Source organism: Oncorhynchus mykiss, chromosome 15 (genome assembly GCF_013265735.2).
Source record: "Oncorhynchus mykiss isolate Arlee chromosome 15, USDA_OmykA_1.1, whole genome shotgun sequence".
NCBI lineage: Eukaryota > Metazoa > Chordata > Actinopteri > Salmoniformes > Salmonidae > Oncorhynchus > Oncorhynchus mykiss.
In genome coordinates, this window is record NC_048579.1 from 58,759,740 (window position 1) to 58,887,910 (window position 128,171).

At 42.6% G+C, this 128,171-nt stretch overlaps 2 protein-coding genes across 15 annotated transcripts; both read left to right on the plus strand.

Moving 5' to 3' along the window:
* Positions 1-2,702: 2,702 nt before the first annotated feature.
* On the plus strand, positions 2,703-80,292 carry LOC110490454 (protein phosphatase 1 regulatory subunit 12A). 13 transcript variants are annotated; one of them, XR_005036145.1, is made up of 27 exons: positions 2,703-3,040; positions 28,681-28,811; positions 39,365-39,483; positions 44,926-45,085; positions 45,769-45,913; positions 46,055-46,129; positions 46,373-46,464; positions 47,058-47,218; positions 47,815-47,924; positions 50,493-50,756; positions 54,922-55,049; positions 55,492-55,611; positions 56,172-56,324; positions 56,697-56,864; positions 57,108-57,266; positions 58,093-58,183; positions 58,785-58,967; positions 59,162-59,363; positions 63,577-63,707; positions 64,141-64,206; positions 70,173-70,189; positions 70,481-70,601; positions 70,729-70,833; positions 70,957-71,004; positions 74,080-74,130; positions 75,129-75,340; positions 78,561-78,676. XR_005036145.1 is itself a non-coding variant. In XM_036944832.1 (26 exons), exons 1-26 carry the CDS (start codon positions 2,804-2,806, stop codon positions 78,645-78,647), a joined length of 3,351 nt encoding a protein of 1,116 aa, XP_036800727.1. In that variant the 5' UTR covers positions 2,705-2,803; the 3' UTR covers positions 78,648-80,292. The 13 variants fall into 13 exon arrangements, 4 of the variants coding, with proteins under 4 accessions (XP_036800728.1, XP_036800727.1, XP_036800730.1 ...); XR_005036143.1 differs by having other exon boundaries at positions 2,704-3,040; positions 47,815-47,951; XR_005036144.1 differs by having other exon boundaries at positions 2,704-3,040; positions 47,815-47,951; positions 57,108-57,251.
* Positions 80,293-103,391: 23,099 nt separating this feature from the next.
* Positions 103,392-116,073, plus strand: LOC110490455 (putative ferric-chelate reductase 1). Of its 2 annotated transcripts, XM_036944836.1 has the most exons (14): positions 103,392-103,700; positions 103,904-104,037; positions 110,085-110,182; positions 110,874-111,003; positions 111,952-112,146; positions 112,451-112,552; positions 112,732-112,876; positions 113,209-113,316; positions 113,469-114,091; positions 114,279-114,370; positions 114,487-114,545; positions 114,692-114,829; positions 115,040-115,065; positions 115,198-116,073. In XM_036944836.1, exons 1-9 carry the CDS (start codon positions 103,508-103,510, stop codon positions 113,621-113,623), a joined length of 1,260 nt encoding a protein of 419 aa, XP_036800731.1. In that variant the 5' UTR covers positions 103,392-103,507; the 3' UTR covers positions 113,624-114,091; positions 114,279-114,370; positions 114,487-114,545; positions 114,692-114,829; positions 115,040-115,065; positions 115,198-116,073. The 2 variants fall into 2 exon arrangements, with proteins under 2 accessions (XP_036800731.1, XP_036800732.1); XM_036944837.1 differs by lacking the exon at positions 113,209-113,316.
* Positions 116,074-128,171: the final 12,098 nt, after the last annotated feature.

A 128,171-nucleotide genomic window follows, 5' to 3' on the forward strand; every position in this document is an offset into this window, starting at 1 on the left:
CATGATGACTGCCTAGGAACTGGCCTCTAGAAACAACTCCACAACCAGCATACAAGGAAGCAAAACCACACCCCTGTGACGTACACATGGGCATCTGCCAATGAAGGTGTTTTCCCCCGACAAAACACACACACAAACACTACTGAGAGACAAAGCAGTCCATACCATGGCTTACACCCTTGGGTTTCCAATCCAATTTGAGGCCAAGGAGGAAGTCAATAGTTTCCTTTAGATAAGTTGTTGTTGCACACTAGTCACTAAATGTTTTCCTATCGACCCACGGTGCTTAAAAGCATCCATGGTAAAAGGCTTCTACTTGTCTCTCTCATATCTAATGTAATTATCTCCATGGACTGGCCAGCTAATGTTTCATTGACAATAGTCTCTCTCTCTCCATAATGGCTCCTCTGAAGGAGTGGCACAGCTGACACAGATGGGCACAAACTAACTAAACATATTAATATCCTGATACTACAGTGAAACTACCACAGAGAAATTTAAGTAGAAAATAGAGACATATTTGTTCAACCAGTGGTTGTTTTGTAAACAAGCTATTGAAAATTCAAAGTCTGATTAAGTGACCATGGTCACATTTCATTTAAAGGCCCAGTTGAACATTCTTTGGGATGTAATTTCATCTGGCATTTTAATCACTGGTGAGATGATTTTGAGTTTTTTTAGGGCTTCACAAATAACTCTAAATGTAAAAACAATGTAATAGCACCTCATCCTTGATGAATAAAAGGCTCCGGAAATAATTTAGATGAGACATGCATTTAACTGGCCTGTGTTGCACAGTATGTGGCCTGCCTGTCGGCTGATATTGGCTCTGCAACGTCAATGTAGCTTTTTTTTCTGAGACGTTGGCGTGCAATGCTCAATGTGCTACCTTAAAAAATCTGCAAGTTCTACTTTTGGGGATTGTGCCCTTTTACACCATTTTACCACTGTTGGTAAAACATTGCCTATTTCTATTGCCAATGTTATTTAATTGTTATTGTCTTCCTCTGGTAATTTCATATGAATAGGGATGATGTTCTTTGAACGTTATTAATAAACAGCTGAAAAAAAGAATGAAGGAGCTATGTTTACCAATCTAAGAAATTACCATCACACTACACACTGCCCTATCCCATCTGTACAAAAGGAATACCTATGTAAGAATGCTGTTCTTTGACTAGAGCTCAACATTCAACACCATAGTACCCTCCAATCTCATTATCAAGCTGAAGGCCCTGGGTCTCAACCCCACCCTGTACAATTGGGTCCTGGACTTTCTGATGGGCTGCCTCCAGGTGGTGAAGGTAGGAAACAACTTCTCCACTTCGCTGACCCTCAACACTGGGGCCCCACAAGGGTGCGTGCTCGGCCCCCTCCTGTACTCCCTGTTCACCCATGACTGCGTGGCCATGCACGCCTCCAACTCAATCATTAAGTTTGCAGATGACACAACATTAGTGGGCTTGATTACGAACAACGACGAGACAGCCTACAGGGAGGAGGTGAGGGCAATCGGAGTGTGGTGTCAGGAAAACAACCTCTCACTCAACGTCAACAAAACAAAGGAGATGATCGTGGACTTCAGGAAACAGAAAATAAATAAACCCCCTCATCCACATCGAAGGGACAGCAGTGGAGAAGGTGGAAAGTTTTAAGTTCCTTGGTGTACACATCACAGACAAACTGAAATGGCCCACCCACACAGACAGTGTGGTGAAGAAGGTGCAAAAGCATCTCTTCAACCTCAGGAGGCTGAAGAAATGTGTCTTGTCACCCAAAACCCTGAAAAACTTTTAGAGATGCACAATCGAGAGCATCCTATCAGGCTGTATCACAGCCTGGTACGGCAACTGCACCGCCTTGTGCAGGTGCGGTCTGCACAATACATCACCAGGGGCAAACTACCTGCCCTCCATGACACCTACAGCACCCGATGTCACAGGAAGGCCAAAAAGATCATCCGAGTCACTGCCTGTTCACACCGTTACCATCCAGAAGGTGAGGTCAATACAGGTGCATCAAAGCTGGGACCAAGAGACTGAAAAACAGCTTCTATCTCAAGGCCACCAGGCTGCTAAACAGCCATCACTAACTCAGAGAGGCTGCTGCCTACATTGAGACCCAACCACTGGCCACTTTAATACATGGATCACTAGTCACTTTATACAATGCCACCCTAAATAATGCCACTTTAATAATGTTTACATATCTTACATTACTCATAACACATGTATATACTGTATTTTATACATCTATTGCACCTTGCCTGTGCTGTTCGGCCATCGCTCATCCATATACTTAAATGTACATATTCTCATTCACCTCTTTAGATTTGTGTGTATTAGGTAGTTGTTGGGGATTGTTAGATTACTTGTTAGATATTACTGCACTGTTGACAAATACAATTTTATTTTATTTGAAATAAAATACCTATTTTCTCAAATGTTTTGACTTAGTTTGACCAGTCACCATAAAAACCCTTAAAAAAAACTGGAAGCCATCCTGATAGAACTCACAATGAATAAAATCGACATTATGCTGGTCTCATTGCTCTTATTTATGATAATAAATGATAACACTCTAACCCTGTCAAGGAATGTAAAACCTCCTTTTCCCTTCATCTGCTGATGATGACGTTATACTGCAGATCCTGAGGTGACGTTGATTTGTCTCGCGAGTTTATGGAAAACAAATCCAGACGCTCTCTCAGGCCCCCCTTCCCACGCCCAGTGCGCTGTGGGATAGTGGCACTATAAAGTATATCCTCTCTCGGAGAAAGATAAGAAGCCCGAGACAGGAGGGGATGAAGATGGCGGACGCCAAGCAAAAAAGGAACGAACAGTTGAAACGGTGGTTAGGGTCGGAGACAGACATCGAGCCTCCTATTCTGAAAAAGAAGAAGGCAAAGGTGAAGTTCGACGATGGCGCCGTGTTTTTGGCTGCCTGCTCAAGCGGCGATACCGAGGAGGTGCTTCGAATGATTGACCGGGGTGCTGACATCAACTACGCCAATGTAGACGGTCTGACTGCCCTCCACCAGGTTTGTATTTTTCAGCTATAAGCCTAGACACTTCCCATACAAGAGCACGACAACCATATGTCTTGCCAAAGATCGTAGCTAACGTTACCTCCTGCCACAGTAATGGAGAATGGAGTAATTCCTGCTAAAGCACAGTCTGTTTACCTAGCACGCCCGTCTTTTTTTTTTTAGACGAGACAGGGCCATTTCATTTGTTGGGCTGTGTTGATTGAATTGGATCAGAAGCGAAGGGGTGGTTAAACTCATAAAATATCTGATTGGTAGCTATCCTGTTTGAGCTAGCTAGGTATGTTTAAATGCATTCGTAGCTTAGCTAATGTTATATGGATTGTTAGCTATTTGGTTTTCGTTTATCAGCAACTGATTCAAACATCCAATAGTCAGGAAGAATGACGTTGGCTTGCTTGCTAACATTTAACCAGCCACTTGGGTGGTGCAGTTAGCATAGCTAATTAACGTCAGCCAGTTACAGGCACAGCCCAGATCTGCAAACCATTATTGGAACTGATCTGCCGCCCTGCTCTGGCTAACCTGTGTAAACTATGGAAGATATCTTAACTCCGTATTGTTGTTTAACAAATACCCTTTTATTAGTCGTTGGCGAGGTTAAAACTGCAGCCAATTGTGTTATTTGAGTCAATAGGAAGTACAGAAAAGTAACACTTTTTTGTTAGTTGATAGCCAGCTAGCCAACTTGTAGCAAGCTAGCACAACTAACGTTAGCTAACCTGTGGAAAGAATGTTTAGCTAGCCAGTGCAGTGGCACTGTTCGTTACCAAGCATAAGCTTGACTGCAGTCGGTTGGCAGTAAAACTCCATTCAAATTAAATTCAGATGTCAGCTTGGATCACTTCGAAACGGTAACATGCAACAATATTTTACAATATGTTTAGCTACTGTAGCTATGCCGCAGTCTCTAGACTAAAGGGCAGGACGACTAATTTAACGAGCTACAGTCATGACACATTTATATTTTCAAGAAACATTATGTAACTAACCAGTCTAACTCAATTATCATACAACAGCCCACTAACGTGTTACTAGCCTCAGTAGCCAAGTCTTTTGACATTATGTTGCTACTCCTATTATTTAAAAATACTATTGTAGCAATTTGATAACGTTACAATTTGTACCCACATTTTGTAATTTCCAGTGTGATATATATATATATATATATTACACTACACTACAGATTACACATGTATCACAATGCATTTGGCCTAGTTTCTGTTGCTGCTGTAAGGTGGGCACATCCTAGTTATTGTGATATATGGAGGCTATAGCTATGCATAGATCTGTGTAATTGTATTGTAAGCTCTCTGCATGGATTGGCAATCATCAACTTGTGCTGTTTCAAAGTAGTTAGGAAAGTCTACTTTTAAAATAGCCTAGCTAACTATCATTCTTAGCTTAACACTAAGTAAATGCTCAGAATTAGAATCATATGCTCATTTTATAAAGATTGTTACACTTTGGAATTGGCTATTGGCTCTGAATTAGGCTAGCTAGCATATATCCTGCAGATGTTTGGATTGCAATGTTGCATTACTGACATGGGTTTTGCTGCACAGTAAACTGTTCTGCAGTCAGATAACAGCTGACACATTCTCTCTGAGAGATGTGAGGTTTACATGTCAATACCTGTCACTTTCAGCTGTGTGAAAGAAGCCAATCCTAGGTTTTTGGGCTGTTAATATTATTAGTCAACACTTTAGCCTATGTTATGGCAGGTGGAGCACCAGCCTGTTACCTTGAATACTGACAACCAAAACAGAGTGCCTGTGGAAGCCAGAACTCCTCTAAGTCAGGGAAAAGTGTTTTTAAAACAGATACTGCACGTTAACATTTTACGCCATGCCATTGTTTTGTCATTGTAACATGTTAATTGTCCAACGGTTCTCACACTGGCGTAAATGCAAAATTGAGAAAATGTAGGCCTGCCTGGCTCCCCAAATGCGTTTTAGTAAAGTCAGAATGAATCATGGTTTATTGAAGTCTTGCATACTCAGTGTCTTGAACCTTACATCTACAATGATCTCATCACCCAGATGTCCTGTTTGCTAAGTGATGCATCACCTGCTCTTTCTCATAAGTAGTGTGATGTGTGCACCTTTTTATAAACTGTTATTGCCGGGCAAGGCTATATCCCCCAAGGCTGATCTCGGGGTGTGGAAGTGGTGCCATATCTCTAGAATAGATGCTGCTGTATTACAAGTTAATTTGGGGTGGGGGAATTCACACAAATTACTTTGTCTTGTTAGACATTTAGACTAGTAGTACATGTCTCTTACTTAGGGCTGGGCGATATGGCAAAAATATTATCACTGTATTTTAATAAAAATGGACGTTATTTGACAGTATAAAAACACTTTTTTAATAATGCAAGTTCTAAATTTGCTTTGAGTAGTGAGTGACCCTAGGGTGGCAACACAAACATTCTAAGTGATTTCAATGGGTATTTCTCAATTCTGATTGTTTTATACTGTTCAATTCAACCCCAAAAATATCATTTTCATACATTTCTACGTTTAAGATCATTTCCACACTGCCACGATATGGGCAAGCAATCTGGACCTTATTTTTAACCAAATGTTGCAATTTGACTTGCAATTTAACCCAAGTGTTTTGTTCTAACTGTTGGAATCATGGAAATAGAATGTCTATTCTAATTATATAGTTAGAATATAATAGTGGTCACTTTTAATAGTGTTTGACATGACAATTAATTAAAATGCCAGGGAGGAGTTATTGTGACAGGGTGGGAACTAAAGTGTTGATAGGTGTTTCCTAAGGGACCCTATAATCTTTGGCTACATTTAATGTTTTCTCTTAGCTCTTTCATGCAGCTAAAATATTATTGCTTTGTGTATTCCTCTTTAATTTCGAAAATACTGTTGCACAAACATGCTGATTTAGGTCTACCCCATCAATGGTATTATCAGGCTGTATGGCTAATTACACTTGCTCTTACTCAGTACATTTATTAGCTAGTGATTAGCATTAGCGGCTAACAAGATTTAGGAACAACTTGCCAAGAAAAGACAAACTAGCTGTTTGCAGATGTAAGAAACGCAAGCTAATAGTGTATTTATAGAATGGTAGTAGATTTATATTAAGAAGCAAAGTGACAACTGCATCGTTGTCATCAACAGTGCTGCATTGACCATGCAGACTGAACACAAGTGTCTCGTGGTGGAGGAACAACAAATGTGCTCCTTGAGTGACAGGAGCCGGGGCTAGGTCTGTGTGGAATGCGGCATAAAGGGATGACTCGAGTTGCGAAGTAAACTATAAAAATGGACGTTACACACTGCGTATCACATTTAACAAAACAAACATTCAAATACTGTTATAGAAGGTAAAGTAAAAACCCAAACTGGTCCGTGCATCAATACTGGTATATCGCAAAAAACAGTATACCGCCCAGCCCTACTCTTAACCTCTTACAGCTAGCTACCCCCTACTTTTTTCAATTTCCGCCTGAAGACATACCCAAATCTAACTGCCTGTAGCTCAGGCCCAGGACCAAGGATATGCATATTCATGGTTTCATTTGAAAGAAAACACTGAAGTTTGTGTAAATGTGAATTGAATGTAAGAGAATATAACACAATAGATCTGGTTTAGATAATACAATGAAAAAAACACAAGTTTTTTCATTTTTATTGTTGTATCATATTTAAAATGAACAAGACAAAACAAACATTCAGATAGGATGATGGGGACAATTTCAGTGAAAAACATAAGAGGGCAACGGTACTTGTGCAAAGTTTCAGAAATATAACTTCCAACATGAGTGTGCTACATGACATTTATCATGAAGTCACCCAGGTGTCCCACACAAGTAGCCCAAATGTGGCCAAATTGGTGAAGTTATCCATTTTGAATGGCATAACTATATACAAAATACCAAAATCGTATTCTAACACCCCCACCCCAAATGGAGAAAAAACATGAAAAAATATATATACATTTACAAAATAACACTTTCAATATTTGGAAGACCCTCAGTCCTCTACACAATATTGTGCTGCTGATGCCAGGTGCCATAGCAGTATCTTTCTGCTGTAAAGCAGAGGGTCACCAAGCATGTGGTGCAGGTGATGGGGGACTTTTGCAAAGAACACAGCAACGCCTCCATGCTGTGCCCTTTTGGCCCTGAGGCACATCCATGCCTGCAGAAATACATTTGGGCAGATGAACACCACTTGTGGCAGGAGCTGGATGAACCAGCTTCAGTGGGGGATGGACACCTTGGCACTGGGGGCTCCCATTTGAAGTCGGTGTCACTGAGAAATAAAATGTTCAATTAGAATAGTTTCACATATGAGCCCTGTTATCTATATATATATATATATATATATTGATTTAGAGTACAGGGAACATAACATTGAATATATTATTATAGACCTGCTAGATCTACTGTCTTTATTATATTACAACAGACCAGCTGTATCTACTGTCTCCATTTCACTTTGGCCATTGTCGTGGGCCTGCCCTCCTCTCAACAGCCTCAAATAGGCTATTTCATGTGGGGGTGGGGCGGCAGACACACACACATCTCGGCCATGCTCCCTCTAATCCACAATACGTGTATATATACACACAAACAGGCTATGGGTCATAATCATACATACAAACACCCCCACCCACAATGTATAGCCAACGTGTAACAACAATCTGTCTCACTTTCCCGCTCAATTTCTTCTAAAATTGTCTACATCTGTATATCTAGACTTAGATTTAGCTTTCCCTGATTTAATCGCCATACTGGTTGATATATAAACAGCTGAAGATGCGCTTTACCAAAACAATGCTGTGCGTAACATGCGTGACTCCTTCCGATATGAATCTTCAATGGCGAATGACCCTCTTTACGCCGGAGTTTACTACATGGGTTGGTCTTCCAACACAAACATTACATATTGCCGTTTACCTCAGCTCATTGGCTATCTACCAGCTAGATTTCAAGACGATCAGTGGTCATTGGGTTAAAATACAGTCAATCAACGAAACAGTGGTCATATCATTGGTGCACAACGATTTCATTACTTGTTGTCTTCAAATCGGTTTCTGTCAGTCAATACGTCCCGCAAAATGACCAATCAGGTTTGGTTGTGTTACAAACAAACAAACCAGTTGATTGCAATGAAACCAAACATGACTGGAAAAGTCATGTTTAGTGTGTGTATTTACATCGAATGTGTCGTCAAATGGAATGCGACGGGATTCACTAAACAAGCGGTTCACAAAAATTTTCGTGTTAAGCTATAAAAATGTATTTTATCAAACAAAAGACCATTTAATTGTGTAACAATGAGCATTGGGATTGCAAACAGGAAGATCGTCAAACCTAAACTATTTATTTTATTGCAATTTGTAATGTTACGCCTGTGCTGGTTGAAATAGTTTTTTTTTTATGGGACTTTGTTCTCAGATAATCGCATTGTATTCTTTCGCGGTAAATCCTTTTTTAAATATGACAACGCAGTTGGATTAGCAAGATTCTAGGCTTTCGACCCATGTGAGACACTTGTATTTTCATGAATGTTTAATATGACTTTATGTAGCGCTCACCGTATGTTGTCTAATTTAATCTCAGAGAGGTTAATCAGCCTGCCTTTAGGGTGACTGAGTTGGGCTTCCTTTCAAATGCTCACTGGGTGAAAACATTGCCTTTTTTTGGACCAGAGTCCGCTCCAGGGACAAGCAGAGTTAGGAAAGCATTTGCGACGCGGTGTTGGAGATCTAACCATGTCTGGAGAGACTTGGAGCAGCTTTGTTTGTGTTCCAGCATGTGATCCTTGGCTTCAGGGTCTTGGAAAAGAGTTGACGGCAAATTAGAGATTGGCGTTTAGCGTGCTAATCCTAGGATTTCAGGAAGATCAGGCTGATGTTGGTTTGCTCAAACCAACAGATATTTGGTTTAGGGATGTGCACTGTTATTTGAATATCTGAACAGACGTTGGTATTAGAATACTTTTGAGTATTCATTTTAGGGCCCCAAAAATGTATAGGCCTATATTAACACTGAAATAATTTTCTAAATGTGAAATATCCATGTGACATTGTTACATGCAAGAATATACCATGACATTTCAAATTATACATTTAATAAAAACAAACCTTTCATTGTAGTTTTTATGACGTTCTCCCCATAAAGACTGGTAGCATTCAGGTGTTTGTTGTCCAATCAAAGTGGCTCAATGGATGGGGAGTTCACTATTGCAATGCAAGATGGAATACAATTATGTGAGTGAAATGTGGCCTCAATTAGCCTAGCTAGCTATAGTTGGCTAGCTTAGCTTCTCTAGGCTACTCCAGTCAAGATGGGCGCTGTTATATGGGATGATAAATAACATTGTGGCTTTTACAAGCTAGGTAGTCTTTGCTGTAGATGAGTAGCATCGCTCTCTGCCTCAGTCTGCTCATTCCCATCTCACCGGCACCTCCACAACTCCCTCGTGCAGCAGTGTTCAAGTTTTTAAAAAATGTAACAAAATGCATGTAATCCAGATATCCGACAAATCTAATTTGATTGGACACGTGCCAAATACAACTTTCCCAACCTCGCAGAGTTAAAAAAAAAAAACACGTTGAAACATATTTGCTGTTAAAAATATCTTGATACCATTTGAATAATGACATTTTTGCTAACCCCCATCTAATGTGGCTCAGTCTGGGTTGCCTCTTTGTTTTGGTTGCCACGTTAATTGTCCCTGATTGCTTTGCTAATCATTATCCACATTAGGAATCTCTGCCTTCAAGGAGTAGGGCCAATTGGCTTAGAGAATCAGTTGTCAGAATGAATGGTTAATGACTCTCCCAAAGTGGGATGGACCCCCCTCCTATTAGCAGGAGGCCAGTAGTGGTAATGCACCCTAGTCCCGGTCTTGAATGGAACTAAACCAAACAGTAAGTCAATTCTACCCAATACGCCACTACCCACCCCCCATTCATTGTAAACAAGCCTCATATTTTCATTGGTCCCTAACAAGTCTTCCACAGAAATATCTTTATTAGGTGTATAGGGTTAGTCACCTGCCAGTGGTTTGACTAGCCTTTTTATTAATAGTCAATCATTGTGCCACGATTCACCACTACTGTAATAATTGGCTTAGTCGTGAGACTACTGTGGCTTTAACATAACTCTAATGCTACTACCACGCAGGTACCCGAGTGACCACTGACCAGCCAGGCAGTGTAGGCTAATTGACATGGTAGAGTGGCAAGTCTCCTTTCAGTTTCAGCTGTAGAGCTGTTATTTCATCTGCAACAATTGTTTATGGGGGTTGTCGGGTGCTGATGACATCAGCGGCCATTGACATGCCCTGAACCATGTCCCTTCCTTGTGACAAGGCAGTGACCTCTAGCTTTGATTGTAACAATGCTTTACAAGGAGGGTCACTCACTCCTCCTTGGGTGCAGTGACTGCACTGCACTCCCGCCACTTCTGAGTGCCAGGTTATAAATACCACCTGCATCAGTTCTTCTCAGTATAGATTGTTTGTGGAGATGATTCTAAGTTTGGGTATGAGTCACCGCCACACATACTCTGGACCGCTTAGCTTTGTACTGGAGGCCTGGCATGCATTTGGAGTTTGTGGACAGTCTGGCTTGAAAGGGTTTGTCAGTGTGGAACAGAGATCACCTACTAGTCACTGAACAATGGCCTCTGATGTTCACCTTTTGTTGTGAATGACCACCACTGTTTTTAACTATGGACCTGGAGGACTAGGCCTATTTGGTTGATTTGAAACTTTGTTAATCAGAATTGGGTGTGTTAAGGCTTCCGCATGCTACCAGTTCGGAATAGTTGTGATAATATATGCACAAACATTTTGTGACGCTTTGGACTTTTTTCGGCTGGTTGGGCACTTTTTACATAAAAAAACAATTTTCTCCCCTCTGGAGGCAAGTTGAAGCTGGCGACTACGCCCCTTCGTCTGATTGGCCAACCGTAGGGATTCTTCAATAAAAGATTACTTGTTTTTCTTAACCACACTAGCGTCCCACCTGGCCAACATCCAGTGAAATTGCAGAGCGCCAAATTCAAAAACAGAAATGTTCATTATAAAACTTCATAAAACATAAGTGTTATACATAGGTTTAAAGATTTTATTTTTTATTTTACCTTTATTTAACTAGGCAAGTAAGTTAAGAACAAATTCTTATTTTCAATGATGGCCTCGGAACAGTACGACAGATTTGTACCTTGTCAGCTCGAGAAGATTTCAAGAAGGCTTTACTGCGAAAGCATACCATGCGATTATCTGAGAACAGTGCCCAGCAGACAAATCATTACAAACAGTAACCAGCCAAGTAGAGTTACTCAAGTTAGAAATATAGAAAATGAATCACTTACCTTTGATCTTCATATGGTTGCACTCAGACATTAATTATTCAATAAATGTTATTTTTGTTTGATAGTCTCTTTATATCCAAATACTTCTTTGTTCGCTTTCTTCAGTAATCCACAGGCTCAAACTGTCACAACAGGCGGATGAAAAATCCAAATAGTATCTGTAAAGTTTGTAGAAACATGTCAAATGATGTTTATAATCATACCTAAGCTTGTTTTTAGTCTAAATAATCGGTTATATTTCAACCGGACAATAACGTTGTCGATATAAAAGGTAAACAAGAAAGGCGCACACTCGGTTGTGCGCATGGAAAAAGCTATGAGACACTGTAGTGTCCACTCATTCAGAGGTCTTACTCCCTCATTTTTCAGAATACAAGCCTGAAACAATTTCTAAAGATTGTTGACATCTAGTGGAAGGCATAGGAAGTGCAATTTGAGTCCAAAGTCAATGGGTACTGTAAAGGCATTCAATAGAACTATAAAATAAAACTACTTCCTGGATGGATTTTCTCAGTTTTTTTGCCTGCCAAATCATTTCTATTATACTCAACATTATTTTAACAGTTTTGGGAACTTTAGTGTTCTATCCAAATCTACCAATTATATGCATTTCCTAGCTTCTGGGCCTGAGTAGCAGGCAGTTTTCTTTGGGCACGCTTTTCAAACAAAATTCCGAATGCTGCCCCCTATCCTAGTGAAGTTAATGCACATCCCCCCCCCCCCCCCCCATGAAGTACTGAATCAAACCTCTTAGATGTAAAACTGTGTGACTAAGAACTTGGCAAAAATGAATGTCAAATTTGAGTTGTCATACAATTCTTAGATTAATTCTGAATATTTGGCTACGGCGTCTTTTTCTAGGTTTTCATGCGAAAGTCTTTAAGGGAGTATGTGAGCACACTCGTTCGGCTACCTGAGTTTGACGAGGCACCAGCCGAACTGAAGCATGCTGACGTCTTTACTGCTGGGGCACAAGCCCTCACACCCTGCAGCCCTCTAGGACCACTGAGTAAATTTGTAAACCAGAATTGTAACGCTTTCCACACAGTTGCTCCCCAGAGGTGAGGGGTGGAGAGGAGGTACAGGGAGTTGTGAATGAGGGGGCAGGACTGGAGAAAGATGTTTGTAGATATGCACTGGATGGGTAGCATTCCGGTTCTGTCGTCCTGGCCCGTGCATTCCTCGCATGACAGTTGGTGGAAACCATGGCAAAGGGAGAGCAGAGCAGGCATTCCTCAGCTGTCACCTAACCCCCCCCCCCCCCCCCCCACCCACACACACACACACACAGTCCTACCCTCCTGTTTCTGCCCTGCCTGCCAGCCGCTCCCAAGGCAATGCCAGGACCCAGCTGACTGCTGCATACTTTGCAGGCATGGCCTACACAGGGAAACAACAGGCGTATTCACCCATATCTGGCCTTTCTCTTGAGTCATCCACATTGTATATCATTGGTAATGCACTTAGTGTATATAGTCTAGCTGGTACAGTTATTGTCAAAGGATTACATTTTTACTGGATCATCAAAATAGCTTTTTGTAAGTTGTGGTTTTGACGTCACGGTGAAGGTTTTACGACATCATTGGGTTAGGCTCGATAAAATGCCAACAGTTCACTTTTTTTACCATATCAGTTTACATTCCACGCCCTCACTATCGGTGTGTGAACTCTAACAATGTAACCATGGCAACGTCTCATGCCAAGTTGCTAGCGGCTTGGCGGCCGATTCCCGTACATACGGAGTTACATAACCACTGACTGAGCAGAGTAGCCAGCAGCAGTTTAGAATCACATGGACTGCATGAATCTTGAAATGGAACCTATGCAGACAGCAGTGCATGAGGCCCTCACTGTAGTTCCATCCAAAGCAGCACCAGTTACATTAACACATTACATAATTGCTCCAGCCCCAACCCTGAGATTCTCAGCTGTGGCAGAGGCTCCCAGTCAGCCAATGAGAGCCGGGGGGGGGCTGTCTCATGGCAGGAAGCATAGATTCGACTTTCAGTAGAGGTGTTGAGATGTTTTTGTTGCTTGAATTGAATCTCTTGATTAAATTTGGAAAATGTACTTGTTGACCTGATATATTCTGAAGGTCTGGCCTTGTAAAGTGTTGTCTTCACACAGATCCTATTGCTGAAATATTATGTTCTGGAACATTTCTTTCACCAGTCATGCGGCACTCTTTTATTCTTAAGGCTGTAAACTCACTTACCCTGGTGGGAAGTGGAGAGTGTTTTGGTTAACCACGGATCACCTGATCTGAATGAGAATTGTGTGTCAGGACCTGAAAGTGCCACCCAATTAGTGCTAAATTTAAGTTGATTTGGGGTGAAACGAGCTGTGTGACTTTTGATGACGGGGAGCACCGTGTTCCTCATTACTAGGGACATTTGTCATTGTTCACCTTGGAAGATAATCAAAGGAATGCCGAACAAGACTGAATACTTTCAGTCAGTTTTCTTCACCCCCATACCAAGGCCCAGAAGATAGACATCATTCTCTACCTTTTCCTGTAGCTGTCACTCAATGTCACTCCGAGCCGGTTTTCTCATTGAAGGTGTCTATTCCTAGCCCTAAACCAAAGTTTGAGGTGGCCTGTTTGGCAGTGGACTGGGTATGCAGGCGCTGTGCGAACACAGCACATGGCACTGTTTGGTTTGTGGCGGATGGGACTCTTACAGTGGAATGCCCCACTTCCTTTGTTGAAACCATTCTGAGGAATGGTCAGAAACCCCTGCCTCTGGTGTTGGGCCCTGTCAACAGAGGCTGTTTAGCCCTACCAAAGGTCAGTGCCATTACAAATGGCAGCTCTGAATGAAATGTAATTGTAGCCATTGGTTTATGGTGAAGGGGGTACTGTACAGCAGCTGGATGACCTTATTTGTTATGCGATCGTGGTGAGAATTCGTCACCGTTTAAGACATTAAACATTTGGTCGTTTTTGGAGACCTTTGTAAAAATCCACACTACTTTGGTGGTTGAGGTGAGTTTAGCCGTTACTATTTAAAGCTCTTGATGTACCTCTGGTAGAAAAGGAACTATAGAAATCCTCTATTATAAGAAAAATATTTCAACCACCCCTTTTTTTTGGTTGTAGATGAAATTTAGGCTTTCTAATTGACATTCCCAAAGGCAGTGATTCATGCATTTATAATGCACAGAGCAGATTGAGAATACATTAATGTCACTCAGTTATTTATAGAATGGAATGAAGAAAATCTGAATCGTATTACTTTATGCGTTCAGTCGTCTGTCTTGTAGAAAGGTTAATGGCAAATACAGTGATGTATTCATAACCGTAGCAGTCGATTGCTTGTCAGTTTTTATGGACACTAGTGCATTAATAACATAATTCAAGTGTTACGGGTCACCCAACCCAATGTTGATTCAACGTTGCCTCTGAATCATCAGCATAACCGTCACGGGCCTCTGGCTTGTGACAACTGTATTATTAGAAAAGCTCACAGAACTTGCACATTCTACCTGTTTATAATTGGTAGGTCTTGCTCTGTCAGACGGGCCCTGTCTAAGTTTTCATTGAAGTGTTTCCACAAAACCTATAATCAAGTGCAGGAAGTCCTTGTGTCGTTGCTCTCGGCTGCTTCTCAACATGTCAGGTAGTCTGCTGATCATGACACGTCTGCATGGCTTCCTTGCGCAATGTCACACAAATTAGAAAGCAGACACCTTCCATGCCTGTTCAACTTCAGATTTTCTTGGAAAAATGACTCGATGTTACCTCCAAATAAAACACATTTAAAATATAGGCATAAATACTAACATTTTCTTGAGACATATTGATACCCAATTTCTTGATGCTTTAATTTGAAAGGGCTCGATTGGTAGGAACTGTGAAGTATTTAAGACCAGCGTCACCGCAGGTTGAAACTGGTTCACCTGGGGTTGTAGGTAGAATTCCTCAGCAGGGGTGTAAACTCGACCCTCTTTTGCCACATGTGCTCAGACAGACGTGACAGCCAGGCAGGATGTGGAGACGGACTTGACCTGTCACACATTAGTTACCGATAGGCTAGGTGCTCTGCGGATGTCGGCCATGATCAAGACGAGACAATGAAGCTGGAGACTCGGCTATACATTTAAAGGCAAAGTCACGGTTGATTTGAAACCAGAAGCTACCATTCATCCACACCTGTGTACCACCCTCTCCCACAAGTACATTTTGTGAACTCTCTTGCTCTCTTTCCTACCCCTCTGCCCCACATCTCCGTCCACACTTGGGCCTTAGCATAGTATTGAGCTGCTGCAAAATGTTAGTGGGATGACTTCAGCAGCGTGTCTGTTTTTATTCACCCTGTGGCAGTCTTCTCTGCTCTAGATTGGTTTTTAAACTATCCCAGGGTTCTTTGCTTTCCAGCAGTCATATGCCTCACTGAGTGTGGGTTTATAACATGCCTTTGAACTGAAAACACCTGGACGCTGAAGACTGTGAATTCCTATGTCTTATGCAGCGGGAGGACAATTAAGCCCAGAGTCTGTTTTGTTGTCCTGGGAGGGAGAAGTTACATTCTTTCTATAATAAACATTAGAAATATGATGGACTTTTTGTTGTTGTAAGCAATGTAAAATGCAGGTGAAATTGTTTAAAATCAGTTTCTTTGATGGTCTGCATATTGAAAATGCCAATTGAAAATGTAGATATCTGAACTCAAACGCGATCCCTGAGGTAAAGCCCTGATTACAGCCTAGGTGAAGGACCATGAGATGTAGGTCTAGAGTAGGAGTGAAGGACCTACAACTTACTAGATGTGACAGGCTTCACACCCCTATGTGGTTTCAAAGTGGGCTACTTGCCTTGCCTATAGTCAACCAACCCAGTACGCAACAAACTCTTTTTAGCTACCTTTACAGGCTAACCAGTCTGCCTCTTCCCCTCAGCCTGCGATGGATCTAGTTTTGTACTGAGCCACCACCAGCCTTGTAACTATGTGCCAGTGAAACTGCTGTGTGCAGTTGTGCTGACAGAGGCTTTTAATTATAGTCTGTGGTGTGTGTGTACTGTGCGTGTGTATTTGACTGCAGAGTAAAAGCAGTGGCAGTGACTAGAGCTGCGTGTCCGTGTGTTTGGTTTGTGAGTTTTGATGGCTGCAGGCATTGGACATCATTCAAAACCACTGATTTTATTTAGTATCTCTAGGTACAGTAATTTAGTGGTGTCATTAACACTGCTGAACAGACCAGAGTAGGAAACTATTCAGAGCTGGAATTAGAGGTCGACCGACTATGATTTTTCAACGCCGATGCCGATTATTGGAGGACCAAAAAAATCAGATACCAATTAATCGGCCAATTTTTTTAAAACGTTTTATTTATTTGTAATAATGACAATTACAACAATACTGAATGAACACTTATTTTAACTTAATATATAATACATCAGTAAAAATCAATTTAGCCTCAAATAAATAATGAAACATGTTCAATTTGGTTTAAATAATGCAAAAACAAAGTGTTGGAGGAGAAAGTCAAAGTGCAATATGTGCTATGTAAGAAAGCTAACATTTAAGTTCCTTGCTCAGAACATGAGAACATATGAAAGCTGGTGGTTCCTTTTAACATGAGACAATATACCAAGGTAAGAGGTTTTACGTTGTAGTTAATAAAGTATTTATAGGACTATTTCTCTCTCTACAATTTGTGTTTCATGTACCTTTGACTATTGGATGTTCTTATAGGCACTTTAGTATTCCCAGTGTAACAGTATAGCTTCCGTCCCTCTCCTCGCCCCTACCTGGGCTCGAACCAGGAACACAACGACAACAGCCACCCTCGAAGCAGCGTTACCCTTGCAGATCAAGGGGAACAACTTTTCCAAGTCTCAGCGAGTGACGTTTGAAACTCTATTAGTGCTCACCCCGCTAACTAGCTAGCCATTTCACATCGGTTACACCAGCCTAATCTCGGGTGTTGAGAGGCTTGAAGCATTGCGGAGAGCTGCTGGCAAAACGCACGAAAGTGCTGTTTGAATGAATGCTTACGTGCCTGCTGCTGCACCGCTCAGTCAGACTGCTCTATCAAATCATAGACTTAATTATAATATAATAACACACAAATACGAGCCTTTGGTCATTAATATGGTTGAATCCGGAAACTATCATTTCGAAAACAAAATGTTTATTATCGCATATACCCTGACTCTGCATGCAATGAACGCAAGAGAAGGGACACAATTTCACTTGATTAATATTGCCTGCTAACCTGGATTTATTTTAGCTAAATATGCAGGTTTAAAAATATATACTTCTGTGTATTGATTTTCAGAAAGACATTAATGTTTATGGTTAGGTACACGTTGGAGCAACGGCAGTCCTTTTTCCGCAAATACGCACTGCATCGATTATATGCAACTCAGGACACACTAGATAAACTAGTAATATCATCAACCATGTGTGATAACTAGTGATTATGATTGATTTTTATAAGATAAGTTTAATGCTAGCTAGCAACTTACCTTGACTTCTTACTGCATTCGTGTAACAGGTAGGCTCCTCGTGGAGTGCAATATAATCTGGTGGTTAGAGCGTTGGACTAGTTAACTGTAAGATTGAATCCCTGACCTGACAAGGTAAAAATCTGTCGTTCTGCCCCTGAACAAGGCAGTTAACCCACTGTTCCTAGGCTGTCATTGAAAATAATAATGTGTTCTTAACTGACTTGCCTAGTTAAATAAAGGTGTGTGTGTTTAAAAAAAAAAAAAAGATTTCACAAAAATACAGATTTCCGATTGTCATAAACTTGAAATCGACCCTAATTAATCGTCCATTCCGATTAATTGGTCGACCTCTAACAGGAATATACTGGAAGGTAAATGTACTTTTTTAAATCAGTGGACATTTTGGTTCAATGTCACCGTTTGCATATTTTTCACTGTTCATTTCCTAATATTGTAGACTTGATTGACATTTTGTGGAGCGTGAATATTGTCTGGTTAAGTCTCTAATTGAGCACTTATCCCAGATGTTGATAGCCTGCCAAATGTAATAATTAAATGAACCAAAAATAAGCAGACTGCCCTACTGTATATGTGCCTGTCTGGACAAAGGAGGCTACAGTCGGAAGCACAACAACGTCAATCTAGAAGTATAACTTTTTCAATCCAAATAAGTGAACTCTTTCTTTCACAAGCAATGAGCCGTTTAGCATACATTTACAAAATAGATAGAACTCTTGGTGTACCAGTAATTTTAGTCTAATTTAGTCTCCTCAGACCACACTGGAGATTCATGTGAGCGTTCCAATGTAGTTGACATTTTCTGAGGCTCAGGGAGATTAGGTGTGCCTTTGGAAATCCCAACGCCCTAGTCTCCACCAGAGCTTTTGTCTCTGCTCAGGACTCCTCATGTGGATTTTCATTGGCTAATTAAAGGTGTTCTCTGCTGTCGTCTGTTTTGAGGGCAGGAGTACGGACAGGAATGTTTCTCTTAAAATGGGGGGGGGGGGGGGGGGGAATAGGATGTAGTGGGGGATGGGGGTGTTGGAGAGACTTTTCAGGCAGAGGAACAGGAAGTATTTGTTTATTTTCCTCATTTCCTCGTCGAGGCTCCACAAGTGAGCACGGCTTCATCTACTAATGCCTGCTTTTATCACTATAACCCCCCCCTCCTTACCCAGCATTTGACACCATAACCACCACCACAGAACATACACCCAGCTCCTCTCCTACTTGAAAGCCCAGTCTGCAATATATGCCCCTCTTATATTGGAGAGCCAAGACAACCCTCCTAATTGTGTAAACTGTTTCCTCATTGACTACGGTGTGGCTTAGATCTTTAAGGAAATCACTTTGATGCCTCTGTCTTGACTCGTTCTTTCCCAAAAGCAGCCTTTTGGCGATACCAGGAACGAAAGAGATCCTGTCTCGTGAGCTAGGCCTAAGAAGATTGGCAATATAATGTGCATGATGGTCCTATGTGAGACATTGAGTTCAGCTTCACGTGTGGAGGTGATGGTGGCGCAGGGCACAACGGCTGGAGCCTTTATTCCAAAGGCTATGGAGGTGATCCATATTTTTCAACCATAATGGCTATGGATCGTTTGAATGCCTGGCGGGCAGACACAAGCATACACACTGTCCCTTTAACCTCTGGAGTTCAGGCAGTGCTTGCCTGGAGAATGACATAAACAGGCTTCATCAGCATTTTCTGCTCATGGCTGTAGGTTAACCCACAATGCACGGTATTAAAAGAGATTGTGCTAGACTCACACTCGTGTTACTGTGGCCGTCTGACCTCGTTGCCCCCAACAAATTTGCCCCGCCCCCCTCTCCTTGGACCACTGACAGTAACAGCTCATGGAAACGAACTTGGCTCTTAAGCAGGGCTATTGTTTTGGCTGCAGAGCGAAAGCCGAAATGTATAGTTACAATCTCCCTGGACCCCCCCCCCCCCCTCTGCTTCAATCCTGGCCTTTTTCCATGGGAATCCCAGAGCCATATATGGTCATCCTCAGCAGCAGTGGAGGCAGAGTTCTCTGTGCAGCCGGGTTACTGCTCCCAACAGGGCTCATCTAGTGGAGGAACCCAGCTGGCTGGCCCGCAGCGCCAACCCTTCTTCTGGCCTCCTGCAGTAGCTTTGTGCTTTTAAATCACACACACACTTTCGCTCAGTTGCTCCCTCTTTTTTAATTTTCTCTCTTGCGAGCATACACACACACACGGTAAGAAATAATTCCTTTTGTGGAAGTGACTGCGTGCCTTTGAGCCAGTGATATGGCCCAGTAGGTGTGGCCAGAGCGTCACTCGAAGCTCTGAGCCCCGGCATATTACTTATCTGGGAAGTTCTCCACTGCTATGCTAGACTGTGGCTTGGCTGCAGATATGCTAGGTGGCTGCGGAAAGGAAGCAAGGTTGTGAGGGAGAGAAAGGGGCCCGTGTTGGTCTTCAGGAGAAGCTGCTTTGTCTCCATACGTTTTGCTTTCGAAGGGAGTAAAGGGTCTTTTCCAAAAAGAAAACAAGGGCTCCACAGAGTCCATCTCCTGTTATTACATTTAGTTGCTGACTCAAAAAGCCAGCGGGCATATTTGGGCTATACACGGGATATTTTAAAGCCAGGCCCATGATGGATGTTTAGCTATTTCTGACAGCTACTCAAATATTGCACTGCCTTAATCTCTCGCTCTCCTCTGAAATTAGATGACCAGTTTTGTTTTCTCAAAAGGTCTGTGAGGCTTATCTGAAACATGAGTAGACGGTTGACAAAATGATAGAATGGTGATAGTTGCTACAGAAAAAAATACAACCGTTATATTTTTTTTATGGTGTTGATATTGTGACTGATAATGCTGTCATTTGATGTCATGTTTTCAAAGAGCTCAAAGTGCTTGGTGGCTGTGCTGGGGCTTTGTTCCCACCTGGAGAGGGACTCAGGCCTCGCTCTGTCGTTATGGGTTTAAACAGCTGCTCAGTCACCACACTGTTCTCCATTCATGGCACTCAGTGTTTTGTTTATTTTCATTCCTGTGCAAAAACAAAAGTTTCTAAAACCAGCACTGGATGTGCCAACACCCATACCTAGGGCTCTATATGTTTCCTGATCAGGAACCCACAATATAACCTACAGTTAGGGCCCTGATATGATCCTGGTAACGTTACATTTGCTTTAGTCATTTAGCAGATTCTCTTATCCATAGCGACTTACAGTAGTGAACCCACAACCCTAGCGTTGCAAGTGCAATGCTCTACCAACTGAGCCACACTGGTACAAGTCATGTTGTCGGGAAATACCCAGGGTCCTAGCCATGGCTACTAGTGGTTGGAATGACCAGTTGTAGACCTGTCTGCTTGGTGGGTTGATACCAGGGTTTCCGTTAGCTGGGAATAGCCGGCCTTTGTCTGATTTATTTAAAATAACTTAAAGCCGATAAATAACATTTGTTGGCCAATTGTCTGTGAGGAGTCCCATTGCAAAATAATTATTTTTAGTCTATTCATTGATGGAAATACCAGTCTGTAAAAATATTTAATATGTCATGCTTATCAGTCTCTAGGTTAATTTGCATTATTTCGTGGAATTGTTACATGCATCCAGAGGCCGGAGATTCCGACTTGGGTATTCTTACAAAATGATTTTTCCTAGTCCCTGCTATTTTATCTCCCCCCCCCCGGCACTGAAGTCGGATTTCATAGTTCCCAGTTTTGAACGTGGCGTCAAACGGCAACAGAAGACGGGCTTCATCAGAACGTCACACACTGCTTTGCAGTGAGCTGGAGGCCGTATGCATTTTGAAAACGTATACCAAATTGTTTTAAACCTGAATGTTATTTAATACATATTATGATTATACGTCTTACCTTGCCTCAAAGTAACCTATTACTTCTCTTTCTAAATTTCTAACGGATATTTTCATCTGTCACGTGAAACCGCTTGCATGTGCAGTGCCCTTGTGACAAGTGTTTCCTGCTAATTCCGTTATGGAACAAACATTCACGTGTAGCCTACTGAATTGTGTACATTGCTGCTCCTATAATGTAAAGAAATAAGTTGATCAACATTTTGAATCTAAACGTTCTGATCTGTTGCATCAGACTTGTTGCTTTGACTCTTTTTCTTTATGTTGTCTAGGCCTACTGGTTGTGTGAATCTGGGATCTATCGTCTTACAACTGTTCCAGAGTCTGTTTGCCATCGGAGGGCCCTGCCAGAGGAAGTGGTGGGAGGGGTCCTCAAGTGTCTTCTCCTTGATGTGGAGTGCTGCTAAAGTTAGCTTGGAGCGCTCTGCACAATGACCCCCAACTGTATCAGTAGGAAGTACAGTGCCTTTTAAAGTATGGAAAAAGCCCTCTGTCCTTTTTCTGAACTGTACTATGGGTGGGAGATGGGGTTTGGAAGCTGTCACAGGTTCATTAGGTTGTATGAATGTTTTTCTATTGTGTGACTTCATTCTAATAGATAGGAGAACCTGTATACATGGGCTAGGATACTCTTTTTGGCGAAATACTCTTGGTTGGAGCATAATGGTTTAACATATTTTAATCAGGTGGAAGTCTTTAATGTTCCCTTTGATTGGACAGTAAAATAATACCTAAAATGCGTTGTGGTCATATTGCATTATTTGTCAGAAGACTTTGCAGTGTCGGCCTCAAGACTGGTTATATGGATGACACACGCCATTAGCAAGACGTTGTCTTTTTTGAGGGGTGGTGGGGTTCCTCCACAGAAATGGCTACAAGGATAGCCACCCTGAAGTTTCCGTTCTTTTAATGTAGGCTGTCACCATTCTGTTTGTTGTACCCGTTTAAGCTAACCTATTATGGTTCATGGTGACCTATGCTTTCAACCTGTCCAATAATATACTCAGCGATTCTGGAGATGAGTACTGGTACCTTTGCTGAGAGGTCTAGCAGCAGAGAACAGTGTCTCTGTCCTTTGACCATAACCAGTCATGAGAACAGTGGTGGGGGGAACGAAAACTCGGAACGTCCAAAAAGAGAAGGAACCCTTCTCTCCCCCTGTTCTCAAGATTAGCTGTTGATCTTGTACTTGCGAGGTCTGGTCCGTGCGCTGCCTCCGGGGGCTCTCTGAGCAACCCCAGTGTGCTTTAAATGAACTATTTTCCCTTTTTATTTATGTTTCTTACAAAGGCCCGACAAGACTGCACTCTCGTCTTCTGGTTTTGGGCTCTCTTGGGGCGGGGGCCGGGGCACGTCATTGGTTCCTTTTTGGTCGTGCTCTGAGAACGGCTTTGCCCATCTCTACCCGCTAGCCAGGGCTCTTGAAATCTTCTATTATTTTAGCATTAGGCTGGTGCATATGGACACTATTCTTTCTGCTCTTAATGTTTCCATATGTATCCCTGCTGCTCAGGGTGGGTTCATTAAGTTAATCTATAGATAGTGCCCTGTAATCTGCCCCATATGGGTGCCCTAAATTGAAGAGAATGTGTGAGGCGCATAGGGCACTGCTTCACTTGCCTTGCGGTTGGAGAAAGTCTCTACTGCCGGGGGACAGTCGCTCCTTGTAGCCTGAGCTTGTGAACACAGTCAGCATGGAGGCTACCTCCAAGCGTCTCTTCCAGCAGACGAGGTTTTGATTCTGTCATGTGTGTCTTATAAATGTTCTACTGGTTAGTTCCCTCTTTACTTCCAACTGTCTTCTCCATTTAAACAACGTTTGACAAGGCCAGGACAGATGCAGAGCATTCGCTCACTGATGCCCGTGGATATGATTTCCTGCAGTCATCACATGGACAGCTAGCTAGCAGGGCCATGATGTGGAGGCATTTGGCTGTGCTAACATTGTGGTTTACAGCGTGAACCCAGTGTGTTTTTGTATGGGTCAGGTTTCACTGGGGTGTTTAGGCTCTGCTCTCAGACTACAAGAGACAACCTCTACCTCCTACCCTCGGTGCTCTTTTGTGAAGTGTGCACTCACAGTCACTTCCTGGCACATGCCGGCCCGGCTGACGCTCCACTGATGGGAATGGGTAATCGAATGTACACACACCCAATAAACACGCACAGGTTTGATTTAGGAGTACTTTTCAGTGTTTGAAAAGAGCATCGGTTACAACAGTCCTGTGTGTTAGTGTTGAAAGTACCCTCCAGTGAAAATAAGATGTTGAGTGTTCTGTCTCTTAGCAGCACTGAGATTGAGTACATACTAGTTACACCTGTGGTAAATTCCCACAGTTTCTCAAATCACAAGCAGGCCTGGTAAGAATTGATCCACTATTATAAATTATTCCAGTAGCCACCTTTGGGGAAAAAGTAAATGTAGAGATTCCTAAGAATGTTACAGAGCTGTGTGTTTCATAGAAATGTAAAAAACAATATTGCAACTGGTAAGGATGATTACATCTCGATTTACTTCAACTTAATTAAACAGTCCGCTAGGATCTCTTGCTAATTGGTCAGTAACACAAAAAGAGCATCATTACCTGGCTTTGGGTGGTGGGTGTCACGAGATGACAACTACTTTGCCATTCTCCCTGGTCGGACCATTTTTTATGGATAAACAGACTGTTTTTCAGATGGAGAGGCACGTACATTTTAAAGCTGCGAAATGTAACCTTTGGACACACTGACCAAATTCACATAGAAATGTGTGAAAAGTTATATCTGTCGCTCTCATTTGAAAGCAAGTCTAAGAAGCAGTAGATCTGTTCTTTGTGCTATTTCTTTGCTTCAAATGGCTGGAAATACAATATTTCTCTACACTAGCTTGCTTTGTCACAAACTGAAATTAGGGGAACTATTACAATTTGAGCAACCAGGAAATGGCAGAGCTATTTCTCCATAGTGCATCTTTAACTCTCTAAACCAATGAAGTGAGGGATCCTGTCATAATGTACATCATTGATTCATTTACTAAAGCGCTGTCAGTGTTTACTTCCCAGAACCCCTCTCTTCCTCCGTTAGACCGTTAGAGAAGGGCATTCCCAGAAAGGCTACCTTACCTGCTGGCTAAGGCACCTGCTATGGAGGTGCTTTACATATCACTCGCGCATATATTGGCCTGTGGCCCTGACTTTGGACTTCATCTGGTTTCAGGGCTAGTGGTGATCCAGTTAGACTCATAATGTAAACCATTGTAAAACAATTTGACACAACCTGGTGCGTTCACGAGTTTTAGTGACAAATGTCAAAATATATAAGGTCGCCAAAGCAAATCTGAGAAATGTATTTATAGTGTTTGCTTAGTAGGAAATGAATGTCCAACTAGTCAGTGACAACTTTTTTTGAGTTTGACAGCAACTATGTGAGCTAAAGACACTGTCGTGGGATTTCCTATGTAGAAGAACCCCTTACCTTCCAATGACTTGTGTAGCTTGTGAGCGTCATGAAGCAGAACATGTTACATGTGCGTGCTTGTTTGATATAGTTTGTAGCGCAAACCGTTCAGACTCTAGACTTAAGACCTGGCCCTGGGGCTTTTCGGGATCGGCTATTGTCTCCTAAACACCGTTAATCACACAGACGAATGGTTGGTGTCTTTAGATTCAGAATAAATAGATGAATCCGATGGTACAGCCCACGAATATTTTAAAAGGGGTTTGAAGTCCAAAACGCACTGGCATTTGTGGGACTCATTGGTTTTAAGAACCTGCTGGAAGGGAAATGGAGAAATAGCCCCTCTGCTATACTCAGCTGGTGTTTTCATGTTATGTCTGTTAGCACAACCCTCTTCAGTATTACTATCGACGACATCGCTCTGTGTGGTTGAGGAACACTGGACTTGAACTGCGAGTCATGATGATGCTACATTTATTTTGCGAGTTCGAGACACCGCATTGCCCTCTCCTTCCTGCCCCGTCTGTGTTATGCAGACTGCTGACAAGGCCTGCTCTCTAGCTAGAACACTGGTCAAACAGGTTTGCATGGTAACGTGTATGTTTCCTATGGAGTGCGAGTCAGTACATGTCTGTAGTGTTTCCCCTATATTCAATAAATTAAGTGTTACCCTTGACACTGCTGACAAAAGTTTCCCCTAGGATTGTCTGTGTGCAGAACAGGCCTGTCTGTCAGGCGTCATTCGTGGTGTGAGGCGGGCTTTACTCACAATGTCTCCTGTTATTACCTACATTTAATAGTCAGATTAGCTCCCTCTCTCCCCATAGTGTGTTTAGCATTCAAATAGAGATGGCTTTGTCTGCCTTGTTTGGCTTTAACCACCGAAACACTACTGAAATCCCCCGTCAGTAAAAAGATGGTACAACCCATTCCCGGTATTGCTCCCGTTGCATTTCTCAGCAGCTCCTCTATTGGTCAAGGAATGCCCCCCCCCCCCCCCTAACTTTAAACAGTGGCAGTGTCCCTCCTGCGTCAGTGGGTGTCTCTCGCAGGCCACTGAGCGATGCCTGGCTGCCCCACTCTGTCTCTGAGCGGTAACCGAGTGGGGCAGCCAGGTATGCCACTTTCCCCACAGCTCTGCCAAAGGACTGTTAGCAAAGGATGAGACTCGCCATCTTCTCCTTTAATTTGTCCTCCTCGTCCTGTCCCCCTGGCTGCCATGCTACTCGTCCCTGGGATGTTGGCAGTAACTCTGGCACCTGTCAGCTACAAACAATTACAGCCATTAAGGGATTACCATTGTTGGGCTCCTGTAGCCGGTGGGCTGGGCCTCTGTAGGGGATGACGCAGAGGGGAGCATCAGGAACTGAGTGACTTCTCCTTAAGGGGCATGGTAGCAGATTTGTATACAAATGACTGACCTAAATCGCTACTACCTTAGTTACCTATAGTATCAGTCACCTGCAGATATGAGACTTCAGACGGTGCAGAACAACGGTCTAGCTGTTTGAATACCGTCTACAGTTAGCTACATTATTTTGGTTTCAGCATTTAGCAGACAGTCTCTTATCAAGAATGACCACAATGAATCTAAGGGATGGTGACTGAACTCTTGACAGACAGACGGGCCTAGCGTCATCTTGTCACTCAGCTGGAGTGTGGTTGTGAGCAGCTGTGTGGCTTGCGCTCAGTGGAGTGCCGTCTGTCTGCCCTGCAGCAAAGTCAGAGGAGCCCAGCCAGCCAGTGAGTTAAAGGTGGATACGCACCTGGATACATTCTTCCAAGCAGCTGCTTGAACAGCTTTACATCCTACGGCCTCCACACGCACCCATGTCCCCATGAGGGAGCATTTTCCTTGTTTTACTATCCTTGCGGGGACTTTGAGGATATCGGGTATCCATGAGGATAGTAAATTACACACACACACACACAGTCCCAGAAAAGAGCAGCGAGGCCCACGCAGACTCTTCTCCAGCCCTGGCCATGTACGATGCTGTAAACGGCCCAAATTTGGACAAGGATTCCAGCCAGATAGAGCCGTGACCCAAACGTGAGTCCGGTGTGCGTTTTCCCCCCTCGTCGCTTTTGAGGCATCATAGCAGCTCACAGAGTGGGAATCTTTACAGGCTTTAGAACGGGGGAGCCCTCAAGGTCAGAAAGTTATCTAGAGATCAAGGTTATGGAACGCAAAGAAGGGAATTCAATTCCATGTCCTGGGTCCGTAAAGGAATCCCAGAATGACATTTAACAGTAGTGCATTCAGTCGAATGAGGGTAGGGGGGGCCTTTCGGGCATTCCTGATTTTGTGAAATCCACTTACTGTAATAACTAAGATCTGAAACTTGCCGTCAAAAGTGAAAGGTTGTTTCACTAATTTTGTCCAGCTTTATTCCCGTCGTTCCTGTGTACAATGTTTTGCCCAGCCTGGCCTTGTTTCTTTGTTGACAGTCACCTTGTTGTCTGGCTGGCTTTGAAGCGGGTGACATTTTAACCCCTAGGTCGTCACTGAGGTCTCTAAATCTGTCCCAGCAGCCCCTCGTCCTCTGAACAGAGTCAACTCCCTACGGCGCTCTCACTCTCCTTTCTCTCTCTCTTCTACAGATAGTTGGCCTTTGTCATCCCTTTGACCTCTCAGCCTCGGCAGGGAACGCCCCCAGCTAGTATGCACACACACAGTTGCTGGCTCACTACCACATGTCATTTTATTGTATTGTTACGGTTTGTTTTTGGATGCAACCTAAAATTAGCAGATTAGTCTTTACAGCCATTTTGTAGTTTCGTTGCTTAGGCCTAATATTTTTCCCTTCTCAGGTTTGTGCTCCTTGCCTGTATCAAGTCCTGGCATGCATATTTGAGGGAAAAGAAGACTCCTTAGAATTTCTGACTTACCGGTTTCTTGTTCCTAGAATGCAACGGATTAGCTTATTCCTGGGACTAAATACTACTGAGTCGAGGGTATAATGGCGAGTGTGTTTTGGGTAGCTCAATGGACTTTTCTGTCGAACCACATTTTGACTGGAGTGAAACATCGGTCATGTTGTCTAGAGCGGCACAAATCCATAGGTACAGCCTTTGAATGGGACAGCCTAAAAGAGGGAGTGAAAAGTCAAAGAATTTGCATATGAGTTGTCGGAGAACGCCCAATTTCCCCTCATCCCAACAGCAGTAGTACGCCCTGAGGTATTCCAAACACCTCGGCTATGTCCTGACATTTTGGCCATTGGTAACCCTGCCAACATACCCCAACAATTTCTGAAGAAGTGAGGCGCCTCTTTTCAAACGGTGAGGTAGGTAGCCCCTACTGACACCACCCACTCCCTGTCGGCGGGGTCAACCGGGGGTGTGTGCACACCACACACAGGTTCTGCTTGCTGGTTCTTGACACTGAGGAAGGCATCACACACAACGTGACCTGCATGTCTCTGAAGGCTTGTGAATTTTCTCCTTTCGGGGGTCGTCACTGAAGTTTCTTAGAAAAGTCCAACATGTAACACTAACGTACTTTCTATTTCTCTCTCCCTCCCTTCAGGCGTGCATAGATGACAACGTGGACATGGTAACCTTCCTGGTGGAGCATGGGGCTGCCATCAACCAGCCCGACAATGAGGGCTGGATCCCCCTCCACGCCGCAGCCTCTTGTGGATACATGGACATAGCAGAGTAAGTACAGCTGCTGGGATGGAGGTGTCATGGCTGACGTGGCGAGGGTCCGGCTGGAGGCTCTTATGGACCTCTAGGGAATGGCTAGTCTCTAGGGCCCCCCCACACACGCACACGCATTAGTGCATTGGAATAACCCCATTATGTACCAGCCCTTTCACAATGTTGCCTGACGACTCACCCTGAATTAAATTCTGCTGCTCTGATCGCTACATACATGAACGTATACATTAATCGTGGAGAACAAATGTAATTTTGGCTGGTGCGACATGGCTGGCTAGCCAGGCAATTCACCTTGAGCAAAACCCATTTTTATCAATGGAGGCTGACTCACAGGCACATCAATGGTCAGGTTTTTTTTTTTCCCTCTTCTCAATTGAACAAGTGTTTATTTTGCATTGCCAAGTGTTACAAGGCTATTCCCTGAGGTTTATGGCTGGTTGAACACGTAATTGTGCGAATGCCTTTTCATTTGGAGAACATGCATTACCCTGCCCAGACACATTTTGTTGTAAATCACTAGTCCGGTTAGGTCATCAGTTAATGTTTTTCTATTCAATCATCTTAGACTTTGAAATGCATTGCTAATCAATTCAATCCTAATAGCTGCTACTTATGGACTAGACAGCCTAAACTTGTCAGGGGTCACTGTTTTAAATGGTTCGTGTTTCTCCAAGGTGCATGATTACATGTTGATTGGGGCAACCGCCTGTCAGATGGCCCCAACAACCTCGCACAAGTTCCTTGTGATGTAATCAATCTAGAGAAATCGGGGTTAACCTCCGGCATCAGACATTACTCCAGTTGTTTTCCGAACCTTTCTTTCATTGTCCTTTTGAGGTAAGAAGGCTGTTTAAAGGGATCAGAAACCGGGCCGGCAAGTAGGGAGATATTATCAGTAGATATTTTAAACCGGCTGAGGATCTCACTTGCACTCATTGTGCAGTGACCTGTTTTACTTATCTGTATTATATTACAGGAGCCTGGCATGAGCGTTGTTATCCCACAATCGCACCCTGTGCAGTCTTGCTGCCCAAGTTGGAGTAGAATTATCATACTACGTTACCAATGTTATTGATTGACAAATTCCTTTTTATGGTGTTTCATGAGCTGCAATTGGTTGTTGTAATTCCAAGAGCCGCCTTATACATATTTCCAGAAAGTTCTATCCTTCAGACTTCCCTCTCACCCCTACGGCAAATTATTTAGTAAAAATAAGTAAAAAAGCTGTTGAATGTTCAGTTAAATCATTTTCATACAGTGGGTAGTCTACCTTATTGCTCCATTTTTCTCCATCTCAGGACTGGGCTGTTGAAGACAAGGGCTCTCTTTACTTTCACACAATGCAGTGAGGAATGAAGGAGAAATGTGAAGGGCCTTGTCTGATATGGATGACTAATGGAGTGCTCTGGTCTTGGGCGACTCTGGGACCTGATGTGGGTGGTAGGAGCACATAGCAGTGCCATTTCAGCCCACAACACTGTCCCCGTCATTCCCATAATGAGGCCTACAGAGCCGGAAAGGCAATGGCAGCCTTTTACGCCAAGCCCTTTAGTGTCGAACCAACAACCATCCGATGGCAGTAGTTCTGAGCAATTAACCAACACTTCTGTTATTTAAAAAATAAAAAAAACTCATTGAATTGGATTCCATTTAGTTTTTCTGTGAGCTCAATACGCAGTGTTGAAAACTGTGATTATAGTAGGGAGTTGCAGTTTCCAACAGGCCAATAGTATACATAGTTTAGCGCAGGAAACATGGCAATGACTATAATCCGTTGCGAGACTACTTGTCCAGTCTTTAGTACAGACCGTCTGTGTGGGGTAGACCGAGAGAAGAGACGAGAACACTGATCGAGAGGGTTGCTTCGTGGTATATCTATCTGAAAATACATGATCTATGTGATAGTTGGTATTCAGGAGTCAAAAGTAGGCTTTATTTACTTTGACAATAACATTTTTAGGAATTTTACAGACCGCATAGGCAGCAGCTCTATAGAGATGAGGACTTGGAATGAAATTGGTCATCAAATGTAATATAGAGAAGACATTTTTTTATTAAAATAATGTAAATAAATTATTTTATACGTAATAAGCAGTTGGGCTGGGCAGTATACCGCTATTAATGCACAGACCGATATGGATTTTTACTTCACCCTCTATAACAGTATTTCAATGTTTTGGTTTGTTGAATGTGAGGCACAACACCAGCATGTCCGTAATGTCCATTTTTATAGTTCACTCCGTTTGCTACTTGCAATTCGACGCTCCTGCATTCCGCTTCCCACGCCCTGCCCCCTGTCACTCAAGGAGAGCAGTTGTTGGTGTTGCTTGGCTGTGTAGTCATGAGCACTTCACTTGCTGCTTACTTTGGAGCTAATGCGAACTGCTGGTTAGCTGGCTAGCTAAATGTAATCGGAGTTGGAGCAAACCTAATGGCTAATTACATCCTGAAACCAGTGCTGGTGTAGGCATAGATCTGCATGTTTGTGTAATGGTATCTACTAAATCAGAGGACTAGGTGAAGTATGAATTTGTTAGCTAGCTAGCTACATAAAGGGGAACATAACTTCATATTGGGACCCCTGGGAAACACTGACCAACACTTTGGTTCCTTTCCTTACACTGGCTTATCCCTGGCTTATTAATTTATGTCAAACAACAATGCATTCAAAGTGCTGCCCACTATATTCCAACTGTTGAATTACAATCATTATATTTCCATGATTCCAACAGTACACCGATAACCTATGCCTAGATATCTCATAATTTTTAAAATATTTTTTTATACATGCATACATACTAGAGGTCGACCGATTATGATTTTTCAGTGCCGATACCGATTTTATTGGAGGACCAAAAACAATTACAACAATACTGAATGAACAATGAACACTTATTTTAACTTAATATAATACATCAATAAAATCAATTTGGTCTCAAATAAATAATGAAACATGTTCAATTTGGTTTAAATAATGCAAAAATAAAGTGAAGAAAGTAAAAGTCAAAAAGCTAACGTTTAAGTTCCTTGCTCAGAACATATGAAATCTGGTGGTTCATTTTAACATGAGTCTTCAATATTCCCAGGTAAGAAGTTTTAGGTTGTAGTTATTATAGGACTATTTCTCGCTCTACCATTTTGTATTTCCTATACCTTTGACTATTGGATGTTCTAATAGGTACTTTAGTATTGCCAGCCTAATCTCGGGAGTTGATATGCTTGAAGTCAAACAGCGCAATGCTTGAAGCATTACGAAGAACTGCTGGCATACGCAGGAAAGTGCTGTTTGAATGAAATCTTACGAGCCTGCTGCTGCCTACCACCGCTCAGTCAGACTGCTCTATCAAATCGTAGACTTAAAATAACACACAAATACGAGCCTTAGGTCATTAATATGGTCAAATCGAAAACAAAACGTTAATTCTTTCAGTGAAATACGGAACCGTTCCGGCATCCCTAAATCTAAATATTGCTGTTACATTGCACAACCTTCAATGTTATGTCATAATGTAAAAAATTATGTAAAATTCTGGCAAATTAGTTCTCAACGAGCCAGGCGGCCCAAATTGTTGCATATACCCTGACTCTGCGTGCAATGAACGCAAGAGATGTGACACAATTTCCCTAGTTAATATTTCCTGCTAACATGAATTTCTTAACTAAATATGTAGGTGTAAAAATATAGACTTCTGTGTATTGATTTTAAGTTTATTGATAGTATAACATTATGTACACTTAGCATCAGGAAGCTTGGTCACAAATCAGAAAAGCAATCAAATTAATCGTTTACCTTTGATCTCTGGATATTATCACTCACGAGACTCCCAGTTACAAATGTTCCTTTTGTTCCATAAAGATTATTTTTATACCCAAAATACCGATGTTTGTTTGTCACGTTATGTTCAGAAATCCACAGGATTTATTCGACAGCGCAGACATATATTCCAAATAATATCCATAATGTCCACAGAAACATGTCAAACATTTTTTATAATCATTCCTCATGATGTTTTTAAAATGTATATTAGATAATATATCAACCGAGTGTAGGTTTTTCCAAAAACAGCGGGAGGAACAATGGCGGCGTTACTCAGTTGCGCAAATGTGATCCTTCACGCTCATTTTTCAAAATAAAAGCCTGAAACTTTCTACAGACTGACACCTTAGGGAAGCCATAGACAAAGGAATCTGGTTGATATCCCTTTAAATGGAGGATAGGCTTGCATAGGACCAGAGGTTTCAAAATAAGAGGCACTTCCTGATTGGATTTTCCTCAGGCTTTCGCCTGCAATATCAGTTCTGTTATACTCAGACAATATTTTTACAGTTTTGGAAACTTTTAGAGTGTTTTCTATCCTAATCTGACAATGATATGCTTATTCTAGTTTCTGGGGCTGAGAAAAAGGCAGTTTCAAATGGGTACGTTTTTTAAGCCAAAAACGAAAATACTGCCCCCTACACGCAAAGGTTAAATCATCCCCCGTGATTCAATGATAATTTAACAGGCAACACAGGACAAGCTAGATAACAACACTGTTGATATTACTAGTTTAACAGGTGATTATGTTAAGATGGATCATTTATTTATAAGATAAGTTTAATGCTAGCTAGCAACTAACCTTGGCTCCTTGCTGCACTCGCGTAACAGGCGGTCAGCCTGTTGCAATGTGCAATGTAATCGGCCTTAATCGGTGTCCAAAAATGCTAATTACTGATTGTGATTAGAACTTGAAATCGGTCAACCTCGAATACATGCATGCATACACACAGTTATAAACCAATGAGGAGATGGGAGAGGCAGGACTTGCAGCGCGATCTGCGTCAGAAATAGAAATGTCTTCTATTTTAGCCCTTGGCAAACCAGATGCTTGTGAGCAGTGTGGGTGCAATAATTGAATAACATAGATTCCTAAATTTATTTTGCAATGCGAGCTGTGTAGTCAGGGTATTAGGTCAGTTAGGATCACCACTTTATTTAAAAAATGTGAAATGTCAGAATAAGTATTTCTTTCTTCACATTCCCAGTGGGTTAAAGTTTACATACACCAAATTAGTGTTTGGTAGCATTGCCTTGAACTTGTTTAACCTAGGTCAAACGTTTTGGGTAGCCTTCCACAAGCTTCCCACAATAAGTTGGGTGAATTTTGGCCCTTTCCTCCTGACAGAGCTGGTGTAACTGAGTCAGGTTTGAAGGCACACACTTTTTCAGTTCTGCCCACAAATGTTCTATAGGATTGAGGTCAGGGATTTGTGATGGCCACTCCAATACCTTGACTTTCTTGTCCTTAAGCTATTTTGCCACAACTTTGGAAATATGCTGCAATTGAAGAAACTTTCAAAGTTCTTGATATTTTCCGTGTTGACTGACCTTAATGATCTGACCCTTTTTTCCCCTGCCTAAAATGCATAAAATGACACACCCAATCTGTCTGTAGCTCAAGGATATGTATATTTTTGATACCAATTGAAATGGAACACTTTGAAGCTTGTGGAAATGTGAAATTAAAGCAGAATAACACACTAGATCTGGTAAAAGATAATACAAATGCTTTTTCTTTCTTCATCTTTGAAATGCAAGAGGCCACAATGTATTCCAGTTTAGGCACAATTTTGATTTGGCCCACTAGATGGAGGCAGTGTGTGCAAAGTTTTAGACTGTTCCAATGAACCATTGTGTTTCTGTTCAAAATGTATCATGTCTGCCCAAATGTGCCTAATTGGTTTATTGATACATTTTCAAGTTCATAACTGCACTCTCCTCAAACAATAGCATGATATTATTTCCCTGTAATAGCTACTGCACATTGGAGAGTGCAATTAGATTAAGAATTATTTAAGCTTTTTGCCCATATCAGATATGTCTCTGTCCTGGGAAATGTTCTTGCTACTCACATTAGCTAAACCGTCCCATGTGGGGGGTGGGGGTCACCGATCTGAGGTTAACTTCTCTGCGATATGTGGAATGACAGCCATTTTTTCCAGCCAAAGGGAGGAGTCACAAAAAGCAGAAATAGAGATCAAATTAATCACTAACGTTTGATCATCAGATGACACTTATAGGACTTAATGTATGTTTTGTTTGATAAAGTTAATATTTATATTTTTTTTAAATCTGAGTTTACATTGGTGCATTACGTTCAGTAGTTCTAAAATATGCGGTAATATTGCAGAGAGCCACATCAATTTACAGAAATACTCATAATAAACATTGATAAAGATACGACTATTATACATGGAACTTTTAGCTAAACTTCTCCTTAATGCAACCGCTGTCAGATTTCAAAAAAACTTTACGGAGAAAGCAAACGATGCAATAATCTAAGTACAGCCTTTTGACAACAAAGCAGCCAAAAAGATACCCGCCATATTGGGTAGTCAACATTACTCAGAAATAGCATTTTAAATATTCACTTACCTTTGATCTTCATCAGAATGCACTCCCAGGAATCCCAGTTCCACCTTAAATGATTTGATTTGTTTGATAGTGTCCATCAGTTATGTCCAAATATCTTCTTTTGTTAGGGCGTTTGGTAAACAAATCCAAAAGCACGTTCAGGTCGCGTCGGATGAAAAGTTCAAAAAGTTCCATTACAGCCCGTAGAAACATGCCAACCTAAGTATGGAAGCAATCTTTAGATGTTTTTAACAACTTCATTAATGTTCCAACCGGACAATTCCTTTGTCTGTACAAATTAAGTGGAACGTAGCTACCTTTCACGTGAGCTCGCCAGACCGAGGCTGTGGCACTCTGTCAGACCACTCGCTCAAAGAGCCCTTATGAGCCCCTCCTTTAGAGTTGAATCCCCAATTAGGTTCTAAATACTGTTGACATCTAGTGGAAGCCTTGGGAAGTGAAACATAACTAATATCACCCTGTATCTTCAATGGTGGCTGAGTTGAAAAACTACAAACCTCAGATTTCCCACTTCCTGGTTGGATTTTTCTCAGGTTTTCGCCTACCATATGAGTTCTGTTATACTCAGACATCATTCAAACAGTTTTAGAACCTTCAGAGTGTTTTCTATCCAATAATAATATGCATATATTAGCATCTGGGAGTAGGAGGCAGTTCACTCTGGGCACGCTATTCATCCAAAAGTGAAAATGCTGTCCCCTATCCCAATTAATCTTCAATTATGTTCCAACTGGAGAATTCCTTTGTCTTTAGAAATGCAATGGAACGCAGCTACCTCTCACGGGAGCGCGCGTCATGGCACTCTGCCAGACCTCTCAGTCAAACAGCTCTCTTTTGCTCCCCTTTCACAGTAGAAGCCTCAAACAAGGTTCTAAAGACTGACATCTAGTGGAAACCTTAGGAAGTGCAATATGACCCCATAGACACTGTGTATGGGATAGGCAAAGACTTAAACCTACAAACATATTTCCCACTTTCTGGTTGGATTTTTTTCTCTCTGGTTTTTGCCTGCCATATGAGTTCTGTTATACTCACAGCCATCATTCAAACTGTTCAGTGTTTTCCATCCAAATCTACTAATTATATGAATATTCTAGCTTTTGGACCTGAGTAGCAGGCAGTTTACTCTGGGCACCTTTCTATCCAAGCTACTCAATACTGCCCCCCAGTCCCAAAGAAGTTACACTAATGGACTGTCATTTTTTCTTTGCTCATTTGAGCTTTTCTTGCCATAGTTTAGACTTAGCCCTGTGGTAAAATACCTTCTGTATAGTACCCTAACTTGCCACAACACAACTGATTGGACATTCCAAAAACTTACTTTTAACATGGCACACCTGTTAGTTGAAATGCATTCCAGGTGACTACCTCATGCAGCTTGTTGAGAGAATGCCAAGAGTGTGCAAAGCTGTTTATAAAGGCAAAGGGTTTGTTTAACCCTTTTTTTTGTTACTACATGATTGCATATGTTATTTCATAGTTTTGAAGTTTTCGCTATTATTTTACAATTTAAAAATAAAGAACCCCTGGAAATGAGTAGGTGTCCAAACTTTTGACTTGTACTGTATATCTCATGATATGCTGTTTTTACCATATCTCCCGGCCCTAATAAGCAGTATTGTGCAGTCACCACCATCTTGCGACTTTTGGTAATTGTTTTATTCTGTTACAGCATTCAACCCACAATTTTTTATTTCAAAATCGAAAACCAAGTAATCTTTATCAAACCCAACCGATCTCAAAAAGCACATCGCTTGGCAGTAGATGGCAGGGTGAACTCCTAACCACAAGGCCCAACCACACCTTGTTAAACCCAGCTAAAATGGGGTGAAAGTGAATTCAAAGACAATGTGGAACTCTAAAATGTAACGGCGGTCGCTGAATCTCCATTACGAGGGAAGTTACCGGAATGCGCCGGTTTCAAGTGGTGTGTTCTAATGAGAAGGGTCTGCGTCTCTCCACGGCTGTAATTGGTAGCAGCAGGAGTCAAGATCTCCTGCTGTTCCAAGAGCCTCTTGAATCAGCCAGCACAGGGCGAGAAATCCGTGAGGAAAAGATAATTGGAGCGTGATTGACCACAAGGGTGAACCACTAGGCAAATTATGCAGTGAATGTGTGAACTAATTGTCTGATTAGAGGCAGGGTACTAGAAGGACAGCATGAACCCCCTCAGGTGGTTAGGTCAGTGGAGGGATACAACAGTAAACCCCTCAGGTGAATATGGTGTAATGACAGACTGCAATTTGGGGTGTTTCTTGATATGGGTGTTCCCTGATATCAGGAACCTGCCATTGGTCAGTTCCGGCCTTATGCAACTGATGGTTTCGCGACAGATTTGTTTACACAGCAGGTTAGGTGAATTAGCATGGCAGGTTAGGAAACTGTTAAGGTTAGGAAAAGGGTTAGGCTTAGCTACAGTTGTTAACCAAATAAAAATTTTATTTGTCACATGCGCTGAATACAGCTGTTGTAGACTTTACCGTGAAATGCTTACTGACAAGCCCTTAACCAACAATGCAGTTCAAGAAATGGTTCCAGGGGTACTGTTACCGAGTGTGTGGGGTACAGGTTGAGGTCATTTGTACATGTATGTAGGGGTAAAATGACTGCATAGATGATAAACAGCGAGTAGCAGCAGTGTAAAAAAAAAAAAAGGGTGGGTGTCCATGTAAATTGTCCAGGTGGCAATTTGATTAATTGCTCAGCAGTCTTAAAAATTGGGGGTAGAAGCTGTTAAGGAGCCTTTTGGACCTAGACTTGGTGCTCCGGTACCACTTGCCGTGCAGTAGCAGAGAGAAGTCTATGACTTTGGTAACTGGAGTCTTTGACAATTTTTTTGGGGCCATCCTCTGACATCGCCTAGTGTATATGTCCTGGACTGCAGGAAGCTTGGCCCCAGTCATGTACGGGGCTGTACGCACTAACCTCTGTAGTGCCTTACGGTCAGATCCCAAGCAGTTGCCATACCAGGCGGTGATGCAGTCAGGATGATCTGGGGACCCATGCCAAATCTGTTCAGGCTCTTGATTGGGAAAAGGTGTTGTCGTGCCCTCTTCACGACTGTCTTGGTTGTCGTGCCCTCTTCACGGCTGTCTTGGTTGTCGTGCCCTCTTCACGGCTGTCTTGGTTGTCGTGCCCTCTTCACGGCTGTCTTGGTTGTCGTGCCCTCTTTACGGCTGTCTTGGTTGTCGTGCCCTCTTCACGGCTGTCTTGGTTGTCATGCCCTCTTCATAAAAGTGCAGTGCGCTTTTGACAATGGTGTTTTTGCAATTGTATTATGGAACAAACATTTGCTCATAGCCTAATGCGTTGTGCGTGTTGCTGCGCTTATAATGTGAAGAAAAAATAGTTTATAAAAATGTAAGCAAAATGTTCTGATGTTGCATCACTCATTTGCTTTTTAACGTGTTTTTTTAATGTAGCCTAGACTTACTGTTTGTATGACTGTTTGAGATCATCCTACAATTGTCCCACTGTCTGTTTGGAATAAGCTATTTCTTTTTATACACGCTGACCAATAGAATAGGTCACTTTTTCTACTATGGGGGTTAGTAGATTGACAAAGGCTAGTTATTTTGCTGTTCGTTACTCGTCTTGTTGGCTGAGGAAAAGTAAATGTGGACGATTATTCAAAGTGCGACTCAGAATTTGGTAAGAAAGACATTGTTGATCCTTAACTTGTATGTTCTGTTAATATGAATTACCAAAATGTTTAAATGCTGCTGGTCCAATGTCTGGCGCCACATTTTCGTAACGGAATCCCTGGTTATGACATACAGGTTTTCATAATATATTCACTCGACTGTTTCCCTGCAGGTGAACAACAAATTATTGACAGAGTTATGGTAATTTGTAAATGCGTTATTTTCCAATCCTCGTAAATGTTTTTTGCTAGAATTTGGACCATTTTTCTCTTCAAACCTTTCATAGGCCTACAGCAGTAGCTTTATATAGGCCTGAGATGGATGTGATTTCCTAGGCATTTTGATTGAACCTGTGTTCACCTGGGTTAAATAAGAGACTTGATCCATCCATATTGATTCAGTGATGAATGAATTTACTACTACTGAGTGTTACTAATACTACTTGGACTACTATTTACCTGTCCTAAGTAAGTGTGTGTGTGTTTGTGCAGGTATCTGATTGGCCAGGGAGCCAGCGTGGGGGTGGTGAACAGTGAGGGGGAGACACCACTGGACATCGCTGAGGAGGAGGCCATGGAGGAGCTCCTGAAGAATGAGATCAACCGACAAGGTACTGACGGACCGCAGCACTGACTCACTCGGTCTGCCCCACACTGACCTGACCATATCACTTCTGCTTTGTCCAAACGTTGTCCACCAAGCACATCATTAATGGGACTAAAACGACATAATGGAAATGTTTTTCATTAAGGTTTCAAATTAGATTACTTTTTAATGACACACGAGTGCTGCTACTTTGCTAGCATCAGTCTGTGTTTGCTACATACCAGGCAGTTATGCACTGCCTTTCCAAATAGACTGTTTAGGGATGAGAGGTGTGTGTGTGTGTGTGTGCGCGCAATGGATCGTGGTACATGCATCTAGGCCGCTGTGGCCTCCGGTCATATCAGGAAGCAGGTCTTGGCAGGCCTCCAGTGGCGTGCACTCCGCTTGGTTCAATAGCACTACAGCCTCCATGGCCAACAGCTCACTGGTCTAGTATAATTCCCCCTTTACTACTACACCCAATACCATGCCTACGTACATGATGTCCAGGTATGTCATGCGTGTACCATGTCATAAAGCATTTATGAAATCAAGTGAGACCCAGTCCCAGCAGCTTTGCCTCGGTGGAGAAGTTACATAATGGAGATTAATGCCATCCACTTAAACTCTGTTTCTCTTTGTGATGATTCTAAACTGGATGGAAGGCTTTTTCTATTTTTTGCCCGGTGTTCTTGAGATGATGAAATGTACCCCCACCCCCCCCCCCCCCCCCCACCCCACGCTCTGGTGGGAGGCCTTGTTCAGACGTGCTAATGGCCCCTGGGACAAACTGCTCCTCTTCTCATGATGCTGCTGCGTTGTCGGAAGATTATGGCGCTCTCCTTCACCTAGTAGCCATTCCAAATGCACCTCTCATCAAATCCACTAAGTGTGGCTGGACACCTTTGCGCTGTTTACGTTGTTAGCCATGCTAGCCACCAGACATAATTAGAAGTTAGGTTGCAGCTTGTCAGACGCAGGCCCACCCCCTCTGTTTGCACCCTTCTCTGCTTAGGTTGCGCCTCCTGTAAGGTGTAGAAGAGTAGAACTAGGTGAAATTGTTTTTGACGGTATGTTTTTTAATAATTAAAGCTCTACGTTTGCTTTGAGTAGTGCGTGATCCTACAGTGGCAACACATACATTCCAAGTGATTTCAATGGCTCTTTCTCCATTCTGTTTTCTACTATTCAATTCAGCTTAAACCGAAAAAAAATAATAATAATTAAATCTGCATTTCCTGCACTCATTTGAGAATGTCCATACTGCCACGTAAGGCTGCACAATATAGGCAAAAAACTAGGCCTTCTTTTTAACCAAATGTTGCAATTGTGATTTGACTATTGATTTAGATCAAAACAATTGGGTGAACTGTTGGAATCATGGAAATATAATATTTATTCTAATTCTATAGTTAGAATATAAATAATAGTGGGCATTTTGAAGTGTTTGACATGACAACGTATGAAAATGCCAGGGAGGAGTTGACAGGGTAGGAACCAAAGTGATGGTCTGTGTTTCCTAAGGGACCCTATAGTCTGTGCTGCATTGACCATGCAGACTGAATTAAGGGTGTGTTCGTAAAATTAACTTGTGTGCCAGAGAACGCTCTGAGTGTTTGTAAATTCAGATTGTTTTCGTGCTCGGAGGGTTTCGAGCACACACTGGATGCTCTGGCCGAGGAGTAGTGTTGATCTGAGAGATCTGACCTCACAACGGCAGTCAAGCTAACTGGCTAAAATTAGCTAGCTTGCAAGTTACTTCCAGACATGAATGAGAGAACACATCACTCACCCTTTTACTTGCCCTAGCAGAGCTGGTTAAGCTGTTTTCATGTTATCTAGAGTGTTGGTGATTAACTGTGCTGCTGGCAACAATTTTTGAGAGCCCTATCAGTGCCCTATCCCTTTTAACACTCCTCCAGTCCTAAGGGCTGAATGTGCAGAATTCATTCAGCAGTTATGACCTCTCCTCCTGTTTCGTTAGCATGCTACGCTACTTAAGAGAATTATATAACGGAGGCGGGGTCTTATCCCACGGGAGCCCCGCTCGTCTCAGCCGACTGCAGCTTTCAGCCGACTGCAGCTTTCAGCCGACTGCAGCTTTCAGCCGACTGCAGCTTTCAGCCGACTGCAGCTTTCAGCCGACTGCAGCTTTCAGCCGACTGCAGCTTTCAGCCGACTGCAGCTTTCAGCCGACTGCAGCTTTCAGCCGACTGCAGCTTTCAGCCGACTGCAGCTTTCAGCCGACTGCAGCTTTCAGCCGACTGCAGCTTTCAGCCGACTGCAGCTTTCAGCCGACTGCAGCTTTGTCTTAATTTGCTGTGCTTGATGGATATGCAGTCTGTGGCTTTGGAGCGGGACGTCAGCATGCCAGCTCCCAAGATCCCTTATTGACAGACACACAAACCCCTGCCTGCAGCACCACACACCACTGCATTTACCACCAGTCATATGACAGACATCAAACCACCGGGCCTTTTTAACATGCAAACGTTTCTCCCTCCTGGCTGTATCTGATCAGTGATACCACACCATTTTTTGTGTCGATGGGCAGTTACACTGGCAATTAGTTTGCAGCACGAGTGGATTGCCCAAGCTGTTCGATGGAACTCCACATAGGGAATTAATTCATTCAATTGTTCTTGAATTTACCACTAATGGCTAGCAGCTCTGTGTTCAGTAAGGTACAGTGTTGTGCAACTCCCTCTGTTTTTAATGGGATTTTCACCTCCCGTCGTGTGGTCTCCTCTCTAAAAGAGATATCATCTTGGTCATGGGGTTAAACTTGTTAAAGAGCCACCACTGTTCCCCCACGGCCGGGCGACTGACTCCACCTTCAGATCCCCTCTCTGCTTCCCAGACAGTTGCTCCACGAACGGCCAGGTGACTGGGCTGCCTATACCCCCCCCCCCCCCCCCCCACTCCCTCTAGCTGCCCATAAGGGCTGTCTCTGGTGCCCCCCCCCACACCCAGTTTCCCTGCTCAATGTCTTGGGGTAATTTTAGTTTTGGCTTGTCAACAGGTTTTCCCTTTAGTCCCGTGTTATCACATCCTCAGAGGTGACTTTCCTCAGAGGATTCACATGTTTGCTCCATGGCCAATTTTTTTTTTGGGGGGGGGGGATATTTCGGTTTTACCAGACCATATGCAGGCCTAGCTTTGAGGGAGTGGGAGGGAGTGTGGTGGGGACTTAATCAGTCAGTTTTCTGGTCTACTGGCTTTTCTCTTTATTTTCTCAGGGTCCCGGTAGAAGGTGCAATATTCTCTTGAAAAAGCAGCTTGGAATGTGTCCAGTTCCTCCACCAGGCTGCTGTTTTGTAGTCCTACTTAGGATCTATTAGTCTCCCTGCCTTTTTCTAGAACCAGTACAGGCTACTCCTTAAATGTCCCTGCTCTCTAGTAAGCGATAGGCCCGATTGTAGCAGTTGCAGTAAACATTTATACAGGCCAATTACTGCAAGGCTAGTAATGTTGATAATGCCTTGACTAATAGAGTTCCACTGCCTTGCTGGTGCATTTGTAAAACATGCATCTGTGAGGTTGTGGACATCGCACCTTTTTGTACCACAGTCCACCCGTTCCACAGACTGAATGCGCAGCAGCCCAGCAGAATAAAGGACTAATTGAGATCCATTATGACAGCAGTGCATTGTGTATTACACTGTAATGGCATCACATGGACTGGACTAAAGGGCAATGCATTACTCAACACTGCAGCCATGGTGCCATCTCCCCCCAAGACCAGCCTGAACCCATTGAGTCACTTCTGTATTGGAAAAATCTCTGTTTCATTGGACCATTCATTTGTGCAGTGAGTCAGGGATTTGACTCATAGAGCCACACCCATCCCCCTTTCAAATGGGGCTTGTTTATTCCATGCAGCCAGACATCATAGTGACCCAAGGTGTCGTTGATGAAAGGGATGGCCATCTCAATGCAAAGGCCTGTAGATTAGCTAGAAGTATTTTTGTCACAACCATTAACTCTTAATGCACAATGTGAAAGTAAAACTAAACTAGATGGACTGTGTAGAGCTGTAGCTGTGCTGCAGGATTGTTTTTTGGGGTGCCAGGAGTCAATTTAAGAGTCCTCTTAATTCCTTCCCACGATTGAAACGCAGCATGCAGACAAGCGGCGCTCTTGTCAGTGAATTTGGGCAGGAATTCTTGCCCAGGTCCCCTAGCTGACAGATCATCGTCCCTTGTTCTCCTCCGCTGGCCCCAGGCCTGAACTTCTGGTTGGAGTTAACTGCTCCCTGTCCATCCAGCCTAACACACTGTCAGACAGTTGAAAACTTATTTTGTCCTTTTAATTAGTCACGCTTCAGCTCGCTAATCGCATCAACAATGACAGGTAGTGTTAGCCAGCGCTGATTTAACTAATGTTGATCTATTTCTGAATAAATCAGATTATTCCTGGACATTCTATTCGATCTTTGTCAATCTTGTTCATTTTTTAATGCTGCTTGACTGTCCTTGGCCTTCTCATGAACGGAAAAATAAAGTGACTTCATGAATGGATAGAAAAAGAAAGTCCAGCCTTTTTTGCAAGAGCTGACCAATGAGGGATGACTGTGCATCATACGAGGAACCCAAAACCTATAGGATCAGCTGAAGTGTTGTTGGCTTCCACCCCAGAGCACTTATGCTCATTGTTTATGTAGTTGAGCACAATCAACTCAGAGCTGAGTAGTCACACACCTTCACCAGTCGCTCCAAATTTCAGCCGTCTCGCGTTCCAGTCGAGTGTCAGCAAGACAATACATGCCTGTTCCTGCAACAGCCTGTATAGTGCCGGGCCTATACCTTAGACATACTGACCCACATGGAAAACGTACTGTTTGCTCTGTCCCAAAGCAGTGATAACATTGACAAAATATTGAAATAAGCAATTTGTCAGAGGCCTCCAGTTAATGGAAAAGAGTGCTAGCTTTGCACAACCACAAGTGGATTATTTGCTTCAACTACATGCCTACATGGCTTGAATTTTGACACCTCACCATACAAAGTATGTCAGATGTCCATAGCTCGCTTACACCACTGTGTAAACTGTAGGGACATTTAGCCTGTTCTTGTGTAATATTCCAGGGCAGATTTCTGCTGTGTAAACAGTTTCAGCCGCATTTTGACTTTTTCATCCATTGTTAGTTTCAAATGAAACTCTGGACTGTAGTTCCCAATTTGAGTGTGAGCATTCAACTAATTCACTTAAGGCCATGTGTGCCAAGCATGTGGTATGTCCAGTTTCAGCTAATTTCAGGGTTCTGTTCTTTGAATAATTTCTGTAATATTCTAATGTTAGTTCCCTGGGGTTGAATGCCAGAAAGGCAGCATTATTTCCTGGCAGTTTCTGCCTTCTACTGCTATATAATATCCAGTGTTTATATGGACCGACCTCTCTTTTAAGTAGCCGTTAATCCACCGAGGCCAGACTAACAGTGGTCACCGTTAAACTCCGCCCCCACCAGGCGTGGACATCGAAGCGGCCAGGAAGGAGGAGGAGCGGATCATGCTGAGGGACGCCCGGCAGTGGCTCAACAGCGGAACCATCAATGACGTCCGACATGCCAAGTCCGGGGGGACCGCACTCCACGTGGCCGCCGCCAAGGGATACGCTGAGGTTTTAAAGTAAGTCCAGACTCCTTACCTCGCCTTTACCTCTAACAAGCTGTAGCCCATCTTTGGATTCCTTTTAATTCTAGACTTCGCCTTTATTAACGCTGATTTAAAAGATATTTCCACTTGTTATCGTTAGGTATTTGTTGTTCTTAGGATGCTGGATGCTGCTTATAGTCATGTCCCTTGTGGGATTTTACTTCATCAATGGTTATCAAAAGCCCATCTTCAGCTCTGTCCTGTCAGTACAGACAGACTGCCTAAGGGAGGGACTGCAGCACCCTGTCCATCTGCTCCTGGGAATGCAGCCAACGAAGTCTCCCACACACACTCCACTGCCATAGTTGGCTAACACTAACATCTACCATGTTGAGTACCAGATACTCCGAGGTCACTCAGAGGTCAACATTTTTCCTGTCCTGCAAGACGTTTATTGACTGAAATATGGGTCTTACACCTTTGCACAAATGTATTTGCGCTTATGCAAATAGTTGATAGAATACTTTTTCATTTATTTGTCTTTGGGTTCTGTTTTTGCGTAACTAATACAAAATACAGCCATAATGCTGCCACAGTAGCAAAAGCCTGGACACTGGCAACGCCTGATAAGATTAGGGTTCAGCATCAAATCCAAGAAAACAAGATCAGCTAAATCTCAAATACTATTTTTGTTTCCCCCCCTCTGTTCCCCCCAGGCTTTTAATCCAAGCAGGGTATGATGTAAATATTAAAGACTTTGACGGCTGGACCCCGCTCCACGCTGCTTCACATTGGGGCAAAGAGGAGGCCTGCAAGATACTGGTGGAGAACCTGTGTGACATGGACCTTATCAATAAAGTGGTGGGTAGTACTTCTATCCTCTATCTATACCCTCTAAGGTTCAGTTGAATATGGAGCATGTACTGTTACGTAATGTACTGTACTGCACATATGTGCTTTTCTCATAACACTATTTCTGAGAATTGTCTGTTTCCTCCTCAGGGTCAGACATCTTTTGATGTTGCAGATGAAGATGTCCTTGGCTACTTAGAGGAATTACAGAAGAAGCAGAATCTGGTAAGCCAGTGTGTGGCTAATGCTTACATAAGTGCTTTCATTTGAGCCTGGATGAACTGCATAACCTGTTATTATAGCTTTCAAAAGTGAAACTGCGACTCACTGGTATATGCCTTGCAGGTGTAAGCATAGCAGAAGTCCTTGATCAAATCTGACAATTCTGTTTTTTTCACGGCTGAAAGTTTGACGTTATGGCGTTAGGGTACTAACTGCCGTCAGTCATTAAACATTCTCTCGTTGCAGCTCAATAGTGAAAAGAAGGATGTTAAGAAGTCTCCCTTGATAGAGACGACGACCACCGGGGACAACAATCAAAATCTAAAATCCATTAAGAGGTAAATGTCCTGGTTGGGGGGGAGGGGACATTAGGTAGTCACTCAGTGAAATAAAGTCATGTAATGGATTGTTAATATTTTATGCATTAACCCCAGGGTAGGTCACCCACCCCCTTCTTTTACGCTGCTGCTACTCTGTTATCTATGCGTAGTCACTTTAATGACTCTACCTACATGCACATATTACCTCAATTACCTTGACTAACCGGTGCCCCCTGTATATAGTCTCGCTATTATTTTACTGCTGCTCTCTAATAACTTGTTCCTTTGATTTATTTTTCATAGTTTTTAAACTGCCTTGTTGTTTAGAGGTTTGTAAGTAAGCATTTCACTGTAAGGTCTACCTGTTCTATTCGGCGAAGGTGACTAATACAATTTGATTTGAGGTCTAGGCCACGGGTCAAACCATCGTTAAAGTGCCTGTTTGAAATGCCATGTTTTCATTGAAAGTTGCTCCAAGTCATTGAGGCACCCAGATAATATGGAGGTTTATGGGTGTTACTCTGAAATGGTGCACACATGTCTTTGTAGTCTGATAATAATGAATCCATGCAGACTGAAAGTACCAAACATTCTGTGTGTGTGTGTTCCAGCAAAGAGACCCTCCTCCTGGAGCCCGAGAAGCCCGCCCTGCGCATCGAGACCCTGGAACCGGAGAAGGTGGACGAGGAAGAGGAGGGCAAGAAGGACCAGGAGTCCAGCTGCTCCAGCGAGGAGGAAGAGGAGGAAGACTCGGAGTCTGAGACTGAAGCCGGTACGTACAATAACCTCAATGGCAGGCGGGGTCTTTCTAAACCTGATTTCAATCTAAGCCATTATCCCAGAGTCCAAGTCTGAAGTCTTTAGACCCTGTCTACATTAGTTGAACTGATTGTAAGTGTTGTAGATGTACTCTTTTGAATGGTGTCTGTATACACTTGTTGCAACGACATGAACGTTGTTGGTTATGACATCCCCTATGGTCGTTGGTCGTTATCTTCATGAGAAAGTATAAACACAAACGACGGTCTGCATGACATCAGCAAAATATGGTCCAAAAAGCATACCTGTTCTATTTTAACACCAACAAACCCATCTGTTTTAAAAGTTATTTTAGTACTAAAACACATTTCTGAAGAGGGGTTTGGTGCTAGCACTGTAGCTTGCTACCTGGCTAATCAGACCATATCTTAAAAACAACAGTTGCAACGACGGTCTGCAGACAGTCTACTTGAGTATCATTTATTTTTATTTTATTGCCAACGACACTTGTCTGTAGACCATTTAAAATAGGACATGTAGTTAGATGAAGTATAGACCCGTCTTTATGCATCAGTAACTCATACTGGCACCTCTATTCCTCCCCTCCAGACAAGAGCAAGACGCCTGTCCCTGTGAGCAACAGTAACGGCACTGCTGTGGTGCCAACGCCGACCAGCGTTACGGTGTCTTCCACCTCCCCAACCAGCCCCACTAACCAGGTGACTCTCACCTCGCCTGTCAAGAAGGTACGGCCTGGTGGATAGGTCCACTGCAGTCCTCCACTAGTCCTTGTCAGCCTCTTCTGCAGAGAGTTTATCACTTCTTTACAGCTCCCACTACTGAATAACTCTTTCTACAGTCACATGACTGACCAAGTGGTTCCGTGTCTCAGAAGTTTGTTAGTTATAGAACCTAAAAGGAAAGTTTAACCGCTGACGCGTTAGGCTGTAACCTGTCATCCGGGATACATAGCGATGCCTAAGCTCAGTTTATGAATGCAGCTTTCACGCGAGGCCCTGAGATGAGACATCTGGACACCTCACCTCACCGGAATACAGATCGATATAATTCAATGTCTTATTTAGTTAAAGCGTTAGCACAAACCCACGCTTCACACTTGGCTCAAGTTACACGGAGTTTACATAAAGGGGGTTACGTTGGATTTGTCACATGAATAGTACAACACTTGTGTGGGTCTTGTTGTCGCCGCCTGCGTTACACTGAACAGACACAAGTGTCACAGAGGCCCAGGGCGTGAGAGTTACGATTAGTTGAAGAACTGGAGATCTGGTCTTCAACAAACATAGCAGTGGTTGTACATTGGGGTGAGTAGTCATTGCGCAATGTTAACGGTACACTAACACTGTTGGCCTTACCTCTGTCCTTCCAGGGGTCATCAGTCAGATATTTTAGCAGTGTTGATTATTACGAGACACAATGAGGATGGGATTTTATCATTATAAAATGGCCCCACAGTTTCCCTTTGTCTGCTGCCCTCTGCAGTGCAGATGTGGCGCTGCAGCTGACTGAATGTACTCGGTGACCTCAGTCCATATACTGTGTCTTTAAGTGTAGACCTGTTACTCTCTTCAGAGGGCACTTCTGCTTTATTCCCTCATAAGGACTTAACCACATTATCCTAATGATACTACAAACACGTCTTTCCTTCAACACCACTGGCACAGTATCATTAAACTAGAAGAAAAACGCTACAAACAATTCCCGGTCTATACTACTACTGTTTTTACGTCACTTTGAAGTCCAATATTTTTAAATGGTCACATTTTTAAATGGTCAAGTTATGTGCCCATGGAAATTTCTCCCATTGGATGTATCCTCCATCTGATTGCATTTTCTTGGATGACTCTGCATTCAAGCTGAAGTCCAGACTATGAAATATACCTATCACTATCCTAGTTATCTATATTTCCTGTTATCTCTTGTAGAAATGCCCTTATTCCCCTCCTACTTTAATGCCTAGCACACACACAACACAATGCCTTCTGTCTAATGAAAGTGATCAAAACGATTTAACAATGTCCGCTTTGAGACTAGCATTGTCTTGTCTTTTCAAAAAGCCTCGTGTCCTGCGAGAGCGATCACTCACTCAACCAATAGAAACGATTGACCCCCTTGTCAGTAAACATTGTGTGGTGTGATCAGGCCTTAAAATATGTCTTTGTCTCTGTCTGTGCAAGGTACTGTCCGTCTTTGCTGCTGCTTCTGTCTCTACTCTGTTTCTGTTTCTTTCTCTCTGTCCGCCCCTCTCTCATCATGGCTCTTGTCTTGGTTGGCTTTAGTCTGATTATATTACTGCCCTCTTGCCTGTGGCGGAGCCAAGCTGTCCTGCATTGTGGCGTCAAGGCTTGCGCAAAACTGGCATTTCTCTTGTGCCCAAAAAACCCATGGTGAGGCATTGGTGTGTTCCAGAGTTATTAGTTACCATGCCCTTGTTGCCTTCCCACCAAACAGCAACTTGCCTAATCACATGACCCCAATAGCCCATCCAGTCAACACTCTTGCTAACCCCCCTAGTGACAGTCCCTTCCTCGCCAAAACATTTATTTTCTGCATGTGTCTTCAAACACAGTTCTATAATGCTTTCTCTGTGGCTCATGTGCTCTAAATATTGTCTATTTGATGTCTCTCTGGCCATTATGTGTGCAGTGTGCCCAAGGCTTGTGAGGACTTAACAGCCCTCTAAACCCTAACAGGTTGAATTGAACCAGTACCATCCATCCATGCACTAACTGTAGTTTATCAGTGAATGGTGTTTAGTGTCTGATTCTAGGCCTGCCACTGCTGCTGAGAGTAAGGAGTTTGTACTCTGTCCCTCAGTCAAAAGTCTAATACCGGAGTTGATTACTTTTACCTTTATTGTATCAGGGAGTCCCATTGAGTCCAATGTCTCTTTTTCAAGGGAGCTGTCGACCTAGACGTGGTTATGTTATTTCTAGGGGTACAAGTCACTTGTGGTGTCTCAAGCATGTCTCCAGACCTTTGGTTCCCCCTCCAACATGCGCCTCTACTCAAAACATCCCCTGCATTTTGTTGTGCTGCCAGAGTGCTGCCAGAGATCAGACAGTAGCCTCTGCAGATTCATTCCACACCAAAACTCCTTTGCTTTTTGACCTCTTGATTAACCTCTGTGGACTGCTCTGTGTTCTTCACCCAAGAAAACTAAACCCCGGACTGCTGCCTTCGTCTGCTTTCTGAATAAACCCCCTTTATTAACGTGTCTAAGCTAACGGCTAACCACGAACCCCTCTCCCCTCTCTCTCCCCCAGGTGGCCCAGCAGGTGTCCCCTGCTGGTAAGGTCTCTCCTAAAGAGGTCTCCCCTAAAGATAAACAGGAGGATGACAAGACTAAGAAATCGGACGAGTCCCCGGCGTCGTGGCGCCTGGGCCTGAGGAAGACTGGCAGCTACGGGGCGCTGGCGGAGATCACGGCCACTAAGGAGGCCCAGAAGGAGAAGGACACGGCCGGGGTGATGCGCTCGGCCTCCAGCCCCCGCCTCTCCTCCTCCCTGGACAACAAGGACAAAGAGAAGGTCAGTAGCTAACTAACACCACACTGTCTGACCCCAGGCCTCAGTGCCTGTCTGACCCTATAGGACTTAGCAACTCTGCCTAGAAGGCCAGCACCCCGGAGTCGCCTCTCCACTGTTGACATTGGTGCTATGCGGGTACTATTTAATGAAGCTGCAAGTTGAGGACTTGTGAGACATCTGTTTCTCAAACTAGACACTAATGTACTTGTCCTCTTGCTCAGTTGTGCACCGGGGCCTCCCACTCTTTCTATTCTGGTTAGGTCCTTTTCTGTGAATGTAGTACACAGCGTTGTACCAGATCTTAAGTTTCTTGGTAATTTCTTGCATGGAATAGCCTTCATATCTCAGAACAAGAATAGACTGACGAGTTTCAGAAGAAAAGTATTTGTTTCTGTCCATTTTGAGCCTGTAATCAAACCCAGAATTGCTGATGCTCCAGATACTCAACTAGTCTAAAGAAGGCCAGTTTTATTGCTTCTTTAATCAGAACAACAGTTTTCAGCTGTGTTTACATAATTACAAAATGATTTTCTAATGATCAATTAGTCTTTTAAAATGATAAACTTGGAATAGCTAATACAACGTGCCATTGGAACACAGCGGTGATGGTTGCTGATAATTTACAACATTAACAATGTCTACACTGTAATTTTGATCAATGTTTAAAAAAATGTGCCTTTCAAAAACAAGGACATTTCTGAGTGACCCCAAACTTTTAAGTGTTTGTCTGTGTGATATATGTATGTATACGTGTGTGTGTGTAATATATATATATATATATATATATATATACACACACACACACACTGCTCAAAAAAAATAAAGGGAACACTAAAATAAAACATCCTAGATCTGAATGAATGAAATATTCTTATTAAATACTTTTTTCTTTACATAGTTGAATGTGCTGACAACAAAATCACACAATGGAAATTGGAAATCAAATTTATCAACCCATGGAGGTCTGGATTTGGGAGTCACACTCAAAATTAAAGTGGAAAACTACACTACAGGCGGATCCAACTTTGATGTAATGTCCTTAAAACAAGTCAAAATGAAGCTCAGTAGTGTGTGTGGCCTCCACGTGCCTGTATGACCTCCCTACAACGCCTGGGCATGCTCCTGATGAGGTGGCGGATGGTCTCCTGATGGATCTCCTCCCAGACCTGGACTAAAGCATCCGCCAACTCTTGGACAGTCTGTGGTGCAACGTGGCGTTGGTGGATGGAGCGAGACATGATGTCACAGATGTGCTCAATTGGATTCAGGTCTGGGGAACGGGCGGGCCAGTCCATAGCATCAATGCCTTCCTCTTGCAGGAACTGCGGACACACTCCAGCCACATGAGGTCTAGCATTGTCTTGCATTAGGAGGAACCCAGGGCCAACCGCATCTCATCTCGGTACCTAATGGCAGTCAGGCTACCTCTGGCGGGCACATGGAGGGCTGTGCGGCCCCCCTAAAGAAATGCCACCCCACACCATGACTGACCCACCGCCAAACCGGTCATGCTGGAGGATGTTGCAGGCAGCAGAACGTTCTCCACGGCGTCTCCAGACTCTGTCACGTCTGTCACATGTGCTCAGTGTGAACCTGCTTTCATCTGTGAAGAGCACAGGGCGCCAGTGGAGAATTTGCCAATCTTGGTGTTCTCTGGCAAATGCCAAGCATCCTGCACGGTGTTGGGCTGTAAGCACAACCCCCACCTGTGGACGTCGGGCCCTCATACCACCCTCATGGAGTCTGTTTCTGACTGTTTGAGCAGACACGTGCACATTTGTGGCCTGCTGGAGGGCATTTTGCAGGGCTCTGGCAGGGCTCTGGCAGTGCTCCTCCTTGCACAAAGGTGGAGGTAGCGGTCCTGCTGCTGGGTTGTTGCCCTCCTACGGCCTCCACGTCTCATGTACTGGCCTGTCTCCTGGTAGCGCCTCCATGCTCTGGACACTACGCTGACAGACACAGCAAATCTTCTTGCCACAGCTCGCATTGTTGTGCCATCCTGGATGAGCTGCACTACCTGAGCCATTTGTGTGGGTTGTAGACTCCGTCTCATGCTACCACTAGAGTGAAAGCACCGCCAGCATTCAAAAGTGACCAAAACATCAGCCAGGTAGCATAGGAACTGAGAAGTGGTCTGTGGTCACCACCTGCAGGAATCACTCCTTTATTGGGGGTGTCTTGCTAATTGCCTATAATTTCCACCTGTTGTCTATTCCATTTGCACAACAGCATGTGAAATTTATTGTCAGTGTTGCTTCCTAAGTGGACAGTTTGATTTCACAGAAGTGTGATTGACTTGGAGTTACATTGTTGTTTAAGTGTTCCCTTTATTTTTTTGAGCAGTGTATGTTTATGGTATGTAGGTGTGTGTGTGTGTGTGTGTGTGTGTGCAGCTGCTTGGACATATACAGTGCCTTGCGAAAGTATTCGGCCCCCTTGAACTTTGCGACCGTTTGCCACATTTCAGGCTTCAAACAAAGATATAAAACTGTATTTTTTTGTGAATAATCAACAACAAGTGGGACACAATCAAACTTTTTTAACAAATCAAAAACTGAAAAATTGGGCGTGCAAAATTATTCAGCCCCCTTAAGTTAATACTTTGTAGCGCCACCTTTTGCTGCGATTACAGCTGTAAGTCGCTTGGGGTATGTCTCTATCAGTTTTGCACATCGAGAGACTGACATTTTTTCCCATTCCTCCTTGCAAAACAGCTCGAGCTCAGTGAGGTTGGATGGAGAGCATTTGTGAACAGCAGTTTTCAGTTCTTTCCACAGATTCTCGATTGGATTCAGGTCTGGACTTTGACTTGGCCATTCTAACACCTGGATATGTTTATTATTGAACCATTCCTTTGTAGATTTTGCTTTATGTTTTGGATCATTGTCTTGTTGGAAGACAAATCTCCGTCCCAGTCTCAGGTCTTTTGCAGACTCCATCAGGTTTCCTTCCAGAATGGTCCTGTATTTGGCTCCATCCATCTTCCCATCCATTTTAACCATCTTCCCTGTCCCTGCTGAAGAAAAGCAGGCCCAAACCATGATGCTGCCACCACCATGTTTGACAGTGGGGATGGTGTGAGCTGTGTTGCTTTTATGCCAAACATAATGTTTTGCATTGTTGCCAAAAAGTTCAATTTTGGTTTCATCTTACCAGAGCACCTTCTTCCACATGTTTGGTGTGTCTCCCAGGTGGCTTGTGGCAAACTTTAAACGACACTTTTTATGGATATCTTTAAGAAATGGCTTTCTTCTTGCCACTCTTCCATAAAGGCCAGATTTGTGCAATATACGACTGATTGTTGTCCTATGGACAGAGTCTCCCACCTCAGCTGTAGATCTCTGCAGTTCATCCAGAGTGATCATGGGCCTCTTGGCTGCATCTCTGATCAGTCTTCTCCTTGTATGAGCTGAAAGTTTAGAGGGACGGCCAGGTCTTGGTAGATTTGCAGTGGTCTGATACTCCTTCCATTTCAATATTATCGCTTGCACAGTGCTCCTTGGGATGTTTAAAGCTTGGGAAATCTTTTTGTATCCAAATCCGGCTTTAAACTTCTTCACAACAGTATCTCGGACCTGCCTGGTGTGTTCCTTGTTCTTCATGATGCTCTCTGCGCTTTTAACGGACCTCTGAGACTATCACAGTGCAGGTGCATTTATACGGAGACTTGATTACACACAGGTGGATTGTCTTTATCATCATTAGTCATTTAGGTCAACATTGGATCATTCAAAGATCCTCACTGAACTTCTGGAGAGAGTTTGCTGCACTGAAAGTAAAGGGGCTGAATAATTTTGCACGCCCAATTTTTCAGTTTGATTTGTTAGTTTGAAATATCCAATAAATGTCGTTCCACTTCATGATTGTGTCCCACTTGTTGTTGGTTCTTCACAAAAAAATACAGTTTTATATCTTTGTTTGAAGCCTGAAATGTGGCAAAAGGTCGCAAAGTTCAAGGGGGCCGAAAACTTTCGCAAGGCACTGTAGCACGATTTGAAACGGATGTCATCATTCATATGAAGTTGGTGGTTCACCATTCCAGACTGTTTTGATAAGTTGCGTTGCTAGGTTGAAGTTGAAATCCACTGTCGATTGACAACTGGTTTGTTGGCTGGGGGACAATGCATGAAGAATGTTAGTAGATGTAGCATGTGTTTTTTTTTAGGAGCTCAAGCAAATGGCTCCACTGTTTCATGTGCAGGAAAAAGACAAAGGAACCAGACTTGCCTACGTTGCCCCCACCATCCCCAGGAGACTGGCCAGTACATCAGACATTGACGAGAAGGAGAACAGGTGAAGTGCCAGCGTGGTCCCTCTGAAGGGAAAAGTGCATAGACAGGAGCACCACCTGCTGTTCACTGCTGTGTGTTACAGGCCCAAAGCAGCACTGCATGTTGTCTTTATGTAGCTGCTCTGCTGCCTCTGAGTACTTCAGTTTACAATGAAAAATCAATATATTTAAAAAGTGGCCTCATACATATTTCTTTGAAGTGTAGGAATTAGTTACATGAAAATTATATTCTCAATGTTCACATTTGGCCAGCATCAATCAGATTGACTATCTAGAATATAATGTTACAAATATCGATCATTGATACTTTGTTAGTCATTACTGATTTACATTTAGGCATATTTGAGGATTTATCCAGTATTGACTTGTAGCACAAGGCTGCGGGTCCTTGCCAGCATATTGTGGAGCCCTGGGTGCTATTGTAGTGTGTGGTTCCAATCCCAGGGACTCTGCTGCTAGTCTGGTACGTAGCGGCTCCTACACCAGGAGACGCTGGGACGATGAGCTGAAGAACAGTGAAGGAAGCGCTTCCACCAACCGAACAACACCCAGCTATCAGCGCAGGTTAGCCACGCTTCACGATATGCTACCCCTCATTCCTCAACCTGACCGACTCACTACACCAGATCAGTGCACCATCTTCCATTCATTCAGTACTAGTTCTGGACTTACTAACAACATTGTGGAGCTATCCAGTTCCACTTCAGTTGACTCTTAGTAGTTTTGCTCATTCCTCATGTCAATTTGATTTCATCATTTGACACAAGTGCACGTACATGCTTAACATGCAAACATCTACTGAGAAAATCCATGCAAGTCAGTCCAACGCCTCTGTCACAAACGCCAGTCTCCTGCATGACTGTAGTAGTCCTGTCGGGTTTCTGTGCCTTTAGTTTCTCTATACTACACATCAGGTTCTACATTACAATCTGCCATTGTCACGCTCTTACGGCCTCTGCAAGGTTCCAAAACTACATTACCCAGAATCCATCACTACGGCCCAAGAAACCAAGACATGGACCAAGCGTGTCAGAGCTTAGTTTTTATACATGTTATGTAAATGTGTGTGGTGTGCGCCCCCTTGCTAACATGCCTGTCTCGCCCCCACCCCCACACACTGCCAGCACGTCCCACACGCTAACGCTAGGGCGAAGCGGCAGCACGCGGGACGTGCCAGCCAAGTCCTCGTCCGCCTCCAGCTTGGACCCTATCACCTGTAACACTAAACCCTGGCAGTCGCCCGCCTCCCACTACCAGTCTTACAGCATTTACCGCAGGTATACCACCAGCCCCCACTGAACAAGAACCTCTATCCACCTCCACTGTCTGTCTTTCACCTGTCTGTTGGTCTCGACTGCATAAGTGTTGTGTAGTTTCATGCGTCTTTGACTGGTGTTCTCTTGACCCTCCCATCAACTGATGAGCGATCAACCCCATTTTGGAATAATGGGTAATGGCTAATGGAGAGGAATTCATCTTCAAAGGCCACAGTGTTAACTGTTTTTGATCGCCTAGTTTTCATAACGTGTCATTCCTTGTATGGGTAATGGGTCCTCTCCTGTCCAGCTGTCCAGCCTATCTTTCACTCTCCTTCCCTCTTTCCTGTTCTCTCATTTCTTATCTGACTGTTGTTCCACTGGTATCCACAGTGGTTCCTTTGGCAGGAGGCATGAAGACCTGGGTTCGACCACCTCTTCCTCCACTAGCACCACCACAACCACCTCGTCTGTTACCTCGCCCACCAGCCACCGTGACCGCAGCCTGCTCTCCAGCCTGGGCTCCTCCACCCGCACCGGATCCTCCAGCCTCACCAGCAGGTACGCACACACGTAACACATGCATGTGACACACAGGGATCTCCCCCAAATAATGAGAGGGGCACTGCACCAATATGTAAAATAAGTACATCTTATTTTATTATCATAAGGCCATTTTAAAAAATCTAGATTGCAGGAAATTTCTGAGTTTCAGGTGTTAAAAAATCCCGGGAGAACCCTACACACATGAATGTAAAAATGTTAGTCATATTTTGAAGTCCTGTGTAAAATTGTGTGGATCAGGTACTGGGCAGAGGAGAGTGCGGAGAGGGAAAAGGAGCGGGAGAAGGAGTCTGCTGCAGTCATCCCTACGATTAACACGGCTTCTACCACCACCACGTCCACTACTGGCACTATCATTGGCTCTGACGGCAGGGAGAGACGCAGGTCCGACACGCGCACGTACGCGCACCCCCCGTCTACAAAAAAAGCACACACTCTGAAATGCAAACATGGAAACACACATGGATGCCCACACGTGACACCCACAGGGGAAAAACAAGGATATCACTGATACACACATTGTCTATTATTTTACACAAAGCTCATGTTTGTTCTCTGTTTCTAGTTGCATAAACAAATGTAATAACTGCCGTCTCTCAGAAAGCGGAATATCTTGAAGCTAGCAAGATCCTGTGCTGTTTGAGATTGCATTGCCTCTATTTGAGAAGTGGGTGTGATCTCCTACAGTGTGTACACACTGGAGGAGGAGTGGGAGTCTGTTCAAATGAATGGGGTTAAGAGCACGTCTTCCTGTGTAGTCACTGCTGCTGAAAGAAGCCACCTGTTCTGGGAGGGTTCTAGAACCCTGTCTGCTTCAGAAAGTTCTCCTTATAAGGAAGATGGGGTTTCTCAAGGCCTAGCCAAGGCTCACAAGTGATTGAGTTGATATTTTTGTGTGGGATGAAGGAACACGTTCCCTCTTCAAAGAGAACATTACAATTACCTGTCTTGTTGCGCGCTCAATATTTACAATATTTTGAGACTAACGCTAAATAAAAGGTTAAAGGAGATTAAATATCTCCATAGCTGGTAGTACAATTAGAATATGGTTGATTAAATGGTGAGCAGAAAATACACTTGGATGTTAGATTTGTCATTTTAGATTGTCGACAACTGTTGAAGTAAATGGCCTAATCTCACAACTACCATGTCGATCATCGTTGTGTGGCTATGTCTTGTTTTTGTTCAAGGTCATACCTCACGCCTGTCCTTGTTTGTGTTGCAGGTCGTACCTCACCCCTGTCCGGGATGAAGAGTCAGAGTCCCAGAGGAAAGCCCGCTCCAGACAGGCTAGACAGTCCAGACGGTCTACCCAGGTTAGTAAAGACGTCTGTCCTAACTGCTTCTGAACTGGGCCTAAATGGCCAACCAAATACTTGTCGATAAATGCAGTTTCAACTGAGTCACTTCTTATTGGTCTTTGTAATGGTTGGTTAGTCCATTTCTCTGCTATGAGTCCTACAGAAAAATGTATGTACGTGTTGTCAAGTATTCGGCCTTTAATGTGGCTTGGGGTAATATAGCTGAACTGATTGTTGTAAAAAAAAAAAAAAGTATAAACATTGTGTAAAGTGGCAAACATTCCTAAGCGTGCCGAGTTTTAATGAGATTGTTTACAAGCCGTAGGAAACTGGGCTGGTCCTTTTCCACGCTGTCACTAATACTATCTGAAATAACTAAATATGGTTCAGCTTAAAATGCCCTGTTAAATTGTCCACTTTTTATAACCCACATGTTCACAGTGCAGTAAGTGAATGCCTGAAATTAGTTAACCATTTTCCTCTTCCAAAACACAGATTTAATTCCATTTTGTAGTTTTTCCCCTCCATGAGGAAATTTAAATTGGCCAAATAAAAAACATTGCTCCTGCAACCCTTTTTGTCAGAGATTCACTAAATTCTCTCAATTTCCTCTCAGGGTGTGACTCTAACTGACCTCCAAGAGGCAGAGAAGACCATCGGCAGGAGTCGCCCCATACGGACCCGGGACGAGGAGAAGGAAGAGAAGGAGAAACAAGACAAGGAGAAGCAGGAGGAGAAGAAGGAGACTGGTGAAACCAAGGAGGACGACTACCGGTCGAGGTACCGCAGCTTTGAAGAGGTATGTGATGGCTTCCTCGTTATTTACAATGCTCTATTATCCATCTGGAAATACAACATGAGTTTACTGTTGACGTGTAAACTGACAATCACTTTTGAGATTTTATTTTGTTGTTGCCGTTTTCCTCAAGCCCAGGTTGTTTGATCTGAAGACGGTAACCATTCCGGACTTCCTGTTCTTTCTCCTCTCTCCAGACTTACCAGCGCTACCGTCCCTCCACCACCTCGGCCACCACCCTGAGCACGGCCTCCACCCCGTCCTCTACTTCCTCTAGCTCCCTCAACAGGCCCAACAGCCTGACCAGCATCACCTCCTCCTCAAGCTCCCTCAACAGGCCCAACAGCCTGTCCGGCATCACCTCCTCTTACAGCCGCTCCTCCAGGGACACTGAGAAAGGTCAGCCATGAGAGCAGACCTACGGGTTCAGATCTCTAAATACTATGGATTGTATTAAACCTCATAAACTCACGAAAAAGAAACGTCCTCTCACTTTCAACTCTGTTTATTTTCAGCAAACTTAACGTGTAAATATTTGTATGAACGTAAGATTCAACAACTGAGACACAAACTGAACAAGTTCCACAGACATGTGACTAACAGAAATGTAATAATGTGTCCCTAAACAAAGGGGGGGTCAAAATCAAAATTGTGTCAGTATCTGGTGTGGCCACCAGCTGCATTAAGTACTGCAGTGCATCTCCCCATGAACTGCACCAGATTTTCCAGTTCTTGCTGTGAGATGCTACCGCACTCTTCCACCAAGGCACCTGCAAGTTCCCGGACATTTCTGGGGGGAATGGCCCTAGCCATCACCCTCCGATCTAACAGGTCCCAGACGTGCACAATTGGATTGAGATCCGGGCTCTTCGCTGGCCATGGCAGAACACTGACATTCCTGTCTTGCAGGAAATCAAACACAGAACGAGCAGTATGGCTGGTGGCATTGTCATGCTGGAGGATCATGTCAGGATAAGCCTGCAGGAAGGGTACCACATGAGGGAGGAGGATGTCTTCCCTGTAATGCACAACGTTGAGATTGCCTGCAATGACAACAAGCTCAGTCCGATGATGCTGTGACACACCGCCCCAGACCATGACGGACCCTCCACCTCCAAATCGATCCCGCTCCAGAGTACAGGCCTCAGTGTAACGCTCATTCCTTCGACGATAAACGCGAATCCGACCATCACCCCTGGCGAGACAAAACCGCGACTCGTCAGTGAAGAGCACTTTTTTCCAGTCCTGTCTGGTCCAGCGATAGTGGGTTTGTGCCCATAGGTGACGTTGCCAGAGATGTCTGGTGAGGACCTGCCTTACAACAGGCCTACAAGCCCTCAGTCCAGCCTCTGTCAGTTTATTGCGGACAGTCTGAGCACTGTTGGAGGGATTGTGCGTTCCTGGTGTAACTCGGGCAGTTGTTGTTGCCATGCTGTACCTGTCCCGCAGGTGTGATATTCGGATGTACTGATCCTGTGCAGGTGTTGTTGCACGTGGTCTGCCACTGCGAGGATGATCAGCTGTCCGTCCTGTCTCCCTGTAGCGCTGTCTTAGGTGTCTCTCAGTACAGACATGACAATTATTACCCTGGAACCTGGGCATCTTTCTTTTGGTGTTTTTCAGTCAGTAGAAAGGCCTCTAGTGTCCTAAGTTTTCATAACTGTGACCTTAATTGCCTACCGTCTGTAAGCTGTTAGTGTCTTAAGGACCGTTCCACAGGTTCATGTTCATTAATTGTTTATGGTTCATTGAACTAGCATAGGAAACAGTGTTTTAAACCCTTTACATTGAAGATCTGTGAAGTTATTTGGATATTTACGAATGATCTTTGAAAGACAGGGTCCTGAAAAGGGGACTTTTCTTTTTTTGCTGAGTTTGTTGCTGCCATTTGATGTGTCAGTATGATAAGTCTATGTACTCACATACCAAACTGTAAGCATTCCGGACACACTTTCAGCAGTACATTGACTGAGTAGACACACACATACGCACAAATATTATACTGAGATACTCCTGCTTTCAACAAACAGCAGACCTATTCATTGAAAAATAGAAGCTTTAGTTCTACTGATTTTGAGGTATGGCTGGAGTATATGTATCATTATTAGATATACAGTGCCTTCAGAAACTTATTCTACATTTTGTTACAGCCTAAATTCAATTCAAATTGGATTAAATAGATTCTCACCCATCTACACACAATATCCCATAATGACAGTGGAAACATGTTTTTAGAAAACATGTGTGAAGATAAAATACAGATCTAATTTATACTGAACAAAAATATAAACACAACAATTACAATGATTTTTACTGAGTTACAGTTCATATAAGGACATCAGTCAAATTAAATAAATCCGTTAGGCCCTAATCTATGGATTTCACATGATTGGAGGGCATAGGCCCACCCACTGGGGAGCCAGGCCCAGCCAATCAGAATGAGTTTTCCCCCACAAAAAGGCTTTATTGTAGACAGAAATACTCCTGTTTAATCAGCTATCCAGGTGGCTGGTCTCAGACGATCCCGCAGGTGAATAAGCCGGATGTGGAGGTTCTGGGCTGGCGTGGTTACACGTGGTCTGCGCTTGTGAGGCCGGTTGGACATACTGCCAAATTCTCTAAAATGACGGAGGTGGCTTATGGTAGAGAAATTAAAATGTATTTCACTGGCAACAGCTCTGCTGGAAATCCCTGTCCCTAGCACAAGGTGCACCTGTGTAATTATCATGCTGTTTAATCAGCTTCTTGATATGCCACACCTGTCAGGTGGTTGGATTATCTTGGAAAATGAGAAATGTGCACAAATATTTTACAATTTTAGAGAAATAAGTTTTTTGTGCAAATGGACATTTCTGTGATCTATTATTTCAGGTCATGAAACATGGGACCAACACATTACATGTTGCATTTATATTTCTGTTCAGTGTGAGTATGTGTGTTCACACCCCTTTGCTATGACACTCCAAATTGTGCTCAGGTGCATCCAATTTCCTTTGATCATCCTTGATGTCACTACAACTTGGAGTTCACCTGTGGCCAATTCAATTGTTTTGACATTCTTTTTTAGAAAGAAAAACAAGTTTATTTAAGGTCCCACAGTCCATGTCGAAGCAGAAACTATACCTTGACGTCCAAGGAACTGTCCGTTGCGCTCCAAGATAATTGTGATGAGACATATCTGGGGAAGGTTATAAAACAATTTCTAGAGTTTTGAAAGTTTCCATTGGGAAATTAAAAAATATATAAAAGATGGAACTCTGCCTAGAGCTGGCCCGGCCGACCAAACGGAGCAACCGTGCAAGAAGGACCTTGGTCAGGTAGGTGACCACGAAGCAAATGACCACTGACAGAACTACATAGTTCCTTGGCTGAGATGTTAGAACCTGCCAGAAGGACAATAGTCTCTACAGCACTTCACCCATCTGGGCTTTATGGGAGTGGCCAGACTGAAGCCACTCCTGAGAAAAAGGCACACGGCAGCAAAAATGCAAGTGAAAACCTTAAGAGCATAAGGCAAAAGATTCTGTGTTCTGAGACAAAAATGTAACACTTTGGCCTGAATGCAAAGCTCTATGTCTGGAGAATCAGGCACAGCTCATCACCCATATAACACCATCCCTACTGTGAAGAGTGGTAGAAGCAGCATGCTACTGGGATGCCACCATAATTTGCAAATAAATTCATTAAATCCTACAATGTGATTTTCTGGATTTTTTTTTCTCATTTTGTCTGTCATAGTTGAAGTGTACCTATAATGAAAATGATAGGCCTCATCATTTTAAGTGGGAGAACTTGCACAATTGGTGGCTGACTAAATATTTGTTTGCCCCACTATGTAAATTAGGTTTCTGTATTACATTTTCAATAAATCTAAAAATATGTTTTCACTTTGTCATTATGGGATATTTTGTGTAGATGGGTGAAAAAAATTATCAATTGAATACATTTTGAGTTCGGGCTGTGGAATAAGTCAAGGAGTATGAATACTTTCTGAAGGCACTGTATCTAATAGCCACCTGAGCACAGAACGGTTAACCTGAATTCCACCCAGGCAGGGAGAGGATTGAGTTGCCTAAAAATGAAATGCCTTAAATGAAACATGACCTTGACTCTCAATGCTCTCTTAACCTGGAAGCCAGGCGCACCGATGTGTCGGCGGAAACACCGTCCAACTGATGACGAAGTCAGCTTGCAGGTGCATGGCCCGCCACAAGTAGTCACTAGAGCACAATGAGACAAGGAAATCCCAGCCAGCCAAACCCTCTCCTAACCTGGATGACGCTGGGCCAATTGTGCAATGCCCCATGGGTCCTGGCCCGGCTGGGATCAAACCCGGGTCTGTAGTTTCACCTCAGTACTGCGATGCTGTGCCTTAGACCGATGCGCCACTTGTGAGGCGCAAAGATTTAACTTAAGTTTTACCGAACTAAGCTTTGATGGAATGAAACTTTGATGTCAGCACATACTGGCTGTAATGAACACTATTGATGAAGTACATGCTCATTTATTGGGTGATTTTGATTTGACAATGTAAACAGGATACAGAATTGGAATTGACCCCATGTGCTGGGTCAGGTGCATGTGTCTCACTCAATCTCTCTGTGATTGACAGAATCAGACAAGAAGCAGCAGGAGGAGGAGAAGGAGGGAGAGGATAAGTCCCAGCCCCGCTCCATACGTGATCGCAGGCGGCCCCGTGAGAAGAGACGCTCCACCGGGGTGTCTTTCTGGACCCAAGATGGGGTTTGTGACATTACACACTGACACTTTTTAATGTGGACATGCCTCAAGTGTAATGATCAGAGCCCACTTGACCCACCCATAAGGCAATAAGGATACATGTCAGTTTTGAGGTAAAAAGCCATTTTATAGATTTAGCAGTACAACTACTCTCGAGGTACTACACTGAAGTGCACCTCATGAAACACCTCTGGATTTAGCTGATTTGGGCGGCATCCCCGAGCTGACAAGGTAAAACATCTGTTATTTCCCTGAGCAAGGCAGTTAAACCACTGTTCCCCGGTAGGCCGTCATTGTAAATAAGAATTTGTTTTTAAGAGACTTGCCTAGGTAACAAAAAACAAAAAAATGGGGAATTGCAGCCAGGCTATGGATTTATTCTGAGGATAACTGTTCCGGGACTGTTCCTGACCTCCTTTCCCTCCTTGTATTCCAGAGTGATGACAATGACCCAGACCAGTCGGCGGACTCAGAGGAAGGCAGCATCAAGGGTGAACCTCAGGTAACCTCAGTCCACACAACCATGCAGAAATAAACCCGGAATAGTTGCTGTAAAGAGGTCATTGGAACGCAGGATGCAGTGACGCCCTCATTGGCACAAATTCAACAAATCTGATCAAACTAAGTGGATATTCCGTATTTTCTGTATTCATTTGAAACGGGCTCAAGGTGGTTACTAAAGTCTGATTTGAGATATATTTGGGGTTTTTCGCTGCATAACTTTTAGAAGTTGTCCTGTTTCACTTTTTGAAGAAGTGAATACTAAATGCTAACTCACATTTTGTATGAGATGGTTGCATAGCTAGCATTCAGAAATTGGTCATGGGAAGTCAGTAGTTTAACTGAAAGGCATGTCTACATTAGTGTCTGTGTGTGTATGTCATGAACCCCATTGATTGACGATGACATGGACTTATATATTGTGCTTGACATCCTTACTAGTATTATGCTCAGATTTATACCTCAACATATTGTGAAATATACATAATAAACAATAGCCTAAATATAGGCTGTTTTTGCTGGGGGGCATTGAGGATGTTCCAGATCTTTCCACTACTTGTTTCCATGGCATTGCCATTGTTTTGTCTGAGTTCCATTGACCTCTTTATCGCAACTGTGGTCCAACCTCCAGGCTGAGACCCAAACTAAAGGATGATTTAACTTTTAACCAACTAAACTTTGATGTCGGCACATACTGACTAATGAACACTATTGAGGAAAGACATGCTAATGTATTGGGTGACTGATAGTTTTGATTAAACACTTGCTCTTTAGTGATTGGCCAGTTTTTTTCCCGTTTTTTTTCACCCCGATCAACTTTTTTTGCTCTCTTTTGTCTATAGTCACGGCTGAGCAAGTGCCTCTGATTTTCCTTGATTTGGCCTATTTTGGCCAGCTTTGGTACTGTCCCTCTTTCTGATGACTTTGTGTTTAATGGTTCCTCCTTTCCTGTGATTGTCCTGTCGCTAAGGTGACCTCAAACGCAAAGCACTGCACCATAGTAAGTTCCAAAACAAGCCACTACACAAAGGAAATTTGTCTTGTTTATGTCAAAGGTTGAACGTACAGTTTTCACTATTAGGAAAACTATTCTGCGGATGGAGAAAATATTCTGGACTAGTTACTTTTTTGGGCAGTAATGGTAAAAAAAATGTAAAGGTTTTATTTTTTCACATGCAGTGAAAAATCAGACATTCTGCCATCAGCCAGAACTTATTTTTAGTGGACATGACATCTCCCTGTAATAATAGATAAAGAACCCCCATAGAGTTCCTTTGTAGCTTTGGGAGAGGGGAAGGTTGGTGTGTGGGTTGGGTTGGGCCTCTTTGTTTGTAAGGAGAGCAGCATTTTATTTATCTACAAAGGACTCATGCAGAAACTTCCTATGTCTACTGTATCATCATTGATTCAATTTATACTTGAAAATCACCAAACCCAGTCTCAGGCTTGGATGCTACTGGAGGCCCTTTCGGGTTCCAGAGTTGGGTAAAGCTGCTTTGTTCCACATAAAAGTTGCAAAAAAAAACAACTTACAGAGCTCTCTGAAATTAGATATTCTCATCCTCCTTGGTCAGTTTAGATGGATCTGTTAGATCTGTTTTAATACTTTTTGTAATTTTGTATATTTTATCTGATGTATTTATGCAGAGTTCATCTGTACGAGACCTTAGTCTCGATGACTTTCTTGTCAAAATAAAGGTTCAATAATATGGAGTCTCCCTGGCTAAGTCTTCCTGTTTTGGAAGGGGTGTGTCCTGTGCAGTACTGTGTAGCAGACAGTGATGTGGCCAGGCACTTGGCTGCAGATGACGCACACAGTGGGAGGAGGGCAGCTGGACGGAGCAACCAGCCAGAAGCCAGCATATCTGTTGTTGAAGGCTGCACATTGGGGCCTGAACAGAACACCAAATAGGAAAGCATTCAGGAAGAGCTGCTCCCTCCTGGCAGAGTTGATTTGGCTTTCTCCCTGGGCTTGGAATTGCCTCACGGTACGATGTCACGATACTTAGGGGCCGATACGATATGTATAGCGACTCTCCCGATTCTATGTGTATTGCGATTTGATGTTTCAAACTATTTTGTTCACTATATGTCTGGTACAGAGAGATGAGAGCGCATGAGAAAATAACTTTTGATCAGTCATTGGAAATAAAAGGGCTGAAAACATTTTGGCTCACCATTTAAGAAGATGGAGAACAAGCAATAGGATGAACAATACAAGAGTTTTGGTTCAGGTACAGTCAACTAACGTCACCTAGCAATCAGGGTTGAATATTTTCCTGGTATTTTACAAATGTTCCATCCTGAGAATAAATCACTTTTCTCCCGTGTAACCCGGTAGTTCCCCATCAAAACTGGAAGTGTCATTCAAAGCATATAAATAGGCCTATGTCTGGTTATGATTAGAGCTTTGATTTGAACATTCAAGCCTGATGCAACCTGAGCCTGATCAATGCTTATTATGAGCCCTACATTAAAGACAGGCCAAAATGATTGGGACCTTATCCAATACGTGCACATTACGCACGACCGGAACGCATAAAAGCATGCAGATGTAGCTATGCTATGGGTAAATAAATGGCACTAATCTTTTCAGTGTTAACTGTATTACTGTATTGAATGGACTGGCATTACGCACCTTGTTCAAACCATGATAAAGCAGGGAGAGAACATGCGATTCTGGTGCAGCACGTTGTGGCCTACAAAGTTACAAGTATAGGCTAGCGAATTTGACCTTTTTTGTAAAAATTCCTCTGTTATTATCCTACCTATTTCTCTCTCTAGTGTTGCTTCATTCCTTCCTCGCATTCAACAGTTAAATGAAATACGTTGTCATAATTCTAAAGACATGCTTGAGTAATATAGGACTAGAATTAGATGCAGAAGGTGTTCACTTCTCCACGAGGTTTGAATGGTTTATGGGTCTGAATAAATTACTTATATAGTCTAGCACATTCGCGCTTTCAAACTACCCATGAGTTCTACTGGCTGCTGTATTTAACATTCAGCGAGCAAGAGTCTTGTGTCCCTCTTCGAGTAGTCTATTGTTATAAGAAATGCAACAACAACAAAAAATGTCCAGCAAGGTATTCTAGTCTAGCTGAGGAGACTTTGTTTAAAAAAACAGTCCAGCAAGTGGAGCACAGGTTTGCGTATTGCGCAAGAGACAGTCTAAAAGTTAGACGCTTACTATGCATAACCCATCATTCATTACCAAAATATAAGGCTAATGCTGCATTGGATTTATTACTTGAGACTAGGCTAGGATATCTATAGATACAGTGGGGCAAAAAAAGTATTTAGTCAGCCACCAATTGTGCAAGTTCTCCCACTTAAAAAGATGAGGCCTGTAATTTTAATCATCGGTACACTTCAACTATGACAGACAATGAGAAAAAAAAATCCAGAAAATCATGTAGGTTTTTTAATGAATTTATTTGCAAATTATGGTGGAAAATAAGTATTTGGTTACCTACAAACAAGCAAGATTTCTGACTCTCGCAGACCTGTAACTTCTTCTTTAAGAGGCTCCTCTGTCCTCCACTCGTTACCTGTATTAATGGCACCTGTTTGAACTTGTTATCAGTATAAAAGACACCTGTCCACAACCTCAAACAGTCACACTCCAAACTCCACTATGGCCAAGACCAAAGAGCTGTCAAAGGACAACAGAAACTAAATTGTAGACCTGCACCAGGCTGGGAAGACTGAATCTGCAATAGGTAAGCAGCTTGGTTTGAAGAAATCAACTGTGAGAGCAATTATTAGGAAATGGAAGACATACAAGACCACTGATAATCTCCCTCGATCTGGGGCTCCACGCAAGATCTCACCCCGTGGGGTCAAAATGATCACAAGAACGGTGAGCAAAAATCCCAGAACCACACGGGGGGACCTTGTGAATGACCTGCAGAGAGCTGGGACCAGAAGTAACAAAGCCTACCATCAGTAACACACTACTCCGCCAGGGACTCAAATCCTGCAGTGCCAGACGTGTCCCCCTGCTTAAGCCAGTACATGTCCAGGCCCGTCTGAAGTTTGCTAGAGAGCATTTGGATGAGCCAGAAGAAGATTGGGAGAATGTCAGATGAAACCAAAATATAACTTTTTGGTAAAAACTCAACTCGTTGTGTTTGGAGGACAAAGAATGCTGAGTTGCATCCAAATAACACCATAACTACTGTGAAGAATTGGGGTGGAAACATCATGCTTTGGGGCTGTTTTTCTGCAAAGGGACCAGGACGATTGATCCGTGTAAAGGAAAGAATGAATGGGGCCATGTATCGTGAGATTTTGAGTGAAAACCTCCTTCCATCAGCAAGGGCATTGAAGATGAAACGTGGCTGGGTCTTTCAGCATGACAATGATCCCAAACACACTGCCCGGGCAACGAAAGAGTGGCTTTGTAAGAAGCATTTCAAGGTCCTGGAGTGGCCTAGCCAGTCTCCAGATCTCAACCCCATAGAAAATCTTTGGAGGGAGTTGTTGAAAGTCCGTGTTGCCCAGCAACAGCCCTAAAACATCACTGCTCTAGAGGAGATCTGCATGGAGGAATGGGCCAAAATACCAGCAACAGTGTGTGGAAACCTTGTCAAGATTTACAGAAAACGTTTGACCGCTGTCATTGCCAACAAAGGGTATATAACAAAGTATTGAGAAACGTTTGTTATTGACCCAATACTTATTTTCCACCACCATTTCTAAATAAATTCATTAAAAATCCTACAATGATTTTCTGGATTTTTTTTCCTCATTTTGTCTGTCATAGTTGGTGTACCTATGATGAAAATTACAGGGCTCCTCTTTTTAAGTGAGAGAACTTGCACAATTGGTGGCTGACTAAATACTTTTTTGCCCCACTATAGATGTATATAGATTTTTATATATATATATATATATATATATATATATATGTGTATATATATATGTGTATGTGTGTGTGTGTTTTTTTTTTTAGATATCTCATCAATCTATCTTGGATGCAATTTGAATAGAATTGGAGGGCGCCCGCTCATGCATTGATGTAAAGCAACAAACGATATAGGAGTTTTAAAACGCTGCAATAAAAAATTAAATCTTTCCAATTGAAAAAAATAAGCCAGATGGAGATGTAAATTAAATTGCAGTGTGATGTAGATTTGAATTTGTCAAGATCTGCAAAATATATCACAACCTGAGAGAAGTAGGTTAAAACATACTTTGGTGTTTTTGTTAAGCAGTGTGTTTTTCTTTTCTGGAATTCAACCAGTTGTACATGTCAGTTTTCTTCCCCTTCACCATTTTAATCTCTGTAGCTAAGGTCTTAAAGATGTGCAGACACACAAGTGCTTTTCCTGGCATTTGGGCTTCTTCAGCTTCAGGAAGCCAACAGCAATTTGAACACTGCTGTAGGCTTGGCCCTCTGACCCCCATCCCGCCTGCTCTGAGGCACTCTGCTAGAGCCACGGGAGCTAGGAGAGGCTGGGGTTCAGGGGCAGCCCCTTAAGGCACTGGCAGGCTTGGCAGCCATTCAGGAATGTCGGGGGGCGGGGGGTGGCGGCTGTTGCAGTGCAGAGTGGTCAGGTGCTATGAGAAGGGAGAGAGGCTCGGCACTGAGGGGGTAGACACTGATTGGTCCAACATCTAGCCTTGTCAACTCTTTGCAAGTCAAGGAGGCAGACCTTTGTGAAGCCAAGGAAATGACTAACCTATCAGTACATTTAATTTAGTATTTACAAAAATAATGGACAAAAGAATGTGCTAGGAGAATAGAATGCCACCTTAAACATCCTGTTTTCAGTGTGATGCGGCAAGCATTCCCCAGCAGAACAACCGAAACCCTCAAATGCACTCTAATTGATCATCTACATTCCAGGCACTGCACTTGTCTAGACAACAGGAAAACTGCACTGCTCTGAATCTGTCATGTAGATTTGCTTGATGTAACATCGGGTAAAGACATTAAATCACTTCTGTTTTTCTTTTCAGAGTGACCGACTGTCCAGGTATGTGCCAAATTCAGTTTATTCTTCAGATCTTTCCAAATGGCACCCTATTCCCTATATAGTGCACTACTTTTGACAAGGGCCCATAGGGCTCAGTGCACTACTTTTGACCAATGTGGAGAATAGGGTGCCATTTGGGAATTCTACTACTTAACCTTCACTTGCGGGGCTTGTGCCACTTTGGACCAAATAAACCGTTGACAACCTGGTAGATGGCAGTGTAAATATTAGACATGGTCGATAAGATACTGTAACTGTTGAGCTAAGTATCAATGCTTTTATTCTCTTCAGGAATGAGAGCAGCACTTCCTCTTCCGACCGCTATGACCACTTGGGAAGCCGTGGCTACGGTGAGGGTCGCAGGTCATTCTCAAGCAGGCTGGACCGAGACGATAGCACTGACTACAAGAAGGTACTGGAGCTCCCAGACACTCACCCTCTACCTTAGTTAAAATCACACCAGACTCAATGACAACACCATAGAAATAGTAATACTTCCCTGTGAAGTTAGACTTTTTTCTGACTGTTTTTCCTCTCAGCTTTATGAGCAGATCCTAGCTGAGAATGAGAAGCTGAAGTCCCAGTTACGTGACACAGACCTGCAGCTGAATGACTTGAAGCTACAGCTGGAGAAGGCCACACAGGTGAGGCACTGTGGCCAGGCTGCGCTGTACAGTTGGGAAATTAGCATGTAGCATTAGGATCACTCATTGTGAATAAATAGGACTTCCACGCTAACTGGGTTATCGATGTTGCTTGTGTTACAGAGGCAGGAGCGCTTTGCAGACCGGTCGCAGCTTGAGATGGAGAAAAGGGTAATGATTTATTAAGTGTTATGTTTTTAACTTAATGAATCATTTTGCTCAACAAATGAATGAACTCACAAAAATGAGTTGTATGTATGAAAGGCACGTATAAATACAATTATTGTTATTGGTAATGGTAGTGGTTAACAGCATGGTAATCAATGCCAACTGGTTTATGTCTGAAGGTTACAAGCAGGCCCCAATTTCAGCTGGGTGGTATGGTCTTATAAACACCTGACTACTTTCTCCAGTCTACTGCCTCTCCTGCTGACTGGCTCACCATGCCCATATAGTTGGCTGGGGGCGTGCCACCCCACCCAAGCACGAGCTACCTACCTTCTCTCACGTGTTTTTGAACATTTTTAGCCAGTGTGTGTGTGGTCACTTCTCCAGGGTTGTTCTTTTTGCATAGTGTGTGATGGCGAGTATACATGATGGATTGTTTCAATGGAAATGTTATCTTCTGCATGTGCTTTTTGCCATTTTTCTTGGCAAGTGTTCACTCACATCACCTTAACGACGGACACAAACATATGGGGTCAACTTCACGCCATATCTATTGATTTCAAAATAAAATACATTGTAAACATGAAAAATAAAGTTGAATTGTAAACATTGTATTTTCAAGGACGGGTGAAATAATGGATGTTGAAATCAAAAACCAATCAATTGAAAGCAAAATGTATAGAATTGTATACAAAAATAAGACATGCAACGAAAACGAATGCAAAAAATATTTTTCCGTGAAGCTTTCCCAGTAAACAATCATATTGAAATAGGTTTTGCCTACGCTCTTGCCTGCATGTACTACCTTTTTTTGTTACGCTACTCGTATCTTTGCTTTCACTGCCAGTCTTTTCGATTGCGAGTTTTGGCATTATTTTTCCGGTGAAGGGTGGGGTTTAGAGGGAGGCGTATTGGTCCGCTAGTTTTGGAGTGACGGTTCGTCCCAATCAATGAACATGATAGACAGGCTTTTTTTCTATTGCCTCCTTAAGTAGACAGTCTGACGTCACCTGGTTTTAGCTAACTTACTTCAACCTGTCAGTCACGGGTCAATAATTTACGGATATTAGACTCATGTCGGTCTAATGCATTTAATGACAAACCGTCTCACTACTTAGATAAACATTTACCTGTCGCACAACGTTCGGTGCAGGTGTTGGTAACTAGTTCGGCATACACCTGCGCCGAACGTTGTGCGACAGGTAATTCATATGTTTATCTAAGTAGTAAGACGGTAGGTAGATGGTTTGTTTGTCATAGTTTTGCTCTCGCTTTAACATTATTTGATTACACGTTTTGGTTTTTCTTTTGATGTCTTGTTGGGTTTTTGATTTCAACAGCCATTATTTCAACCGTCCTCAAGTATGTTTACATTCTCAACTTTATTTTAAGTTCACGATTGATTATATTTTACACATATGGCGTGAAATTGTCCCCATAGAAACAGCACCTTAACGACTGACCCAAACATCTCCTTAACGACAACGGGCACATGCAGTTCGCATGGTGGCCAAGAAAAAAACGTTATCCTGAACTCCCAACATATTGCATGAGTGATTTACTCATACCCTATTCTATTGCTTTAGTCTGCTTAAAGTCCATGTTGTCACTGGATTTTTAGATGGCCTTCCCCTGGCATTCCTTAGTCAGCATACCTCCAGACCTTCACAGCTTGGGTCTGCCATTGTATTGTATTGTGCCTGCCAGTATAGCTGACCATTACCCATGTGTCATTTCATTAACTTGTCATGTTTAGATAACCACATCAGGAGAAGATGGGACATGCAGCACTAAACATGTTAGGTCTTTTAGATTAGTCTCCATGGTTCTGGCTTTGACATGCTTCACAGTCGTGTGTGTGTGTACCTCACCCACTCTCCTCTCGCCTCTCTTCATGTTGCTCCTCAACCTGCATCTGTTATCTGACGTTCACACCTCCTCTCCACCGTCACTGGCTATAACTGCAGCTAGGTTTTACTATCAGACCGTGTCAATTTAGATGTAGTCTTTTTTTAGTCTTAAAATACCTTTTTAGGCTTAGTCACATTTTAGCCACATGGTGCTTTTTTTTAAAATAAATAATACGTAGGCTACCTCTAACATTGATTATTGTGGCAGATTGTAACTAATGCCAGCCATAATTAACCATAAGCTATTAAGCCTTGGCTACCGGTTAAACCATTTACAACTGATTTTCTCCCCATCATAAGTGGTTTCTTGAAAAGGGGAGAATTTGAGCTTTCCAGAAATGTCAGAAGTTTTACCGTACTCCTAATATTCAACATAGCATTCGTTTCTCCCACAGGAAAAAAGCAACCACTTGTGTTTGAGCACCGTGGCTCGTCAGCAGGGAAAAGGGGAAAATAGAGGTTCTGATGTGATCAAAGCAAAAATAGCCAACATGAAATTGAGTAAACATTACTGTTTCTAGTTGAGTTTAGTTAAAAGTCAAGTGTTCTGGCACTTGGCTTCACATCAGTTCAAAATATTGACGAGTGATTGAAGTGACCTGGGTAGCTGAGTGGGAGGAGAGCTGGGTAGATCAGCTCAATCAGACTGTGCAACTGAAATGTCAATTCTACAAACAAACAAGTCCAATCCTCAGCATGTATGCATGCAGAATATTTAATGCAGTCCTCTCTTTGGCAGAATTAACGTCTTTCATGTTCCGCGGTCTGCAGCTGATTAAGCTGATCTGTCCAGCTCTCCCACACAGCTCCAGGTGGTCACTTCAGTCACTCGTTGACCTATTGAATTGATGCGAAGCCAGGTGACACGAATGTTGCAGCATTTGCGCCGTGGTCCGCATGCCATGTCAAATTAAATGTACATTTGAGTCACATTTTTGTTGACTAAAATGACAAGTAAATTGTAATAGTTATCGTTTTTCCCCTCGAGTCTCGTTTTAGTCAGGAAAAATAGGGTGTTACAGCCGAGCTGAGGTGTGAGGTAACATAACTGAAGCAGTTTGTGGGAGCCTGTATGCGGTGGTTGTCTTGCGTGTTTTTTTTTTTCTCTATGCTCGTCTCCCTCTTCTTTAAACCCGGGGTTAACATCTGTTTGTCCCCCTCCCTGCAGGAAAGAAGAGCTCTAGAAAGGAAGATCTCTGATATGGAGGAGGAACTTAAGGTACTGTCTCATGTGACTGGGCCCTCGGGATGTATGTAGTTGGCTGTATGGCCCTATTTGTGTGTAGGGCACCAGAAGGTTGTGACTGACATAATTACATATTGCCCCTTTAAGATCAGGAACAGCAGTCAATATTCTGTTGTTAAACACACTGTAAACTTTAGCTGGACCACTACTGTACTAGATTAGTATGCCCTGCTGAAATGTATTGCTGAACAGTTACTATACAGGTTCGCGTTTTTGCACAAAGACTGCTATTTTTCTCTCTGCCACAGGCCCAATGTGAGGAGGGCTGGAGGCAATTCAATGTCCCGTTTTGATCAACTCTGTTGCTGTGAATTATAGCACAGTAGTTATATAACCTAACAATCCTAACCGACAGTCAGCATAGTGCTGTTGTCAGTGTTTGATTTGAGCCCCCAGTATATCCTGTGTGTATTCTGAATGTGTGTGTGCAGTATTTGTCACATTCTGGGATGCTCTATATAATCTATGGTGACGTAACTCATATGCCCTTCTAACTAAGTAGATGTGAGATTGGATGTTTTCAGAAATGGGGCAACAAAATCCATTATGCCAGAGTCAGCAAGTTTTCTTCCTTCTTCCCAGCACTGCCATAATGAAGTGATTATTTCTAGGTCATAGGCAGCCCAGCGACCATATCTGTCTTCCTCTCTCTCTAGTCTACTCTGCTACTGTCGATTGCAATCTCTCCTACATGCCAGCCTGCCTGGAAAGCACTTGTCATTCCTCCAGTTCCAAACTCTGTCCCATTTTTCCTAACAATCTCCTTTTTCTGTTTTGTCTTCTCTTTGCCCCTCTTCTTATCCTCTCTATAATTTGTATTGCCCCCCCCCCTTGTCTTCCATTATTTCTCTCCCTTCTGGTACTCTCCCAACTCCCCCTTTTTTTTCTCTGCCCTCTGCTGGTTTGACCCTTTCTCTCGCTCTTTCTCTCACTCTCTCTCCCCCTCTCTCTGTGTTGTGGTTTTCCTGCAGAACCTCCCAGAGGTAAAGCAGGTTCAGGCCCTGCGTCAGGTCAAGGAGCGGCTGCAGGCAGAGAACAGGGCCCTGGCCCGCGTGGTGGTCAAGCTCTCCCAGTCAGCCTGCAGCCAGCTGCCCCCCTCCGTGGACCTGTAGCCCTGCCCAACCGCTCCCCCTCACCCTCCCTTCTCATGCTCCATTTGTGCTCCGACCTCACCCATAGACAGGCAGGTCGCCCCCCCCCCCCCGCCCAACTACAAGGTTATCTCCTCCCCCCTGAGACTGACTCCCCCTACCTCCCCAGACCTCTCTGGTTTTCATATTGGGGAGTGTGTTTTGACTGGGCACTTTCATTTACAGTACCTATTATAGTTCACAGTAAAGTTAAATGTTATTTTCAGTCAGGCAAGTAACAATTCAGGTGGTAATTTTCATATACGCATATACACTGCTCAAAAAAATAAAGGGAACACTAAAATAAAACATCCTAGTTCTGAATGAATGAAATATTCTTATTAAATACTTTTTTCTTTACATAGTTGAATGTGCTGACAACAATCACACAAATTATCAATGGAAATCAAATTTATCAACCCATGGAGGTCTGGATTTGGAGTCACACTCAAAATTAAAGTGGGAAAACCACACTACAGGCGGATCCAACTTTGATGTAATGTCCTTAAAACAAGTCAAAATGAGGCTCAGTAGTGTGTGTGGCCTCCACGTGCCTGTATGACCTCCCTACAACGCCTGGGCATGCTCCTGATGAGGTGGCAGATGGTCTCCTGATGGATCTCCTCCCAGACCTGGACTAAAGCATGCGCCAACTCCTGGACAGTCTGTGGTGCAACGTGGCATTGATGGATGGAGCGAGACATGATGTCACAGATGTGCTCAATTGGATTCAGGTCTGGGGAACGGGCGGGCCAGTCCATAGCATCAATGCCTTCCTCTTGCAGGAACTGCTGACACACTCCAGCTAGCATTGTCTTGCATTAGGAGGAACCCAGGGCCAACCGCACCAGCATATAGTCTGAGGATCTCATCTCGGTACCTAATGGCAGTCAGGCTACCTCTGGTGAGCACATGGAGGGCTGTGCGGCCCCCCTAAAGAAATGCCACCCCACACCATGACTGACCCACCGCCAAACCGGTCATGCTGGAGGATGTTGCAGGCAGCAGAACGTTCTCCACGGCGTCTCCAGACTCTGTCACGTGCTCAGTGTGAACCTGCTTTCATCTGTGAAGAGCACAGGGCGCCAGTGGCTAATTTGCCAATCTTGGTGTTCTCTGGCAAATGCCAAGCATCCTGCACGGTGTTGGGCTGTAAGCACAACCCCCACCTGTGGACGTCGGGCCCTCATACCACCCCCATGGAGTCTGTTTCTGACCGTTTGAGCAGACACATGCACATTTGTGGCCTGCTGGAGGTCATTTTGCAGGGCTCTGGCAGTGCTCCTCCTTGCACAAAGGCGGAGGTAGCGGTCCTGCTGCTGGGTTGTTGGCCTCCTCCACGTCTCCTGATGTACTGGCCTGTCTCCTGGTAGCGCCTCCATGCTCTGGACACTACGCTGACAGACACAGCAAACCTTCTTGCCACAGCTCGCATTGATGTGCCATCCTGAATGAGCTGCACTACCTGAGCCACTTGTGTGGGTTGTAGACTCCGTCTCATGCTACCACTAGGGTGAAAGCACCGCCAGCATTCAAAAGTGACCAAAACATCAGCCAGGAAGCATAGGAACTGAGAAGTGGTCTGTGGTCACCACCTGCAGAACCACTCCTTTATTGGGGGTGTCTTGCTAATTGCCAATAAATTTCCACCTGTTGTCTATTCCATTTGCACAACAGCATGTGAAATGTATTGTCAATCAGTGTTGCTTCCTAAGTGGACAGTTTGATTTCACAGAAGTGTGATTGACTTGGAGTTACATTGTGTTAAGTGTTCCCTTTATTTTTTTGAGCAGTGTACTTTGTTAGTGCAGCACCTGAAGTTTAAATATTGGACTACATGATTAGATCTTCATGCAGTTGATTTTACTATATATTTTGATGTACTGTAAAGGAGAGTGCCCCATTTTGTACTTTCCCCCCAGTGTGCAGTCTTGAAGTCTTATCAAGGAGTGCCGTTGTTTCGTTCCGCTTGTTTCTGGCTTTGCATGACGTGGCTTTCTTTTTGCGTCAAATGGCGGACTTTTTTTTTTATGGAGGACGAACACATTTCCTTTCCCCTCAGTGTCTCTCTCCAGTCCTACCCCCCATTTCAGTTGACTCTTACAGATGGCATCAACCCAGCTTTGAGACCGGGTCACCCCAATACTGCAGGTTTACACTTGGTCTTATTTAATTTCCCAGTGACCTAGACATATTAATTTGGCTCTTGCTCATGATTTCAATTTCCATTACATGCCATAAGAAGCTCAGGTTGGTTGATTGCCATCTGTAATAAAATGCCTTTATAGTTTTGTGGTGGACAGTTACTTTTTACTCTTGATCTCCCTGGATGTTCAGTTGTTCCAAGAGTGACTGGGCAATCTGCCATGGTTCTTCTGCCCCAGGCAATGCTGTACTGCATGGCTTCAGGAATCTGCTTAGCCCAGTATGGTTTTAGTTGATATTGAGGGAATTACACCTGTAAGGGATAATCTTGTGACTGATTGTGATTAGTAATATTTTAATTTGTCAAACAAACTGGGTTGTATTTCCACAACATTTGGGCATCACACTGAACATTGTGTTGATAAATGGCTAAAGCAGTAAGATATTCCTTATTCAGATACCTAAATGAGTGGCATAGGGCTTTTATTAAGTCATTTTATTCTTTCACTTTCAGACTAAACTCACAAACCGTGACCAAGATGACAGGCAGTGGTGTAGTTATGTTAGTGAATACCGTAACTACTCTCATTGTATTAAGGCAGATGTAGCAATGCAAATATTTTCTAATACCAGTTTGGAAATTTGGTTCAGGGCAGAAATGGGTATTGGGTGGGTATTGACTGTGAGATGGTGTTAGCTTTACACGTGGTAAGTCTACCTCACGAAGACACAGGGAAAAAAACAAACGATTGCAAAGGCATTATTTGATGCTGCAGCAGTTTGTTGCTCATGCATTTTTTTGCCCCTGTATGCTTCAAATAAAGGAGCACTGTTTGTGCTGCCAGGATTTGTGCAGGTTATTTGAAGAGTATGTTTTCCTGGGCGACAGTGGAGCCGCGTCTCCTGTTCTGCATGGCTATTTAGCAGAGACTTTTGACCGGAGCGTGCTTGCTCCATCTCAGCTAAGAAAATAAATGACAAAGGGGGGGAAAAAAATGGTTGACTGTGGCTCGTCAAAGATGCTGATGACACACTCTGCAATTAACGGTTTCTAGAACTGGGCTGGCTGACTGGTAAACCTCAACGTGTCTCTAAGCCCGTTTCCCTCTCTCTTTTGTTCTCTTCCAGACGCTACCAGACTTGAAAGCAGACAACCAGAGACTAAAGGATGAGAACGGAGCTCTTATTCGAGTCATTAGCAAGCTTTCCAAGTAGAACATACATCCCCCCCCCCCCCCCCCCCCGGCCCTCCTCCTCCGCCCGCCCACTCCTCCATGGCAGTGACTAATGGACTTGCAACTTTTAGGTATTAATTGCAAGAGACATCAGCATCAAGAAGACTCCTTCTCCCCTCAGCCCTCCTATCCCTCTCTCCTCTACCACCACATCCTCCATGTCCTCCCTCTCTCCATTAGGTTATTCTACACTTCAACCTGTGGCTGCTCTCCAGATAGAACCACTGAGTTTACCTTAGCAGAGGATAGGGGTTGTGAACGGCATGTATAAGCGTTTGCGGGCGGGGAAGCCTCAACTATTTAACCAATAAGCCTTAGTTGTACATAAAACACTTGTATCGATCTCTCGGCTGTCACAGAAGGACAGTTATTTCACACCTGATTTTATTTGTGCCACAAACTCTTATTTGATCTTTTTGTTTCCATTTCCTGTTTGTTTCTCGACCTACATACAAAGGTTGTGCGATGTGTAGTTGTCCTGTTCTTTCTGACCCCCTCTCCCCCAGAAGTCCTCCCCCTGTTTTTGGATGCTCTGTCTCACAGCAGAAGACTTCCCAGTGGTACCCCCTGTCTTAGTGCATGCAACCCCTCCCCCCGACACACACCACACAAGCACACGCGCACACACCTCTATCCACGCCACTCACCCCCTTTCCATTTCTGTTCCTTTGTGTGTCTCCCTCAGAGGTAAATGGAATTATCGCTTTACAGAACAGGTGGACTTGGTGGAATTTAAGCTTTCACTGTATGTGCAATATGCATTTATTTCTAATAAAAATGCTTTAATGATGAGTCCATCACTAGTAGGATTTTCACTCCTCCATCTTTCCATCGCTCACCCCTTTCACCGACCCTCTCCCCTCTTTTCTTTAAGGTTGTAGTGTAGGCGTTGGTTTATACTCTGTATTTCTCACTTCGTTTTAGCAGGTACTGAGTGATGCTGTATATACCTGTATGTATCGTTTGAGACCAGCACATGGCATGCATTTATGATTCCCGTCTGTTACTATTAAAAATATACAAACTCCAGAGGACAAAAAAAGTGTGTTTTTAACTATTTTCTTCATTTATAGTCTGAAGACATTGGATTACAATCGGGCCTCTCTCTCTTAAAGGGAATGGCTGGCAGTGTTCAGTGCTTTGTCTTTCCAGTTTTAAGTGTTCACGGTAATTGAGATACGAATAATATAATTGCTTCACTACATTTCACACATTGTATTCAGTATCTTTGGACGAGTGCTGTTCATTTTTTATTTCAGTTTAAGCCGTAGTATTAGCCAAGGTGTTGTCACTAAAAGATCTTAGGTATTGCTAACCCAGTCTTTTTTACAATGTCTACATGCACTGTCAATGCCATGTGAGGAGTATTTCATGTCAGCCACCATCAAAGTCCCTGCATCAAACACATTTTATGCATTTCAGTGGCCTTTTTAAGGATACTGTAGCAAAGAAAACGTTGCTGTAGTTGGACTGTTGGCCATCTCCTCTTTTGGTTTACATTTTTGCTGTTTTTCCTTTTTAAATTTCCCATCTTGTAAAATAGGCGTGTGGCTTCATACATGCGAGCTGTGCTGTGACTACCAACCACTGAAGAGTTCATTCAAAATAAACTTGTACATTGTGAAGCCCTTGTTGCTTATTTTATTGTCATTCATTACATTGTGCACTTGAAGGTGACTTTATAGCCCTTCAGGGATGCTAACCAGTCACTGGTCTGTGAATAGTTTGTCTTGACCTCTTTCTGCAGCGATACCTCATTAGCACAGCAGAATCATGCTACGAGAATGGTTTTTGGGGTTATCTCAGCTGTGTTATAGACGTCCCCAACTCCCAACCACTGGCTAAAGCTGTGAAAGATGTTGATGTCTCAACTACCTGTATTTTATTTAGGACAAACGAGTGTACATGTTTTTAGAAATGATGAGGTCTACTCATTCATGTCTCCCAATAATGTTCAAGTTTGTTTTAACCCACATAGAATGGAAACACCCAGCTCAGCCGGGGAGAGCCCAACAACCATGCTCCTCTAGGCCTACATCCACCACCTCAGGTCAGTTTGTTTCACCTGCAATAACAGGGATGTGATTTAGATCCATGTCAACCATGGGTTAGTTTCTCCTGGCCCATAGATTACTTTCAGAGGGGGGAACAATCTAACCTCGTCCCCAGGGCTGTTACGCAAATAATCGTGGCATAGCAACGATTCAAAGTGGGAGTGACTACACTGAGTGAAATATTTAATTGAATGTTTGCGAATCACACGATTGTGAGGCACGGGGAGGGTTAGGGGTGTGATTTGTTGCTGTCAAATAAATGTAAGTACATAAAGTATTTGCCTTCCACAGCACTGTATCACAGCACAGTATTTAAGAACAAATTGTAGCCCCAGGAAGGCTTTACTGTGATCTCTGTAGGCGATGCTGGCAGCAGCCAAGGCGGTCAGACCTAACCTGTATGTGATAGTCTGGTCAGAGGCGATGCCGGGGAACCCCCCCCTCCTTTTTGCCAAGATAACAGCCTGCAAGTTGTCAGAAGTGCTCCACAGGTATATTGGCCCATGTTGAATCTGATGCTTCCCACAGTTGTCAAGTTGGCTGGATGTCCTTTGGGTGGTGAACCTTTCTTCATACACACGGGAAACAGTTGAGGGTTAAAAACCTAGCTGTGTTGCAGTTCTTGACATGTACCTGGCATACCTATCATACCTTGTTCAAAGGCACTTAAAGCGGGTGTTCTTAATGTTTTGTATATTAAGTGTATATTATCACCAGACTACCTTTGCACATTCATTTAAATATAAATAGATTTTGTTTCTACATTTCCCAACACCCCTTTTATTGGGCCAATTCCCACCATTAACCTGTTTGTTGCCTGGTAATTGACACGTCACCCTCCGCTCTGTCGTTTTCCTATTTACTCTCTCTTGTCCAGCCTGTACCCCTTCGCTCTCCCTCGCCTCCTCTCTTGTCCAGCCTGTACCCCTTCTCTCTCCCTTGCATCCTCTCGTCTCATATCTATATCCTCTTCTTTTCATCTCTCTCTCCAATCTCACTCTTCCTCCATTCCCCAACATTGCCCATGTTGCATTGTTGTCCCTGGCCTGTGTGTGTGTGTGGTGTGGCTGTATGTAGTACATGCTGGACAGAACTCGCTAGCTGAAGCCGGACCTGTATATAGTGGCTGAGCTGTTCACAGGCAGCAAGGAGCTGGACAGATCTGGGACCAGACTCCATAATCTGTTAGAAATGGGGAAAATAAATGTTCACTTTCTGTTTTCCTTCAACATGTGACATGGATATGCGTTTGTGAAGGTGGGTGTTGCCTTAGTTAATGGTATGAAATGCCACAGGAAATTAAATGAATCTGCAATTGATTGTCTCTTGGCTAAAATTACCTTGGTGTTAATGTGAACTATGAATAAATTGACAGATTCATTCAGGTTGAGTTTTCTTATTAAAGACTGCAATGACCACATTGGCTACAACCATTTGCTTATTTTATCTAGTTGCTACAATAATAATATCCTCGCTCTCTCGCGCTCACCCTCTCTCGGCTCCTCGGGGACTGTCACGTGGAGGGCAGGCTGGTCTACACATTTGGTGGAGAGCCTGTGGGCTCGTTCGTTCAGCCTCAGACGTCTAGTGCCCTCTATCGCCCACGCCATGTTCCTGGATGTTATCCATGACAACGATATGATCCAATTCACAAACCTATCAATTTAATGCCTTGTAACCCCTACTGCCTCTGATCTGGTGGAATCACTAAACACATACTGTATTTGTGAATGTTGGAGTGTGCCCCTGTCTGTCTGTAAATTAAAAGGTTTTTTTAAATGGTATCTGGTTTGCTTAATGTGAGGATTTTGATCTATTACTTTTACTGAAGTATAACAATTTTAGTATTTTTTTCCACCACTACTTAAGTACTTTTTTTTTTTTATCATTCAAAAAGAGGTGGTGGTTCTGGAGGATAGGACTGTGGAGTGGATCAGATCTCTGGGTCAAACCAGAAAGACAGGAACTGCATCAACAGTCTGCCTAAGCACACAGAGATCAGAGAACACATCCAGGTCACATGAGAACAGCACCATAGAATTACAACTGTACATCCCAGCTATGGTTACAGGTGTGTCTCTGTATATGCCTGGCATGTGATTGTACACAATGGGCTTGTACACAATGGCCAATTGAATTAAAGGCATGAGAACACGGGGATTACTGTGTGATAACTCAGGGCTGTTCTAAGACCTGAGGTTTGTGCTTGGGTCACTTCAGTCTAAACACATGTACATGAGTTATATTCCTTTTGTAAGGCACGGCTAGTACCATTTTTTTTCCCCCCTACTGGAACTGTCCAGCTACATGACAGCAGGATTGTGAAGCAGGCTGATGTCACTGGTAAGGGTCGCAGTGAATTGTAAGCATATTACACTTGAACAGCTCACTGGTGGTGTGACTACTGTTCAGGTAAGTAAGAATACAATGTCCTATTTATTGTCCCAGGTGTCCTATGTATCAAATGTCTCAGAGTAGGAGTGTCCCCTGTGTCCATATAATATGATCTAAACGGGTCCTAAATCAGCACTTCTATTCTAAGACAAATGATACACATGGCCTGTAGGTTACAAGTCATGGCTCATCCTATGTAACTATTGCTGTACACTCATTTTCTATTAATTTACTGTCTATACACATTACACACCATAAATACACTGAGTATACCAAACAGATGTATATACAGTACCAGTCAAAAGTTTGGTCACCTACTACATTGTAGAATAATAGTGAAGACATCAAAACTACTAAATAACATTCAATCATGCAGTAACAAAAAAAGTGTTAAGCAAGTATATTTTATATTTGAGATTCTTCAAAGTAGCTGCCCTTTGCCTTGACAGCTTTGCACATACTGCATTCTCTCAACCAGCTTCATGAGGTAGTCACCTGGAATGCATTTGTGGAATTTCTTTCCGTTTGAGCCAATCAGTTGTGTTGTGACAAGGTAGGGGTGATAAACAAAATATAGCCCTATTTGGTAAAAGACCAAGTCCTTATTATGGCAAGATCAGCTCAGATAAGCAAAGAGAAACGACAGTCCGTCATTACTTTAAGACATGAATGTCATTCAATACGGAAAATTTCAATAACTTTGAAAGTTTCTTCAAAAACCATCAAGCGCTATGATGAAACTGGCTCTCATGAGGACCGCCACAGGAAAGGAAGACCCAGAGTTACCTCTGCTGCAGAGGATAAGTTCATTAGTTACCAGCCTCAAATTGCAGCCCAAATAAATGCTTCACAGAGTTCAAGTAACAGACATCTCAACATCAACTGTTCAGAGGACACTGTGAATCAGGCCTTCATGGTTGAATTGCTGCAAAGAAACAACTAAAGGACACCAGTAAGAAGCCTAAAAACACGAGCAATTGACATTAGTCTGGTGGGGAGTAGGTGAATGGATGATCTCACATGTGTAGTTCCCACTGTGAAGCATGGAAGAAGAGGTGTGATGGTGTAGGGGTGCTTTGCTGGTGACACCGTCAGTGATTTATTTGGAGTTCAAGGCACACTTAACCAGCATGGCTACCACAGGATTCTGAGTGATAGTTCAACTAAGCGCAAACCAGGCATATCATTTGTTTTTCAACAAGACAATGACCCAACCCAGGCTGTGTAAGGGCTATATGACCAAGAAGGAGAGTGATGGAGTGCTGCATCAAATGTCTTGGCCTCCGCAATCACCCGACCTCAACCCAGTTGAGATGGTTTGGGATGAGATGGATCGCAGAGTGAAGAAAAAGCAGCCAACAAGTGCTAAGCATGTGGGAACTCCAAGACTGTTGGAAAAATATTCCAGGTGAAGCTGGTTGAGAGAATGTTGATTGTGCAAAGCTGTCATCAAGGCAAAGGGTGGCTACTTTGAAGAATATAAAATCGAAAATATATTTTAATTTAACACTTTTGATTACTACATGATTCCATATGTGTTATTTCATAGTTTTGATGTCTTCACATCACTGTGTCCAAACTTTTGACTGGTCCTGTATATATATTCCAGACACTGATATTACTCGTTCTGATATTTCTTTAAAAACTTTTGGGATTATGTTTGTATAAGCATTTTGCTGCACCTGTGATAACATCTGCAAATCTGTGTATGTGACCAATAAACTTTTATCTTATTTGAAGTACAATTTACAAACTGTAGTTTACAGATGTACTGATGGACATAGTCTGTAACCCATGTTGTCCTGGACCCCAAGGAGGAGACACCTCATTCACTTCTGTAATCACTACAAGACAGGTTGTGTGCCTGACACCAACTCACCAGCCATACTCACTACTCCCCGTGCAGTGCACTTACTCAACATTATTATTTTACTTGGTTGATGGTTGTTTTTGTGATGAATCTCAGCCCATACAATATCTGACCTATGCATTGCAGACATAGGGCCTATTCATTCACATAAGTAGCTACCATAAGACTTGGCTGTCTTCTACTGGTAAATTGGTCATCTACCTCCTCACCAAGCAGTAGACTTTTACAAACCTAACAAACCTAACCTCATCACACACAATCTCTGCATCTGTGTTGTATTGATTATGTACTGTATACACTGAGTGTATAAAACATTAACACCTGCTCTCTCCATGACGTAGCTTTCACCAGGTCAGCCTATGATCCTTTATTGATGTCAGTTGTTAAATCCACTTTAGTCAGTATAGATCAAGGGGAGGGGATAGGTTAAAAATATATATTTTTAATCCTTGAGATAATTTAAACATGGATTGTGTACAGTGTGTACCATTCATAGGGTGAATGGGCAGGACAAAAGATTGAAGTGCCCTTGGTGTCAGGCACACTGGTTTGAGTGAGTGTGTCAAGAACTGCAGCGCTGTTGGGTTTTTCACGCTCAACAGTTTCCTATTTATCAAGAATGGTCCACCACCCAAAGGACATCCAGCCAACTTGACGCAATTGGAGTCAAAAAGGGCCAGCATCCCTGTGGAATGCTTTTGACACCTTGTTGAGTCCATGTCCGGATGAATTGAGACTGTTCTGAGGGCAAAAGGGTGCAACTCAATATTAGGAAGGTGTTCCTAATGTATTGTACACTGTGCATTTAGACTGGAGGTAAGTGACTATAAACAAATACTGATCTGCAGTTAAATGATATGTCTCGTGTTGTCCCTCCATGTGGGTAAGTGGTTCCAGGCTATGTTCACATATCCCTTGTACATCACTCGTTACCTGGTGCCATGCTACTCTGGCTCCATCATTGTTGGGGCCTATACCACCACCTTGGATATTGTGTTCAATCAAATGTAAAACTGGGTTTAATAACAACTTGCTATTCCTATTGAAAAATAAAATTGAAAAATCTGAATTTGTCAATGAGACAAGTCGTGACCAGAGTACAAAAATACTGCTGTTCTAAACTAATTGGCAGTCCTTCAGTTTGTAATATTTGTGTGTTAAGCTTTATCCAGACTAGTTCCACTCTGGTGAAGCAGTTAGCTCTGGGCTCAGTACAGATGTTTTTTGTGGGCCTGCACCTGGCCCTGCCCCCCCTCGCACCCACTAGCAACGGGAAGGTTGCAAGTTCAAACCCCCGAGCTGACAAGGTACAAATCTGTCGTTCTGCCCCTGAACAGGCAGTTAACCCACTGTTCCTAGGCCATCATTGAAAATAAGAATTTGTTCTTAACTGACTTGCCTAGTTAAATAAAGGTACAATTCAAATATCACCAGAGCAGTGATGTGTTTCACTGGCTTCAGGTAAGGTTTCAATTCAATCAAGTTCAATTTAAATCCAATTCATTACAACTTTATTTTTGCCCTTCTGGGTATGGAAAATCCCCCTCTCTGTACTGTTACAGAGATATAGATACATCCACATAATGTTGCTCCCTTTCTTTCTCTTTCAGTTACTAGTTGGCTGATGAGGTTTCCCTCATTTTGAAGCCGGGATCTTCCATTGCTGGGGCGGGGAGGTCTGTTTCTGGTGACAGGAAGATCAGTTATGTCTCACACTCTCAGCTCTCACATATAAAGTTTCCATGTGCATGGAGAATAAAACTACTCATATAAAGTAAGAAACTCCAGTGCACTTATGATTTTGGATGCTGCTAAACAATTGAATGGATCTCACATAAATGTTTGTCAATAGACTGTCAGGGTTACACAGATGATTGCTTGAATTGATCTAACAGCTTATTTCCACATGAACTTCATCCTGGCCTGAGATGTGGCCTGAACCCCAACCTGCATTGTCGGGGGACTTGACACTCGTTAAAACTGCAGTGAGGTAGTGTGGTGGTGGCTGCAGTGCATCCAATCCTACTGCAACATGGTGCCTGACAGTGTCAACCTTCTCATGTTCCCTGTGTTCAGGATGTACCCCACAAACATGTCCGAGCCACAGCCTGCCGGAGCCTGGGTACACTCACACTCACACATTTTTAGACAGGACATTTGGAAATGTTTTATTATTCAATTTGACTTGTCTTTATTGACTGTACATATCAAAGTGGATTTGCAATGTCACCACTGCAGATCCAGCCCCTGTATGATGTCATCCATGAAGCGATAACGCATCACATGCAGGGGCTGGAGTTCAGGGAGAGGAACGCTGGACCACAGACAGACCGCAACATGACAGATGAAGGCACACAGTGCAGTAGCTACATATGCGGACACCGAGGTCTGGACTAAAAATGTAATTTAAATCATATATATTTTGGACTCAACCTACTGCTGAGAGTTAGAATGGTAGAATACACAAGGTGCAGTTTTGAAACTTGGTTGTGCATCAGTAGTTTCCCTCTTGCTATATGTGACTCACTGACAGTCACTCAATTAGCCCATGTCAGTTAACAGTTTTGGTCAAATAGTCTCGCCAGCTATCTAAATTTGAAGTAATCATGGCTGAATTACCGACTGGGTACACTGGGCACGTACCCGGGGCCCTGACCTCTAGGGGGCCCCGTTGATTTTCTTAGTCACTCTCATTCAGATATCATATTAACATTTAGCTCATTAAATTACATACGTGATGGACAGGCAAGTGTAGCCTATGAAGCAAGACACAACAATTTTACAAGTGGAGAGAGAGGGTTGAGTTGGAGGCTTGAAGCGCTGGGCATCTTGTTATGACATGCATTATCTTAATTGGGTCCACAGTATTATAACTAGGAGGAGCGGATTTTATGGAGGAACTTTGAATGTCCTTTGAGCTAGCTAGCTAAAAAGCTTGTGTGTAAAGAGCGGCACCAGAATTTAAAAACACATCTTACGATTTTGTAGTAAATAAATCCAACGTGAAAGGTGATAACTAGGCCTATAGTATCCTTAACTAGCATTGAAAAAAGTTAATCCATTCTTCTCTCACCAAATAAGGGGGGGGGGGGGGGCTAGGAAAAAAATGCTTGGAACATTAAAAAAAAAACGTTATTAACCGGTTCCCATGTTTTAAAAAGAATGGTTCTGTTCCGGAACCGTATGAACCACTTTCGTTTCCGTTTCTGTTCATTGAAAATGTTTATTATTTTATGGTTTTTGGTTCTGTTCCCGGAACCGGTTCCAACCCCTGATTGTTTAACTAATAGGCTACGTGTTTTTAGATCGAATGAGGTGAATGAAACTACAGCAACCAATGTGATAATGGTTGGGCTAATTTCTGCTTGTTTTTTTCTGTTCTCCAAATAGCATTTTAGAGTTTTCAATAGTCTAGATTTGCTGTAAATGAGCTTCAACTTCCTTAAAATTCTTAAACACAAACACTTTTTGTTCTTCTATCCTCATGAGGACCTAAAATGTATTTCCATTCAAAATCCTATTTTCCTTTAACCCCTAACCCTAGACCAAACCCTAACTCCTAAACCTAACAACTAATCGATTACCCTAACATAGTTATAACCCTAATCCTAACCTTAACTCTTAAACTCAGAATAGCCTTTGTCCTCATGTGGACGTAGGAAAGGATTTTCCTTGTTTTACTATCCTAACTTTGTGGGATTTTAGATCCCCACAAGGATAGAAGAACGAAGAAGTATTTAGACCCTTGGATTCCCCCCCCCCCCCCCCCCCCCCCCCCCCACATTTTGTTACTTTACAGCCTTATTCTAAAGTGGATTAAAACATAATAATCCTCAGTAATCTACACACAATATCCCATAATGACAAAGTAAAAACAGTTTTTTCAACTTTTGGTAAATGTATTCAAAATAAAAAACAGATACCTTATTTACACCCTTTGCCATGAGAGTTGAAATTGAGCTCAGGTGCTTACTGTTTCCATTGATCATCTTTGAGATGTTTCTACAACTTGATTGGAGTCCGCCTGTGGTACATTCACTTGATTGTACCTGACTTGGAAAGGCACACACCTGTCTATATAATGTCCCACTGTTGACAGTGCATGTCAGAGCAAAAACCAAGCCACGAGGTCGAAGGAATTGTCCGTAGAGACAGGGTTGTGTCGAGGTACAGATCTGGAGAAGGGTACAAAAAATGTAATTGAAGGTCCGCAAGAACACAATAACCTCCATCATTCTTAAATGGAAGAAGTTTGGAACCACCAAGACTTTTCCTAGAGCTGGCCGCTCGGCCAAACTGAGCAATCGGGGGAGAAGGGACTTGGTCAGGGAGGTGACCAAGAACTTGATAGTCACTCTGACAGAGCTCTAGAGTTCCTCTGTGGTGATGGGAGAACCTTCCAGAAGGATAACCATCTCTGCAACACTCCACCAATCAGGCCTTTATAGTAGAGTGGCCAGACGGAAGCCACTCCTCAGTAAAAAGGTACATGACAGCCCACTTGGAGTTTGCCAAAAGCAACCTAAAGACTCTAAGACCATGATAAACAAGATTCCCTGGTCTGATGAAACCAAGACTGAACTCTTTGGCCTGAATGCCAAGAGTCACTTCCAGAGAGAACCTGGCTCCATCCCTACGGTGAGGCATGGTTGCGGCAGCATCATGCTGTGGGGATGTTTTTCAATGGCAAGGAAAGATGAACAGAGCAAAGTACAGAGAGATCCTTGATGAAATCCTGCTCCAGAGCGCTCAGGAGGTTCACATTCCAACAGGACAACGACCCTCTCAGCCAAGACAACACAGGAGTGGCTTCGGAACAAGTCTCTGAATGTCCTTGAGTGACCTAGCCAGAGCCCGGACTTGAACCCAATTGAACATCTCTGTAGAGACCTGAAAATAGCTGTGTAGCAACGCTCCCCATCCAACCTGACAGAGCTTAAGAGGATCAGCAGAGAAGAATGGGAGAAAGTCCCCAAATAAAGGTGTGCCATGCTTGTAGCGTCATTAACAAGAAGACTTGAGGCTGTAATCGCTGTTCAAGGTGCTTCAACAAAGTACTGAGTAAAGGGTCTGAATACTTATGTAAATGTGATATTTCTATATATATTTTTTTTATGAATGAGCAAAAATGTCTAAGAACATGTGGTTGCTTTGTTATTATGGGTTAATGTGTGTAGATTGTTGAGAGAGAAAAACACTTATCAATTTTAGATTAAGGCTGTAACATAACAAAATGTGGAAAAAGTCAAGGGGTCTGAATACTTTCCAAAGTCTTTTTTATTCACTTAATTAAGAGTGTTTCATTTACAGAATCAGGTTTGATCAGCTATTTTTTTCCTTCTCTTGGCTTGGTTGTCTTTCCCCTCCAGGGTTTAATTTTGAGGCCAAGTCGAATGATGACTCTGGGTTTGTCTATTGAGGAAATTGTTTTAGCTGTGGGGCGTGGATGGACAAGACGGGAGAGAGTGACACAGCTCATAACAAAGGAATCCCAGCTACACCTAGGTACAGTTGCTTTGCCCTTTGCTCAAGACAAGACAAGATATGATAAAATAGGATGTACTTTACTGTCCATTAACCCTAATTGCACTAACAGGGGTCTAAAATGTCAAAAAATGTTGGGACATTGTCAAGCAACTAGTTACAGACATAAAAACACAATTTACGATGTTTCCGTGTTAATACGGCGGAATGAAAAATGATCTCGCTTTTGTATACCAGTGGTGCTTTTCTTACTAGTGACCCACTTTCACTAACTCTAAAAAATGTTGATGAGTTATGGCAATTGGTATACTACTTCGCAGAAATGTCAGAGGTTGAATTGTCTATTTAAACATGATACAGTACCGCACTGGAATTGTAAAAATAAAAATGGTGTGTATGTTTTCCGATCGATAAGTTAGACATATCTGTTTTGTTCTAGGTCGTAATACCTCTTTGCCCTATGAAGAGTGGAACAGGAGGATCCAGCAGAACTTTGAGATGTTCTATCCCACTGGGCACACACTGTTTGAATCAACGTCCTTTCAATGAAATTACGTTGAACCAACGTGGAATTAGACATTGAATCAACGTCTGTTGCCCGGTGCGATGTGTCTCACAACCTTCAGGACCCCAATGAGAAACATCCAGACCTGGTGCACAAGAGAGGCATCTACAAGGACAGCCATGGGGCCGCCCGTTCCTGGTGTGACTAGCAGTTAAGGCCTAACTTTGCTATTACCATTGTGGTGGTAACCACTGTTCCTTTTTTACTGCCTCATTAGCTTTGTAGCTAAAGTCCTAGTGTTCTGTCCAAGGGAAATAATTCTACATCAAACTGCCTCATGCTAAAGAAACAGGAAGATAGGCCCCTACCCGATGGGTCACTCTGGCTCTGATAAGGCTTACATAGCTACGTCATTAGTGTTGTAAAAGAAAGTCAGTACTCTGGATAACCCGAACACTATCAATGTGGGTGAAGAAAAGGTTATCACACATTTCTGTCATTAATAGCCCTGCTGCTGTAAGACAGGTCTGTCTCTGGCTAACCCTAACCCTATACTAAGGTTATTCATGTATTTTTGCTGACCATTATGTGAGTATAACGGCCGTCGTCAGTGGAAGAAGGTGAGGACCACGGTGCAGCGTGGTATGTGTCCATATTTATTAAATGAACCCGGAAATAACAAAGAGAAACGCCCAAAAACAGTTCTGGCTGGTGCAGACACACAACAGAAAACTATCACCCACGAAACACAATAGAAAACAGGCGACCTAAATATGGTTCTCAGTCAGGGACAACGATTGACAGCTGCCTCTGATTGAAAACCATACCAGGCCAAACACAGAAATAGCAAATCATAGAAAAACGAACATAGACAACCCACCCAACTCACGCCCTGACCATACTAAAACAAAGACATAATAAAAGAACTAAGGTCAGAACGTGACAGTGAGTCTTTCAAACAAATATACTGTCCAGTATTCCCCGGGCTGCATTACAGTGTCTCTATAAAGTATTATTTATTCTGAATCGGAGGTCACCATTTGTCACAACATCAGACCCTACATTTCTCAGCACAGGCTTTGGAAATTGGAAGAAGGCTATTAAGTTTTCAGCTCATGCTTAAAGTCACTCCCATTGCCACTCAGTTACAGTGAATGCACAGGAATCACAATTCTTAAAAATTCACCAGAAATAACAATTTCACTGCTATATTTAAAAAATCCACCAGAACCCATTGACCCTGACCACCGACCAATATTCAACACAAAGTTATGCCCTTGCATCAACATCACACCAAAACATACACAGAACATGGTTGCCATGTATCGTGGCGCCGGAGAAGATGCGTGAAGAGAAGACGGAGAAAAAGAGGACGGAGGTCGGGTTGCCTTCTGAGAATTCGTACGAATAAACACCCACTGCCTTCCGTTCTACTAGCTAACATGCAATCATTGGAAAATAAAATCGAAGACCTACAAGGAAGATTAAACTATCAACGGGACATAAAAATGTGTAATATCTTAGGCTTCACAAAGTTGTGGCTGAAAGACGACATTTTCAACATAGAGCAGGTTGGTTATACGCTGTATCGGCAGGATAGAACAGCGGCGTTTGGTAAGATAAGGGGGTGGACCATGTATATTTGTTAACAACAGCTGGTGCACGATATCTAAGGAAGTCTCAAGGTTTTGCTTGCCTGAGGTGTAGAGTATCTCATGATAAGCTGTAGACAACACTATCTACCTAGAGTTTTCATCTGTATTTTTCGTAGCTGTCTACATACCACCACAGACTGAATATGGCACTAAGACCGCACTCAATGAGCTGTATTCCACCATAAACAAACAGAAAAAAGCTCATCCAGAGGAGGCACTCCTAGTGTCCGGGGACTTTAATGCAGGGAAACTTAAATCTATTTTTGCAAATTTGTATCAGCATGTTAAATGTGCAACTAGAGGGAGAAAAACTCTAGACCACCTTTACTCCACACATAGAGATGCATACAAAGCTCTCCCTCCAGTTGGCAAATCTGACCATAATTCTATCCTCCTGATTCCTGCTTACAAGCTAAAATTAAAGCAGGAAGCACCAGTGACTTGGTCAATAAAAAAGTGATCAGATGAAGCAGATGCTAAACTACAGGACTGTTTTGCTAGGACAGACCGGACTATGTTCCGGGATTATTCCGATGGCAATGAGGAGTACACCACATCAGTCATTGGATTCATCAATAAGTGCATTGATGACATCGTCCCCACAGTGACCGTACGTACATACCCCAACCAGAAGCCATGGATTACAGGCAACATCCACACTGAGCTAAAGGCTAGAGCTGCCGCTTCAAGGAGCAGGACTCAAACACGGAAGCTTATAAGAAATCCTCATATGTCCTCCGACGAACCATCAAACAGGCAAAGCATCAATACAGAACTAAGATCGAATCGTACTACACCGGCTCCGACGCTTGTCGAATGTGGAATGTTGCAAACCATTACAGACTACAAAGGGAAGCACAGCCAAGAGCTACCCAGTGAAGCGAGCCTACCAGATGAGCTAAACTACTTATATGCTCGCTTCAAGGCAAATAACACTGAAACATGCATGAGAGCACCAGCTGTTCCGGACGACTGTGTGATCACGCTCTCCGCAGCCAATGTGAATAAGATCTTTACACAGGTCAATGCTCACAAGGCCGGCAGGGCCAGACGGATTACCAGGACGTGTACTGTGAGCATGACCAACTTGCAAGTGTCTTCACTGACATTTTCAACCTCTCCCTATCTGAGTCTGTAATACCAACATGTTTTAAGCAGACCACCATAGTCCCTGTGCCCAAGAACACTAAGGTAACCTGCCTAAGTGACTACTGACCCATAGCACTCACGTCTGTAGCCATAAAATGCTTTAAAAGGCTGATTATGGCTCACATCAACAACTATCCCAGAAACCCTAGACCCACTTCAATTTGCATACCGCCCTAACAGATCCACAGATGATGCAATCTCTATTGCACTCCACATTGCCCTTTTGCACCTGGATAAAATGAACACCTATGTGAGAATGCTATTCATTGACTACTGCTCAGCGTTCAACACCATAGTGTCCTCAAAGCTCATCAATAAGCTAAGGACCCTGGGACTAAACACCTCCCTCTGCAACTGGATCCTGGACTTCCTGACGGGCAGCCCCCAGGTGGTAAGGATAGGTAACAACACACACGCTGACCCTCAACACAGGGGCCCCTCAGGGGTGCATGCTCAGTCCCCTGTCACAAACCGGCTCGAAGCCCATAACAAAAGAGAGACAACGTGGAGATAAGGAATAACAAAATATATTTACAGTGCCTTGCGAAAGTATTCGGCCCCCTTGAACTTTGTGACCTTTTGCCACATTTCAGGCTTCAAACATAAAGATATAAAACTGTATTTTTTTGTGAAGAATCAACAACAAGTGGGACACAATCATGAAGTGGAACGACATTTATTGGATATTTCAAACTTTTTTAACAAATCAAAAACTGAAAAATTGGGCGTGCAAAATTATTCAGCCCCTTTACTTTCAGTGCAGCAAACTCTCTCCAGAAGTTCAGTGAGGATCTCTGAATGATCTCTGAATGTTGACCTAAATGACTAATGATGATAAATACAATCCACCTGTGTGTAATCAAGTCTCCGTATAAATGCACCTGCACTGTGATAGTCTCAGAGGTCCGTTAAAAGCGCAGAGAGCATCATGAAGAACAAGGAACACACCAGGCAGGTCCGAGATACTGTTGTGAAGAAGTTTAAAGCTGGATTTGGATACAAAAAGATTTCCCAAGCTTTAAACATCCCAAGGAGCACTGTGCAAGCGATAATATTGAAATGGAAGGAGTATCAGACCACTGCAAATCTACCAAGACCTGGCCGTCCCTCTAAACTTTCAGCTCATACAAGGAGAAGACTGATCAGAGATGCAGCCAAGAGGCCCATGATCACTCTGGATGAACTGCAGAGATCTACAGCTGAGGTGGGAGACTCTGTCCATAGGACAACAATCAGTCGTATATTGCACAAATCTGGCCTTTATGGAAGAGTGGCAAGAAGAAAGCCATTTCTTAAAGATATCCATAAAAAGTGTTGTTTAAAGTTTGCCACAAGCCACCTGGGAGACACACCAAACATGTGGAAGAAGGTGCTCTGGTCAGATGAAACCAAAATGGAACTTTTTGGCAACAATGCAAAACGTTATGTTTGGCGTAAAAGCAACACAGCTGAACACACCATCCCCACTGTCAAACATGGTGGTGGCAGCATCATGGTTTGGGCCTGCTTTTCTTCAGCAGGGACAGGGAAGATGGTTAAAATTGATGGGAAGATGGATGGAGCCAAATACAGGACCATTCTGGAAGAAAACCTGATGGAGTCTGCAAAAGACCTGAGACTGGGACGGAGATTTGTCTTCCAACAAGACAATGATCCAAAACATAAAGCAAAATCTACAATGGAATGGTTCAAAAATAAACATATCCAGGTGTTAGAATGGCCAAGTCAAAGTCCAGACCTGAATCCAATCGAGAATCTGTGGAAAGAACTGAAAACTGCTGTTCACAAATACTCTCCATCCAACCTCACTGAGCTCGAGCTGTTTTGCAAGGAGGAATGGGAAAAAATGTCAGTCTCTCGATGTGCAAAACTGATAGAGAAATACCCCAAGCGACTTACAGCTGTAATCGCAGCAAAAGGTGGCGCTACAAAGTATTAACTTAAGGGGGCTGAATAATTTTGCACGCCCAATATTTCAGTTTTTGATTTGTTAAAAAAGTTTGAAATATCCAATAAATGTTGTTCCACTTCACGATTGTGTCCCACTTGTTGTTGATTCTTCACAAAAAAATACAGTTTTATATCTTTATGTTTGAAGCCTGAAATGTGGCAAAAGGTCGCAAAGTTCAAGGGGGCCGAATACTTTCGCAAGGCACTGTAGATTTGAGATAGTACACTTTGCTTTTGCATTACCCATATAGTTTTAAGGTCACACAAAGGTAGAAATTCTTGTGACAGTAATGCAAGACAAGGTGACCTTGGATGAATGTCAACCAGCTGTATAAACAGCATTCTTAAAGGGCAACTGCGCCACTTTTCAAAGTATTCATTATCTTCAGCACCAAACCAGGGCCTACATTTAAGAAGAATCGTGATTTTCAAAACCAGCAGTGAGTTTCTAGCCAGATGGAGGGTATTTTTTTTAATATCAAATTAAATTTTATTGGTCACATACACATGGTTAGCAGATGTTAATGCGAGTGTAGCGAAATGCTTGTGCTTCGAGTTCCGACCGTGCAGTAATATCTAACAAGTAATCTATCTAGCTCCTCATGTCACTCCGAATCTCATAGTGTTTGTAAATCACTGTTTTTAAATAGTTGTAACCTTTGATGTCATTGATTCAAATTTTTTAAGGTTGTATTTTTTTAAACAAAATTAAGAAATCTGCCATTTTCACATACTGTATGTAGACACTGATTTGGTGCTGGAGATTATGAATGTGAGGTTGAAAAGTGGCAGATGTCCCTTAAAATAACTGCTTTAATCTAACTGCATTGGGTGCAGTACTCTAATATCGTAGTATATGCCATTTACTTAGCAGGTGCTTTTATCCAAAGTGTCCACACATTTTCATATGTGACCCCAGTGGGAATCAAACCCAGAACTCTGGTGTTAGTGCCATGCTCTTACTAACTGAGCCACACAAGACACTACAATAAGCACAAAACTGTAAAATACAATACAGTTGGAAGGTGTATGATTTCCATCACCATGAGCGTGCCACCTATCTTCAAGTCATGGATGAGGCATGCAATGACATTAATCGAGACCTACAGTACCAGTCAAAGGTTTGGTGAGGTGTGTTTAGTTTATTTATTAAATGATTCACTCCTTGAACTTTCTTCCCGACTCCCAGTGCGCAAGTTACCAAAAGTTTGGACACACCTACTCATTCAGATTTCCACCTGTCTAATGTCCATTGCTCGTGTTTCTTGGCCCAATCAAGTCTCTTATTATTATTTGTGTCCTTTAATAGTACTTTATTTATTATTTATTTGGCACCCGACCAGTAGAGGGGGGAGTGAGGTGTGTGTGTTTGTGCGATGAAATGTTTGTGTGTCAAGGAAGCATGAGATAGGGGGACTGGCAGTGTCTGCTTTAGGCTCAGGTGTTTCCTGTTTTTGCAGGAGTGCATGAAAGGATCAGTGTCAGTGAAATAGTTTGGCACTCTAAGCTCGTTAGTGTTGCAGGATGTTCTTTGTAGTTTACAGGGGAGTATATTTGAGTGATGGCAGCCATGTGTCCTTCGGATAATCATGTTATTGCATGTAGGCTCTAAACTTGACTGAGGATGCTGGGCCCAGAGTTATCTGAGGACATCCGGTTTAACCAGAGCGTTGGCCTGCTAGTAATGCTTGATATTTGATTATTTACATGACATTTACCTCAAATCTGTAATCCTCCAAGAAGCTAGCCAGAAAGTCCAAGAAGCTAGCCAGAAACTAGCCAGAAACTAGCCAGGAACTAGCCAGGAGCTAGCCAGAAGCTAGCCCAGAAGCTAATCCAGAAGCTAGTTAGCTTCTTTACTGGCAAATCGTTAGTATTCAGCTAACCACGGTTTGTGGTCATCAGCTATCCTTTAGCTCGAAAATCTATCGGCAGTTTTGTACGGCGCAGCGCGGCTCGGAACGGAATATACCGGACCAATTTTTCTCTCCATGTCCCTGGATTTCAACTGCTCTCTGGACATTCATACCCGGATCTCACAGCTAGCTAGCTGCTATCCGTGTGACTATCGGCTTTCGTCGATTCCGGAGCAAACATAAATCATTCCGGAGCTAGCCAGCTCCGTCAATCACTCCTGAGTTCCATCAATCACTCCTGGGTTGCAGTCACCTATCCGGACCCGTTTTACTGCCTACGCGGAGCCCCACCGGGCCTTCACAACTGGACTGCCGACGTTATCTACCCGAAGGAGATCCGGCTGGCTCCTCCGTCGCGACGTTACCTGAACGCCCATCTGCGGCCTGCTAACCGTTAGCTGTCTTACCGGCTGCTATCTGAATAGACAATTGGACAATTTATTTATTTTTATTATTATTATGTTTTCTTCTTGGGCCTCTATAACTATATCTATTGTTCTTATTTTTGTTGTTGTTGTGTGATTTGGATTAATCCCCTCTACCACACGGAACCCCACTAATCTACTGACCAAGAGGTGGCTAACAACAGACCTCCATCTTATGCTAGCTTGCTACCGATGGCCTGGCTAGCTGTCTAAATCGCCGTGACCCCCAACCAACCTCTCCACTCACTGGACCCTTTTGATCACTCGACTAAGCATGCCTCTCCTTAATGTCAATATGTCTTGTCCATTGCTGTTCTGGTTAGTGTTTATTGGCTTATTTCACTGTAGAGCCTCTAGTCCTGCTCACTATACCTTATCCAACCTATTAGTTCCACCACACACACATGCAATGACATCTCCTGGTTTCAATGATGTTTCTAGAGACAATATCTCTCTCTTCATCACTCCACTCTATACCTAGGTTTACCTCCACTGCATTCACATCCTACCATACCTTTGTCTGTACATTAGACCTTGATGCTATTTTATCGCCCCCAGAAACCTCCTTTTACTCTCTGTTCCAGACGTTCTAGACGACCAATTCTTATTGCTTTTAGCCGCACCCTTATTCTACTCCTCCTATGTTCCTCTGGCGATGTAGAGGTGAATCCAGGCCCTGCAGTGCCTAGCTCCACTCCTATTCCCCAGGCGCTCTCTTTTGACGACTTCTGTAACCGTAATAGCCTTGGTTTCATGCATGTTAACATTAGAAGCCTCCTCCCTAAGTTTGTTCTGCGGAGTTCTGTCCTACTATCCAGGTCTGTACCCAAACAATTTGAACTTCTACTTTTAAAAATCCACCTCTCTAAAAACAAGTCTCTCACCATTGCCGCCTGCTATAGACCACCCTCTGCCCCCAGCTGTGCTCTGGACACCATATGTGAACTGATTGCCCCCCATCTATCTTCAGAGCTTGTGCTGCTAGGCAACCTAAACTGGAACATGCTTAACACCCCAGCCATCCTACAATCTAAACTTGATGCCCTCAATCTCACACAAATTATCAATGAACCTACCAGGTACCTCCCCAAAGCCTTAAACACGGGCACCCTCATAGATATCATCCTAACCAACTTGCCCTCTAAATACACCTCTGCTGTCTTCAACCAAGATCTCAGCGATCACTGCCTCATTGCCTGCATCCGTAATGGGTCAGCGGTCAAACGACCTCCACTCATCACTGTAAAACGCTCCCTGAAAACACTTCAGCGAGCAGGCCTTTCTAATCGACCTGGCCGGGGTATCCTGGAAGGATATTGATCTCATCCCGTCAGTAGAGGATGCCTGGATATTTTTTTTAAATGCCTTCCTAACCATCTTAAATAAACATGACCCATTGAAGAAATTTAGAACCAGGAACAGATATAGCCCTTGGTTCTCCCCAGACCTGACTGCCCTTAACCAACACAAAAACATCCTATGGCGTTCTGCATTAGCATCGAACAGCCCCCGTGATATGCAGCTGTTCAGGGAAGCTAGAAACCATTATACACAGGCAGTTAGAAAAGCCAAGGCTAGCTTTTTCAAGCAGAAATTTGCTTCCTGCAACACTAACTCAAAAAAGTTCTGGGACACTGTAAAGTCCATGGAGAATAAGAACACCTCCTCCCAGCTGCCCACTGCACTGAAGATAGGAAACACTGTCACCACTGATAAATCCACCATAATTGAGAATTTCAATAAGCATTTTTCTACGGCTGGCCATGCTTTCCACCTGGCTACTCCTACCCCGGTCAACAGCACTGCACCCCCAACAGCAACTCGCCCAAGCCTTCCCCATTTCTCCTTCTCCCAAATCCATTCAGCTGATGTTCTGAAAGAGCTGCAAAATCTGGACCCCTACAAATCAGCCAGGCTAGACAATCTGGACCCTTTCTTTCTAAAATTATCTGCCGAAATTGTTGCCACCCCTATTACTAGCCTGTTCAACCTCTCTTTCGTGTCGTCTGAGATTCCCAAAGATTGGAAAGCAGCTGCGGTCATCCCGCTCTTCAGAGGGGGGGACACTCTTGACCCAAACTGCTACAGACCTATATCTATCCTACCATGCCTTTCTAAGGTCTTCGAAAGCCAAGTCAACAAACAGATTACCGACCATTTCGAATCTCACCATACCTTCTCTGCTATGCAATCTGGTTTCAGAGCTGGTCATGGGTGCACCTCAGCCACGCTCAAGGTCCTAAACAATATCTTAACCGCCATCGATAAGAAACATTACTGTGCAGCCGTGTTCATTGATCTGGCCAAGGCTTTCGACTCTGTCAATCACCACATCCTCATCGGCAGACTCGACAGCCTTGGTTTCTCAAATGATTGCCTCGCCTGGTTCACCAACTACTTCTCTGATAGAGTTCAGTGTGTCAAATCGGAGGGTCTGCTGTCCGGACCTCTGGCAGTCTCTATGGGGGTGCCACAGGGTTCAATTCTTGGACCGACTCTCTTCTCTGTATACATCAATGAGGTCGCTCTTGCTGCTGGTGAGTCTCTGATCCACCTCTACGCAGACGACACCATTCTGTATACTTCCGGCCCTTCTTTGGACACTGTGTTAACAACCCTCCAGGCAAGCTTCAATGCCATACAACTCTCCTTCCGTGGCCTCCAATTGCTCTTAAATACAAGTAAAACTAAATGCATGCTCTTCAACCGATCGCTACCTGCACCTACCCGCCTGTCCAACATCACTACTCTGGACGGCTCTGACTTAGAATACGTGGACAACTACAAACACTTAGGTGTCTGGTTAGACTGTAAACTCTCCTTCCAGACCCATATCAAACATCTCCAATCCAAAGTTAAATCTAGAATTGGCTTCCTATTTCGCAACAAATTATCCTTCTCTCATGCTGCCAAACATACCCTTGTAAAACTGACCATCCTACCAATCCTCGACTTTGGCGATGTCATTTACAAAATAGCCTCCAATACCCTACTCAACAAATTGGATGCAGTCTATCACAGTGCAATCCGTTTTGTCACCAAAGCCCCATATACTACCCATCATTGCGACCTGTACGCTCTCGTTGGCTGGCCCTCGCTTCATACTCGTCGCCAAATCCACTGGCTCCATGTCATCTACAAGACCCTGCTAGGTAAAGTCCCCCCTTATCTCAGCTCGCTGGTCACCATAGCATCTCCCACCTGTAGCACACGCTCCAGCAGGTATATCTCTCTAGTCACCCCCAAAACCAATTCTTTCTTTGGCCGCCTCTCCTTCCAGTTCTCTGCTGCCAATGACTGGAACGAACTACAAAAATCTCTGAAACTGGAAACACTTATCTCCCTCACTAGCTTTAAGCACCAACTGTCAGAGCAGCTCACAAATTACTGCACCTGTACATAGCCCACCTATAATTTAGCCCAAACGACTACCTCTTTCCCAACTGTATTTAATTAATTAATTAATTTTGCTCCTTTGCACCCCATTATTTTTATTTCTACTTTGCACATTCTTCCATTGCAAAACTACCATTCCAGTGTTTTACTTGCTATATTGTATTTACTTTGCCACCATGGCCTTTTTTGCCTTTACCTCCCTTCTCACCTCATTTGCTCACATTGTATATAGACTTGTTTATACTGTATTGTTGACTGTATGTTTGTTTTACTCCATGTGTAACTCTGTGTCGTTGTATCTGTCAAACTGCTTTGCTTTATCTTGGCCAGGTCGCAATTGTAAATGAGAACTTGTTCTCAATTTGCCTACCTGGTTAAATGAAGGTAAAATAAAAAAAATGAAACAAATAATGCATTCCAGGTAACTACTTCATGAAGCTGGTTGAGAGAATACCAGGAGTGTGCAAAGCTGTCATCAAGGCAAAGGGTGGCTACTTTGAAGAATCTAAATAATAAAAATATATTTCGATTTTTTTGGTTACGACATGATTCCATCTGTGTTATTTCATAGTTTTGATGTCTTCACTATGTAGTGTACAATGTAGAAAATAGTGAAAATCAAGAAAAACCCTTGAATGAGTAGGTGTGTCCAAACTTTTGAGTGGTGCTGTATATCAGGTTTGAAGGTTTTTTCCCAGGTGTATGAACAATGAGGATATTTACTGTGATGTGGATGAGAACCTATGGCCAAATGCTCAAGACTGGCTTGATGCAAACGAGTGGCTGCTAAACATTTTGTTTCATTCAATTCCTTTGTTTCATTTGATTACAGTTGTCAGTTTGGAATTTTGTACTAAAAGTTTAGAAAATTCACCACATACTTGTGAAAATAGCACCAAAGCTCATTATAAAAAAGGTAAGCCGGAAGGAACATTGTTAGGGTATTGTGGGAAGCAACCATAGACATGTATACAGCCCCACAGTGGAGGTGTCCTAATACCCATAAAACCTAGCAGTCAAACAGGGAATATTGATAAATGTCACCTTGTCCAAGAGATTTACACGGTAATCAAAACGTCATGCCAGGGTAAGCCTACACCAAACAGCCCTTATTTGAAATGTTTCTAAAATCTCCTATGGAAAAAATGAATGGTGGAAAAACAATTGGAACATTTTTCCTGTTAGACCGCTAGGTTTTATCGGTGTTATGACTCATTCTGTGGTACTCTATAGAGGCCTCTAGTGCCCAAAAGCCAGTTTTAGCATGGGCAGCACCATTGTGGACTTTCACAATTTTAAAGTAGTCTACTGGGCTGGAACTAGTTTCAGCCATGGGCTGATTTATTTTCTTCTTGAGCAGATGGTCTTGGGGCCGGAACATAATTACAAATCATTTGTAGATGGCAAATTGACCGCAAGAATCCCAACGTTTCGATCTCTATACATCTCTAGGGAAGCAACCTGTCATACCCTGCATTCATAACCCAGTGGGAAGGTGGTATTTACCACATACGACTGAAAATCCACTTGAATGCCCCTCTAACTGGTAATTACTAGAGGGAAACTCATCTATCATACCTGAGCTCCGACTTCTCCTACATGCTGACCTCTGACGTCAAGGAAATTACATCGATAACAGCATTTTCGGCAGTTAAATGCAACAACAAAACACTATTTCCTATAAACAATCTATTAATATGGTATTTGAACACTATCATTTGTTTACAAGCATAATATATGTAATTTTAGTTTATGGTTGACGGAGCTTGTTGGCCAACTTGGCCATTAGCCAATCAGCATTCTATTAAGGAGTAAACGCATTGAACTCGTTTTACGACGTCACACTTGGTCATTTCCACCATCCCACCTGGTTATGAACGCAACATAACCTGTCGAGACTTGTCTACTCTCCACCCACAAGGCACATCAATACAAATTCTGCCCCTCACCTAAACTTCACAATTTGCCGGAATCGGTAGGCTACTATCTCCAACAGTAGTCTATTTTTACAGTTACTTTTCATTTTTAATAATTTAATCTCAATGGATCGATACATATTTATCATTGTGTTATTAGCGTGTGTTCTGCGGGCCGTGAGGTGCTACAGCTCCGGAAAGGTGACTGGGGCATGTGACAATATGACACCGCAACACAAAAAAGTCGCACAGCAAAGCCCCGCTCCATTCTCTGTCACCACTGACCGGTTCAGCTTTAAGGAGGGCGATGAAATCATAGGTGAGACATCATGTAGTTTTCTCTATTACTGGGGATATATTGTAGATATATTGAACACTCGCCGCTAGGCCTATATGTTTTATTAATATATCTATGGTTTGGCTGTTATGGGTAGATATCTCTGAAAAGTAGATATTCAATTAATAACGGTCTCCATTTTCTGTGGTGGTGTTTAAATCAACTAAACACGGTGTTGTTTACAGTCAGGCTCCTGGCAGCTTCCACTCCATTCACTGGGTTTATGTTACAAGCCAGAGAGGTTGGAGGAAGCAGTCCTCTGGGATCCTTCACTGTAACAAGTGGAGAGGCCCAGCCACTCACCTGCAACGGACTACCTGTGAGTCTATAACCATAGACTGTATAAATCCATTTAATTCTGTTTATTCCCACCTATCTATTACTACCTGACCTATAGCCTGCTTTTCTGTTATGTTATGAGAGCTACAGTATTACATATAACCAGAGGTGCAACTTTGATTTTAGAAGTGGGGGGGAACATCATTTAAAAAATATATATTATTATTTTTATCCAGTTGGATAAACACTCCAAACAAACCGCTCGGAAGCACACCGTTGCCTCATTTTGTATCACATTTCAATGATAAAACTGTGTGTGGGGGGGACATGTCACATCCCTGCATATAACATTGAAACAGTAATGGTTGTTTAGATCTTATACATGTGTTTATGAGACAGAAGAAAACACTCTATTTACAAAAACAGATCAATTATTCGCCTTCACATGCTCGCACATTCCGAGACAGGCACTACAAGTCAACCCGATTGACGTGGTTCGGCCAAAAAGGGTGGCTAAATGAGGATAGTTCAGTCAAGCTGTTTACCATTGTAAAAAAATAAAAAATGTCCTGTCTATGTAAGTGGGTGATCCCCATCTCCCGTGAGCATGCTATCCTGTGAGAGCTTAGGGTTCCTCGATAATATCTAGCGTGCTCACATAAGAGGGAACAGCTGGCTCTGGTCTACTTATTGTCCCTGCCTCGCCTGACCAGAAATAAATTGCCAATGAGATGTCTTGCACTTCGTAGGGCCGGGGCAATAAAGTCTTCTTCACATTGGCAGTTCGAAGTGACTCAAAGAAAAAAAAGTGGCATATCCGATTTGAATCTGTTCGTTTCCTTCAGTCTGAACAGCCAAAAAGCACATGGAACAGGATGTTTCAAGCCACATTTCAAACCACTTTCATAGGTCAGATACAAATCTGATTCTTGGCCATGCGACTTATGTTTGAATGGTCAAATCTGATTAATTTGCCCTCAGGTGGTTTTTAGACTTATTTAGCACACCTTGTGGCTTGCAAGCTACATATGTTGACCGTTTTGACAAGAATACGTGGTAGCTAACTAGCTTGTTAATTGTTTTCAAACAAATGAGTGAATGTGCTAGAAAGCTGGCTAGCTACCTGGCTAGCTAGTTGACTACTTGTTTTGAAAGTTGGAGGATTTTATCATTTGAGGCTTTCAAAGTGTTCTTTACACTATGGTTTTGAATATTCAAAGCAACTGGGAAATGCCCATTGCAGGCATTGTTGTCACCTTAGCTTGCTACACAACTTCTGAGTGATGAGCACCACCACCCTATCATCCTACACCACTGCACACACACCTGTCATTACTATGACAAATAGCATAGCCATGTCAGCAAATGACTGCTGTCTGAACACACACAAATACGATTTCAATCAATCACATGTATTTATAAAGCCCTTTTTAAAGCTGATGTCACAACGTGCTATACAGAAATACAACCTAAAACCCCAAACTGCAAGCATTGCAGATGTAGATTTGGTCATTGTAACTTGCTGTTTGGCAGTCAGTATTTCTAAATGAACATTTTTTTTCAAAAGATTTGAGGATTAAGACCCGCAGTGTGAACAAGGCTTTAGTAGGCCAGAGTGGCCCTGCTCCGATCAGAAAAAATGAGGGAGTGGGATGTATCGCGTTTTCTACCGTGTCTGGTTTGGGTCCCTTTCTTAGCATACCTGGAGACTACAGAGAATGGAGACAAAACAGAAACAACAGACAGAGCGCTTATCCAAAACATAGATAAGTACAATAAAAGGCACTCGCTTGTCTGAGCCTTATTTAAACCATACAAACAGTGACTGAATGGACCCACATTGCTGCTAACGTAGGTGAAAAGAGCAGGGTAGGTGAGATTAGTTTGTCTGTGTGCATTAGCAGGGCCGTTTGTAGCATTTTGCAGGCAAAACATTTTAGTGCTTGTATAAGTAACACAAAAACATGAAATAAACCTCCATGGACTGTTCAAAACTATTTTTGTCCCGCAGATGATTTGGTAGAGGCCGTCATTTCTGCTTTGTATGTGTTAGCCTAGGTCTACCTACTGTATTAAAGCTGCTACACAGGATTTTTTTGTTGAACTTTTGCATTGTCATTTCAGAAAATGTCCATAATATATCTGCAGTAATAGTGGAATGATAGTGTTTCACAGTATTGCCCACCCGCCAGTGTTATAATTGGCTGTGATATTCATCTATTGATATCTCCCTCCAGAGCGGCATCTGTTAAAATGGGAAAGCTGTTTGACTTTGTGGCTGTGATATTCATCTATTGATATCTCCCTCCAGAGCGGCATCTGTTAAAATGGGAAAGCTGTTGACTTTGTGGCTGTGATATTCATCTATTGATATCTCCCTCCAGAGCGGCATCTGTTAAAATGGGAAAGCTGTTTGACTTTGTGGCTGTGATATTCATCTATTGATATCTACCTCCAGAGCGGCATCTGTTAAAATGGGAAAGCTGTTTGACTTTGTGGCTGTGATATTCATCTATTGATATCTCCCTCCAGAGTGGCATCTGTGAAAATGGGAAAGCTGTTTGACTTTGTGGCTGTGATATTCATCTATTGATATCTCCCTCTCCAGAGCGGCATCTGTTAAAATGGGAAAGCTGTTTGACTTTGTGGCTGTGATATTCATCTATTGATATCTCCCTCCAGAGTGGCATCTGTTACAATTGGAAAGCTGTTTGACTTTGTGGCTGTGATATTCATCTATTGATATCTCCCTCCAGAGCGGCATCTGTTAAAATGGGAAAGCTGTTGACTTTGTGGCTGTCATATTCATCTATTGATATCTCCCTCCAGAGCAGCATCTGTTAAAATGGGAAAGCTGTTTGACTTTGTGGCTGTGATATTCATCTATTGATATCTCCTTCCATAGCGGCATCTGTTAAAATGGGAAAGCTGTTCGACTTTGTGACTGTGATATTCATCTATTGATATCTCCCTCATACAGTCAATAACGCAATAATAAAAAATAAAAAATCTATATACATTGGGTGCAAATGCTGTGGGGAGGTAAGGCATTACATAGGCCAGAGTAGCAAGTAATTACAATTTAGCAAATTAACACTGGAGTGATAGATGTGCAGATAGTGTGCAAGTAGAAATATTGGTGTGCAAAAGAGCAGAAAAGTAAATAAAAACAATATGGGGATGAGGTAGGTAGATTGGATGGGCTATTTACAGATGGGCTATGTACAGCTGCAGCGAACGGTTAGCTGCTCGGATAGCTGATGTTTAAAGTTAGTGAGGGAAATATAAGTCTGGAAGGAAAGGCGGCCAAAGGTTGGCTTTGGGGATGACCAGTGAAATATACCTACTGGAGCGCGTGCTACGGGTGGGTGTTGTTATCGTGACCAGTGAGCTGAGATGAGGCGGAGCTTTACCTAGCAAAGACTTACAGATGACTTGGAGCCAGTTGGTCTGGTGACGAATATGTAGCGAGGGCCAGCCGATTAGAGCATATAGGTCGCAGTGGTGGGTAGTATATGGGGCTATGGTGACAAAACGGATGGCACTGTGGTAGACTGCATCCAGTTTGCTGAGTAGAGTGTTGAAGGCTATTTTGTAAATGACATCGCTGAAGTCGAGGATTGGAAGTCGAGGTCAGTTTTACTAGGGTATGTTTGGCGGCGTGAGTGAAGGAGGCTTTGTTACGGAATAGAAAGCCGATTCTAGATTTAATTTTGTATTGGAGATGTTTAATATGAGTCTGGAAGGAGAGTTTACAGTCTAGCCAGACACCTAGGTATTTGTAGTTGTCCACATATTCTAAGTCAGAACCGTCCAGAGTTGTGATGCTAATCGGGCGGGCTGGTGCAGGCAGCGAACAGTTGAAAAGCATGCATTTAGTTTTACTAGTGTTTAAGAGCAGTTGGAGGCCACAGAAGGAGTGTTGTATGTCATTGAAGCTCGTTTGGAGGTTTGTTAACACAGTGTCCAAAGAAGGGCCAGATGTATACAGAATGGTGTCGTCTGCATAGAGGTGGATCAGGGAATCACCCGCAGGAAGAGCAGCATCGTTGATATATACAGAGAAAAGAGTCAGCCAGAAAATTGATCCCTGTGGTACCCCCATAGAAACTGCCAGAGGTCTGGACAACAGGCCCTCCGATTTGACACACTGAACTCTGTCTGAGAAGTAGTTGGTGAACCAGGCGAGGCAGTCATTTGAGAAACCAAGGCTGTTGAGTCTGCCGATAAGAATACGGTGATTGACAGAGTCGAAAGCCTTGGCCAGATCGATGAAGACTGCTGCACAGTACAATCTTTTATCGATGGCGGTTATGATATCATTTAGTACCTTGAGCGTGGCTGAAGTGCACCCATGACCAGCTGGGAAACCGTATTGCACAGCGGAGAAGGTACGGGGGATTCGAAATGGTCAGTGATCTGTTTATTAACTTGGCTTTCGAAGACTTTAGAAAGGCAGGGCAGGATGGAAATAGGTCTATAACAGTTTGGGTCTAGAGTGTCACCCCCTTTGAAGAGCGGGATGACCCCGTCAGCTTTCCAATCTTTAGGGATCTCGGACGATACGAAAGAGAGGTTGAACAGACTGGTAATAGGGGTTGCAACAATGGCGGCGGATAATTTTAGAAAGAGAGGGTCCAGATTGTCTAGCCCAGCTGATTTGTACGGGTCCCGGTTTATCAGCTCTTTCAAAACATCTGCTATCTGGATTTGGGTGAAGGAGAACTGGGGAGGCTTGGGCAAGTAGCTGCGGGGGGTGTGGAGCTGTTGGCCGGGGTTGGGGTAGCCAGGAGAAAAGCATGGCCAGCCGTAGAGAAATGCTTATTGAAATTCTCGATTATCCTGGATTTTATCAGTTGTGACAGTGTTATCTAGCCTCAGTGCAGTGGGCAGCTGGGAGGAGATGCTATTGTTCTCCATGGACTTTACAGTGTACCAAAACATTTTGGAGTTAGAGCTACAGGATGCAAATTTCTGTTTGAAAAAGCTATTTAATGAAGCTGCCAGTTGAGGACTTGTGAGGCATCTGTTTCTCAAACTAGACATTCTAATGTACTTGTCCTCCTGCTTAGTTGTGCACTGCGGCCTCCTACTCTTCTTTCCATTCTGGTTAGAGCTAGTTTGCGCTGTTCTGTGAAGGGAGCAGTACACATCGTTGTATGAGATCTTCAGTTTCTTGGCAATTTCTCGCATGGAATAGCCTTCATTTCTCAGAACAAGAATAGACTGACGAGTTTCAGAAGAAAGTTCTTGTTTCTGGCCATTTTGAGCCTGTAATCGAACCCACAAATGCTAATGCTCCAGATACTCAACTAGTCTAAAGAAGGCTAGTTTAATTGCTTCTTTATATTTTTTTCCTCTTCCTGATGGCAACCAGGTAAAACTCAGAAACCTGGTTTGTAGTAGGGACCTTAAGGGTTCCCCTATTTCCTGGGGCAAGTAAACTGAGAAGTCAGGCAAGCAGTTTTTATTTATTTTATTTATTTTATTTTGTAATAATTCCATATTTATGGATCATTCCCATTGTTTAACTTGCCAATTTATGGCATGTATGGCAGCCAGGGAAGTTGAGCCTGCTATGTGGTTGCCTCTTGGAAAGTGAGAGCGTGCTCTGCTGTCTTTGTAGACGTGTGTCTTTTGTGATATTCATATGAATATTTTTAATGTTGAATACATTTATGTTAATTTTTGTATTTCAGAATCTAGACATACTCCATATTTTACAGCACACTATAAGGAGTATCATGACACGGTTCACAGATCATCGGGTCTTACAGGAGGCATGTATACAGTGCATTCAGAAAGTATTCAGCCCCCTTGACTTTTTCCACATTTTGTTACGTTACATACTTATTCTAAAATAGACAAAATAGTTTTTTTCCTCATCAATCTAAACACAAGACCCCATAATGACAAAGCAGGAAAAGGTTTTTAGACCCCCCCCCCCCCCCCCCATCCCCCAAACAAACACCCCTCCTCCCAATGAAGTTTCTATGTGAGAATTGCCAGAAAATTTTGGGCAATTCCTGGCATGGAATCACCCTGCTGCTTCTGAATAAATCTCCATCCTTTTTTTTCTATTCTCAGAATTCTGCAATTTCTCACACATCAAATTCACCTAAATCCTCCATCCAGGGAATATGGAGGGCCCCCACATCAGGCAACCTCAACTCCATCCAATTCAGGTGATTCACCCATCCAGTATCTGACTAGCTCCTGAACCAGAATTTTCACTTCTGTTAGCAGTTGTTGTTATTCTTCAATAACACAGACCCCAAAGCAAATCAGGGGGAGAAAAATATATTTATTGAAAGAGAACACATCCTAGTTGTTATGCTCGAAAGTAGATGGCAGATGTTTATTCTTCCCTGTCCTCAATGTTTCTCCGCTGAACAACGAGACAGGATGTAGTTTATACCCAAGCCTAGCCTGTGGTTGACCAATTAGAATTCCTTGCAGTAAAACTGGGCCAAAGGCCAAAAACCAAGTATCCCGTTTCAGGCTCAATGTATGGACAATTTGGACCAATGAGACCTTGCCACATGTAGCTATGAGTCCCAGACTGAAGTTCCTCCTGTATCCCTGACTCGTTTATCTTCAGTTCCCCTTTACAAAGAAACAACTATTTCCATTGATCATTAATTCCCTAATACAGAAAAACAACCATTTCCATTGATTGTTAATTCCCTCTTGACCTCTATTCCTCTGCATTGTGTATTTATCTTAGAATATTCCTACACTTCTTATACCATGGGGCCCAGTTTCCTGGACACAGATTAAGCCTAGTTCTTGACTAAAACGCACTTTAAATGGAAATTCTGTCCCTTAATGTTATTACATTGTTTTATTATTTGTTCTGCCGTGCCATTTTTACAGTGCCTCCTTTGTAAAAGATTACTCCACCTTCTGGGTTGGAGTGAGAAGTTCTCCAGTCACATACAACATCGCTGCTGCACCCCCAGCTAGCAGCACATCCGTTACCTCTACTGCCTCCTCATCCTCAGAAGTGAGTATGATTACATGCACACAATAATACGATTATTGTGAATATTCAGATTAATATAATAGTTTGATTAAAACATTTGCATGCTTTGCAAGAAGAACGATTTTCGTAATAATCTTGTTTACATGAACACAAAATCTAAGGCTACTGATGGGACTGTTTACATTTTCCACAGAGGGTTCTACATAGAACGCAAAAGAGTTCTACCTGGAACCTAAAAGGTTTCTCATACAGGGACAGCCGCAGAACCCTTTTGGAACCCTTTTTTCTAAGAGTGTACCAAATATTTAGAAAGGTTGCTCAGAAAACCAGATGTTTTACTCGGCATATGCTTACTTAGAATGAACGCCGATTTAAGATAAGCAGAATAATGTGTTTACATGACTAATGCCATACTCGGCCTACTGATCAGTTTAATATCAAATTATTAGTGTGCATGTAGACGTACCTAGTATTTCCATTGAAATCCTTAGTACTTATGGTAATAGATAATAGTACAAATGTGTTTTATTTAAAACATAAACTTGTCTTAATAATGTATCACAAGTGTAAGTGATAGTCTCTCAAAAGGTCAAATAGGGGGTGCTTATATTTGTCCTGTTTCACTGTATGTACAAGTACGAGTGGGTAACCTGTACGAGTGTGAGGTGTGAAATGGAAATGTGTTTTTTGCTTATCCCAACTCCCCCTGAGAGTGGGGTCATTGATTGCGACCGTGGAGAAATTAGGGTTACGTGCCTTGCTCAAAGGCAGATCAACAGATTTTTCACCTTGTCGGGGATTCGAACTGGCAACCTTTCAGTTACTGGCCCAACACTGTTAACCGCTAGGCTACCTGCCACTCACTCTCTGACAATATTATCATATTACATTTTCAATCAGACAATAACATTTATTTTCACACACTATTACATAAGTGCTTTACAATAACATTGAATATGTTTGTAATAGGTTTCCAACTCCAGCACTGGATGTGACAGCACTAAGGTCTGTTTCAGCCAACCTCTGAACTGTGATCCTGGGGTCAGCCCAGACTGTTACTTCCTGTCTGCTATGACCTCTCTCGGTGACACAGCCGTCCAGCTGGAGATGACCGGCCCTTCAGATGGCTACATCGCCATTGGCTTCTCAGATGACCAGAGGATGGTAATGTAGCCTTTTCAGAAGTAGTGCATGCACATCCTGCAATTCAATATGCTTATTCACATTTTGAGGCACTCGTCCAGATACTTTCACTTGAAATGAAGACGGTGAACAAGTTTATTTTTAAAGCGATGAAGAAGGATTGCATGAGGGCAGGTGGAAGGCAGCCAATCAACTGCAGGAGCATTCAACAGTGTGCTATTTTTCTTTCATGCATTTTTGTTTATTGTACCCTGCACCTTCAAGTGGCCTGTGGCAGGGTTGATTGTGTTCCTCTCATAATCTGTTTTCCTCTGCATCACATCAGGGAAATGATGACATCTATATTTGTGGACGGGACAGTGGCGGACTCATCCAATTGCAACACGCCTTTTCAACAGGAAGGAAGATACCAGAGATACTTCCTCTGGTACTTGCTATTATTATGACGTATGAAAAGCTAAGAGGATGATCGCCATTGGAATATGGACTGGAATTAAAGTTTTGATATGACTGATTTGAAATGGAATGTACCCCCAACCCTGATGCTATAATGAATCACAAAACTATCGGTAATGACTCAAATGTCTCTTGTTTGTCCTTTTCTAGGGAAATGTTTCTGATGTTAAATCCTCAGTGAATAATAGTATCATTAGCTGTTCCTTCACGACTAGGAACCCCATTTCAACTCAGCGATCCGGAGGGTCCAGTTCCCTCTACTATCTCATGATCGTTCACGGGCCCTCCAATAATGGTACAGTATGATCCAATAGCTTACAGCATAGTAGCACCAGTACTGGTACAGAGGAAGTGGTTGTATCCCTCTGTCATTTTATTTACATCGTGCTATGACATCTTTAGATAATAATGAGTGACATTACATGGACATGGAAGACGGGATCTTAAATCAGCACTCCTACGCTGAGATATTGTATGAATACGGGCCCTGTTATCGAATAAGGATTCTAATGTTGTGGGCCTGGTACCGATGAAGAAAGCAGTCTGCTTCAGTCTAGCAGTAATATGTTTCATAAGATAATTGTATTCTATTTCTCTTCCATTTCACTTTTCGGTTGACTTTGACAGGGATAATCGGCCCTCATACTGGCACCTTCATCAGTGACACTAAAGTGGATATTTCAAGTCCTCAAATTGTTACAAGTGAAAAAGAGCCACCTATTATTAAAGCACATGGTAAGGTTGCCGTTTCCTTAGTGAGGAGAGTTTGCATGCATTACCTCAATCAAATCGTTATAGGGTAATACACTGATTGTAACTACATATACAAGCTTAACGATGTGTGTATTGATTATGGATGATTGATTTATTATCCTGTTGTGCTTCAGGTTCCCTGATGTTGATAGCGTGGATGACCACGGGTAGTTTGGGAATGATCATAGCCAGGTATCTGAAAGGTGTGGCCAAGGGGAAACATTATTTTGGGAAAGATGTTTGGTTTCTGGTGAGTTTCTATAATACTGTCCCTAATATGTTAGTGTAGCAACATTTGATTGTACTTGAAATGTTTTCACTGCTATCGAATCGGTGCATTTCTACATATAGATAGATTGGGAGAGTGTGTCAATCAGGCGGTCACTTGTGTTTGCCAGGAAGCTATGCTGTTAATTAAGCAAGCAGACTGATGTCCGTCACGTTTCTAGTTTCGAGTTTTATTCGTCGTATGTATGGGATACACGTGGTATACACTGTCCAACAAAATGCTTACTTGCAGGTTCCTTCTCGACAATGCAACCACAAAGAAAAAAATAGAAGAATATGAACATAAACATTAGCACGTCTAGATGACTTTATTAGGTGGAATGTTTTTAGTACTAAATAATAATGCCACATAATCTGTACTCTTGGCTTGCATGTTCCTCGGGTGCACGTGTTTCTTATGACACTCACTGTTGCCGCCACCATCATTGCCTTCATTTTGGCCTTCTCAGAAGTTGGAGGCTGGAGTGGGGTATGTATCATAAACCTTTACTGCGCGCCGATTGTTATTTAAAACAAACAGACCTATCTGACAAATGCTGTGCCGTCTACAGTTTTATGAAACCTACTCTATTATGAAAGGCTCCGATAATTGAAATAGTTACGAGAGACCGTTTATGAGCCCAGTGTGTTTATAGGGAGCCCATCTGTGTTTATAGGGAGCCCATCCTGTGTTGGGCTGTATCGTTATGATCCTGGCCTTCTTCCAGCCTATCGCTGCCATGTTCCGATGTGGACCTCATCATCACTGGTAAGGGATCCAGACTCATACCTAGTGTATGTCAGTTTGCTCAAGTGTATGTAAATCCAAAAGTGGCTTGTTTTCTCAAGTTAATGTATTATATTTGTGTTGTTGTTTTTTCACAGGCGATTCTTATTCAATTGGTCGCATGCTTTGAATGCAGTGGCAATAAAAGGTTTAGCTGGTAAGGAACTGTGATTTTGACATTGTTTTTTTGTTGGATTTTATTAGTATAGTACAAAGTACCGTATCTTGTCAGCCAATATCTGTCAAACTTGTTTGCTGTTGCACTACTACCATGTTAGTAATTGTGTTGACATTATCTTCCAGTGGCAGCCATCTTCACTGGGCTGTCGTATTTTAGCACCTCTGAGGATAGTTGGCTTCTGAAGGTGATGGGTGGGTTTGTTGGATGGGAGGCAACGATGTACATCCTGCTAGAATTCCACATGCGCTGGAAGCGCAATGGTGAGATCAAATACATAATGATATCGATTAAATGCAGGTTGATGATATATAGCCCCCCTATAATATTGAATAACCTCATATTGTGGATCTGCCATATATAACTTTTGCCGACACGTAAGCTTGAATAAACAAAGTGATACAAGCAAGAGAAGTGTGCAGGTTTCTACTTTCTTTTCAAATACTTCAATATAACTTTGGTTGTTCTTCTAGATCATGCAGAGAGTGCTTCTGAATCGGTACGCTGAATCCCACCATTTAATCCCACACATTTAAATGTACCTATTGTGTCAGTGAATTAGAAAAGTGACTCATTCTTAACAACTATTTTGTCTGCCATGGCTGTACTTGACTTTTCATTTCTCCCCCAGACAAGCATGGAGTTGGTACTGCTGGTCTTGTTTTTCCTTGGAAATATAGCCTTTTTGGTGGCACTACTTGTTGGAATTGGCTCAACTTGAAGATCTGCTGAGCAATGGACTGAGATCGGAACGTTGTGATACAGTATATCTATAAAATAGCTCAATGTACAGTATATTTTAAATAATTGTATATTTGTTTGTTGTCAAATGTTTTAAAGTAACTGTCCATTGATTGAGGATCGAATGTGATCAGATTGTCAATTTATACAGTATCCCTCCATCTAACTATGATAGACTTTCCACGAGGACGGGCATATTGGAAATTTAACCAGGGTTTATTGACTGACAGTACTTTCTTAACAAAAAGTAAGGAATTCTTAACAGACTTTCTTGCACAATACAGGTTCAGTGGACACAATTATTGTACTGGATGGTTTTAAATGTACCTTTAGGGGCCATTCAATTAAATTGTCATCCCAAAAATGGTATCGGTCAACAGAGAAAAGAATTTCAATAGAAACAGAACATTTAACATTACACAATGGTGTTGAATGTACTTCATAATCACTGAATAATCTAGACACTTAACAAAAGGAGATTGAGGAATTTATTCATGAAAGACAGCGTTAAAAAAATACAATTACCAGAGCAAATTCAATATAGAAACCCGACCAAAAAGAACCTACAGACAAAGTTACAAACGATGGAGAAATCCTTCACACCAAAGGAGATTCTGAATGAGGAAGGTCCTCCAACTTCATTTGATGAGTTTTGTGATATACAGTACCAGTCAAAAGTTTGGACACACCTACTCTTTATTTGTACTATTTTGTACCTTGTAGAATAATAGTGAAGACATCACAACTATGAAATAACACATGTTGAACTATGTAGTAACCAAAAAAGGGTTATTTTATATTTGAGATTATTCAAAGTAGCCACCCTTTGCCTTGATGACAAATGCTCAGCATATGCCTTCAAGACTGTTGGAAAAGCATTCCTCATGAAGTTGGTTGAGAGAAAGCCAAGAGTGTGCAAAGCTGTCATCAAGGCAAAGAATGGCTACTTTCAAGAATCTTAAATATAACATTTATTTTGATTGGTTTAGCAGTTTTTTGGTTACTACATGATTCCAGAATGTGTTATTTCATTGTTTTGATGTCTTCACTATTCTACAATGTAGAAAAAAGTAAAAAATAAAGAAAAACCCTTGAATGAGTAGGTGTGTCCAAACTCTTGACTGGTACTGTACGTTTCCCCCCAAATCATGTTAAACTATCTGCTATACAAAATGATCTTGTGAAGGCCTAATTACACAGGACTAACTATTGATTACTTTCAGATGCGGAAAACGCCTTGCCTTGATGGCATTCCAATAGAGATGGGCTTTTTATGAACTACTGACAGATCAATTACTGTCATGTTTTAATTTCTCATATATAAATGGCAAACTATCAGACACACAAAACGAGGGACTGATCTCTCCTACTGAAGCAGGAGCCATGGGGGCAGTAAAAGAGCCAGTCTCTTAAAAAAAATGGAAGTCACCCCACTGTGCTAAAATATTGGCAAAATGTATTGCTCATAGAATTAAAAAGGTCCTACCGGGAAATTAAGTCAACATTATTTGGGTATTAGCCAACAGAATATGAGCTTTAAAAATGTGATAATAAAAAGTAAAACAAGATTTTCACTGGACAGTTACTTTAAAGAATGTTGCTGTGAGAATCATGACACAAAAACAGTGGATGGCAAAGTTGTGTTTTTATACTCTGTCACACCATTATCATTATATTACATGACATTTAAAATAAAGTGATTGCACAAAATATGTCAAACAAAATCTGTACAAATTATGAATTTATTTACATTGCTATTATAATCTTACAGTGATTATTGGCACCCTTGCACTTTTCTTCAAATAAATTGAAATTAAATATATATATATACACATTTGTCTCCACAATTTATTGGATTGTCAACGGTGCATTTTTAAAAACTTAAGTTTACCATTTCATTTAGTAAAATAAAATGGTACAACATTTTTGACACCCAAACTTGGTTGCACAGACAAGTGAACTGCAAAACAAGCAACTTATTTTAAAAGAAATAGAGAATTATTTAAGAAAAGTGCAAGGCTGTCAATCATAGAGATTGAAAGAGGCCTTATCTTTGGGTGGGCTGCTGTGCTTTTTGAGGCTATCTTCATTCATAAGTAGTACATTTTCTTCTTTTTTTATTGTTTGAAAAAAGTGTCAAACTAATATCAAACACAGTACAGTATGAAGATAGGCAGAAACTGCTTCTCCAATAGAAAGACTAGATCACACTTGTAGTCGATGTCATGGCGACGTTGGCTAGCTAAGCTCATGCGCAGAAACACGTCATCGGGTCTAACGGACTTCTTGTGCGAACTGTGCATGTGCAGACTGACAAATCAAAGGCACTACTTCGATATAAAGTTGTTTTTGATTAACATTTTTAAAATTAGTTTGTCACTTTCACGAGGCTGGAGTCATAACATGTCCATCTACTTAAGACATTGGCTCGACTCTAGGTTGTGCCTTTATATTTAGAGATAATTAACAACTAAGGAAGAATTTCTCACTTCTCTCATTGACTCATACCAAATGCCTTTTATAAAAAAATATTTAACTCTCAAGAAGTGGGATACATCGCCGAAAATTAGAAAAGTCAATTGAACTAGCCTTCTCCTTCAGCCTTGATAGCATTCCGGAGCGTGCCTGTTCGAACTCAGGACTTACAGTATGTTAAGAAGCCATTAGTTACAGGACGCTTTTGTTTACTGACTGTTGCCAGAGAATACTTTTAGAAAATGCCCCCCAAAAAGTGGCGAAAGTGAGATATACATCTGGTGAGAGTTATAGTTCTAATGAAAGGGTGGTAACTTTTTAGCTTCGTGCTTCTTCTTGGCCGTCCACTTGATTGACCTTTGTCTTAAAGTAATGATGGACTGTCGTTTCTCTTTGCATATTTGAGCTGTTCTTGCCATAATATGGACTTGGTATTTTACCAAATAGGCTATCTTCTGTATACCAACCCTACCTTGTTACAAGAGACTAGAGGTCGACAGATTATAGTTTTTCAAGGCTGATACCGATTATTGGAGGACCAAAAAAGCAGATACCGATTATTTATTTATTACAACAATACTGAATGAACACTTATTTTAACTTAATATAATACATCAATAAAATCAATTTGGCCTCAAGTAAATAATGAAACATTTAAATAATGCAAAAACGAAGTGCTGGGAGAAGAAAGTAAAAGTGCAATATGTGCCATGTAAGAAAGCTAACGTTTCAGTTCCTTGCTCAGAACATGAGAACATATGAAAGCTGGTGGTTCCTTTTAACACGAGTCTTCAATATTCCCAGGTAAGAAATTTTAGGTTGTAGTTATTATAGGAATTATAGGACTATTTCCCTCTATACCATTTGTATTTCATTAACCTTTGACTATTGGATGTTCTTATAGGCACTTTAGTATTGCCAGTGTAACAGTATAGCTTCCGTCCCTCTCCTCGCTCCTCCCTGGGCTCGAACCAGGAACACATCGACAACAGCCACAATCGAAGCAGCGTTACCCATGCAGAGCAAGGGGTACAACTACTAGAAGGCTCAGAGCGAGTGACGTTTGAAACGCTATTAGCGCGCGCTAACTAGCTAGCCATTTCACTTCGGTTACACCAGCCTCATCTCGGGAGTTGATAGGCTTGAAGTCATAAACAGTGCAATGCTTGACGCACAACGAAGAGCTGCTGGCAAAACGCACGAAAGTGCTGTTAGAATGAATGTTTACGCGCCTGCTTCTGCCTACCACCGCTCAGTCAGATACTTAGATACTTGTATGCTTGTATGCTCAGTCAGATTATATGCAACGCAGGACACGCTAGATAATATCTAGTAATATCATCAACCATGTGTAGTTAACTAGTGATTATGATTGATTGTTTTTTATAAGATAAGTTTAATGCTAGCTAGCAACTTACCTTGGTTTACTGCATTCAGGTAACAGGCAGTCAGTCTCCTTGTGGAGTGCAACGAGAGAGGCAGGTCGTTATTGCGTTTGTACGGTTGCAAGATTGTATCCCCAGAGTTAACAAGGTGAAAATCTGTCGTTCTGCCCCTGAACGAGGCAGTTAACCCACCGTTCCTAGGCCGTCATTGAAAATAAGAATGTGTTCTTAACTGACTTGCCTAGTTAAATAAAGGTATTAAAAAAAAACGCCTTTTTAAAATCTTTTTTTATAAATCGGCGCCCAAAAATACAGATTTCCGATTGTTATGAAAACCGAATTAATCGGTTGACCTCTACAAGAGACTGTAGAGACAGCATCCAAGATGGACGTTCGTATACACTGTTTCGTGGGGATTGCCATCTTTCTAGATCCAGTTTTACTGGGATTACTACGCATGCGCACTAGCACTCAGTGCAAACAAGGAGCAGTGAAGATATCATCACGTTTTCCAAAAACATAAGAGAGCAGTTGCTTAGGTACTGTATCTCTACCCGACAGATAATAACAAAACGATCAGTATGACTGACTGATAGTTGTTATTCAGCAGTCTTAAAAGTATGCCTTATCTATTTTTAAGAACTATTGAAATAGTGATTTTGGTAGACAGCAGGCAGTTTGTTGTTTACTTGTCTCATGATTATACTGTACGTTCCATGTATTGGGCCTGATTACTCTATTTAAACTGAGCTTTAGTATTTCATTTTCTTCTGTTTGTTTGTTTTTTAAAACGTTTTTTCTTTATTGTAATTGTTGTTTTATCATTTTGTTGTCCTTTAATGTGGAAGAACTGAAATTCCAAGAAAAACATTATTACAAAATTAGGTTGATGGCACCCCCTGGTGGATACAGTGTGTTATTGCTGCTCGCGTAAAGTAAGTCATTGGTGATGCCTTACCTACCCTCTACAATTATGATATTGACAAACATAGAGGGCTATGTTAGCAATGTTAGTGTCTGTCAAAACTACTTCCTGAATTTTGTTTATAACCAACAAGAGTGTACATGTTTTAAGAAATGACAACGTCTACTCATTCCTATTCATGTGGTACCAAGTAAAAATTCAAGTTTATTGTCACCCACATAGAATGAAAACACCCAGCTCAGCTGGGGAGAGCCCAACAACCATGTTCCTTCAGGCCTACATCCACCACCTCAGGGTCAGTTTGTTTCACCTGCAATAATAATGATGTGATATAGACCCATGGATTAGTTTCTCCTGGCCCATAGATTTTTTTAAATGGTTATTTAATCTTTATTTAACTAGGCAAATCAGTTAAGAACGGATTCTTATTTACAATGACAGCCTAGGAACAGTGGGCTAACTGCTCTTTCAGGGGCAGAACAACCTTGTCAGCTCAGGGATTCAATCTAGCAAACTTTCGGTTACTGACCCAATGTTCTAACCACTAGCCTACCTGCTGATAGATTACTTGCAGGTTAGTGTTTTCCGTCATGAATCTTGTTCTGGAGGCAGCTCTGCAGAGTTGTTACTAGCTGGAACAGCCACAAAGACATAAAATCTGATTTTAAACCTAACATTAACCACACTGCTAACCCTAATGGCTAACCTTAGATAAATGTTTTCAATATAGGCAATTTTGACTTTGAAACTGGCCTATCTAAGGGGAAATTGCTCAGTTCTGCCTCCAGGACAAGACCCATGGCAATAAATGTCAACCTACTTCAGGGTGCGGAACTGTCTAACATCAACTTAACTAGGCTGGTGGCACTTCCTGGGGGATGCAGTGTGTTATGGACACTTGCAGGAAGCAAGTCATTGGCTATACCTACCCCTCTACAATTCTGATATCTATGAACATAGAGGACTAGGGGTGTTTTTTTGGGTGGTCTGGTTGACACAATTAAATGTTCAAATATTACAGTAACATCTGTGTTTTTATGCGTGCCATCATGTGTTTAATTGTATAGTTGATGGAAACTGGGGCGAGTGAGAGATGGACCAGTCCTAGAGAAGTAAGCCAGCAGAGGGGCTGAGCATAGCCCTGAGTCCCTTCTTAAAATGAAGATGCTCTTCCTCAAGGTTGGGTTGCTGTTAAACACTTTGTGACAAATACTGCTATCTCACTATGCTGTGGTTGAGCACGAATACACAGGACTAAAGCTTAAAGTTTAAAGAAGGGAAGGTCACGTCGATAATACAATGCTTTGTGCTCAAATGCATGGTACGGTATAGAGGCCATTGCAACTCATACCATGCTAAACTATGGACTCTATGGAATATCCAGTGGTGTAAAGTACTTAAGTAAAAATAGTTTTAAGTACTACTACTTAAGTCGTTTTTTGGGGTATCTGTACTTTATTTATATTTTTAAATATTTTCTTTAGGAATGTAGTGAAGTAAAAGTAATGTACTTTTTACTCCCATACATTTTCCCTGATTTTACCCTGTACTCGTTACATTTTGAATGCTCAGCAGGACAGGAAAATCGTCCAATTCACACACTTATCAAGAGAACATCCCTGTTCATCCCTACTAACTCTGATCTGGCAGACTCACTAAACACAAGTATTACAAGTAAAAGTATAAATCATTTCAAATGTCTTAAATGTATTAAGCGTACCAGAAGGCACCATTTTATTTTTTATTGACGGATAGCCAGGGGCACGCTCCAACACTCAGACATAACTCAGACATAACTCAGACATAACTCAGACATCATTTACAAAGGAATATTCTACGTTTAAAACCAAATACTTTTAGACTTTTGCTCAAGTAGTATTTTACTTGGTGACGTTCACTTTTACTTGAGTCATTTTCTATTAAGTTATCTTTACTTTTACTCAAGTATGACAATTGAGTACTTTTACCACCACTGGGAATATCCCATCAAATGTGACATCTATTGTTTTAAACTTTCTTATCTGCTCCTCTTCTTTTTCTCTCCCAAATCAAATCCGAGTTGATTTGTCCCATGCACAGGATACAGCCAGTGTAGTGAAATGCTTGCTGCTTGCAAGCTCCTTCTCAACAATGCAGTGATAGTAAGCTACATAAAATAAATACACGCAAGAATATACACTGCAAGGTCAATATCAGTGGCAAACAATGTCATGGATACTGGTGACAGTTATTTAATCAGGGTTAAAGTGACCCAGTGATCAGATGGGGAACAAAGGCGCTTACATCCACCTTAGAGGATCAGACCTCAAGCCAGAGTTTCAACAGTTCACTGCTGTGGTCAGTACATATCTCTAATAAAACCGATGGAGTTGCTTATTAATAAATCATATTTCATCATTTACATTGACTGCTCTTGGCAGAGAGAATGCCCTGCTCCAATGGTGTTCTTCAAAGAACCAACTCCAAGCTTAGATAATACTTTGGGGATAAGAGTCAGCATGCAAAATACTTGTATTTTTCCATTTCCTTTTTGCACAATGATAGTGGGACTGAGCCTGGTCTGTGTCTGGTGTCAATATGGACATTCCTCCATAGCTACCTCAAACACATTGTCTTCTTCAGGACCTTGAGCAACGCTAATGGGAAAAGTATCAGTTGGACAGCTTCCCAGGTTTAGAAAATGACCAGAGATAGTTATAGAAACAAATGGATTTAATTAGTATAGTCGATTCATTGCTTTCCCAGCATCCCAAAGGGAGAGGGTACAATGGTACTGTAGACCAGAAATTGTCATAAGCTTGCATTTTGAGTGTTTGTGAAACATAGTCAGGACAATGCGTATGTGGACTTCTTATTAGTATCTGATATCATTATGATCAAACCAAAAACATCTAGAGGACGGTTGTGGTGGTTTCTGTGTGTTTAATGACACACACACGCACGCACGCACGTACGCACGCACGCACACACACACACACACACACACAGAGAGGGGCTGGAATCACTCTTCTCACTGCAAAGGAAGAATGTGTTCTGTTTTGCCTGATCTCCACTGTGAACCTGTGGACCAGACAGAAAACATTTAGATGACAACCTATCTGTTTTTGTGAGACTTAAGTAGGTAAATAGAATGAATCATAAATATTTCATCAGAGGCAGACTTCATCTGTTGTATTTGATAGGGTAGAATTTTCCCTCACTAAGGCTCAAAGCAAATCACTGGGGGCTTAGCCCCAAAAGCAGCTCATGATTGGTAGCGAGGCCTGATTCTTTGATTCCTGACAACTGTTCTGCCATAAGATTATGTGCTTTCCTGGGTTTGAAATCACCCAGAGAGGGGAATTAGATCTCCACAGCAGCACCTGTCATACACCGCGTTCTGATCCCTTCCCTCTCTCCTCATTTTTTCTACTGCTGTCTGTGCCTCATTCATCTCCCTTTCCTCTGTCCTGCACTTTGCTGAAGTAGCAGAGTGTGAGCTGACTAACAGAGGCAGAGCAGAGCAGCTGACGAGCAAAAAGCTCTCTGCCGCCCGTATCAGACACGCTGGGTGAACAAAGCCCCTCTGCTCCACAGACAGACAATGGTACAATAGCTGACCGGGCTGTTACAACATGTGCCATACTCGCATTATGGAAGCACAGATCTGGTAGATTGGACTATTCAAATGAGTTGGATGCATGATTAATGAAAACGCAGTGTTAATTGGAGCAATTAGAAGAACATTGTGCTTTGGAAGTGTTCAAATTGCCTCTGTGTCTGCTGTCATTCCCCACATACAGTACAGTACAGTAGGGCGGTTGGGAACGGGGTTACATAACATTGGGAGTTGCCATTCCCAGCCTCATACTCTCCGCTCCCTCTCACTGAGGTGTCAAACAGGGAGTCATAAACATAGCCTTACTGCAGCAGACAAACCACATATTATTCAGACCAAAGCAAGTTCAGACAAGACAACACTACTTTTACGCAGCTAACCATATGAGCCTATTCTAGCCCTGTTTATACCTGGTTCAAACATGCAGCCTTTGTCCTGATCTTGTCCACATTCTGATTGTGCCCACATTTTTAGTGTACAGTAGATGATTAAAAGACGTATTGTGATCTGACTGTGATCTAATCTTATACGTGTAAATAGACAAAATCAGGTCAAGATCAGGTGGACGAAGGATACATGCTAACGGCAGACATAAACAGGGCTATCGATTCATGCACACCGCCTACGATGGTACGATACATCTACTGATGCAACATCTGTAGCTGACATCCTGTTGGCTAAACCACAGTAGAAGCCAATCAGCAGAGGGATGTGCTGACTCAGTGGTACAGAACATGGAACATGTTGGCTAACTGTCCCACTTAGTCACCCACCACATCACACTCACCAGATGGCACCCCGCAGATGGCATGAGCAGCCGTTGGAGGGCACAGGAGGGGTAACGGACCTACACATACTGGACAGAGAGAGAGACGAATGGATCCATAGAGTCAGAGTCCACATCACCAGAGGAGTACAGGCAGGGGACAAACCCTAAACCTGACTGGGGCCTTTGGTTCAGTAGAGAATTATCTGGTTCTGATGTGGCTAGACGACTTCTTTACATGTAATTTGGGGTAGTCTCTCCTTTCTCTCTCTCTTTCTTCCTTCCCTCACCCCCTCTGTCTGTGAGTGAAGAAGTCTCACCCATGGCTCTGTTGTCCGTCTATGCCTCACTTCCTTCCTGCCTCTGGCCAATCTTCTTCCAGAGGGCCAGTCAGCCATGCCGTACATGCTACTGAGAGGCATACGCCTTCTCCTCAGCTCTTTTGGTATGTCAAACACTCACAAGACTTGTAAGGCATATGGTGCAGTCTGTGTTGTGAGTCTGATAGTCCAGTCACTAACAGAAAGGAGATAATGACTCAGACCATAACATTAAGCATTATGACCCAAAATGGGTAAATAAGGGAACGTTATGTAGTGGTGAGGGATGATGCCGTTTGGTGAGAGTATCCCTTCAGAATGTGAATGTTTTCATAGAGTTATTACAATATACACAGAGTGTACACAACAATAAGAACACCTTCCTAATACTGAGTTGCACAACCCAATAAGGGATCATAGCTTTAACCGGGTCAGTCTATGTCATGTTTTGTCCACTCGGTCCAAGTTTATATCCACAAAAAGCTCCAGTTGAAACTGAACAAGGGGAAATCATTTTCATTTTATAGGCCACCTCATGACTTTTAAAAGGGGAAATCATTTTCATTTTATAGGCCACCTCATGACTTTTAACGGAATACATAACTGTGGGATGGATAAAAAACTGTGAACATTATGTTATGTTTTGAGAATAAATTTGGGCTACTGGCTATGAAGATTTGACTGTTTGTCTGCTATCTGTATTTTTCTACAACTCCACCACAAATGTGCAGTCTAGGCTATGTGTAACATGGAGGAAAAAGTTATCTTGGCATTTATTTAAAATGCCAGACTGCTTTTACAGAAGGTCTTTAACCCACCAGAGATAAGATGTAACACTGTGAAATGTTCAGAAAGGGAGTTCACACACTTACCAGTGGAAATTCATTATTGGAATGCTAAGTGGGGTTTAGTTGAAAGAGGAGCACAGTTTGTGTTGGCATGGAGCGAGCTGCTGTGAGCGACAACAACTGCCCTCTCGTATTTCAGCTTCCCAAAAAGCAGACAGAAAAATGCTAAATATGCAGCAGTGTGACCTCAACCCTTAGATCAGCCACTATTTTTCGACAAAGGTGTCTAATTCCTTTCACCTAGGTACTTTTCTCCTATATCTCCAATCAATCATGTCAGCACACGTACAATACTGTCTAATATATGTAGTTAACAAACAGTAGATTATTATATAGGCTATGTACAGGTGAGTTCAATTGCTAATGGATGACCTAGTTGTTGAGGAGTGTGTTTTGCTTCTTAAATTGCTAGTAGTATATTCTTATTAAGTTGTATGTTGGAATGTTGCACATTTGATCAATTGTGTTCATGCAGGGCTCCCTTGGAAAAGAAAAAACTCCTTCAGCAGTAACCAACCCAGCGCAGCAGCACAGCTAAGCTATGAATGGTAATGACCACAGACTGAATAGCTAGGAATGTCAACCAGAGTTATTGCACTGGAGCTCTTCGTCCATCGCTACACCGCAACAGATGCAGCAGTATATTTCCTTAAACAGAGATCCATAAACATGAGGACAGAATAAAATGTACATACAGTGGGGCAAAAAAGTATTTAGTCAGCCACCAATTGTGCAAGTTCTCCCACTTAAAAAGACGAGAGAGGCCTGTAATTTTTATCATAGGTACACTTCAACTATGACAGACAAAATGAGAAGAATTAATCCAGAAAATCACATTGTAGGATTTTTAATGAATTTTTTTGCAAATGATGGTGGAAAATAAGTATTTGGTCACCTACAAACAAGCAATATTTCTGGCTCTCGCAGACCTGTAACTTCTTCTTTAAGAAGCTCCTCTGTCCTCCACTCGTTACCTGTATTAATGGCACCTGTTTGAACTTGTTATCAGTATAAAAGACACCTGTCCACAACCTCAAACAGTCACACTCCAAACTCCACTATGGCCAAGACCAAAGAGCTGTCAAAGGACACCAGAAACAAAATTGTAGACCTGCACCAGGCTGGAAAGACTGAATCTGCAATGGGTAAGCAGCTTGGTTTGAAGAAATCAACTGTGGGAGCAATTATTAGGAAATGGAAGACATACAAGACCACTGATAATCTCCCTCGATCTGGGGCTCCACGCAAGATCTCACCCTGTGGGGTCAAAATGATCACAAAAACGGTGAGCAAAAATCCCAGAACCACATGGGGGGACCTTGTGAATGACCTGCAGAGAGCTGGGACCAAAGTAACAAAGCCTACCATCAGTAACACACTACGCCGCCAGGGACTCAAATCCTGCAGGGCCAGACGTGCCCCCCTGCTTAAGTCAGTACATGTCCAGGCCCGTCTGAAGTTTGCTAGAGAGCATTTGGATGATCCAGAAGAAGATTGGGAGAATGTCATGTGGTCAGATGAAACTAAAATATAACTTTTTGGTAAAAACTCAACTCGTCGTGTTTGGAGGACAACGAATGCTGAGTTGCATCCAAAGAACACCATACCTACTGTGAAGCATGGGGGTGGAAACATCATGCTTTGGGGCTGTTTTTCTGCAAAGGGACCAGGACGACTGATCCGTGTAAAGGAAAGAAGGAATGGGGCCATGTATCGTGAGATTTTGAGTGAAAACCTCCTTCCATCAGCAAGGGCATTGAAGATGAAACGTGGCTGGGTCTTTCAGCATGACAATGATCCCGAACACACCACCCGGGCAACAAAGGAGTGGCTTCTTAAGAAGCATTTCAAGGTCCTGGAGTGGCCTAACCAGTCTTCAGGTCTCAACCCCATAGAAAATCTTTGGAGGGAGTTGAAAGTCCGTGTTGCCCAGCAACAGCCCCAAAACATCACTGCTCTAGAGGAGATCTGCATGAAGGAATTGGCCAAAATACCAGCAACAGTGTGTGAAAACCTTGTGAAGACTTGCAGAAAACATTTGACCTCTGTCTTTGCCAACAAAGGGTATATAACAAAGTATTGAGATAAACTTTTGTTATTGACCAAATACCCTTTTTCCACCATAATTTGCAAATAAATTCATTCAAAATCCTACAATGTGATTTTCTGGATTTTTTTTTCTCATTTTGTCTGTCATAGTTGAAGTGTACCTATGATGAAAATTACAGGCCTCTCTCATCTTTTTAAGTGGGAGAACTTGCACAATTGGTGGCTGACCAAATACTTTTTTGCCCCACTGTAACTCCAGGAGACATGGCAGCTTCCAAAGCATGTTGCAAGAGAGCTGAAAATAAGCACCGACCGTATTCACATAATCACAGCTTGTTATGTGAATACAGTGGGTTCTTAGGTTCTGTTTGGTATGATTGTAAAATATCTCAAACCTAACAACCTAATCAACCCAAAGAGAACCTACACTGTAAGCACCCACTGCCTTCACATAATTCATCCGGTGTGGTATGAATGGTAAAGATGCTATTGGCTGCA

Coding starts and splice junctions, on each gene's coding strand:
- LOC110490455 (XM_036944836.1), top strand. CDS start 103,508: ATGGATCGATACATATTTATCATTGTGTTATTAGCGTGTGTTCTGCGG. Junction 104,038..110,084: donor TCACCTGCAACGGACTACCT/GTGAGTCTATAA, acceptor TTCTATTCTCAG/AATTCTGCAATTTCTCACAC. Junction 112,877..113,208: donor TCACGGGCCCTCCAATAATG/GTACAGTATGAT, acceptor TGACTTTGACAG/GGATAATCGGCCCTCATACT.
- LOC110490454 (XM_036944832.1), top strand. CDS start 2,804: ATGAAGATGGCGGACGCCAAGCAAAAAAGGAACGAACAGTTGAAACGG. Junction 56,865..57,107: donor TCCTCCAGCCTCACCAGCAG/GTACGCACACAC, acceptor TGTGTGGATCAG/GTACTGGGCAGAGGAGAGTG. Junction 70,602..70,728: donor ATAGCACTGACTACAAGAAG/GTACTGGAGCTC, acceptor TTTTCCTCTCAG/CTTTATGAGCAGATCCTAGC.